Source organism: Orbicella faveolata, unplaced genomic scaffold (genome assembly GCF_042242905.1).
Source record: "Orbicella faveolata isolate gen_17 unplaced genomic scaffold, um_ofav_v1 contig_24, whole genome shotgun sequence".
NCBI lineage: Eukaryota > Metazoa > Cnidaria > Anthozoa > Scleractinia > Merulinidae > Orbicella > Orbicella faveolata.
In genome coordinates this window covers 32,281,768-32,423,081 of record NW_028301552.1, presented here as the reverse complement: position 1 = coordinate 32,423,081, position 141,314 = coordinate 32,281,768, and the positions used below count along the sequence as shown (strand labels likewise).

Sequence of the window (141,314 nt, the reverse complement as noted above, 5' to 3'; positions counted from 1 at the left end):
TCAAATTTTGTAGAAAGAAAGCAAAACAACACAAAATTTCACTGGATAAAGCATTGATTTTTTGCAGTCTATAATCTAAATCTGTTGATGTAAAATTACAGACACAATAATGCAAACACAAAGCGGTAAGTGTAATACCGCTTCGTATTTTGTGTTCCCTTGACTTCAGGAGGCCAAATGGTGTCTTAGTCGAATAAAATAAAATTTGCTAGCAGCTCCTACCTCCACCAAAGCACACGCGTAGATAACCGCACTATACTTCTCCACGTCGAAGGGTTTACCAAACAAAATGTTTTCCTTCACTGTCCCGTGTTGAATCCATGGTTCCTACGGTATTAATAACACTATCTCATCTAAACTTAAAAGACAAGGTTGAATTAGGATGAAGAAACTCTGAAAAGTTTTCTTTTGTCTGTTGAAAACGTTTAAAACTACGTAGATGACTACACGAAAATTTTCAGCCCAGACAGAAATTTTTCAGGTAATTGCCCTCTAGGCTCGCTTATCAGCCGCTATTCGGGAAAAGAGCCCCGGCTCCTTCCGCAAAAACGTCGACCAGACCCGAGAGACTGGTTGAAACCGAGCCTATAATCGCCCTATAAATCTAAAAGAATCAAAAAGCTACCAACAACGTATGCCAATGTTCTCACCTGGGCAGCTAAGCCAAATCCTCCGTCAAGCTCCCTTACAAAAACCTTCGGAGGATGACACAACAGTGAATATCAATGAAACGACAAAAAAGAAAACAACAACCAGAAGAGACAATGAAATGAAGTTTGGAGTACTGAAAGAGAAATACCTGTCCCAGACGTTTTTCCATTTCTGCTGTGATGGCAGCCAGTAAGGAGCTCTTTCCTGCGCCAACTTTTCCTATCACACCAATCAGTTGACCCTTGAATGACAAGAAATATATGATAAACTGAGCGTGAATACCGCAACCACAAAAGGAAGAAAGGAACAGCCAGTGATGCTAGCGGTAATAGTTCACAAAAGAATGTCCAAATTTAGTGCTTCAAGGATTGTTTTAAATTTTACTAATATCAAAAAAATGTAAAACATTTTAGACAAACTTCGAGGTGTTTCGAACTTTGATAAGAGTTTGATTTATCTCCTCATTTGAAACTAAAGTTAACACGAAATAAAACCAAAATTCTATAGGAAAATTCATTACCTCACAAGGAAATTCCACGTTAAATTTCACGCGAAAAAGCGATATCCCACGAATCGCGAAGCGCTGAGTGCAACATCGCTTTTTCAAATAAAATTTAACGTGGAATTCACGAGTCAGGTTACGAATTTTCCTTAAATTGTATAACCTTCTTTTTAAATGAAAGAAAACCCGTTTCATTTACCTCTGTGTGAATGTTGCAATATTTATGTTGCAATACGTGTGCTCGGGAAAAGCCACTCCAGTTGAATCAAGACTGTCAGAAGCCAGCCAATAGAAATCCAGATAGAATCAGAAAACTTGACTTGTGTTTGTTTTTGACCTCGTGGACGGCGACAATGGTTTTGAAAACATAATTAAAAGATCATTGTTTCTAATTGTTTTTGAGTTGTTGTTTTGTTGTCGCTCCAGTGCAATATCGCGCAAAGCCTCGCTTTCAAGAGTCACAATTCCATGCTGAATACCTCGCCTAGGTAACATACCAGGGTGCGAGAATTCTCTGAGCTATGTGATTCTGTGCCTAATACGATCAGATAGATATCCACTTAAACCACTGTTGCATTTATGAATTCTTTTAACAACCCATTTTAACTATTATTGTTAATAACATTTTCTGCAGCTACTTACTGTTTCTATGGAGAAGTCGATGTTTGTTAGCTCCCTAATGGATGAGAAAACCCTCTCCTCTTCACCAGGCTCCTCTTTCTGCCTCCAAGTAAAATGACCATTCTTTATCAATACTTCAGGGGGCTTGGACACTACAAGACAAAATACAAAAGTGCACAGTCTTACCTGTACTGCACGCAGACACCATTAAACATGATCTGCCTCGAAATTTGTGTTATGCAAGTAAGAATATAACTGTTTCGAGAAAGATTCCGGGGTAAAGTGTAAAAGTGCACACGACAACCCTGAAAGTTAGCATGGGTAGAAGTAGATAGCTGTTACATGTGCTGAATACTTAATCAGATAATTATGTTAACATGGCAAAATGTATCATTTTGTATATTTTCTGTTTCTTCTGGCTTATGGAACCAAGTTTCTTTTCACGACACTGAAAAATGGTCTTATGGACAGAAAAATTTTCTGTCCATAAGGATACATTAACATTTAATGTTAATGTATCCTTGCCAATACTTCACGTGCAAAAATACAAATTTGTAGATTTCCTCTACACCGATAAGCAGAATTTAGGTGAATATCCAGACTACAATTCGATCTTGTTGCATAAGCTTGACACTTCCATCTGACAACCTGTCCTAAAACAGCTGTATACAATAGACTTACCTTCTCCTATGTCAGAGCAGTCTAGTTGCTGGTAGTACCCAGTCAAGTCCAGGTTGTCTAATGAGAGGAAGGCCTGGAGTCTTTTGACTGATACCCAGGCCTCCATCAATCCATTGAGTACCCAAGGAAAAGCATTCAGAGGAGAGATGAGCATGTTGAACAATGCCACACTGGTGAAGACCTGCCATCGATCAACAAATGACAATTAATTAACAAATGTTATTACTAAAAATCACCTTGATAAATGAGGTACTGAACTTGAGCATCTGGCACCATCATCAAAATGTTCAAATGTTCAAATATTATTGTTTATAGTGGTTAATGTGCTTGGCTACACCTAGCTAGTTCACAGGCATGCCACTTAAACTGAAAGAAACAAATATATCAACTAAACATAATAGGCTTAAAAATCCCAACCAGCGAGAGACAGACCAGTTGGCTATTTACAAGCATGACCGAGGAGTTGAACTGGGGTCTACCAAGAAACAACTCCAGCTTAGTGGTCAGAGCGGGACTTGAACCCACGACCTCCGGATTTCAAGTCTGGCACCCTAACCACTCGGCCACGCTACCTCCTAAAATATTTGTGATATCTGACGTGCTCACTTGGTCAAAAGAACATTAATGTTTTTATTCACTGTAACTGCACACAACAAAAAGGTTAAAAAAGGTTTATTCCTCAAACTACGGCAAGTTTTATGTATACTACAAAAATTTACAGCTTTGATATTGTAAGGTTTTCCTAAAGCACTGACAAATGACAATACAGCTCTTACAACACTGGTTAAGGTCAGACCAAAAATCTTTTACCTTAGCCGCAGTAAGTTTATTTCCCAGCAGAGCATATGTGGTAAAGGTCAGTATAGAGATCATGACAGGAGTGGTTGCCCAAAAGTACACACACCAAGCATCGAGATACTTTCTTCCTTTCAGACTCTTCAACTCTGCAGCCCTGGAAAAATTGTATTGCATCAAAGTGAATTCAACTGACTGAGTAACATTTTAGCTGCAGCAGGGACCCCTAAATTGAGGCAACAGTAAAATCTGTGCCAACTCTGCAAGATTATCTAGTTTCTCGGATACAAACCGAATCTCCAGGTCTCCTGTACAGGTCACCTAATATCCCAGACAATAAAAAAGAAAGCCCATAAAATACATTTTTTAGACAAACTTTTGCCGACTTTTGGTGTTTTTATTGGAAACATTTTTGGATATTTCATGCATTTTTGCGGTTGAATTGGTGATGCTCTATTTTGATCAGCTTTTTTAAGGGCCAAGAAGGTAAAATTAGTGATCACCTGGATTTCAATTTTTTCAGGTTTGCATTTGTGTTAGCATCTGGGGTGTTTTCCATATTTAACATTATACAGTCATACATACATACTTAATAAAGATAGGAACCATCAAAAAATTAAATTAAATAAATCTTCATGGTTCTGATATACATGTATGTCTTCATTTAGATATGCCTCAGCCTCTAGTATGCGTGGGTCCAGAAATCTGAAACATGTTAGACCTAATGCATACAGTTTTGGCTTGAAGAAAAAATAATGGTAAAGTGAGCCTCAGGTTAAACTGAGCCACATTTATGTCTACCAAAAAGTAACCTGGCGTCCACAGTGTGGTTATCTTTCCCTCTGGATGGACTGATGGTTCAACATCAGGTTTAAATCCTCAGTGTCATGTCAGGTTCCCTTCTAACAGTTAGCTGGCACCCAGGGTGTAAACAAAAAAGATTGGGGGTGTGCCCAATGGTGATGTACAAGCCCAAAAATCATTCTTTGCAATTACGTGACTGTAATAGGAATTTCCTCACAAATTTTCCTGAGAAACTTCACTTGTCCATCAGACAAGTACTAGACAGAATCCACTAGCCTGACTAGAAAATCCATTAGTCCCAGACCATTAGACAGTACTGTCTTTGCACACTGGTACCTGGCCATGTACACTGAGGACTGGATGATGACGCATACCATGAGAGTGAACATTAAGTGACTTTTAGTTACTCAAAAGTGCTATTAATATCTTATGTGACTAAAACATGATTTTAGAAACCTCACCTCAACTTGTTTATCTTCTCCTCGAAGTTCTTCTCCCAAGCATAGAACTTTATCACCCTAATTCCCTGTAAAATTTCATTCATCACCTAAAAACAAGAATAACCACTTTTAGGTACCACAACCACTTTGAAATGTCTGTGTCTACACGAGTTTAATGTTCAACACATAATTCTGGTACCTTAACTCTATTGTCTTTCTGTTCCATCATGTCTTTACTTAACTTCTGAATCTTTTCAGCCAGCCATCTGTTTACAGGAATTAAAAGTATGGCAAAGCCTAGACCAGCCAAAAATGATATGCCCACCTGGAAAGATGCAAGACTTTAAGTCATAAAATGTACTCTATGTTCAATTGACAAACAATGGGAAAGCCACGGGATTACCAATAACAAGTGTCCATGTAATCTTTTAATTTGTCTGTTGCCTGTTTCTCCAGCAGTACTAGAATTTTCCAATGTTCCACTGTTTGTTCTTTGGCAGACTCTTTGGTGTTAACTTCCCTTAGAATTTTATTTGACACTTTCATGAGCAAGATTGTAGATACTATGTAGTCGGTAGTTTAGTGCAGCTAGTGGTTAGTTTAGGTTGGTAGGTAAGTAAAAACATTTAGTAACAGTATACATGGCTTCGTAGTAAAGTCAAAGCATCACAATGATCCACTACAATTAAGGGTGCATTCCTTTGGGATGATCTGGATCAGGATCAGTGATACAAGAGCACTTGGATCATGGTACTTCAAAGGAAGCGACGAATCCACTGCAGGTAAGGATTCACTGTTTTATCCTTTAATGCATCATGATCTGAATGATTTTGGATCTTTGATCCTGATCCAGATCATCCCAAAGGAATACAGCCTAAGACGATGGTAAGACAAGCCAAAGGCAAGCTTATTAAAGTCAAATACCAAAAAAACTGGTTAATAAGAGCTTTTAAAACCAGAACAAGAAAAATCAAACGTATGAAAGAGAGGTTGACCTGTTGATGTAGGAGGTACAAAGAAACTGCAATCTGAAATGGTAAACTCCAGAACTGGTGAAAACTCGGAGCAAAGTTGACCACCCTGTCTGTATCTGTACTCATAAAATTCACTACCTGGATGAAAGTTACAAAAACAAAACCAAATACTTCTCAGCCACAGAAACTGCAGATTATTATTTATTTTACTGATCTACCACTAAACATTTTGTCATCAAAAAAGAACACTGTTACAGTTTTACTCCTAAATTTTTAGTACTACAAATACTTCTTGAAAGTTATCAGCTCACGATAACCAATGATTAGTAATGTTAAAGCTGCAAAGTAAAGTAAGTCTTATCTTATTATCAATGTTTTCTGTATTGTAAAATAATTTCTGAAAATAAGCCCTGGGCTTGAATGTATTTAAAAGACCTTTTCTTGTGGGGTTATTACCTGGCCGGCCCACTTTCAGAAGGGGGTGGGTGTTACTTCTTGAGGAGTTTTGCATTTGAGGTTTAGGAGATTACCTCCGAGAGAGTATAATTATATTTTTGTGGACAGAGGAGTGCATGGTGTGCATGCAGTGCTTAAAGGGGCTCAGTCACGGTATTTTGAGTTTTTTGGCCACATACAAAAGTACCTTTCAATGGTAGGAAACCTGAAAATAACAGTTTAATAAGATAGAAAAACACCAAAGAGATAATGATAAACCATAAAGGAACAAGGATGGCTAAGGATCGAGAAGATTAACATGGATTACAAACCAAACCAAGTTTAAAAAATTAAGGCTAAACTTTTCAATATGTGCGAACCGTGACTGAGCCCCTTTAATATGAAAATCTTTGATCACTACTCAGCAGGTTGCTACGCACTTTGTATAGACTAACAACTGGTCATTAACGATTGCTTCTCCTACCTCCTACCTCCTACCAAACCCCAGCAAGCAAAAGAAATTCAAAATGGAGAAGGATAATTAACATGACAACAGACAGTGCTCACATACTTCTCCTGAGGAAAACTTTGACAAAGTGGTAAGGCTGACAGCAAGAGACTTGTTATACACTGTGGTGATAACAGCAACTCGGATCTTTAAGCCAATTTTATTCACCTACAAACATAATGAAAACATTTATAAGCCTGAAACAAATGCTCAAGACACTTGGTGCGAACTAGAAACAATATGCAAGTCTCAGGTGTAGACAAACTCTATTTACTGCTTAGTGGTATAACAAAACATTTCAAAAGCATTAGTCTGATAGAAAAATAACATCAAAGTAGGATTTGCACATTCACTCACCCAGTAGTTGAACTGTGAATTGACAAATGCTACACAAAATGTTGTCAAGAACAATCCTGATGCATAATAATAGCCATGAGATATTGGTTCCTAAAATAAATGTCATACATAAATTATATGAAATATCCAAAGAAACAAAATGTTTCCCTGTAGACAGACAGACAGACAGACAGGTAGACAGACAGAAAGGTTAAGACAGATAGGCTGACTGACAGACATACAGACAGACAGACATACAAACAGACAAGCAAATAGACAGGTAAATTGAACAGACAGACAGGTAAACAGACACACACATAGACAGACAGAAAGGTATAGACAGTTACACAGACAGATAGACAAACAGAAACATCAAAACAGATTAAATGAGCAAAGAAACAAAGATGAGTGAACAAATGAACTTCATGAACTTAGAAAACAACCCTATATGAATCAAATGATCGAAGAGAAAAATACACATTTAGATGCTGAGACTTTTTACACACAGCACTCTTGTATCAAATGAAAGAAATCTGTCTCTCAGGGACTACCAGTGATATTGTGTCTAACTGCAAAATTGTCTGATTTTGATTAACAAGGACATGAAAGAGACATTAAAAATTACCTGTCTGTTTTCCATAAAAGATACCAGTGCATGCAGCAAGAGGGGACCAGCAAAGCTAAGAGCATCTCCCAACAATTTAAGAAGTCCAATGCAGTAATACTGTACACCAAATGAATGGTGAAGGGCACTTAGAAGAGATGTCTGACTATTCATTTTAGCAGCTGAAATGTCAGTGGCACCCTTTTCTGAAACTTCTGCACTAGTATAACCACCATCACTGGTTAGTCTCCTAACAGGAGCACATCTTTGAAAATTTGGATCGGAGATGCTTCGCTGTACTCCTAGTTTATTTGTTGTGTCCCTCTTTGAGATCAAACAATCAAAATTAGCTGAAAAAATAATTCTCAATTTTTCTGTGGAAAGACTTTGAGGTAGTAGGAATAGATCTTCTATACATTGGAGATTGCCATTGTGTCCTTTCTTCATCATAGGTCTTACCCACCAAAATGTTAGTTTGGAAAAGAAATTTGATCTGTCTTCGGCAACACCAAGGTCATCAGTAATACACTGGGTGCCACTGTAGAATGTAGTTCTCGAGATAGATCGTAGTAATGCATATCTTTTTGTCCCACTCTGGATACCAGTAGCTACAGGTGTTGACGACAAGAAATCAACATTCAAGCCGATCTTGTTGTGATCAACACAAGCTGGTGGAATTAGTAGGATCAGAAATATAAGCTGAAGAGACATCCTGCCTATGGTGCCATAATCATGAATGATCAAGGGACCAACGTTGTTGTCATGGATTCTCAGAGCAACCGAGTAAACTTGAATAGCTGTCACCGAGAAAGCCAAAATTATGATTGCAACATGAACTGTGGCATAACACCTCCTCAAGAGGATTACATGCCTGTTTCTCCACACATTCACTGCATTTGAAATCCATGCTAATGCTATGAGTGAACAAGTTAGAAGGTATACTGGAGGATGGTACTTTTTTAGGATCCATGAACAAACAGCTTCAATCAGCGATTCTAAAGATATTAGGCAGGAAATAAAGGCCTGCAGCATCGCAAACAGGTAAGGGCGACCATCCGGAAGATCAAATCGGTGACGCTTTCCAATGGCATAGAATATACTTGAACAAGCTAAGAAGAAGTTTGCCGGGCATGCAAGACACAAGAGTTCAAAACAAGATCCAAAGTCATTGCTACCGTCCCATATGATGAATGTAGTCCCATTCAATCCGCAAAAGTCTTTTACATTTGTCATCTTCCATTGGCGATAAAACAAGATGTCTTCAATCTAAAAAGTGTATGCAGCAGAAGACAAGAATTGCATCACACACTTAGATTATTTTTCACAAAGTGATAAAACGAAAAATTCCGCACAATATTAAGGCGCAAAGGTGGAGTGGAACTTCAGTAGATCGGATCATAAGCAAGTCTCATGATTACTAGCTAGACGACTGCCGATCTGGCTGCCAATGAGCAGAATTATGTTTAAGAATATATCGTGTTACCCTACGTATACGAGTATTAAAGAGCTTAAAATACTCGAATCTGCGCTATTGAGGCTATCCAGTGTGGTAGTCAGGGTAACCGAGGCGCTATATACGCTATTTAGGCTAACCAGAGTGCTATTGTGTTGTAACCTTACACGTACACTAACCGCAGTGCTAATATGCACAAAGGCTAACCGAAGTGCAATTTCAGGTGACGGGAGAGCTATTTTAGTACTATTAATAGACCAACCAGTATTCGTTCCAGATTCTTTTAGAGATCTGTCTAATTCCTGCATCAAATAATATAATAATTGTTCTCTTTTCCGCCTGGAATAAGGAACGCTGAGCGCCATCTTGTATTTTTACTTGTTACACCGCTGGTTATTATGACGATAGGCTCATAAGTTCGTGCTTTACTCCGCTGACTAATTTATTATTTGATCACCGTCTCACAACCTCAACGGACTATATTTTCGTCGTGGCTGGTATATTGATATTCGCCGAGTTTTACATAAAAAAGGCGACGATGAGTCATCTATAGTGGTTTAGAATTGTTAAGTATTTCGACAGTGTGTTGAAGGTGGGAGAGAAACTCTCCCGTACGCAATCACCAATGTTTTTACTCGGTTTTAGCGTTATCAAAGGAAGGTAGCAAGTAGCTATGGCGGATCTTCTTGCGCCGGGCGATGTGGTGAGGCAGCGATGGAAGATCGTAAGTACTAAACATGGAACTTTTTGAAATAGAGTGTGTTTGTGGAAGAATATAACTCAATATTTCGCAGTTTGTTTCAGTAGCTACAGCTTACTGAACTGTCGTTTGACTTGCTTATCGAATTTTCTCCTGGTATGCTGCGTGCCAATTTTTTTCTTGAATTTGTTTCGCAATTTTATAAACTGTTAATGAAATCGCGCTTTTGTGATCGAAACAGACGAAAGTTGTTCTTACGTACAACTGAATAGTAATATAACCTTTCTTTATAGAATATAACTGAGTTGCCTGGGCAAAGTGTCGACATTTTATTCGCTGTTTCACGGAAGAGTGTTCAAGCCACACACAGGAAGTTCGGCGACGTAACTTGCGATCTAGCCAAATGCCGGCTTTATTTAGTCATCCGCGTCAGATGTCGAACTGCTTTACAAAGCATTATTTATTCTGGGCTGCACTATTTATTCCTCATGATTGTGCCACTTGTAATAAGACTTTAACTGGGGAAGCCATGAAATGAAAGGAAATTTCTATGAAAGATATTTCCCTATCGCGAAACATGTGAAATCGTACTTTGACCAAATCGGGTGTTCAGTGCCGCGTTGCAAATGTAAACAACGCCGTCAATGCGAAGACTTTATCGATAACTAACGGCTTGTGTATTATTGAATTAACAGTTGTGAAAGTTCGTCGTAACAATTCTCATTTATTTATTTGATATTGCCTTCAGAATGTTGTCTATTTTGAGCAATGCTTCTAATTTTGAACGGATCAAATAAGATTTTTAATGAGCTGGAAATGGCATTCTCGATTCAACGTACATAAGCCTTGTAGGTGACAGAATAAATAAATTAGGATGTCAGTGTGATAGTTTTAGCTGTGATAGATCTCAGTTATACCAAGTTCATTCTTGTCTTTTCACACACAGGACAAAAAGATTGGAGGAGGCGGATTTGGTAAGTGAATTCCCACGAATACCTCTTTGCGATTTCAATGTGGTTAAATTGTACAATTTGGAAACTGACAATTCACTTTTGTTATCTTACTTGTACGCTTCTTGTTATAATATAACTCACATGAAAGTACAACTTCTGCAGCAAATACTTGTTACTATTATTTACAGTATATTGCGTAGTCGTTCATTGATTGCACATAAAACTCATGTGACAGATTTCAATTTTTTTGTGGTCATTATGTAATATAAGAATATTGCGGCTTCTGTGACAAATTGACCCAAAGGTCAGGATGAATATCTTTGTTAATAAGATATTAAAATATAACCAGTGACAGTGAATCAGTCATTTAATCTTTCAGCTAATTGAGCTCAATCACAAAGACATGTTTGATTTTTTAATGCAATTGAAGCATTAAATTATTATTTATTGTCATTTGTAAAGATTAATTAGTTGAACTCAAGTAGTTTAATGAGCTGCTAAAAGTGTCTTTGATTGATTGCATCCAATAATGCCAAACTCAACTGAACTTGATCTAAGTTTCATTGAGTTCAATTACAGCAATATGATTGACTGTTCAAGGGGAAGTTTGTTGCAAAGACGTAAATCTTGTTACTAAAATTAGTTCAGAAAGGGGAGGAGCTATTTCTGGTCTCACTAAATAAGATGTTACTATATTAAGGTCACAACTACAGTGTAACTCAAACCGTGCCACTTGGAAAAGAGGTAACCAATCAGAATGTTTAACTTACTTGAGAGCAAAGGATAGCAATCTTTTTCTCAAATAAAACTCAATAACATTGAAGAATTCAAACTTACAACGATGTAAAAAAAACTTGAAAACCCATTTAAGTGCGAGGAGTTGCAAACCTCTTAGCAAACTTTGCCATTTGTTGATTGGTTAATTTTGATCCTAAATTTTGTACGCTTTTCAACAGTTTATTTTTAGTAGTTGTTCCAACATAGTTTTCAAGCTAAATTTTGAGAGCGAGATTTATAAAATTTTATGTTAATTTGCCATCAAGAACTGAGTCTCTAAGAGTTTATATAATGCAGAGGAGTCGATAGTGTTTATGTTTTTACATCAGACAGACCGCTACCTACCATCACAAGAAGCTGCCAGTCTATTGTTCTCAGTCTACTTTTTGATTGGTTAGTTTTCTTCTAGGTGACCCAGTTTAACTCATCACACTGTAAAACACTGCCATATATTTTTTAAATCATAAAATTATATTTCAAAATTTTTATTTCTGCGCATGCCTGAACAAAAAGGTCATAAAACTCGATGTTACTGGGAAGAAAGGCAAGCTGTCATGTTGCAAATTTATTAATGCCTCTGTGAGTGGATTGCAGCTAATTTAGCTCAAAGTTGGGCTGAAAATGTCCAAAATGTCCAAAAAATGCATTTAAATGCCAAAAAGCTCCAGGTGTCAATGGGCTTAATTGCGTCCTCGTATATACCCAAGAAACCATTGTTTTTGGTTTACAATGTTATCACATAACCCCTGTCGACTGGGCTTTATAAGTAAGATTTATAAATGCCTTTACTTGTATTCCTATACAGTTTTAAGCAAAATTACCTGTGGGCAAGTAAACTTCACTACATGCACAAGTTTATCATGAAATTTATTTTCTTTGAAGCCTTATAATATTTATATTTTGCCTGTAGACAAACGTCAAAATTGAATTACAATATTTGAAACACCAGTTTCAAAGTACCCTAAATGCACTGTTGCCATAGCAATTTGAATAACAAAACATTATACTAGAAATAGTGCTTCAAAGCACTTTGTATTAATTAAGCAGATCAAGATAAACATTCATAGGTTGAATTAATTATTAGTCACAAGATAGAAATGTTTAGGCCACAAATTTTCAATACCAATATTTATCAACAAAAGATCTATAGAGTGACGTATTTTAGCCTGATTCAACTCAATAGCTTCCAGCTAGCTCACGTTTAACACCTTCTGATGTCAGAGATTTAGGCTAGATGTCTCTAAGAATGAATTAAAAGCCACTGGGGCAAATGTTAATTGGCTAACCCATGCAAATTTATTTTTGGCATGGTGTTAGACAGTCTAATACATTGTATTTAAATCTAAGTACCCACGTTTATCACACTGATATTGGGAAATGATAGATTCTAGAATAATTTTTAACACCGCACAAATTACAACATTACTTTGTTTAATATTCTGGTTCTTGTCACCATACTGTTATAATAGTAATGATTAATATTAATTAAAAGTATCTTGCAATTTTCTATACCAAACTTAAAACTACTAAGTCTTAGACATTCCCCAGCCCTACATGTAGCAGAATACTCAGACAGCTCAGTGGATCTTTAGAGATATTGAATGCTGTAAAGACAACCATAAAGTACAGTTGACTTGTTCAAGATTGTCACCCTGCTGCCGCCAAGTGCTGCTAGTGATAATATTCAAATGAATTGGTGCCTATGATGATTCTGGAATCAAGCCAAATTCTGTCTACGGATAGTCTGCTAGCCAATCTCATGTCTGGCTGCAAGATGTTGATGTCCTAATGTTGTTAGAGATTGAGTCCTTCAACGCTAAGCCAGAACAAAAAAATGGTGAATGATGTCTCTTTCTGTACTGCTGCTCAATTCCTTCCCAACTTATGAGGCATCTGAGATTTCATGTCAGTAGAAATTCCATGCCGAAAACAAAGCTCTACAGAGTTCCATAACATGACTACCACTGGTTGTTACCTAGTACTCAAAGGCACCTAAAAAAAAAAACAAACAAACCCAAGCTGCAACCAAACAGATCTCTGAGTTGTCTAATGGAATTCACAGGTCTACCGAAGTGAGGCAAGCCAAGTAACACCTGGCAACAGGATCTTTATATAGACATTAAGACAATTGGGTATTTTTTTGGCGGTATTCCTGAACACAGCTGAAGAGGTTGGCTCAGGACAGGGAAGGTCTGAGAGACATAGTTGATGGTGTAGGGCTAGGTTATCAGTGTGGAATGTTAGGGGTTGAATCTTTGATGTCTTTTTACGGAAGGGGCAAACTGAGCCTGTAGGGAGAGAGACAAATACTTCCTCAACTTATTTACTGAATGTCATTTTCTCAAATTAAACAGCAGTTCAATAGCATTTTCTTTTACACTGTCTTGGTATTGCAGCTAACGTTCATATAAAATTCAATGTTATTCTGAATTTACTTGTGTTTGGTTGAATATTAGGTGAGATCTACTGTGCCTTTGATCTTGTTACAAAAGATTCAGTTGCTCTGAAGGTAGAGTCTGTGAACCAGTCAAAACAAGTCCTCAAAATGGAAGTAGCTGTGCTTAAGAAACTTCAAGGTAAAGATTTTTTTCATCACTCTGACAAAAATGTTATGCTCTACTGCTTAAAGTCACCCCATATTCATCATTATTTATAATAATAATTATCTTTTTTGATCTACTTCAGGTTGTAGCCATGTTTGCAAGTTTGTAAGCTGTGGTAGAAATGAGAATTTCAACTACCTTGTGATGTCTCTGCAAGGCTCCAATCTTGCTGAGTTACGGCGAAGCCAGCCCAAAGGAGTGTTCTCTCAGAGCACCATGTTACGACTTGGTTTCCAGATCCTGCGGTCCATCAAAGCCATCCATGAAGCTGGATTTCTTCACCGAGATATTAAACCTGTAAGCGTCATCATCATTTATATACTATTTTAGAGAGACCTTTTTCAGATGAGTATAAATTGATAGGTGGGAGGTACAGTGGCCTCATGGTTAGTGTGCTTGTCTCCAAATCGAGCAGTCCGGGTTCAAGCCATGGCCAGGGACACTATCTAAGTGTATAAATGGGTACCGGCAAACTTGATGCTGGGGTAATCCTGCAATGGACTAGCATCCCATCCAAGGAGGAGTAGAAATACATACTCCTAGTCACTCCTTCCTGGACCACTCGCTCTGGGAATAGGCGCACTAACCATGAGGCCACCGCACCAGGTTTGAGCCCTGGTCGAGGACACTGTATTGTGTTCTTGGGCAAGACACTCAATTCACACAGTGCCTCTCTCCACCCAGGAGTATAAATGGGTACCGGCGAATTGTTGGGGAAACCTAACAAATTGTGGGGGAGTGATCTGCTATGGACTAGAATCCCATCCAGGGGGAGTAGAAATACTCCTAGCCGCTTCATGCCACAGAAACCAGGAGAAGCTCTGGTAGCTATGAGCCATTTGGCTCCAAGGCTTCACTTTTAGTTGCTCCTTGCTACAACTTTCTTCCAAAGCTTAACCTATGAACTAATAGGGAAGGGAAATTTGCTGGGTAAAAAGTTTCAAAAATTAGTGAAAATGATTTAAAAACCAAAAAACTGTGATGTGTTGCGATTTTTTTTAACAGTGTTGTTTTATTTCTAGTCCAATTTTTCCATGGGTAGTTCTTCAGACAGTTGCCATTCTTGTTTTATGTTGGATTTTGGTTTGGCACGACAGTTTACCAAAGGGAATGGAGACGTGCGACCTGTAAGTGTCATACTTCATGAGTAGTCAAAGTGATAGTGATTAATTTATTTAGATATTTTTTAGGAGATCTTTAAACAGAGCTTTCAAATGTCTGGTTTTGTTGTTGTTCTCAGACATACACATGTATCTCTTTGGATAACAGTATAAGTGTGAACTTGTATGCTGGATAAAGTACTTAATTTATAGGCAGTTTGCAATGAGCCATTTCCGAGTTACTTTTTCCCTCTGTTTCAAAACAAGCTTTGGTGCACAACCTTTTATGTGGAAATGAGTTTGATTTGCAAGACAATGAATGTGCAAGGGAAACTCATTTCAATATGAAAGGCTGTGCTTTAAGACTTGCTTTGAAACAGAGATGAGAGCAGGACAGAAATAGCCTATTAAGTGTCGTAAAAATCAATCTAGCCAATCACAAAGGACAATGACAATCAGATAAGCCAGTCAAAACTTCAAGTAAATGTATGTAGCTGAGTCGAAGCACGAGAGAACATGTGCAAGGGAGTCGTGATTGGATGTGTTTTTTTTTTTTTCTTTTGATTGGAAGAAAACGTGGCACACGTTTTCAAGCCAAACCTGTTGTGTAGTAATGCAGGGGTTTCATTAAGGACCAGGCAGCGGGCGAATTGACCAGCTGTGAGGACGATTTTACTGGCTTCTTTGACCATCTGGGGGAAAGTTTTTTTACAAAGAAGTTAAGTTCTAATGGTTTTGCCCATCTATAAAAACCAGTTGCCCCCCTGCTGAAAACATTAATGAAACACCTGAGTAATGGAACACCAATTTCTTTTTGGCGCTCAAATGGAAACCACTTTATTGTTGTTGACTTGTTATGAGAAGAGAGAGTGTTACAGTACCTGAAGTTGAATTTATTCTTTTAGGCACGAGGCTCAGCAGGATTTAGAGGAACTGTGCGTTATGCGTCAATTAATGCTCATGAAAATAAGGTGAGTGTGTGTCAGTCATTTTCATAAGCCAAAATTGTTGTATCTTAATATTCAGAACCAACACCTAATTGTGACAGCCAAATCGGGAGGCTAGGGTAACGACTAAACAACGAGGAACTGTTTGCACAAAAAAATTGTAGCTGCTGCAGTTAGGTGGTTACCGCATTGACAGGGTTTGCTCAAGGTTTGGACACACATTCATACTGTATTGATCACGTGTCTGTGTCTGAGAATGAAACGTGTTTGTTTATGGTACATAGCAAACATGCTTGGCAGAACCCAACATAGAATTTGTACATAGAATTTATAATGCTCAAGAACCAGCTACGTGAGATTAACGTCGTGCAAAGTTTGGGCATTCGTTTGTGAAGGAGTGCAAATTTTAGTATCCTGTGTTCGGTTCATGTTAAACATACTATTTTCGATTTATTCAATTGTTATCTACCAGGAAATGGGCCGACAGGATGATCTGTGGTCGTTTTTCTACATGATGGCCGAGTTTGCCATTGGACATCTGCCATGGAGAAAAATCAAGGATAAGGTACATAAAGTTTCAGTTTGACACAAAAGTCATCAACTTCAGTTTGTTCAACTCGAGTTGAAAACTGATGTTTTTTCTTAGTCTTGTCTCTGTATCACATCAGTTTTGTGTTTTTACATCTAATGTCAGGAACAAGTTGGCAAAATGAAGAAAGCGTATGACCATCAGTTGTTTTTGAAATCATTGCCTCCGGGCTTTAAACAGTTTCTGGATCACATCAGCAAGCTGAAGTATGAAGACAAGCCTGACTACAAGGTGTGATGAACAACCATTAACTTAAAAGTACAGTCGAATCTCCCCTCAACGGCCACCATGGGGACAGAAAGAAGAGGCCGTCGAAGAGAGGTGGTCGTTATGGCGAGGAAGGGGTGTAACATGACACCTGTTTTGGGGGGGGGGGGGGGGCTGCAACACGTTTTTCAAAAAAACAGTTCATTTATATCAATAAAACAGAAACTTACCAGAAACAGAGACCAACGACGTGCGGTACGGATCAAGTTTGATTACCTTTTGTAGAGAGGTGGCCGTTAGTGGAGGTTCGACTGTGTGTAATTTCATTAGTGTATAGTTGTCCCAAGGAACTACCATTTGTCCAAGGACAAGAAGATAAAATTTATTCACATGTATTCCTAATTAGGACAAACCGGAGTTAAGAAGTAACTGTGAAGTTACAATTATTATTTTTCTTAAATTTTTCGTCCATTGCAGATGTTGATTTCCGTTGTCGAGAAAGCAATCGCCAAGAAAGGCATCAAGGAAAGCGATCCATTTGACTGGGAGAAAACACCGGGTGATGTCTCTCAGGCCACCACAACTACCAGCACCCCTCCCGTGGGGCAAATATACACGACGCCCCCGGACAACAAGCCTGACCTGCCGAACTTGCATGCATCAGACCGAGTGTCGCCTAGTGTCGACATGTTGGAAGATCACAGTGAACATGGTAATGAAGCGAATAGAAAAGATGGCGGCATTACGGTTGGGAATGCTATCAACAAGTTTGGTACCTCAGATAGAGGAGTGATTCAGAAGATAAGAGAAGTACTGGATGCTGTGGAGAAAGACGGTGGGAATTTCCTGAAACCCCAAGCTGTTTATCTTCAGAAGGCGCCTAAACAGGCACGTGAAAATTACGAAAATTTATTTTAGGGTTGGCTTTTTGTGAAAGTTTCAATTGAAGGCTTTGGGTCAGTTTAGCCTTTGGGTCACATTAGGGTTGAGTTCGAGGATATCGTAGTCAGTTCTTCCCCCCCGCCCCCAATCCTGGTCCCTTTTTATTTTGTTGCTCCGAAGTGGAAAGAGCCCGGGGGTACTCCGAGAAAAATTTGGCGGGGGTGTGCGGTCCGCTTCGCAAAACCCTTAACGTATTTAAGACCAAAATCTGCTATATTTATGACCTGGCCAAAAATTCAATTTACCCTATTTAAGACCTGATCCTTAAATCAATGTCCAGTTTTAGACCTGCCTTATAATTAGTTCCCTGGGTCAGACCGATGTTAAAGTCATTGTGAAGGGCTTTCGTTGATGGTCTTATCGATAATGATGAAAAAGTAGCTTCTTCTAGAAAACATACCCAATTCAAGACTAGGGTGCAAAAACCATGCCTATATAGCCCATATAAAGGAGTACCCCCGGGGTAGGGGGGGGGGGGTGGGGGAAGACAGAGACGCTGTTATCGGAAAGTGCCTCGCTCATTAGTAACACAACACACGCACTTCGGCCGGGGCTCGAACTCAGTGCGATCGATCCAGGACCAAACACGCCAACCATTGGCCACATCCCTTCCACACTGTTTTAGTCAATACGTCTATGATTTGCTGCCATGCTCTTAACCAGCTGCAATTATTCCGTTTTCACAGGAAAAGGCCGTGAATGGAGAAAGAAGGCTGGAGACACCAGCATTGATTTCAGCCATCGTTCAAGATGTGCAAAGGGCACAGACTGGCGGAGTGGACAAAGAAGAAATTTTGGATGAACCTGATGGCAACGAGGTTGACGCCAAACCGGTTGGCCAAGTTCAAGCGAACGATGAACAAAATGAAAATAACAGAGATCTCAATGTAGTTGGTAACGATGAATTGGGTAAGCTGGAAACTGGAAGAATCAAATTTACAATAGGGTCACAAAATTCACTGGAGCTTGGAATGGACTTAGATAATGTAGAGCATTTTAACTCAGGAAGTCCTGTAAAGATAAACATAGAGCAAGCAGCTTCCTCAGAAGCTGAAGTTAAAAAAGACCAAACTCCCCCTACGGTGCAGATATCCCAAGAATCCCCCTCCCCGGTAGCTCATGTGCCGGGTGCCCCCCTGACAGTCATTAGAGAGCTGTCCTCGCCAGATGCAAAACCGGCAAAACTGGATTTGGACGCGTTATTAGAACGAAAAGACGATGTTGAAGAAAGTAGATTTGCCTCTCCGTGGTCCCCAGGGGTGGTGGAGGACCAACCAGTTGTATACATGCCCCCTCCGGTTGTGGAAACGGAATGCGACGAGGAGCTGGAAGAACTCGCTAATGTGGGAAGGACGGAGAGACAAGTGGCGGCTATAGCGAGCAGCCATCACTTATCTACCATGTACGACCATCATCATCACCATGACGACTTGAAGAAGCACGTGCGTGATTTACCGCTGGACTCTGAGCCCGTAAGACACAGCTGTGACGACAAGAGAAGTCATGACGAGGTAAGCAGCCATAAACTGGATCACAAGTCTACTGCAGAGTCGCCTCAGGGTCCCAAGCCAGGGAATCTCTTCCGTGTGCCGTCCATACTGGAACAAATGGTCGACGAACCGCCAGCGGAAGCTGGAGAAGGCAGAGGACTGTTCCGGGTACCCTCTGTACTGGAGCAGATGATGGACGAACCTCCAGAAGAAGCAGCAGATGATGCACCGAACCCCTCAGAAGTTGACGAATACAGGCTTGATTCCGCTGAATTTGCTTCCGACAGGCAGGAGGGGTCCTCACACTCGCACCACGCCCTTCATGTGCCTGGCTCCGCTATGGCTGTCACCACTTGCCGGGATTTGCACTTCAGGGACAGTGAAGGAGGGTTTATTCTAGGGGACACCGAAATTGCGCCAGCGGCAGAAGGTTCATCGTTTTCGGAGGCTTCAGAAGGCGGAAACTCCGACGACGAAAATCAGTACGAGTTTCCTATAGATCAAGAAGAGCTGGCTGAGCAAGGACAACAGAATTCGCGTTCATCGCAAGAAGATAAAGAGATGTTCGATGAAAAAGTAATAACTTCCGAAACAAATGGGGATAATGGGAAAGAGGTGGCTTCTAATGAGGAGCGAATCAATAGAATGTCGGTGGAAAACGAGAAAAGTGACTCTGAGAAAATTAACGAGCCATCGTTGAACGAGATTCCTCGGATTTCGGACATGTTTGGTAATCCTGATAACAACGTGCAGTTTTACATCGGCGAACAACACGAGGAAATGAACGAATATAGCGAACCATTGAGTTCTAGAGAAGAAAAACTCGACAATAATTTCTACTCCGAAGGTGAGCGTGGAAAGTTAGGCGAGGACGATAACAAAATTGACGCAAATTTTGAAACGGAATTTAATGCGGCTCCAGAAAAAAGCCCTGATAAAACTGTGCTTTCTCAACTGATGGCAGCCGAACCTAGAATCCCAAGCTTCAATGATCTCTATAACAACGAAGAAGAAAATCAAAACTCTGCGAAAAATGCGGTGGATGACGCCGACGCTGACGATTACTGGGCACGAGATGAACCCGGGGCCCTCTCAAATGGGTTGGACTTAAATGGACTGGAAACGAGCAATTACGAATCTCATCATCGTGACGATTTGCTCAGGCCCAAGCCTCCCCCCGGCAGGTCAGAACGCGGATGTAGCTCAGCGAGGTAGGTTTTGAAAATGGTTGCGTTGAATTTGAAGCACTTGCCGTATTTTTTTCCTTGCTTTTCGGTTCGCCCTATAGGCGAATCTTTGCTGCCGTCATTTTTTACATTTTTCCTCATTAACATACGACTTTGCGCGTACAAGGCATAATGCTAGACACGATTTTACTAGAAAAACGTAAAGAGCTTGTGAAACTTAGTAAGTGGTGAAATTTTTGGCCCTTTGGGTGTAATATTCGAGGAGAATATGACTTTCAAAAACCTCAAAACTTCTGTGTGGCAAAAGCGCTAATGAGCTCATACATTCTTTGTAAAATTTTGAGCTTTTAAACCCACGTTGCACAAAAAGTGTTCAATACATCGCGCTCAAATTCCTTGGGACACTTAATCGTGCTGTGCCCTTTCAATAATCAGTATTAATTTCTTTGCAGCTCCATCAGAAACTGTATCGCTTATGGTAATTTGGCAAATATTATAAACAAATTAAAGATTCTCCTGTATCCTACCAGAGAAAATGTTCACCGGCTACCGTGGGTTGGGGGGAGGGGACACAAGTGCGCTCATTGAGGGACATTTTGTTGTTTTATGGTAAACATGTTCATGGCTGATAGAAAAACACGAGAACAACGACAAATTACTCGAGAGAAGACTGACTACCACAGGATCACCACAGGACTGTGCATCGCAGTCCCGTGGTAATCATTAGAGCTGAGTACATGGTTAATTTACCTATCAATCATTTGCTTGGTCATTGCAGACTGCGGCGATACAAGCCCACCAAGTCGCGCCTGGATTTCATTCGTCCCCTCGTTGCTATCAGTGACAAGCCAGAGTTTATTTAAGCGTCAACGGATAAAATGTGTTAGAAATTAAATAAAACAGATCTTAGTTCTTAAAAAAAATACGCAAAACCGTATCATGTAGTTGCCTTTGAGCCTTTCTAGCATGAAGTGCCCGAGGAATAATACAAAACTTAAGCCAGAAACAGAAGTATCTCGCTGCTCGATAGAATTTTCGATAGGTTTGTGTTTTCTTTCTGTGGCGCTTTTTTGGTCCTTTGCCAATAGTGCTCGGTGCTAATTTTCTGTAGCTGTTGCAGCTTGAAAACTTAATCTACAGAATTGATTTGTGATTTGTGGGGTTTAGGCATTTTCCAACAATTTTAACTCATTTAGATCATTTAGATGGAGATCTTATGGTAATTTATTTGAATTTTAAATTATTTTAACTATTAACTCTTTAAAGCCTAGAAGTCAAAGCTAAAATACAGTCTTTGTTTTGTTTTGTTTGTTTTTTCGTGGTAAAAAAATCTAATGACTCCAGAATTTAGAATAGATTTTACTGACGGATTTAATTTTAAAACGCATCAAAAAAATCTTTGTGCAGTTATCGTGCTGCAAGGAAGTTTGAATTCACAATTAATATTTATTTACCACGCTATTTAAAAAACTCTGAATTTCTTGACTCGTGAGCCAACTATTGATGGCCGGAAAGGATCGCAGTAAAATATTCAAGTAAAATGTAATTTTCTTTGCTCCATTACTTAAGAATTGTGGTTAGACAACTTTTAAACTTTTAAACCAGGCAAAGCCTTCGTGAGCCTTAAACACCTTATTAGAGGAAATTTTCGCGACAACTTATTTTCGCGGTTTTAATAATGTGCAATATTTCGCGACACCAAATGTTTTTCGTTTTCCTTAAGTTTTCGAAACCAAGTAATTTTTTGTGAGTTTGTGACACAACTAGAAGATTCAAAACCAGAAACGCGAGAAGAAAAACAATTTAAACAAGTTGTGTTGCGGTTGTTTTGTTTATATCGACTCGGACGCAAGGAACAACTGTTCACAACAATGGTGGACATTCCAAGAAGCCATTGAAAAGACAGTTTGCGACCTGAACTAAAATATCTCAACAAAATTTTTGTTTCCGCAAATTCTCATCAACTTGACGTCAGGGATTAAAACACGTTGTTTTTATTTGGCATGCGTTGACAACGAACTTTGGCGCATTCCTCGCGGTTTTACGCGTCTTCGAATTTCCGCGATTTCACTACAGCGTGAAAATTTCCCATAATAAGGACTTTTTGATTTCATTCTTAATATTTTTAATAGGATAGGCATAATTTAAAGATGTTATTCAAATTTAAAGAATTAATTTGAAAATTGTTGGAAACGGAAGAATCATTTAACTGTTGGATTCTCCGCGAGTGAACGATTAAGGTATCCTGATGGGGTGGGGGGGGGATGGTCTGTGCGCAGCAGTCGTAACTTGAAGTTTCATAAGAATGCATTTTAGAATTTGTTATAGACAATAATTTTATTTTATAGTGTTAACGCTTTAAGAACTGCTTTTAATGCACCATCCTGTACAAAGAATTAAGAAAAGAATTGTACCGCTCCCTCTTTTCTAATATGTGGGAGCGAATTGTATTTTGCCAAATAAATTCGCTTTAAAACTATGTTTATGACCAAAGTTTTACTGCTTTGAATGCTAGAGATTTTACAGTCAAGCCCTTCTAATAAGAACACCAAAGGGGCAGTGCCGAGGGTCCATATCATGGCAGGGTCCATATCATGGTAGGTCCATATAACCTTATTATAGAAGTCGAGACTCGGCCGGCCGGCCCGACCTCACTCAGTCAATAAGCATTTCATCCTATGGCCATTCTTGTTCATCGTTTGTGAGGAGTGCTGACTTTCGTTCTGTGCTTTTGGAGCAAGTTGGTAACTGAAGTGGTTCTGCATCTTACAGATCGCCGGGATAGACAAAATGACATTCTCTGTGAGATAGATAATCAGAAATGCGTTATCCTGCTACTGTTGGACATGTCTGCGGCGTTTGATACCGTCGACCATAAACTGCTACTAGAAAGAATGGAAAAACGCTACGGCGTGAAAGGAAATGCGCTAAAATGGTTTCGATCCTATCTTCAAGACCGAAAGCAGTTTGTGATGATTGACGGAACCAAGTCAGAGATGAAAGAACTTCGCTACGGTGTTCCCCAGGGATCCGTTTTAGGGCCAATCCTGTATTTGTTATACACATCGCCCATCGGGGACATCATCAAACGGCACGGACTTAACTACCATCTATACGCTGATGACACCCAGCTCTACCTCTCATTTAAGCCCAACTACGCTGAACAACCTGGTTCTATAGCTAAAATAGAAGCATGTGTTTCTGAGATCGACTCGTGGATGGTGTGCAATAAGCTGAAACTAAACAGAGGAAAGACGGAGCTTTTGATCTTGAGCGCACGACATCGTCCACCCCCATTAATAGACCATGTCGATGTGTCTGGTGAACAGATCGAGCCATCTACTTCTGCAAAGAACATTGGAGTCATCTTTGATGAGTACATGTCACTGGAAAAGCATGTTACCAGTACCTGCAAGGCCTGTTTCTTCCATCTTAGAAACATTAGCAGGATAAGAGTCTGTCTATCTCTAGCAGACACTGAAAAGTTAGTACATGCATTCATCACTTCCAAACTAGATAACGCCAACTCGCTTCTATATGGACTACCAAAATTTTTGATAGATCGTCTACAAAATGTCCAGAATGCTGCGGCTCGCGTTGTTACTAGAACAAGGAAATACGATCATATCAAGCCGGTTTTAAAGCAGCTACACTGGCTTCCAATAAGCCAGCGCATCAATCATAAGATTTTACTCTTAACCTATAAAGCGCTCAATGGCCAGGCCCCTAATTACATTACTGAACTGCTAGAGCCTTATGTACCAAGCAGAAATCTTCGATCCTCCTCCAAAAACCTCTTGAAAGTACCACCTGTCAAGTTAATAGGCTATGGTCATAGGTGTTTCTCTTTTGTAGCACCTAGCCTATGGAACTCTCTTCCGAACAATATAAGAGGGAGCGGCTCGCTATCAGATTTTAAGACTTGTATAAAGACATATCTTTTTAACAAATTTTATAACTAGACTTTTGGTTAGTTAGTTAATTAGTAGATTAGATAGTTTAGCTAGTTAGTTAGTCAGTCACTTAGTTAAGCTAGTCAGTTTTTATTTAAAGGTTTTAATGATTCCTAGTTTTACTTTCATTTTTACAGCTTAGCTATTTTATTTGTTAGTAATTTTTTATTACTGATGTAAATTTTTAATGTAAATTTTATTTTTAATAACATTTTTTACTGTAAAGCGCCATGAGCCATGGATATGGCGCTATACAAATCTATTATTATTATTATTATTATTATTATTATTATTATTATTATTATTATTATTATTATTATTATTATTATTATTATTATTATTATTATTATAGTAAAATCCGCTGTCAGAAGGTTCATTTCCATCACATTTTGAAGAAAACAAAATTTTGTTAAAACAAAATTAGTTTTTTTACACCGTTTTCTAGGGGCGGTACGCGTTTCTATTAGGGTCGTAGGCGTTTCTAGTAGGACCGCATGCGTTTCTAGTAGGGTCGCACGCGTTCCTGGTAGGGCCGTACGCGTTTCTGGTACTGCCGGATGCCTTTTTTCGCTCCGATCACTTGAACGCGTAAAGCCCTCATGCGGGACCCTTTTTTCTTATGGTTTTCCAAAGAAATAGCGCGCGGGGCCTTACACGTCATTTAAGAAGTTGACGTCACTTTTTCATGCGTCTGTCCTATTATTGATCCCTGTCAAAGTAGCCGTGGATCCGAGGCGATAGCCGAGTGGATCCGCAGACTACTTTGACAATGTTATCACGAAATTCATTGTCAAATACAGGACAGACGCATGACAAACTGACGTCAATTTGTTTTTTACAATAACAATATCGCAATCATCGCATAGTTATCAATTTGTGTCTGTCCGCTTACTGACAATGAAAATTAGCCAATGAGCGTGCGAGAATTTCTGCAGTTATCGGAAAAAGCGTTTTCTCGTATTTATGGTTGGTCTTAAGCTTGTGATTATCTAAAAAGTGTTAACCACGCTTAAGTTGGACTATATCAATCGGATAATGACAGCCTCTTTTAGGGAGCTCCACACAAAGAATAGACCCTTTGCACGATCCGGTCACATGGTACAAAATCACACATGCTGGTGAGCAAGTCCCGCAGTGGGACTTCCAAAACAATGCCACTCGTACCAGTCCACCTGGACCTACCTTTGTTTTGGAAGTCCCACTGCGGGACTTGCTCACCAGCATGTGTGATTTTGTACCATGTGACCGGATCGTGCAAAGGGCCTATTATAATCTTGGGTGGGACCTTGGTCGAGTTGTTGAAAGAAAGGTGGAAAAAAGACTGAGTCATACCCAGTGCTCTCTCTTCCCCAAATCCGTTCGTCTCAGATGAGACTGGTCTTTTCATGCTATGAATTGTATGGTATCTAAAGTAAAGCATGCCTATTTCTAGATTTCTTCACCTTTGATATTGGCAGTGTTCCTTGGAGTTTCAGGGCCGGGCACCGGGCATTTGACCATCTAGTGGAAAGGCTTTCTTACAAAGAAGTTCAGCTCAAAAAGCTTTGCCCGCCTGTAAAACCAGTTACCTTCCTGCTAAAAACGTTAATGAAACCCTGCCATAGTAAATAGTGGTGGCTCCAAATGATATGTTCGTAAACAAGTAACTGGTGTTTCTTCGATTCTAGTAATGCCCATTAAAAGACTGCGTTTAAAATTCACCCCTCCACATAAGAGCAGTCAGGTTAAAAAAGACTGAGTACTGCATTGTTGTCATCAAATTATACGAGCTTTAATCGAGGAGATATCGCAGTTCATCGTTATATTCATCAAGTCCTTAAAAGAGGCCGGTTTCAAAATGTGCATGCATCAAAGGTTGATGATGGTTTGTGAACATGCGCAAGAGAGAAACCGCTGTGATCAATGCCAGCTTACTTTATGTTTATGGCCAGACGTCCCAGACTCGTACCCAGTTGTTATTTACGAGTCAGATTGGATTGTTTCAAAGAGAAAGCGGTCTGGATCGAGTGGAGCGCGCGGGAAGTTCTGGGAAGAGGCAAGAAATATGGGTTATTGACCAAGTTCTTTTTTTGCGAGTTTATGGACCGAGACGGAGTCGAGGTCCAGAAAGTCGCAAAAAAAGAACAACGCCAATATCCAGCCATCTTGACCGAACAAGCTCGGTCAATAAGGGATTTATTGTAAGGCTTCCGGGGAAATTTTTCTTGCGGGACACGGCGGGTAGTCCCGAGCGGGCAAGATAGCCCCATCTTGCCCGCTCGGGTAGCCAATCACAGCGCAGGATTTGATTCATCTTGCCCGCGCACGGAGCTATCCATTTAATAAAATTACTATTTTTCCTTTGACCCTTCCCATGACACCCCGCACACCTTGATCCACCCTGGTATCCAAATTTATCTCCCCCCAAAACACGTAAAGAGCGACTGGGTACGAGTCCTGATTCTCAGCACTGACCAAAAGGAATTTGGCCTCTGGGAATGAGATTCTCGTCACGCAGTCTTCCCTTTCAATCAAAATGTCGAAAAACTGCTTGACGCGAAGGGAAGGAACGACTACGAGACGGGTGTCAGTTTGATGTCTGCTTGTGAGGCTTTGTTCATCTTAGTTCCGAATGACGGCAGCGTCATAGCTAGCCGTTGATAGCAACTGAATTGGAGTTCTTGGTTCATTCAACTTATAAATTCGCTAAAAACGAGCGCCCTCGGGTATTATCTATGTACAATATAATACAGTGAGTGAAGTCAATTGAAAGTTCACAAAGCAGCGAAATCTTCCTTGAGTTGGTTGAGCACGTCCTTGCTGTCGCTGTGATCGGGATAACCTTCCAACGATTTACTGATCGAGCTGTGGCTGCTCTGTAGGTCACCAATCTACCAAGAAACAGTACAAACTAGAAATTAACTACACAGCCAAACACAACAGAGCCTCCCATACAGGGCGACTTCCGGTTCCCTGCATCCGGGAAGTAATGAAACGAACCGGAAGCCGCCCATTTCGGAACTGAAGGGCATACATGTACGAGAGAGAAATCGTCCACAGACCAACATACTAAAACGTGCTAAAATCCGTGTTTCTATAACTTAAGTCTTTTTCTTACAGTATTACGGAGAAAAAGCAGAAAACACTTTCTCTTTGTATCTATTAAGGATCTACACTACGAGTAAACCATCACAAGCAGTGTAAATTATTAATGGCACAAGCTTTTATACGACAAGTCAAGTAAATTTCATGACGGAGAAAACTACGAACGAGCGCGCGTTAATTTGCACTGCGGCGCAAATTGAAAATAAACGACAAATTAGCCTGCTCTCGGCCAATCACAATAGTAATCAAGGAAATAATTGTATACCTTATGTGAAAGCAGTCCGTGATTGTAATGAGGTTCGTACATGTGAGGAGCTAGAGAGGCAGCGGCCTGGAGGAATGCGCGGGCCTGGAAAAGAACACCACACATTACTAATTATGGTAACCTGAGCCTGGGAATTTCTCCCAATCAGAAACGGGTTGAACCAGTAATAATATCGGTTTTACCTGTTCCGTGTGACCCTTCCTCATTTCCAGGACTCCCAGGTTATTGTACGCCTCTGCATGGTCGTTGTTCGATGCAAGCGCCAATCTGAAACACTGATAGGCAAGCTGGATGTCTCCAATACCCTGAAACCACAAAACAAACGTCAAAAACCTTTCCAGTAAAACGTCTCACGCTTGCGTTTTTAATTAATCTTTTTCATTTTTAAGGATGTTGAATACCTATTCCGTAATTCCAGCTACTAATCAAAATGCCGGCTGTTGATGACTTTCGCAGCTTTTCTCGCATTTCCATATTTATCTTATTAGTCGTATTGACACTGGAGGACGAGACATCCGACAAGTTTTCCGTCTTAGAGCGAATTCATGACGTAAAGTTTTTTTAAACTTTACCTTCATTTTGTTCCACTCCCTTCGGTAAAATTGTCACTAAACTCGACCAGAACACCGTCGAAGCGTGAATTCGTGACGGATTTCGATGGGTCTCTGGTGACGTCTGACTGGACGAATAAAAAGATGGGTAAAATGGGACAAGCTTTTCGTCAAAAACCCGTCTCGTCCCGTTTTCAAACCAGGACGGGAAACTCGACACAGAAGGGAAACCCGTCTTGGATGGGATACTCGTCTCTAGTGCTAATGCGACCATTGGCCTTATTAGTAAGTGAAATATTATTTACCACAGCCACGTGACCAATGTTGTACCAAACATCCGCCATGTTTTCGTCGGAAGCCAGAGCCAACGCTCTTTCAAAACAGTTCAGCGTCATGTCGTACTGCTGAGCAAAGAAACAGCAAAGCCCTAGATTGGTGAACAGCTCTGCATTGTACACACCCATCTGGAGAAGGCGGCTGTAAAGCAAACGACAAATTATCGACATACTGATAAAGTAACAATTGAAATGTAGCTGTATTTTTACCTGCGACTAACTAGATCTTCAAAGGTTCAAAGTTTGCTGTATGACTCCCAAAAACCTCGTGCAGTTTATTTCACCCAATCAGGAGCAAAACCTAACCAAATCAATCGGGTACACACTTTTCGCGCGCTTGGTAGCAGTCGGAAGTTTTCCCGCGCTTGGCAGGAGTCGCAAGTTTTCCCGCGCTTGGCAGAAGGCGTACGTTTTCCCGCGCTTGGCAGCAACCGTACGTTTTCCCGCGCTTGGCGGCAACCGTACGTTTTTCCACGCTTGGCACACTAGCTGTGGACAGTTTGCATGTTTTTGCTTCGTGTTGAGTTCTGATTGGGTAATTGCGAGCTACTTTGTTGTGATTGGTCAGATGCGTATCTCGAGATAACATTGCAGTGAAAATTCGTGATTGCAATAACTTTGCATTTCCTAAGCTCTGTAATAGACAAAAAGTCTAACGCAACATGTCCTGACAGAATAAAACAAACAAAAAACTGTCGATGAAACTCCTGTAAATGAAAAGTTGGAGACTTACCGGTAAAATCTGAGCGCAATTTCTGGTTGATCAGTGTAGAAATGATGAGTAGCGATACAAGCGATGGCCTCCACATGCGTATTGTCATAATGTAGCACTTCTTTATACAGTTTCACAGCATTGGTCATGTCATTCAACTCCTAGACACGATCAAGAAATCAAAACAAGGGAGTTGGAAAGTGCTCCAATGCTGCCGTAAAATTCTGTCCTAAACCGGGCTGGTGCAGTCTGTATTATGTTTCATACAATTGCACAGCTTATTATATGGCTTGCTCCATGAGCGAGCAAGATGACTCAAATCCTGCTCTGTGATTGGCTACCCGAGCAGGCAAGATGGTGCTATCTCGCCCACTCGGGACTACCCGCTGTCTCGCAAGGAAAATTTCCCCATAACCCATATAATAAATCCTTTATTGACCAAGTTTGTTTGGTCACCTGGTCAATAACCCATATATGTTGCAATACAACTAGCAAAGAATCGATCAGATTTAGACTAAGAGCTCGGATTTTCACCTCGTGGATACGTGCAATTCCGGTCAGAAGAGTCGTCTCTCCAGGAAATTTCTCTAATGCCTGCAACAATAAAATGAGAGATTTGATAAAAGTTGTTTTATTAACCAATACTTACTAAACAAAACAAGCTGTGTCATGATCTTTATAACTGAATTTTGATGGGTCTTACGCAACTATAACCGATTGACTTAGTAGATCTGCAGACCTCTAGAGGAAGTGGTTATAGCTGGGAATATCTTTTAGGTATTCTTTAAAAACCTGCATACAAAGCAACATCCTGTTCACGTTCAAGCAACTGTTTTTGTCTTCAGGGAAGAAACGTGACTTTTATCACAGGAAAAAGTCCTTTAATCAATTAAACAAATACATCTCTGTTGAAGCTGCGATCACTGACAGCATTAGTATTACATTCTGTTCAGCGGGTTAGGGAAAGTATGAAAGAAGGTCTGAGTTGATTTGAGTTGAGCTGATAACTCTTTTTATACAAGGTAAAAATTCCTTCCTAGTCTTTGTGACTAGCAAATGGTCATACATATGTAGGCACACACAATGTACACTGTAGACGTTGACAAAGTCTTTCAACCATATGATGCTCTATTGGTAGACTTTTCAACCAATTATTATATATATACCATGGAATATCCTACGAGTCTCTTGTATATTCTCAGTATAAACACTAGTCTTTTTTCGGCAAGTGGGCATACCGAGAAAATACAAGTGATGATATTCCATAATACCATGCAAGAGCATTGCATAACTATTTATATCATGCCATAGAAAATTCAGCAGCCAACACAGTCAATGCAACATATGTGTGCAGTGCATGATGGGAAGGTTGGATGTAATGCTGTCGAATAACCAACAGCTTTCCTGTATTCTGATTGGCTGTATTTTCTATGGCATGGTATAAAGGTGTGTAATCCAGGGACAAAGACAAACCTTTTTGTATACTTCAGTAGCAGTTAATGGCTGATCCAGTCTTCTATACACTTTACAGAGATACAGATATGTATCCACCACATCTTGATCACGCAGAGCTGATTTGAGCTGTCTCTCAGCATCACGATACATACCAAGTCTGGATTCAAAACGAACACTTAGTACATGTTGACCAACTTACTCAAAAATAAACATCTTTATTACCACTCCATTGTGCTGCGTCAGTGGAAAAAAAATTGAAACAAATAATGTAAATGAAAACAACATGGTTAAAAATCCCAACTGGCACAAGGCAGACCAGTTTGCTATTTACCGGTATGGCAGTGGAACTGAACTCATGACTGCTGAGAGCAACACCAGCTAGTGGTCAGAACAGTACTTGAAACCCAACCTCCGGATTTCAAGTCCAGTGCTCCAACCACTCAGCCTCCCTCATACTTAATCAGGTTTAGCTAGAAAAAAAGTTGGAATCAACCAATCAGGAAACAGGATAAGTGTGTCAACAATGGTTGCATCAGTTATTGCCATCTTCCATGGTTGACTAAATGCTCAACAATCACAATCAAATCTAAAATGATGCATCTTTGGCAAGATGACCATTTTCTGGGCAAAACAGTAAGAAGAGGAAGTGAACAAGCTTGTTTCTTCTGTTATGGGATGAGTACTTATGACTGCTTATAATTTTTGCAAATCTTAGTTACATAAGCCATTTGATATTTTTGTATTTTAGCACATTTTATGCTTTTTAAAGATCTTTGTTTTAGTTTGTCAGCTTCTTTTTATATGTAACATGCTTTTGAATATTTCATAGTATTAACCCCATATAAATGTATAATTATTACTTCCAACAGACCTGTAATAACTTTTTGCCAGTTGAACTTTCCACCACCAGTCTTTAAACTGGCATTCTTCTGTTGCTTTGGCTGCAAGTTCTAATGCCTATAAGAAACAGAATAAAGTACTGCTTAAGCCTGAAAATTAATAATTGTCATAGTTTTAACCCTCCACGCAGTCCTAGAAGGTATTACAATGTCAAGCAGATGGGTGACAAAAACAGAGAAAATTATCAAATATATTGGAGATTGTACATTGAAAGATTGTACATTGTGTAGACATAGGAAACCTTCAGAATTTGCAATAAAAGAAATGGCAATAATTAAACTATCCAATCTAGAGCAGAATTTTAATTTTTTTTCTTTCAGCCAGGCAATGAATCAAATTAAAGTAACTGGCAAAAACCTTCCACAGAATATTTTGTGCACCACCTTTAGTTAATTTTACCTGTACCATTAAAAAGGAAACACTATTTCAATGTGACATACTTCACCATTCTCACTCATACTCACAAAGCCCTCACTGTTGATAGCAATGTTTCAGCTTTCTGATTTATAAGACTGACAATTTGGGTTTTATGACCTAATGATAATTTAATTTTATCAGGTAATACAGTTAGCAATAAATAAATTTTGTATTATTTAACTGGAGCGCCATAATCATTCCTCATTAATTACTTACATTTCTAACATCATTTTCATGGTGGAAAATATATTCAAACAGAACCTGTATGAGAAACGGCAAAACAAATTAACATTTATTCCATATCTTTTTTTTGTGTCTACTGATGACTTATTGGGAACAAAAGAGAGGTTACTTTATGAAGACAAGTTAATATAAAGCCACAACCAAACTCACCCGACATACAATGACAATGAAATATTCTGTTCACATATAGCCATTTTACATGATGACAAAAAAGATTTAAAATAGGGCAAAGGAAAGTTGGGTAAGGCCTGAAATAGGGTAGAGAAAAGTGCGAATTTTGGCCCTGATACAAGGTATTGCAAGGGTTTCAAGAAACTCACTGCACACCCCCACCCAATTTTTTTAAGATTTTTGAATTTTAACATTCTATTCATAATTTCTTAAACTGTACCTTTGCAAGATTTTGCCTTTGTGCATATTTGGACAAGTTGAGCTTTGCAATATTTATAAATGGTCCATCTGGCTGCGACAACATGGATGCCTGGAAGAAATAGAAATTTTTAAGTAGTAGAGTGGCTGGATTGCAGAGATGGGGACTGTCAGAAGCAACATAAATCAACCTCAAAATTTAATGTCAAACATTTTTTAAAAGTAAACAATTAGGTATAAAATTCTCACATCTTTGTTTTACATACATACATTTTATTTTGTTTTATAATGCAAAACAAATGCACAAAGATCGTAAATTTAAGCTCAGTTGCCAAGTAATGAGACAAAAAAGCTCTAACGTCAATGAGTTTAATACCATCAAGATTAGCTGATACTTACAGTGCCGAGACGAACATCGTAAATTTAAGCTCAGTTGCCAAGTAATGAAACAAAAAAGCTCTAACGTCAATGAGTTTAATACCATCAAGATTAGCTGATACTTACAGTGCCGAGACGAACATCGTAAATTTAAGCTCAGTTGCCAAGTAATGAAACAAAAAAGCTCTAACGTCAATGAGTTTAATACCATCAAGATTAGCTGATACTTACAGTGCCGAGACGAACATCGTAAATTTAAGCTCAGTTGCCAAGTAATGAAACAAAAAAGCTCTAACGTCAATGAGTTTAATACCATCAAGATTAGCTGATACTTACAGTGCCGAGACGAACATCGTAAATTTAAGCTCAGTTGCCAAGTAATGAAACAAAAAAGCTCTAACGTCAATGAGTTTAATACCATCAAGATTAGCTGATACTTACAGTGCCGAGACGAACATCGTAAATTTAAGCTCAGTTGCCAAGTAATGAAACAAAAAAGCTCTAACATCAATGAGTTTAATACCATCAAGATTAGCTGATACTTACAGTGCCGAGACGAACATCGTAAATTTAAGCTCAGTTGCCAAGTAATGAAACAAAAAAGCTCTAACGTCAATGAGTTTAATACCATCAAGATTAGCTGATACTTACAGTGCCCAGACGAACATGTCGACCAGATGCACTTGTCACTGGTCTGAGAAAGAAAGTGGGGATAAAATGCTAAATCAGTCATGAAAATGTTATGCACGACAAAGTGTTTAGTGTGTCAACAGTCGTCATACCACATACCTTGCTGTTTGTGCAGTACGAGGGGTCCTTATGGCTTGCTCCATAGTTCCAGGTCTTCCACTTTGTGTTCCTGGCCTGACAAATCCACTGACTGGACGACCTGCTTGGGACATGGGTCTGGAAGGGAAAAAACATGTTATCCAAGATATTCAGGAAATTGCTTAAGAGTCATACAAAAGACTGCAAAGATTGATTATGAATTTTTTCAGCACTTTCCAGAGATAATAAAAAAAAAAAGTGTCAAAGATGTCGCTGAGACAAGCCAAAACATTACGTGCAGTTATCACAGAGATCCATATACAGTCCAGTCTCTCCACAACCACGACATTGGGGATGGTGGAAAGTGGCTGTTCTAGAGAGGCAGCCGTAATGGGGAGGTAGGTGTATAACATGGCACCTGTTGTTGTTGTTGTTTATTTTGGGGGGGCAGAGGGGTGGGGATGCAACATTTTCTTTTCTCAAAAAATGATTATTTTACCACATAAATTGTACGTTACACAATCAAATTATATCAATAAAACACAAACTAAACAGAAACAGAGACCAACGATGCACGGCAGGGATCAAGTTTGGTGACCTTTTTTTAATAATAATGGGGTTTTGTATACACCATTCGTCAGTCACTGCTTAACTAACCATTGTTGAAAGGTTATTTTGGCAAAGGTTACTTCTGTTTTAGTGGCCGTTACTGTTGTGGAGAGGTGGCCCTTGTGGAGAGGTTAAAATAGGAGTAAGTGTATGGACTGTCTGCTGGGAACAAAAAAAAACTGGCTGCTGTAGAAAAGTGGCCACTAGTGGAGGTTTGACTGTAGTTTCTGTTGCAGGAGACAAAAATTAGTGATATGACAAGAGAAGGCCAGCTTTTTCTCAGGCTAATGTTCATATAGCAAGAAATTTACAACGTACCTAACTCCTGGTGTAGGGGCTCCCATCCCAGTACTGGTTCCTGGTTTCTTTAATGAAGTTCCTGGGCCTGTAGATCAAATCATACAGTGTCAAAAATTTATGGGCATGTCAGTTTATCAGAGGTAGAAATTCTTTAACCTTTGCATAGTGGTTAGTGCCTGGGAAAGGGACTTACATATGACAAAAATCAGGGATGCTTGTTATCCCTCTTAGGGGTTTAATCAAGGATTCTAGTCACACTTAGGGTCTTGATGACAAAAAAACCACTATTTATAGCTGTCAAAGTATCTTTTAAGGTGCACTTGAAGAAATAATAATAAAAAAGGCTCTTATTTCCATTCTTAGGCATGATTTCTGCTGGCCTCTCAAGATTGGTCTATTAGCATGGGCTCCTTTCCTGAAGCCTATTCCGTTTTAAGAGGAATCTTTTAGGGGTCGAATAAATCTGGAGCCATGTCCAGAATGGTCTATTCAAATTTGCCAACAAGCATTGGGGACCTTTTCATGTGGGAGTACCCCACCCCAGGAGGGTTAGTGTGACTTCCAAGCAGTAAATATGCTGGAAACTGTTCAGTTTCATTCCAGACAGTAACTTTTCTCAAGTGAGAAAATTCTACCGACTACATCACATGGTAAGCAAGGATAACATTTGTGAAACCAAGGTATTTTTGTCTATAGCGGTTTTCAATTGATTGTCAAAAGTACTTTGGTTTTGGTTTTATATTTGAGATTGGCTGAGTTGTCATCTGGTAAGTAATTGCTTTGGTTTTGGTTTCATGGTACTCAAGAGAAGACCACTCTAAAGGACAACTATGTGCTCCCCTACAACACAAATTACCAGTGTACACTGTGTTAAATTTGTATCCCGCCTGACTTGAAAATATAAATAATTTCAAACTCAATGAGCTGCAGATTTGATGTTCTCAAATAAGACCAAATCTGCAATTATTGAATCTCACATAAAAAAAAATAAACAGCACGATTAATGCAGATTATCGTCTGCGCAGCAGGTGACTTTTTTCGCTGAAGAAAAACGGGAAGCATAGATATAAGCTCACTAACGTGGTAACTGGGCAACAGCGTTGTCATCCATTAACATTTCAGCAATTCCTTCCTCGTCAACATCAACTTCGTCAACATAAACTTGTTCCGTGAGCGCTCGTGTCTTTAGACACCATGATGCCTGATGATAAAGACGAGAAAACATTCATAACAGAACGCTTCTGAGAACGGGAAAAAATCAACAACATTCGATCGTGTGTAACTTTGTTTTAAATAATTTTGGAGTGGCTATTAACGGTACTTTCTTCTGATTTCTAAGAAAATGTACTACCTGGTCATAAGGATTTTTCTGCAGTAACTGCGTACAAACTTCTGCACACTCCTCAAATTTCCTTCGACGATAAAAACTCATCGCCAAAAACAGCCGGTCCATCTGCATCCCAGTGGTCGCCATCTTGGAAGAGTTCTCAAGCGTTTCATCGCTGGCTCAATATTGTTGTCGTCATGACAGCGGTACAATTTCCCGCGAAATTTTAAAAGTAGTAAGTGTTATTTGCCTTTCTGCCCGGCATTGCGCAAGCTGGTTGTGTTCTGCTCTGAAACTGCTTGGGAATAATAATTTAGCATTTGTCACTATTATTACTACCTTGATTTTCGAAATCTCCTTTTCCGCTGCTGGCATAATGCTCGCTTCCGCAAATGACCAGAAAAAAAAACCTAATTGAAAACTCATTCTGCGGGCAGAATTCATTTTCCGAGCCTAACCACTATGAAGGGAGAACAGACAATAGGCACGACCTTATTTGATTTTAGATCACAGGCGAAGCGAACATAGAGTTCTTTAATTGCCTAAGATGTCTGCCATGCTAGTGGTCTAGCAAAGAGGAAACTGATTGTTTTAAAAATTTGAATAACACAAATATTTCATGTTCTTAGGAATTATATCGGTGTTACGTGACGCCCGCAGTTTAAAACGGCATAACTTGCAAACCGAATCTAACGACTTTTGCAACGGAATTTTCTTTCTTTTAGTTCTTTTTATAACAATGATTTCTTTTGATGTTTCTTTTTAGCATGGAGCTATATTTACAACCGCCTCCGCATTCCGAGTGCGCGCGGGCGGCATTTCAATGCTACTTGCATATTGATTCAGGACGTGCAGGTCATGTCGTGCGGAAAAGAGCAAAACGGAAACATGACTGGCGGCATTTCATATGAGAGACAAACGTGCACTGTCACCATTACAGAGCTTAACATAACCGTTAAAAAGCCACAAGGTCCCGGGGTGCAGTTTTATTTGGGCCACAATTTGCAAAGTGGCGTAACATTACTTTGACAAAAATTTAAACACAACATTCCATGCGCGATCAGTAAAACTTCCATCCTGCATGCCCCTGTGAACCTCTGACCAAGCGTTTCAGCGTCTTTCAGCCTCCTTGCACAACCACTTCTCGTCCCTCCTCGAAAAAGGGTCTGATTCAATCACACTCATAAATCTGTTAAATATTTTTGTATATTGTTGTTTGAGGGAAGGGAAATGCTTGGGCAAATATTTGTAAGAAGGAAAGCATAAATTATGTATCTCGATCACTATTGTCAATTTAACAATCAATATAGGCCCCTTATCCTTAATCGAAAGTATCCATCAGTACATAAATGGTAAAAAAAAAGCCTGATTATTATAGGCTTTTCAATCCTTGTAAATTCCGGGTTCGGTATGCCCATAAGGTAGATCCGTAAATAGCTACACGCGCCATAAGGAAACGTTTTAGACGCTTGTGGCATTAGTAAACAGATGTCTCCTACTTAAATCCGGGTAAAAGTATTAGCTCATGTGAATATTACATGTAAAGCGACACTCCGTAGTTTTCTGATGCATTGACTTTTTATTCCTCGTCAGGTAAAGGCATTTTGATAGTTAGCTCATGCACCGAACTAATAAGTACATAAGATCAATTATTTCAAAAATATTATTCTATTGCCTTTTAAATTTCTCGTTGTTGGTGAAAGTTCGAGTGACGCGACGCTCACCGGCGACGCGTTTTCTTCCCAATGCGCGTTCTATGTCGCGCGCGTGACGCGAACCCAAAGGCGATTATTGTGTTGAAATGAGTTGAAATGGTTTCCTTTGTGTTTGAATGTGACGTCATCGCGGACCTCCAATCAGAGCCCGGAAGCCAGTGGGCATTGGCCCCTCATCCGGCGAAACAATGCAAAGAGCTTTCATAATGAGGTTTACAGTGTTTGGTGATTGTATGGTAGAAACGTGGAGGTCTTTTTCGCGAAGAAAATTTGCTCCTTTTTCAAGAGTACTTCAAAGGTTGAAATTTTCAGTCGGATATGGCGTGAGTTTTCAACGAGGATATATTGATTGCGATAGCGGAAAACAGTCGCTCGCTGGTTGACGCACGCAAGCTTTCCTCGCGCGTGTGAAAGCTACAACGCCAGCTGCGACATTATAATCTTCAGTAGCATAGTCTCCTTGAAAATGGAGAAACAAATACCCGACTCTGTCATTCTAGAAGTATTCAGGTACCTCTCGAAAAGGGAACTAGGTATTTTGGCCCAAGTTTGCCGGCGCTGGAGAAGAGTAGCTTACGATCGTTCGCTTTGGTGTGTTGTTGACATGAATGATTTTTGGCCTGCGGTCGATAAAGAGACTTTGTTGATGTTGATCCGGACGCGTTTATCTTCGGTAAAAGCGCTCAATTTGGGCGGCTGTACCCTTACAGCTAAAGTGGCAAAAGAGCTGGCTAAAAGATGCCAGCAACTCCGTAGTCTGGTCTTCTATGGAGCCGAGGTTGAAAGCGAAACGGGACACGAAGGCATACGCGACTTTCCAACAGGTTTAGAACTCATGGATTTGCGCTACTCGTGGGGAAATTTCAAGTTTATGAGGCGATTACCGAGGCATTTTACGCAAATGAGATACGTTGGTCTGGGAATGGACTCATCAGAGAGTCTTGTCCCCGATATATTTGCTAAAATGAGGAACTTGCGCATTCTGGATTGCACGGATTGCGAGACATTGACCGATGACGCACTTCTCAAGGTCTCAATGAATTGTCCGCATTTGGAATCGATTTGCTTGAACGAATGCAAGAATTATCGAGGCAAATACCTTCATCGGGTCCTTAGTAACTGTAAATTCGTGTCTACACTTCTTATTCGCTTTACAAAGATAACCGATGAAGCTCTGATGGCGGTAAATTGGGAAAAGACGAAGGTAAAGGAACTTGATTTGACAGGATGCTACTTCGTTACTACAACTGGTCTTTCAAACGTGATTTCTAGGTTGCCCGACATTCGCTACTTCAAAATGAATCAATGTGGATTTCGACACATTCTTCATTTGAGAATTTACCAAGAAGTAAGACCAACACTAGCCTACAAATGTTTAGAAACTTTAGATCTGCGGTGGAACTTTCTTCTTTCCGCGGAATGTTTGGAGGGCGTACTACAGCAGTCCCCCTCCCTGAGGTACTTGGGGGTCAGTCACTCCCCGAGAATACCCCCGTCGGTCATAGCTGAGATGTTCAAGTTTGTTTCCAAGTTAAGGATCTTGGAATTTGGACCTCTGCGAAAGGAAGCACTTTCAGAGAGCCCTCTAGTACCAAACTTGATTAAAATGTGTCCCCTCATTGAGGCTGTGTCTTTGATCAATTTCAAGCTCATTGATGATGCTGATGCCGACTTGGTTCAGGAGCTTAGAGACAAATGTAAACATATCAGGGAAGTGAAACTGTGTAGTCCTCGCATTGAGCATGTGGCCATTGGAAACAGTGGAGAGACCATCACTGTAGAGCGACTGCTTATCAAAATGGAGAGTCTGCTGCCAAGCCCAGAAAATACACTTGGCAAAGTTATCAACAAATTACACGTTTAGGTAGCTTTTATTCTTAATGTAGTAGATCTTCATTGTATATTATTACCAGATGTTACAGGAAAAAATTTGATGCTCACTCCATTTTCATGATTTGTCACCTAGTTAGGGCATTTATATACAGGAGCTTGTCAACTTATTGAATGAGTTGGTACACAGTCCTAAATGAAATTTTCATCTTTTTTTGGTGAACAGAATCATATTATTGGTTTGTTACATGTAATCCTTAGTTAATCTGGGTTAAATTCTATTTGTATAGACTCAGAATGAGAAACTTCATAAAGTGATTTCAATCTTATATCTTAATCAGCACGTTAAAATAATTTACCGACATTTTCAGATGAATCTTCCGTGACAAATTTTCAGGTTATTGCCAAACCTATCAGAGTACTTCTCCATACATGTTCCTATGATATTTAAGTCATCAATTTTTGTGATGCAACCATATTGATATATTGGTTCTTTTTCTGAGTGTTTGGTTTCATAGCAAACCTGCCTAGTTAATCTGACTTTGTTTACAGCTGAAATTTGGTGTTACATAATATTTCTATTTTTATGAGGATTGCGTAACAATAGTATAAGACTGAACTAGTCAAGTTGACAATTTTGGGTAAAAATGCTGGGGTCACTTTTGTTCACAGAGATTTTTTTCTGTTCCCCTCCATAATTCTCTGAAAGAGGTGAATGTAATACAGTATCCAAATTCTACTATGACTGATGTTAAAGCAAAGTGTTTAAAAGCATTAGTAGAACAAATTTGCATAAGTTGTTTAAGTACCCTAAGCATTATTTATCCAGAATTGTGTGTAGTGTAGTGTATTTGTGAATTAATTTCTTGTTTTGCTTTACAATGCCATCTTTTCAGCAGGCAGACTTGCCAGAATTTTCAGTTCTTACATGTACATGTACATATATACATGAAATATACCCAAAGTGCTAGTAACTAAAAAGTGATTTCAGCTAAGAAACCCATTTTTCTTTCCTAATTTAGAATCATGATTCACACAATTTGGTGAAATAATTTTTGAGTTTTTTAAGTAAAAGCCTGTCATAAGACCATCAAAATGAGAGCCTTTGAACTGTTCTTACATATAATACTGTTTGTTTGCTGTACAGAGTAGTTCTAACTTTTAAGTCTGTGGATAAAGCTCTGACAATTGAAAACTGTGGAGCAGTACCTTTTTTTTCCCCAGGGAAAAGATTAGAGAAGTATGCAAAGCTCTTTTTTGCTTTAGTTTTGTTTAGACTGAGGTAAACAGTTAATAACATTTTTTTTCAACTTGTCAGAGACTACAAAATGTAGTTTCAGTATTTTTTTTCTTTTCAGTATTTGAGGTTTTGGGAAGTGTTACCTTGGGATCTTGTAATCCTAACTAAAATCTTTTATTATCCCAAGGATGTAGATGTAAAGAATAAGTCATAGGAAAGCATTACTTCTCCACTATCATTGCAATCTCCGTAGGTTACCCCCATACAAAAACTATAAGAAACTTTCAGCTGTGTTTCTCTTCCTAAACAAACTGGCATTGTAAAGCAAAACAAGAATTGCTGTAAAGAGAAAAAATATATATATATACTTTAGGACTGGATCCTAAAGATTTAGTTCAAAATGTTGAAAATTTGTAATTACAAACTAAAACATTTAATGCAATGTATTTATATTGTATAATTTGTAATTACCATTTAATATTAAACAAAATCACAATATTAGTATCATACGAGTGATGTGGCTCAAACTATGGAAATGAACATTTTGAAGAGCTATTAAAAAATTATTATACATAGTGGTCTTGTCGTAATTCATAGCAGTATTATTCTTTGTATAGAACAGTATTATTTAAATCTACTTCTTAGCATCCATCAGATCTAGTTGCAAACCTGTGTTAGCTACTAGCTTAGAAAGACTGTGAGTCCCCAGTTGTCCCTTTGCATAACCCTTTGACATGACCCGTGATCAAAAGACGAATAATAAACTTAATAATATTATTTGCAGTGGAGTAAAACTGATGCAAAATCTAAACAGTGACATGAAATTTGTAAGACTGCCAGTTCTGAGATCATTGATATTAAAGTGCCAAATTTATAGGCAGTTGGAAAAATCTTACCATTCACAATTTACCATGAAGGGTTGATGATCTGTTGTATTTCGCCTTTTCTCTGTTGTTCCTATTAATAAATTCCATTGTTTACCCAAAACGTTTTGTCAAAGAACCCGTAAATAGCAGATATACCCCTTGCTCTTTCCAATTAGTGTCAGAAACATCCCTCGTTCTCTTGAAATAATTCATCACGTTCCCTGGCCTTGTGCCCCAAAACCATGGAAAACTCCGGGAACCTCTCCAGCACGTCATCTTTGCCCCGGAGTCTGGACACTAGAGTCCAGATTTCCTCTCGGTCAAAATGGCGGACGTTTTTCGTACGTTGTTGCTTTAGCTGGTGTTGGTAAAACTCGCTCAGTATCGAGCTTTAAAAGTTGTGGAAATAATTTTGAAAACCCAGTTCATCATTTTTTCACATCTTTAAATCAATTAATGATGGCTGAAATGGATCCTGAAGTCGCCAAGCGCCTGCACAACGAAGGAGCGACTTTGATAGTTTCGGACGTTCCCGAAGGCACAGAATTCGGCATTGATTACTTCTCGTGTAACGTTGGTCCTCGCTTTAAAGGAATTAAAATGATACCTCCTGGGCTTCATTTCATATACTATAGTGCAGTAAACAGAGGAGGACAAAGCGCTCCCAGAACAGGCTTGTTCTTGTTCTCCAAGCGTCAAGATGTGTTTGTGCTGAGGTGGGATCCATCAACTGAAGACGTGGTCGAGGTAGACGTTAATGAAGAAGAAAAAGATAAATACAGACAAGGTATCAACACTCACTCCTCCTCACTTGGGTTACCTTTTTTTCTTTCGTGTAAAGCCCTTACCGTACTTGTTGAAAACATTTGGATGATGAAGAATAAGGTTTGGATATCCTTTTCTATTGATCCCTTCTTTTAATAAGTGCAAATTTGAACTTAAAACTTTTCACTTATTTCTTTAAAAAATTCAATCAACCGTTTACATGAGGATTGTAAACTCTTCACAAAGGGGTAAGACGAATCATGTAGGCAAGTTGTCTTGCCTCAGCAGGTAGGGTGACCCAGGCACTTAGGCTCACCCCCAGAAGGGTGGGATTCCCATATGTAAAGAACAGAGTTGCTCATTGTACCTTTTAGGGGTTAAAAAAAGTGGTTTTGGTACCTCTTAGAGTTTTTTCAGTACCTTTTAGGGTATTGGTGCCTCTAAAGATGAAAAGAATTTTCAAGCCACACCCACAAAACAGGATCTAATGGTACCTCTTAGGGTTTCTAACAAGCACCCACGTCCTTTTTAAAATGGAGTCCACCTGGGAGACTCGCCCAGCTGGGACAACTCACGACATACCAAATGTCACCTAATACCTAGATGTTAGATTTTAAAGCAGAAGTTTATATTAAATTTAGAAAAATTAATTTAATGGAACCCACAGTGATCGAATGACCAAAGGAAACCCAAAGAAAAGGGGATCCTGCGATATCCAACCCTTCCTTACTTTCATTTTAAACTGATTGTTGAACACATGTATTAACTGCTTCTGGACTTTGTTTTAAGGTTTACAAGAAATGGACACCTTCCTTGGTCCTTATCCATATGAACACTTTAAAAAATGGGTCTCCCTGACCAACCATATAACTAAAGATTTACTAGAGAGAGTTCAGCCTGTATGCAAAAAGATATCATCTGTTACTGAACTAGCGCAAGAATCTTTGCACACAAGGAGTAAGACTTCAGAATCTGTGGACACTGTTTCTTCAATTACGTGGAATCAAGAAACTCTGATCAGATTTTCTGAGATTCCCAAGCAGAGATATCCAGATGGTGCATCACCTGTGGAAATCAGCAAGTACAGTATGGACAGTAGTTATGCACTCCATAGCTTAATAAACCACATGAAAGGTGAGCTGTTTCATGAATCTTACACCGATCAGTTAAAAAAACAGACTGCAGACCAGGGCTAAAATGCTGACTGAGGGTAAAATGCAGACTGCAGACTTTTCAACTGAAATCGTGTTACCATTTACATCATTGAAAGCTAACCGTACACAGGCTAACCACAGGGTTATTCAGGCTAACCAGAGTGATATTCAGGCTAACCAGAGTGATATTCAGGCTAACCAGAGTGCAGACTTTCATAACAAGTAGCCAGAATAACCCTGTTTATGGTTAGCACTCAATAATGGAACTAGCATGATATATATGTAAAAAGTCTGTAGTCTGCCGTCTGCATTTTACCCCTAGTCTACAGTCTTAATTTTACTCTCAGTCTACATTCTACACCCAGTCTGCAGTCTGCAGTCCACAAATCTTATACACAACAAAAAAGAGAACTTACATGTAGTGAGTCTGCTCCAGTTTTGTTAATTATAGGTCAGACTGCTGAGTTCAGTTGCAGAATTTTTAGTTCCCCAAAATTCTAGGCTCTGTTCCATTGACTAATCATGAACAGAAAACTCAGACCTGCATATTATGAAACACTAGAAAATGAGCCCAAGTTTTGTATTAGCAAATAGTTAACGAGGTCAGGGTTGCCACAGTCAGGGAAAATTAGATTTTATTCAAGGTCAGGGAAGAGTCCTGGGGAGTTTTGTATAAGGTCACGGAGTTTCTAAATCCCTGTTCAAAGTCAGTGAAAAGTCAGGGAATTTTATCTTAAGTTTTGCAAATTATCTGAGCCATCCTTATATTTGTTAATGTATGGCCAGAATAGTCATCCTGCAGGGTCAGTGAAAATTGTTTACAGCCAGTGAAAAGTCAGGGATTTTTTTGTTGTCGTTCCAGTGTGTGGCAACCCTGGAGGTGCAGCCAAGATGACTATCACTCATAGAAAACAAGGGCATGATTCCAAAGATTGTTTAGGTCACATGAATGTCTTTTCAGACTGTACAATTAATTATAATTAATTAGTTATATTGTAATTTTGTGACCAATAAAGTTGATAGACTAGACTACAAGCTTCCAGTGATTAGCAAAGGTTTAATTTCACTCAACCTCATAAGTAGCCCATGTAACAGCTTAGCTAGCCTATGTAAGGGAGGGAGATCATATCAAGGACTTGGATATTATTCAAATTGCACTATTGACCACTAGTCTCCTTTGTGCTTCTTTCATCCAAGACAGGAAGGAAATTCTTGCTGAACTGCAGTTTGCCTTTGTGTGTTTCTTAGTAGGCCAAGGTACTGGTGCATTGTATAGATGGCAATCATAGTGGAAAATACAAATGACTTTGTTTTTAACCTTTTGGGCCTTTTCTTTAATTGGTCCATAGCTTGTACAACCTCTAATAAAGCACCAATATTTTTCCAATACAGACTAAACAACCTAGTTCAATTAAGTGTTTAATTTAATATTAGTATTATTATATTTAGCTCCTATGCAACCTTGCTGATAAAAACACCCATTTTCTTCAAACTCACAAATTTTACAGGACTTTTTAGAAGAAAGTTGATTCAGCCAAAATTGTCAGCCAAGCATGATTTAAAAAGCATTTCTTGTCTTATTGAAATAGATAAAAAAATTCCTTTATATGATTTTTAAGAAAAGAAAACTGGTGTAACTAATTTGTGAGCCATCCATCTTCACTAGCGCACTTAACAAAATTATGCCCTAAAAATGCATCTCTTGGTTTTCCAAATTTTCCTGAAGATGGATGCATGCATGCATACCCCTAAATAACCTCCCTAATGTTGCCGAGTGGTTAGGGTGTCAGACTTGAAATCCGGAGATTACTCCCTAAAGGGCCTACCCCGCCCACTATTTTTGATGACCTACATCTTTCACACAAGTGATGTTTTAGAACTGCTATTATTCAATGCTTAATTTTTAATATTCTTTTATATTAAATCTATGTAGCAATATACTGCACTTATCTGCCTCACTTACTATCTGCCACTGATATATCTGCATTTTTTTTGTTTTTTTTGTTTTTTTGTTTGTTTTTTTTTTCCATTTTCTGGATAGTGTATGATGCATTTGAGCACTGGAAAAAACTCCTCAATCTGCTGTGCAGTTGTGATGAAGCTTTGTCAACATATAGTGACATATTCGATGCTCTGATAGGTAGTTTTAGGAATACTGTCTAATCATTACCATATTATATGTATTTTGTCTTCCACTAAATACCCATACCACCTTGTGGAAGTCTGGGGTCTCCAACCCCTCTGGAAGTATCCAATTTAGCCAACAGTTATGTGTAGATATTTCCTGGTTCTGTGCACAATATGATTTTCAGATAGAAAATTATTGATTGGGGAAAAAAAAATTGTGGTGGTCTGTTAAGGTGCTGTATGGCCCTATGAATCCCACATTCTGGGCTCTCAGTTCTAGGTACTAGTAACAGGGTCGTTGTGGTGTGTTCTTGGGCAAGGCATATTACCTGAACAATCTCTCTCTCCTGCCAAGCAGCCAGGATGTTCAAAGCTGGTTAATGCTCATGTACAATTTATGAACAATTTGTGGGGTTTGAGATAAGTCAAGTTGAAAAACTGCAGAACATAGAAAGCATCGCCATAAAAAAACAAAACTGAATTAAAGTAACCCATGTAGCTGGTGGGATTTCACATGCAAGTGGTTTGTTTCAGTTGGGGCGAGGTTGGGGAAAGGGTAGCAATGCTCTTAATAGGCAGCAGAAACTGTTGTCTAGTAACTGCCACACCAATTAATCGTCTGGCTTTTTTATCCAAGAACGGCAGTGGCCTCACGGTGGGTGCACTCGACTCTGAATCAAGTGGTCCAGGTTTGAGCCCTGGCCGGGGACATTGTGTTGTGTTCCTAGGCAAGACACTGTACTCTCACAGTTCCTCTCTCCACTCAGGTGTATAAATGGATACCAGTGAATTTAATGCTGGGGAGTAACCCAGTGATGGACTAGCATCCAGGGGGGAAGTAGAAATATTGAATCCTAGTCACTTCATGCTACAGAAACCACACTATCTTTTTTATCCCAAGGATTGCAACAGACCAGCTGAACACTGTTCTGACCTATTGCTGATTTGATATTAGCAACATTTTTTATTAGGCTAACACAGTGATTATTTTTCTTGACTAGGTGTCTTGCACTTTCAAGTTCTGGAAATTCCAAAAGATTTCTTTGTGGACATTGTATCAGCAAACAATTTCCTGACCACAACTTTGCAGGTGAATCTCAAGCGTGTATAAATAAACACTTAATTAAATGGCCCCAGGAGAAACAGTGAGTTTTGTTTCCCCGAGACCCTCAATGTTCCGCTTGGCTTCGCCTCGGGGAACATCGAGAGTCTTGGGGAAACAAAACTGACTGTTTTACTTGGGGCCAGTCAATAAGTGTTTTGTTATACTTCCCAACTCAAAAATAGAGCAAACTGCGAGAAAACATATTTGCTTGACGCCGGCTGGCATTCAAATTTGCCGCGGTTTCAAGGTGCACGTCCTGATCACGTGCAAGTCCAAAGTTTAATTTGTTGTTTGCCTTGGGAGTTAGTGAGTTTTGACCCGTGACACGTGACACGTTCTCCTCCAATCAGAAAACTTGTTTAAGTTGGAAGTTACAACAATATGAAATGTAAACGGTGAAGCTTGACAGTTGAGCGGCTTTCGTGAGAAAGTTCCTGAGCACCATGATGTCCCCGCGTGATGCGTGAAAAACCCCGGTACAGTACAAATTTTCAACAAACAAAGTGAGACAGGATGGGTGTGTACCACTTGACAACATTTGAAATTGGCCTTTTCACAAATCCCGATATTTTGGGGGGATTTTTAGGAGTTTCCGAGATATTAAGAAAATATTATTTAATAAGATATTTAGAAATTTAGGGCTATTTAGAAGTATTCGTAGTTTTGAGGGGCTTAGCTCTGTGTTTTCCTCGCTATTTTCTTGGTACAATACTCTATCTATGCCAGTTCAGTGATTTCCCACTCGAAAAATGTATTCCACGTCACTAAAACCGCTAAAAGCAGCAATTTTATTTTTAAAATGGCGGATGTTGGTAACATCGAAGTGCCAGTATCTTCTTCCTCGATTCCTACTACTGCAAGAAAAGTTTGAAAATCTCAGCCTAAGTGATTCAAAATCGGTTTATTTTTGAAACAGAAATAAGAGACATTCAAAGGGCTTTTCCGAGATATTTGGGAAACATTTTTGTGATATTTGGATTTTTTTAGAATTTCCGGTGAGATATTCAGGCGATTTTACATGATATTTGTGGAAAAGCCTGATTTGAAAACCTTCCAGTAGTAAAGAATGTGCCAATTCATTTCCCACCAGGGCCGAGTTGTTCAAAAGCCGGTTAACGCTAACCCAGGATTAAAAGTTAACCGAAGAGTTAATTTTTCTTGTATCAAAATGTTTTTCACTGCTTCTGTTTTGTGTAATTTGAGATTATTCAAACTCAAAACTGAAGAACAAACAATATAAACAGAAACCTCAGCGAAAAGTTACAAAATTGAAATCAAAATTATCGCTAACCTTGGGTTAGCTTAATCGGACTTTGAACAACCCGGCCCAGAACGACTGTGTATTTCATCAAGGAGCATAGGATTAGTGTAAAAAAGCGAATGGTACAATGATTTTCCTATCATTCCGGTAAAATCGAGAAAAGAGGAATACCTCTGCATGAAGATATTTTAAGTTTATCCCAAAACGTTCTAGCGGAAAGCACGTTTCATTTGGTTTCCCACCAGAAAAGCGGTTTTCCCATACAAATGGAAAGCACCCTTCATAACATCGTACTGACGCGACAACTCTATCTTATTCGCCATTTTTTCCCCGACTTTGCCCAACTGTGCTCTCTGTTTCCCTGGACTAACTCCATGCCTGTTTGCTTCTTCTAGGTTTTTTTCTCCAACGTAGAGTCTTCAACAACTGTTGACAAAAAGCTAGTGGAGAAGGCACTGCGATTCCGGCAGCATTTAACCAAACGATTCAACTGGGATTTTGAAAGTGAACCTGAAGAGTTCGCACCAGTCGTGGTTGAAACATGAAATAGTAGTCACCTAGATGAAAGTAGTTTGAAACTGATCACCGTGTCCGATGCGGCCTTAAGCCACGTCCACACTACAAAAGGAGGAATTTGAAAACGTAGCTTTCACTTTGAGAACGCATCAAATGTTTTCCGTCCACACTACGCCGGAGGAATTTTTAAAAAAGTGCAGCAATCACAGGTCACTTTGGATTTGCGTTTGAGGAAAACTCGGGCAGGAAAATCACATGACTGTTGTGACGCCATCGTTTCCGAAAGGCCCCGTTTTCAACTGGCATTTTGCGTCCACACACGAAAACGAAAAGCCGGCGTTTTCAAATTCCTCCGGTTTGAAGAGCGTTTTCGAAAATCTCCGTTTTTGCGACGGATTAGTGTGGACGGTAGGCCTAACCGTAGAAATAAAGCTGCGTTTGAAAATTTGTGCGGCGTAATGTGGATGCTGTCTTAGTAGTCAATGACGATGTCATGGATTGACTGACTGGGGACTGGACTCCCTGATCTTAAACAGGAACTTTATCTTATTTTCCAAAACTGTCCAGTTTTCAATCCATAGTCCGAAAGAGGTTTAGGGCTCCAGAGCAGTTTTGTACCAGCTCGTGACTAGCTTTGGACTCCGAGCTCCGAGCTCCGAGCTACGAGCTCCGAGCTACGAGCTCCGAGCTACGAGCTCCGAGCTACGAGCTCCGAGCTACGAGCTCCGAGCTCAAAGCTCCGAGCTCCGAGCCCCAAAGCAAAACCCTCAAATCTCTAGAGATCCACCTTTCAGGGCCCTGATCAGCCCATTGAGGAGAGTCTACAATGTGCTTTAACGGCTCCGTTTAGTTACGACCCCAATTAAGAGTCTCGATGGGATTTAACTGAGAGCTGAGAACTGGTAACATTTTAGCTGTCAGTTGAGGAATGACGCGTGTTTTAACCTATACCTGGGATTTGAGGGGTTGAGGTACGCAAAATATACTCTGTGATACAGTAGAACCCGTTAATTCGGCCACCAGCAGGCCACAAATCTGGCCGTATTAACGGGGTGGACGTATTAAAGGGGTCCTTGAAATGAGAAAATGAGACGGCTTTTTTTCGGGCGAGAATAAAGTGCCCGTGGTAACGGGGTGACCGTACTAACGGGGTGGTCGTAAGGCGAGGTTCCACTGTAGCTGAGAAATTGTCTCAAATTTAACTGATAACGAGATTCCAGACCTATATTGCCTTTATGTAGTCGTCCGTCCGTCAAGCCGGGTTAGGTGCACTTTAATAACCTGTGTTGGTATGACCCTCTGTCCTGCATGCTGCAACCAAGAAGCGGAAGTGACTATTCCAGTTTACGTCCAGCACCAGACCTAATTCCGCACCCGTCGCACCCACCCCAGAGGTTTATTCCACTACAGGGATCATGCGATACGATTCAGTTGTTGACCGAGAACAAATACTGATTGGAACAACTTACCGCTGAGATAATTACATCCAATTCATTAAGTCATTCAAGTCAGCTTTGAGCAAGACACCGTTAGCATAGTTCTCTGTGGGTTTTTGTTTTTTTTGTTTGTTTTTTTTTATCACCGCGTGCACCAATTACTTTGTTTCTACCTATTTGTATATTTATTTCCTTATGTTCTTTTTATACTACGTGCTAACCTTCCTGATAGGTTATTTTAAGTTAAGAATGTACATGTAATAATAAATAATAATAATTGTCGCGGCTAATCGCCGTCGCAAAGTACAGCAACGACGCAGCTTAACAAGGTCGAACCGAAAGCATACATTGGCGCCTCTGGCAGCCGCTATACGGTCCATGGAGCACAGCTTACAGCCAGCTGGAATCAGCTGTATGTTGGTTTTTGCTGAGGGGGGAAAACCGGAGAATCCGGAGAAAAACCCTCGAAGCAGAGAACCAACACAAACTCAACCCACTTATGGCGTTGGGTCCGGGAATCGAACCCGGGCCACATTGGTGGGAGGCGAGTGCTCTCACCACTGCGCCATCCCTGCTCCCCTAGTAGGAAAAACTTCTGTGTTTGATATTGTTTTCTTTGTATCTGAGTCTCTTTTGGGAATTATGAGACAAAAAGAACTTAAAACATTTACAGTTTTGACCCGAAAGCCTCGGATCCATGTTAAAATATTGACATATCGAAAGTGGCCCATGATTTGTGAAGCTCTCCAAAGTTTAGCTGCATCCTAAGCATTGTTTCTTTACAATAGGCTTTTGTATTCGAAAAATACGTATGAGTCATCTTTATTCAAAAGCCCATCGTTAATCTGGCACTGATTCGCAGTATTTTTTAAAATAGTATAAATTCGCAAATGCGAGTAACTCAAGGTATTTAAATCACGTGATAGTCTCATCTGAAAAAAAAGCCTACAGGCTCAGTCAGTGTATACCCTCGGTCACTGCCTCCCTAAAAATGGCTGGATAATTTTTTGGAGAGGCGCTTGCATAACCTTGGATAAATGCAATATATTGTATTTAATAGTGTTAACTAATGGTGTGTTTTTTAGCTTCGTACATTGATACCGACATATATTACCGTTTCCATGGCGTTCATTCGAGCATGATATTAAGTCAAGCATCCAAGCGAGAATGCAAACCTGACGAGTGATATTAATTTCCGCAATGGCAAAAAAGCACCGCAGAATCTGTCCACATTCACGAAAAGTTATTTTAGAACAGTTATTTTTGCGACGGAGTCAGTTGCATCAACTTGCATGCGGTATGTTCGCGGTTTTTTCTCCCCCACCCCCCCCCCCTTCCCCCACCCCCCTATTGTCATAACATGATGTTGACTGTGGTCGATTTACTGCATCGTAGAATTCGTATTGGCTATACAGGTTTTATGCCTTCTCAGCCTGCCCCATGAATAAATCACCTCACACTGGAGGCAAAAGATTATAGCTGCATTAATTGAAGATTAATCTTGATATACATAGTTTTGTTCTGGAAAGGTACTGCTCAAGGAAACGTGTGAAAAATTAACTAGCAATGCAAAAGGGAAGGAGGTGGGACTTCAAAACATTTCTTTGCACTCAAGAATATCAGGGCGAAAGGCGCACACCTGATTTGTTTGGTCACGTGACCTGTACATAACTCGAGAGGGGGTTTAATATAACTGTCATTAGATTCTCCCCAAGCACCAATACCACTCATTCAAAATCAGGAAGGAAAGAAATAAAATTCTGTTTCCGGGGCAAACATTTTATGTACTCATGCACAATAGTAATATTTGAAACTCGACTCAGTTCCCATTTTTGAAACGTTTTTATTCCATCCGGTATCACCCTTATCAGCGCGCCAAACATGCTTGCAAATATAATACGATCTTTGTATTACCAACTCACTGCTGTATCTATCTGTACACATATATATGACACTTTAAGTACAGAAAAAGTGTCATACGGCCTGTCTGGTCGGTTTTTATCATGTTTGTTTCTCAGATCGAGCTGCGGCAGTGGGTTCAAAAATATATTGACACGTAAAACCACACGGTCTCGAGAGACAGAATGCTATATTGCATCTTAATTTTAATTCACAACATGTGATATTCGACTGAACTGCACATGGAACGCACTGGTGTATTTTAATACTGTTAGCATTGCTTTGTAGTGTTAAAACTTAGAAAAAATGGTCTGTCGTAGAAATAAACTTGGAAAAGCCCTTTACCCAAAGCCGTTAATTCCTCCGTCGCGTTAATGGCTTATTTTCGTCCAATCGTTTCAAACTGCGCATTAATTGCGGAAATTGTACTCGTACAATCAACTTGTACTTAAATTTTAAGGAAAGAATCAAAATCCTGGAGGTTGGACATTTTCTAAAGAAAATTTCGCAGTGAACGCTTCATTATTTCATTTCACCATGCAGTCAAAAGATTTTTTCGGTAGAGATTAGGTAGAATAACGTAATTGCTAGAGTGACATGGCTTTAAAAGAACCCTCTGAAAGAGAATACCACAGAACAGTTGTAATATAATATTCGACAACGTTTTTTAAATGATTTGAAGACGTCCGCTTGTGCAATACCGACAGGTTTTCAAAGACCGGGTCTTAGAATTAATTCTTAATCATTTTTTACATTTGCTCATAGACATCTTTCATCCTTGTTGAAGATTAATTCCTTGTTGCTAGGATTAGTTTTTTCTTTTGGACGCTTTAAAACAAGAATAGTCAAATACATGCCATAAAAGAGAGTAAGAATAAGTTCATTTGTTTTCACTACATTTGAAAACAATTCGAGAGGTAATTTTCATATTTGAGTGTTTTTTTTTTGCGTGGAGAGCTTTAGACGTGAAGCCTTTTCGGAAGCAATAGTGTCAAAATTCGATTACAGTAATGAATGTCTCACCTAAGGAAACACTCTTTCTATGCTCGCCTTCTTCAATAGATATTGACGCATGGTTTTGCTCTATTAATGTCGCAACGAATTTTCAAAGTTTGAGGTTTAATTTCTTACATCGAGAGAGAGAGAGAGAGATAGCGTCCTGAATTGCATGTTATGAACTCCACTAGAAGGCGAACACAGAATTTCGTCGATTTTGCCTTAACGAAAAGTTCTTCTTTCGCAGCCATATTCAAATATTGCCCAAGGTAATTTTACCTACAGCTTAAATAAAAGGAAATTAAACAATAGTATAATTATTTGTTTAAGCGAAGTAAAGGATATTTCAAGGTTAACAATCTTTATCAATCGGGTATAAAATTTCTTGTGCGAACACCTGAACACACTACTTTAAGTATCGTGAAACGCGCGGGTGTAATTCCAAAGTGGAAATTTTGCCATTTTAAAGTTTGTTTCCAGCTAATTTTCCGCCAGACTCTCATGTATATTCAGTGGCTTTGTTCTTTATTTCAAACGCGACGTATTTGTCATCGACCAGGCTTTCGAAATAATAGACGAAAATTTAGCGACAGTTGGCAAGAAGCCCCGTTATTTAGCTGTCCATTTTTCACTTTATCTCCTCGTAAAGTTAAACGAAGAGTTTTCATGTGTCTTTGGGCGATTTCATTCTCGCTTGCTCGCGGCGTGGAACCATATTTAGCTTTCGTGTTCTTCTGACAGCACCTCCACTTTGCCCACAAAGAACCGAGCTTTGAATTCCATAGAGAACTGACAAATTCAAGGCGCCATTGTATCGGCAGACAATATAGTTACTCGGTATCCAGTTTCGGAGGCATTGTTTGATGTTCTGAATTATTCATTGTTTGGCAATTAGACGGGAAAACAATAAGCAAACTATGTGGTCTTATTATGCAGCCATTCTGGGTTAAGCAATAAAGCAAATGCAACAGTGTAGCCAACTAACATGCCCGGCGCGACTCGTAGATTAAGCGATTCCTATTCCGCTGCTAAAAGGATCGCGGTATAGTTAAGTTCCTTGGAAACTCGTTAGTTCGGGTTTAAGGGAGGGGTCCTCCACAATGCCTCTTTTGATCGAACATTTGAAACACTCAAATCACGTTTGATTGCTTGTATGAGAAACTGCGTTGCCATTAATTCAAAATAAATTCCTTTGAGAGTTAAAACTAATTTGGCTTATGAACGGGTGTAGTTGTTTACACGACTAAAGAAGAGCTGACAGGGCACACAGAGACGTATTTGGACGCTGGACCAATCGTGGCGCTTGTAAACAAAGGCTCTTGAATTTTCTGAATGTAAAAATATAATCTGAACAAAAGGGAGCCGTCATTCATTCTGGTCTTGTTAAGAGGTACTTCGACAATCAGGGTCGAGTGCACTGCGCGACAACAGCCCTTCAGCTTCAAGAGATTTTCAAGTGTGCGTTGAAGAGCCATGGCAGATACCTCGTTCGTGATTCAGCAGTCCTTCTCCGAGCGGAAGCACCCGCGAGTACCAAAGTGTGCTCGGTGTCGAAACCACGGTGTGGTCTCGTGGTTAAAGGGCCATAAGAGGTTTTGCAGATGGAGGGATTGCAACTGTGCTCAGTGCACGCTGATCGCCGAGAGACAGCGGGTCATGGCGGCGCAGGTCGCCCTGAGGCGTCAACAGACTCAGGAAGAGAGCATGCAGATACAGATGACGAAGAAAGCTCCGGCCTATATAGCCCCCCTTGTTAGCGCGGTGCGGCAGTTTAACGGTGTCGGAAGAAGTTGCTCAGACGAGACGCAGGCCTTGCTATCGTATCGGCGGGCAGTCGCACACGGTAAGTGAAGCGTAAACGCGGAGCGTTTGACGCCAATTTTTTTCGCCCTCAGACGCGAGACTTGTTTATGTGAATGTACACGCCGCGCTACGCATTAGGACTTCGCGATTTGCTTTGCAACTTTCCGCCTGTTTCCTGAAATCTTCAGCCGGCGGGTACAATTTATAACATGTAGCAAATTGATATATGTTTGTAGTTTCTTAACTTGTCAATTACACGCCTCCAAGACAAACATAAGAATGTTTCATCTCGGAGACTTTAGCGTGCTGTTTGCACAGGATTTATCGCGTTCTTTCATCAAATTGTGACAAGGTTATCTTTTAGTTGCGCACGGAGTGAAATGGACGTGAATGGAATCCCGTCAATTTCCGTGAACCTTGCCAACGTTTAAAATTGATGAATAAAATATGTAGACATGGTTAACATAAGAACTAATTACCCCTTGTTCTTCTCTTTTGTAAATCAGTGCATCTTCTTCGGTATTGTGTTTTCGACTAGTAGAACAAACCGAAGTACTGTTTGGAGCATTTTCTTTCCGTGCACCGAAGTTTCGTGGTAAAGTTTTTTTTTTTTTCGAAACTGTCCGTGAAACGCTTCCGACAGAAATTCCGTCGTGTCTTAAATCTTCCATTGTGTCCCAAACTGGAACAAAAAAGTTTTCTTTCAATGGTAAAAGCCCCTTACAAAAGGCCTACATTAATAAAATTTCTTGGCACTTACAGAAAACGTTTTCATGCGCAAAGAGTTTACGCCCGAATGTAATGGCTCAAATTATTTTCGTTTTCGTTAAACTCTTTCGCTCGGCTCTGTATTTTCCTTCTTTTTGGTTACGAAAATTGCTTGCTCATTTCAAAAGCGATTTCATTACACACATTAGTTAAATGTTCCTTTTAGCTCCAAGTGATAGAAATTGTATACTTTAAAAGCTTTTGCGAGATAATTTCGATCAGTTCAACAGTGTTGAGTTTGCCGTGAAATGTGTGATTCCAGAAGCTTTTCGCTCCGTGTCAAGAGAGTTTTCAACTGTGTTAAAATTTGAAACAAAGATAAGAGCTTAAGCAGAGTAAACACATCCACTCTCTTTCATGATCATTCCCCAATCTCCAAACAAAGAAAATGTATAAGTGCATTGGAGGAGGGTGGAAATTTCAGCGTTTTCCCAGCACAGTTTTACAGAATTCACTTAAATGCAGCGCCGAATTGGCGCTCGAGTGAACAACAAAAAAATATAAAGTTTTCAATAAGGGTTACATTTTCTAATTGCGAAGCTCTTATACGGGAACAAATAAACGATGCAGTCAAGGTTAAGAAGAATTTTTTTTCTTCTGTTAGCGAGATTCTGCGAAGAAATGTTTCGGTTACTAAGTTACCAAGACACTTCGAGCTTTTTGCGTTCTATTGAGTCCCACGCAATTTACATCCACTTGCGTAATTCGATTTCAGCCAAATGGAAATTGTTTTCTTCGTTGCTTTAAGTCACTAACAGGTCCCCGCCCTCACAAAAAGGCTAAAATTAATGCTGAAAAAAACCTGTCAGCAAGTAAGTCTATCAAAGAAGGCTGGTTCCAAAATTGCCAGCTCGTTTGATTGAAAAAGAAAGAAAATTGCTAACACTTCATAAAATTTTCTTTAATACCAGCTCTGGGAAGAAATGCACTCTATTGTGATGATAATATCGGTTCTGTTTTTTTTTTTTTCTTTTCTCTTCTTTTCTTTTTTTGAACTGATTGAAAATTGTCTGTTCTATTCTTTGCCTCCATTAACATGTTCTGAATAACGCAATATCCTCTGGGTTATTTTTATTTTACGACTGAGTTGAAATTTTAATTAATCAAGTTCTGAAACTAAACCCGCTAAAATCAACTCTACTTACTGCGCCTTACTCTCTCTATCGTTCTTATATTCTTTCATGTACATTCAGAAGCCGAAAAGGAAGCATTACAAGAACCACCGAGGCCAATTCAGCCCAAATGCAACGACTCGTACGAGGTCAAAATAAAAGAAGAACCAGTCAGCCCGGTCAGCTTTGAGGAGGAGCGATTTTCAGATGCTGAAGACAACCGGAAGAGATCCGCCAGCGACGAAGATAAGGGGCCTGAATACGTGCACTCAAAAGTGCCACGCCTCTCCCCCCACAGGAAAGAGACGGAGACGTTCAAATCCTCTTTAGAACTACTTCAGCGCATCTTTCCTCACCAGAGTAAAGCTATTCTAGAGCTGATTCTTGGCGCTTGTGAAGAAGACGTAGTCAAAGCTATTGAATCGCTTCTCCCCGAGAACAACCCGCGACCCTATCCTTTGCCAATTCCCCTTAGAGGGTATGGTTCGGGCCCGCTTCTATCCTGCGATGGAAGCACAAAGTCAGCGTTCTCTCCCATTGCAAAGTCTCCACCGTATGTTTATCCGGGACCTCTACCCGCGCAAGCGCAATCGCTGAAGAGTCCTTGTGACAAAAGCCCAGGTACGCCTAGCGCGTTTCAACCCATCCATTCATGCAGCCCGCCAGAACTAAGCCCCTCGATGGCAGATAGATTCCAGTTTCCAGTAGTGGCTGGGTATTTCTTCAACAGGCCTGGTTCATCAGCTCTTCTGTCGCTCAATTCCGCGCAGCAGCAGAGAAATGGACCACCGCAGCCTGGATCCAGGTTCTGTGGGTATTGTGGGCTCTCAAGCAAAGTCGGAGACAAGTTTTGTAGTCATTGTGGCAAGTCACTGGAGTAAACTTACAAACAGTTAGAAATTTAAATTATTAGAGTTACCAGGAAAGAATTTACATTGTGGTTTTGAGCGATACGAATTAAATGATACTGGCCTCTAGAGGAGTGCCTATTTTTCTTTAGTTGCGGAAGAATGACTTAGAAACACGGGCATTGATCAAAAATTAATGAATTGAAGAGATTTTAACATCAAAGTCGTTTTGTGTATTTATAGAGCAGACAAAAAAGTTGAACTTGTTTTTTTGAATATGTCTCTTGACCAAACAGAGACCTCACGGGGAACAACGCGTACTTCCTACACAGGGAATAATCTATTTACCTAAGCTATTAAAGCTCGAGTTTGAACTGTCTCAAGATAATTTATTGAGCTCAGTTTGTATCGACCAATTTCTGGGCTTAAGAGTTAAGGACTCATTGTAAACTTTGTAAGAGATTATTTGAAAGAAATTGAACTGTCTTATTGGATATCGTCACCTTTGCTTATAAGTCAACCTCTTAATCCCAAGATCTGGAGGGCGTTAATTGCCAATTGATGGCAATTGTTTAGAAAAGCAGACTCAGACTGCCTTTGTGTGGTCTTCACAGAATAAGAAGGCATGAAAAAAAGTTATGACGATTAACAATGTATTGTAAATATCTGGGATATCAAGATACTCTATGTTGCATTTTGATGGAAGAATGAGTTCGTTGCATTGTAATAAAATGTAGATTTTTAAAATCCTTCTGTAGGAGAAAAGATGGCGGCAGTAATTTTGCCACAATACCGTGCGAACCTTGCACAGCCCATAAAGTACAAGGAAAGGGCATATTTTAACGCTGACATTTGTCCCTGTGCTTACGACATTGTGTATGCTGAGTTTAAGGATGTAAGAATTTTTGTGAACTATTTATGAGCGTTGTTAAAGTTTTCGTGCGCTAAGAATTATGGGTGAATGTACCAGTCACCATCTTTTTTTCTTACGAAGGATTCGAACACTCTTATGGTTATGTTCAAGTTTCATCTCTTTCTGTTTGTGTTGTCTTCAATAAATTTGTGTGAAGGTTGTATTTATCCACTAATGTAATGCCAATCTCGTGATGTGTAACCAAGTTTTCGAAAACTTCTGACCTAGAATTCCTTTCCATTTGATTTTCCTTCCGGAATTTCTCGGAAGTTTTGGTTAAATGGTTAGCATTTCGGAAATATAACAATTCTCGGATTTTCCTGAAACTTTCCACAGAAATTTCCTTACCATTCACCTTCGTTTCGAAAGTTTCGGAATTTCTGGTTGAACTGTAGTAAGCGTTCTACTATATATTACAACCATGCCCAGTGATCTCTCTTTCGTGACTTTGATTTATGCTCGCGTTATACTTGTTTCTGGCATGGAGGAGGGTTCATTTGCAAAAAGGCGTTATGTCAACATGAGGGCATTAGGAGTATTTCTACTCCTCCCTGGGTGGGATGCTAGTCCACCGCAGGGTTACCCCTACCCCTCCCCCCGGCATTAAATTCACTGGAGCGTCCATTTATACCCCTGGATGGCGTGAGGCACTGTGAGAGAAAAGTGTCTTTCCTGAGAACACAATACAATGGCCCCGCCCAGGGTGTGAATCTGGACCAATCGATCAAGAGTCCAAGCGCGCCAACCATTAGTCACTTAGCCTCTACAAAAACTCCTTATATCATATTAATAATTGTGACAAACAGCAAAAGAATAATTCACATATCATGTTAGTTTTATAAAAAGGATTTTCTAGTATATTTTTACAACAGATTTTTAGAATTATTACTAATAAAGAATTCTCCATTGTCAATAATCCCTGTTTCTCTGGTCCTCATATTCGTCAAGTTCGTCCCTGTTTTGATTCTCGACCATTTCTGAAAAGAAAAAATGATATCGATTGGGAACACTACTCGAGTTTGGAAACGTGGCCTGTATGATTGGTTGATCCATCTAAGAAGCATTAAACCTCTTTTCTACCCTTTCTACCTTCCCTCCCTTGGGGAAAACTAGTTTAAAATGAAAATTTCCTATAATGGAAACTTCAGCGAGAAATGTTCGATTGTCTGCTTATATTCTTTGTCCAGTTGTTTTCAGTTCTTTTTGGTCCTAAATTTCACGTGCAACATAACTTACACTATAACAAAACTTTGCCCCATTGTCGAGAAATGAGAAATGAAGTTAGCTGTAGGACATCGCTACTTACGGGGAGGAGGACGTTAAAAAAAGGCATCACTTTTGGAGGGTTGCTAATCGGAGTTTTACGGTGTGGTGTAACGCAATGTGTAACGCAATACTTTCACTCACCGTCGCAGACTTTATCCCTGATTCTTGACACCCGCTTCTTTAGCGCACTGAAAGACTTCACAGTAATCACATCTTCAGCGGTTGACGCCATTAACATCAACTCCTCGATGTCAACCTCTTCGCCGATTCCCACCGACAAAACGGTCACGTGGTTTTCTTTCAACGCCATGGACGCTCGCGCCACACCGAGGGCGTTGTCTGATCTTCCAAAGGTCACTACAACTAGAATTTTGGGAACATCGGGCCTCGAGCCTCCCTTGACTGAGAAGAGGTCGGTAAGGGCTAGCTGCAAGGCTCGCTCGGTCTTCGTTTCCCCTTCTGCGTATGGGATGTTATCGATTGTCTCTTTCAAAAGGAGGACATTGTTGTCAGCGCTGAACTGAAAGTCGAAAATCACGTTGGCTCGCGTGGAATAGCGAATGACACCAACAAGCGTGTCGTTATTCGAGATTTCAAAGTCCCTGATCACAGTCCACACAAAGTTTTTGGCTTCCTGGAAGTTGCTTTCTCCGCGCGATCCAGACGAATCTACTATGAATGCTAAGTCTGTTTTCCCTTGACACACTGGAACAGAATAATAAACAATGAAAAGCGGAAACGATCTGGTTGGAAAGAAACTGTTATTATTACAATAAAAAAACACCAATGAAATACCAGGTGAGCTTTCGCGCGAAAACTTGACATCTTCAAACGTGAAAATAACATGTTATCTTCCCGGGTGAAAAGGTCACTATGCTATGGTTACATAATAAACTGCGCCTTTCACAGCGAAAGTGAAATGTTTTGGTGTTTTATTGGTGTTTATGTAATGAAGAGAACATTACATGAGCGCTTGGAGATACCAAATTTATCTTCTCGCGTTGAAAAATATTTCACCCGCTCACTGTGCTCACTCGTGAAACATTTTTTTAACACTCGAAGAGAAATTTCGTGTCTCAGCGCGGCCATATAATATCTTCTATTTATCACGTTGAAGTTAATAATTTTGAAACGCGAATTTACTTCTCTATATATTTCTCAACAGACCCTCGACCAGGAAGAGGGGGCACCTTAAAAGCCGTTTGAACAAAAAACTAAGATGATAACAAAAACTAGCTTAGTGCTTTTCATGACTATCAGAATATCCGGGTACGTACAGCATTGATCTAATATGAATTGGGCTGTTGATCACCACAAATGTTATCAGCTTCTTTTTTTCTCCTCCTAATCAAATAAACAGGTCAGCAGAATAATGGAATTATCACATGTACAGTAAACGCTTTTAATTAACAAATTCTGACTTCCAGTCACTACTCTATGGAAACCAGCGGCAAGAATTTTTATCTGCCAAGTTGATTATTTAGAACCTGACATTTCGTACTTACGTCTTGTTTTACAAGCGAAAGGTGTCTCCATCACACAGCTTTCGTCACTCCATTTCCCCCAGTCAGGATCAGCGTGAATGGCTACACAATCCTCCTTGTGATTCTTAGCGAAAAATGAAGGTTCGCCGGATGCCCACCTTTACGGAATGAAGAAACAATTAGCTAAGAAACGTCCCCTACCAATGCCCCTGACATTTGGTTTCTCAGCTTCTTTCCTTCCCCCCTTCCAGTTCCATCCTTCCGTCCTGCCCTCCTTCTTTCTTTTGTTCGTTCAATCGCTCGTTCGTTCAATTGCTCGTTCGTTCGTCCGTTCAAGGTTCATTCAATCGTTCGTTCGTTCGTTGTTCAATCGCTTGTTTGCTCGTTCGATCGTCCGATCAATTGTTCGTTATAGCGCTCGTTTGTTCGTTGTTCAATCGTTCGTTCGCTTGTTCGTTCGTTCGTTCGTTCGTTCGTTCGTTCGTTGTTCAATCGTTCGTTTGCTCGCTCGATCGCCCGATCAAGCGTTAGTTCGCTCGTTCTCCCTCTGCCATTTTCAAGTACAACAACATTTGCAAGTACTTCAGTGTCTGACCTTGTGTAGGTCACCGCGCTGTTCTTCTCTGTCCATTCGTAGACTCCCTGATGGCCAATGTCCGACGCTCCGATCCAAAACTTCGAGAAGCCGAGTACCCGACGAATTTGTCGGATTCTGCTGGTCACCCACCGGTTCTCTTTTAGTGTTCGGATACTAAGCAGATGCCCTCTTTCCATTTCCTTGCAGTATCGCTCGGCCTCAGTCCAGCTTAAGGCGCTCCACGGTAAAGGAATAAACTTGTAAATGTAATTTCCCCAATGCCAGCCTGAAATTTAGAAACAAAAACGTGAGAAAGAATCGCTTGATAGTCAAACTATCTTTACAAACTACGAGCAATTTACATGCAGCCTTGAAGTTTGCGAATTCGACCCCCGGGATTCGACCCTTTTTAAATCATTATTAAGCCTGGCGAGAAGGATCGAAGGCTCTGGGAAATGAACAGATGAAAGTAATTGGACAAGAGTACGATATTGTGCCTTACGGGATGATAAATCTTTCAGTCCTGGGGGTTCACCCATATGAAAAGGTCGCAGATGCTCGTCAGAAAATTTGAATTAAAAGATACCATTTAAAACAGAATAGCCTCGATTACCAGTAGTTGTTGGGGAAAGGAGCCTGGACTCGAGAAAGCGGTGGAAATCGAGCTTAAAAACGGAAATGAGAGTGTTTTTCAGTTATTATATTTATTGTAGTATTTTCTATGGCATGGTATAAATCCTCATATCTCACCCTTACGTACGTTATCGTAATCGAGCTGATTTAAAGATTACCTTCACCTCAATCCTTGCGCCAGAGAGGCACACAAGGTCTCAGATTTAAAGATGAAAGGAGCAAATTCCCCAAATTATTACGTGAAGCAGTGCTTCAAAATATTAAGCCAACTTACGAACATCGGACAAGACTTACTGTATCCGAACCTCTTTTTCTCTGTAAGCCTTCGAGGGAGCTCTGCAAAGACACAACTACATAGATTTTAAAACAATTACTAGATGAGCTTTTTCGCGACACATCACTCGCATAAAATTTTGGACGTTGAAATTTCCGACGTTTAATTTTCGGACACTTTATGTCATTTTCAACAAATTTCCAACAGTTTGCTGATAAATAGCTAACGTAAATTAACGTCCACAAAGCACGAATTAGACGGGAAAAACATCAAAACATAATAGTTTTACTACATCCTCAATGTTATACGAAAACACCTACGCGAAAATAACGCAGATTCTATGAAGCCGTTACGTGCGTCAAGTAGTGTCTCAACTAGAGTTGGCTCCACAAAACCCGGCATAAAGGAAACTAAGAGCTTTGGAGCTACTTCAAAGTTTTATACTGCACTGTAAATATTTAAGACGCTTAAAATTTCGGACGGTTGTATTTTCGGACACTTTTATGTCCCAAATTAAAATCGTCCGAAGGTTTTTGCACGTGATGTATCAAAATTAATAGTAATTAATAGCTAGGCAGTGGCGGATTTCGGGGTGGGGCCTGAAGGCAAACTGATACAAAAAGACCCGAGGGCAAGACATATTTGGACCTGAAGGGGGGCCCAACCCCGAAGGGTTGGAGACATTTAACGTTCCCGGCTTTATAAAGAGCTATATAGGTCTGGATCCGCCACTGATAAGTGATTGCAGACGAAGGGGAACGATTCCATCTTTCCCTGTGGTTTACAGAGTAAAAGGTATTCAACCTACCCTCTGACTTACAGATATAGCCATGGACCTCAAAGCAATCCTCCACGTACCATTTCGAGCGATCACCTTCAAATTCCAGACAGACACAAAACTCGTAAGGAGCTTGCTGTAGGGGCCTTCTCGGTTGACCGGGTGCCCAGGGAACAACATTATACCGGAGAGGTTGTGCATCGACAAAATCCCACGCATCATTGATTCTACGGTCGCTCCCTCCAATCCACAGTTTGACCTTCGAACTTGGATCTCGCACGATGCTTTTAATTATACCGTCTGCCCATTCGATTTCGTTGAGAGTAACAAGGCTCGTCAAATGACCATTTTCTCGTGTTTTACAAAGTGTCTCAGCTTCGTACCACGTGCGTGTGTCATCCTCAGGTAAAACAAACTTGTACACATTGTTGTTGTGTTCAAAAACTGTTGTCAAACAAATAAAAAATAAAATTAAGTGTACCGTTATCCTAAAATCATAATCATCCACTTTATTCGTCTAGCTCTCTTTCACAGTTCCTCTCGTTCTCACCACTCCCATTAACCTAACGTTAAATTTTTTGACGGAGATTGGGTAGGGGGGGGGGGGGGTGAGGAATGTCTACTCATAGTTACGCAAACCTTCCTCGCGTGACAAGCCCTGTTGTCATACAGATTAAATTGAATGAATCAAGTTCAACATGGACTCCAGAGTATAGTCATTGCGGTCATACACAACGTTGCAGCTTGACCAAAAAAGTTGAGGATCTTAGCCTGGCAGGATCGATAATGATACACCCATCTTTCGCCCATCGGTGATAAGTAAGATATCCCAGCTTCTCAGTGAGGTCCTTAGTACACCTCACTTTTTTCCCACATATCAGCATCTGGCAAATTATCTTTTTGCACGTGATACGTTCAAATCCTTCGCGGAAGAAAAATTCAACACCTGGATCTGTCACTAACAGACGAAAAGAGATTGTTCCATACTCCCTGACAGAAGCGAGCCGCAGACACACTGAAATTTCTGTGTTGAAAGTAATTCTTAACGTTGAAACTACCTGCTTAGGGAGCGGCGAGGGAGTAACAGACACTGAACATTTAATCTGTGAGAAGGGAGAGGGAAGAGAGTTGCGTGACGATCCCAAACAAAGGGACTAGAGTGCGAGCAAGCTCTTCGCGGGGAAAGAAAGAAGAAGACAAAGAAAAAGAAGAAAAAGAAGAACAAGAAGAACAAGAAGAACAAGAAGAACAAGAAGAACAAGAAGAACAAGAAGAACAAGAAGAACAAGAAGAACAAGAACAAGAACAAGAACAAGAACAAGAACAAGAACAAGAACAAGAACAAGAACAAGAACAAGAACAAGAAAAAGCAGAAGAAGAAGAAGAAGAAGAAGAAGGAGAAGAACAAGAACAAGAAGAACAAGAAGAACAAGAAGAACAAGAACAAGAACAAGAACAAGAACAAGAACAAGAAAAAGCAGAAGAAGAAGAAGAAGAAGAAGAAGGAGAAGAAGAAGGAGAAGAAGAAGAAGAAGAAGGAGAAGGAGAAGAAGAAGAAGGAGGAGGAGGAGGAGGAGGAGAAGAAGAAAAAGAAGGAGAAGGGCCTTTAATTAAAATATTTCGAACAGAACCACCTTATGGCTCTATCACTTGATTTATTAAGCACTACATGAAAATGACAAGAAAATTACCTTTTTTGGCGTTTTATATTCGTAATACGGGCCAGTTATGAAAGCATGTGAAAGGAATACCTTTTTTCAATATAATGTATACAAAAGCGGTACGTTTTCTGTCTAAAGGGGTCGGACCTCGAGGGGGGGGGGAACCTCCTCGTATAAAACTTTGCAGAGGCCCCCCGGGTTCAAAGGCTAGCGTGCAGGCCATCTAACAAGGCCGTTGTTTCACGCACAAAGGAACGGAAGACGGATGCACGCACATACAATGATTATAACAAATTTCACTTTGTCTTATCAAATATATTATCCATGGACATTATTTGCGCAAGTTTTTTTAACAAACTAGCCTTTAGAAATGAAAGGTTAAAACGAAAAAACAATAAGAACGAGTTGATCTTTCTGGAAAGGTCCCGGATGTTTAGCTGGTTTTCATTTAAAATAAGCGATTGATGAGTTCATTGATTGAGTAATAAGAGCTCGTGACAAATAGTTTAAACGGAACGCTCCTGCTGTCGAAAATTATTTCATTACGTCAACAACTTTGTACAGTATGTCTCATTAAGATTGCTTTGTACCCAATATTTAGTCGCCGAGATTCGGAAATTCAAACGGTGTTCTCTATAAAATGTATTGAATTTTTGATGCCGGAACCTCAAAAACCCAAACTATGTTTTTTTTAGTAGTCCGTTCTTAAGAGGGTCTGCGTATTATCAGGGTCTTCTTTGCCACCCTTATCAACACCGGACGTGATATCAGATATGACATGGTAACGCTGAAAGGCAACAAACAACTGCCAAAATAGTTTGAGTAATCTTTCTTAGCGTGCGACCCAAATACACGAAAGCAAAAAGAACGATCTGGCGGCGAGACGCGCAGGCCCATACGCTTCTCATTTCTTTTCCTAATTTTCATATTTTTAGTTTTTCCAATCGCGTGGAGGATTTTAAGAACAAAATCCGTCTGCTCCAAGTCTCCAGTCAAAACAAATTAAAATAATCTTTAGCTACGTTTGACCAACTTTTTGTAATTGTAGAGTAAAGTCGGGACAGCGATGAATGTTTTCGAATTGCATGGGTTCTGGATAGAAAGGCCGGAATAATATGCGTTTTGATTGATCAAAGTGTCTGACCAGGACTAAAGAAAGTTCTGCTCAATAGAAGCTACATGAACTTAGACTAACGAGCGAAGGCCCTTATCAACGCAGATTTCATCACACAGTAAACTGAATTAAGTTCTTAAAACATGCGACTTTACGTGACAACTATACAAGTCTTCTGTTCTCTAGATACAACCGCACTCGTAGCAGACGCTGGGATCCGGTGGATAATATACACAGAACAGAAATAACTGGCTGTTAACCACTGCATTAAACCGTGTAAGCAAAAACATTTGCGCACTTACGACCTTTGACGGTATCTCGTTACCCATTTACGTTGATCTAAGCTAAACACTGCAATTTGTCGACAATTTACTTTGTGCTCAGTAAGTGATATGCTCTAAAAAACGAACAGAAAAGTTTGGGTCGAGATTAGAAACATTTGCTACACAGAATGTATTGATGGATCGCTGGTTATCCTAGATCAGACAAAACCAGCCATGCATAGAATTCATGATTGAGTCGATGGCAGAAAAAATATAGCACATCTTTATCTTGATGAATCGACAAAAACTTGAAGGGTGAAAACTAACAAATCGAGTTGTCCGTAGTCGAAGAAACAATCAAAGCATACAAGCGCAAACATACCGTATCCTGGAGTGCTTTGTGTTAAAACGGGACAGAGGCTAACCAAACCCAGAAAAACTGCCATTGCCTTGAAAGACTGTGAACAGGACATCACTGGTCGAATTTTTCAACTCTTGCCAGACTGAGGATATATACAGAATAAATCTAAGTACCTGCAATGGAACGCTATAATAAACGGAGCACGCCAGCCAGAAACGTGACACGGTCAATCGGCACCCCACGGTTAAACTTAATCCGATACGCTGTTGGGAGCAGACAGGGGGACGAGGAAAGGGGGATCTCCCTTCCCTACTAAATATGCGAGAAGGTACGGTAGGTATTTCGTGTTGGTCCATTTCCAAATCTCAAATTATTGGCGTCGAATTCTTCATAACGGAAAACAGTAGCCTGTGACATCACCAACTTCCTCTTCATTCTGCCCGCCCAGTCTCTCTCGCTTCAGAAGGACGAGAAAAGAAGAGACTCGGGGAAAGACATTGTGACGTAAAGTCTAATCTGAATTCGCGTTATTAATCATACCTCGGGATTCCTTCGATTTCGCGGTGTTTTGAAAAATCCCAACACTAAATTAGGACCTGCAAAAGTAACTAACAACATATTTGGTGTATCAAACACTGAAGAGATAATGAAGCCATCTGGCCAAGTTCAGCTGTGAGTTAGGTTGTCATACGTCACAGCATTGTGCAATAGATGAGTGAATTGATGAATTAAATGAGGAAGTTGTTGATCGATCATTGCTTAACTAGGTTTGACTCACAATACATTGGCAAGGCTCCCATAAATTTGACATATCTATGTATTAGTGTCACCCAACTGGTGGACTAATGCAAATCCTGCATTTTAATTGGCTACGCTTGTAGAGGACTATTAGTAATAGTCCTCGAGTAGCGAAATTGGCGCAATCGAGCGTGACGCTTTCTTTCGTTTTATTCCCAAACAAATATTTCTTCAACTTGCAGTTGCTAACTTTATTATTGCCTTTTCTGTCCGACTAGTTGGGTGATACTAAAACAATTAGACCCTTTGCCCTCAAGGGCCACGGGTCAATAGCCCATTCGGCTTCGCCTCATGGGCTATTGACCCGTAGCCCGCAAGGGCTACGGGTCTAATTTTTAATTAGTAAAATTCTATCCTAAGGTAACAATGAAGAAAGGCTGAGAACTACGTAGAAAACTTAACGGAAACAACGACATGATAGAGTCCAAACTGAAAGCCAAGAATTGCAACCGAGGACAGTTGTTTCGACCTGGTTGGGTCTCGTCAGCATGGTGTAGCAGCAAAAAGCAGAACGACCGGCTTGTGGACCCATCGTCTACTACTAGAAATGCACATGGCAAATGACCTCAAATGAAACTCAATGTTTGATAGATAATGTTAGGAAATTTCATGGCTTTTGCATGTATCAATCTCTTTGTTTCCTCTCGTTTCCATCACTATACGCCATCGGAAAGCGCGGCTTCGTCTTTTTGTGTTTTATTTCCTGTTTTCATCTCTTACCAAAAACACCCGGCCTTTAGTCAGTATGCATATGAAAGCGTACGGTCCGTAAGATCATTTTTTTTACTTAAATGTCAGCCAAATTAAGACATAATTCAAGAGCTATTCCTAAGATAAAGCAGAGCTCACAGTATCTAAAGATCGTGCCAAGTTTAGTCTAGATTAACTAACAGCTTAGCAAAATACCAGCATCTCAAATCACAATTTCCCTAATTACGTGAAATTTTCCCCACGTCACACTTTCCCGTATTTCTTGTCTCTTTAAGAGTGAATCATCCCACGGCAGTCAATGACTTCTGGTCCACTTTAACCCCATGCTGTTTATTTTGCTTGTAATAGGACTGACTGAACTTTATTCTATACACAGTTTTTGGAATATCTTTTAATTCTCTGAAAGCCGAAACTGAGCCTTTAAAGTTATAATTACAAAGCTCAATAGTTCAAATCACTCTACAAGACAATTGCTCTCGCGTACACCATCTATCTAAGACTTCAGGTTCAGTGAACAGTATTAAAAAGTCTTAAAGCTTTAATCAAGGGAATCAATTAAGATCTTAAAGAACATTTTCGATGCCATCGAAATTACTGATATTGCATGGTGAAGCGAAATCTTACTGCTTTACTGTAAGTTGTTGCTACGCCGCAAAATGTCATAATCGCCGCAAAATGTAATAACAATCGCCGCAAAATGTAATACTAACGCAAAATGTAATAACATCAACGCAAAATGTAATAAAGTTGTCAACGCGAAATGTAATAACTTTCCAACGCAAAATGTCATAACTTTTTTAACGCAAAATGTAATAACGCAAAATGTAATAACTCCTAGATTGCAAGTATGTTCAAAACAAAAGATATGACAGGCCTACACAGACTCCCCTCGTGAATTGCGATAGCGATGCATTTTAGCCTTCAATTAAATTTTCGTTCTAACGAGCGTGTCTTTTAGAGATTTGTCTCTCTTATATGATATAATCGGAGGTTTAGTATAGATGCTTTTCCGTAAGCATTATTTTGTTTATCCTCCGCTATGTGTTCTTCGGTGTCCGTTGGAGGACAGTAAGAGGGTGTTTTTGGGGCTGTGTAATCGACATCCTCGTCACCAGATGTACTTAGCAGTAATTCGTTGTCTGACATCATAGTTGCGTCAGCAGGACCGCTCGGTTTCGATTCTTCACGAATCTCTTCAGCTGCTGTTTGGAGCGTGACAACTTTAAATTCAATGTTACTCAGGGAAAGGTAGAGAAGTTTCTCAATTCCGTTCCCGCTCGAATAGTTGTTTGGTGATCTTTTTATATCAGGATAGTCTGTGGTTAGGATCAAAGTTGTAGCTTACCTATTGGTCCTCCCTGAAGCGAGAGGGCCAATGAGGTGTGAGGGGTTTTCGATCTGGTAGAGGGAGAGGCTAGAGTGTGTTTCTTTGTTAAGGCTATTTTTAAGCTTGGGCTTCCCAAATGGAAGTGAGATCGCTCAAGAGTACTATAATATACTTTTCCGCTGTGTTGCGTATTATACTCAGTCGAGGACGACCCCTCGGGTGTTTTTAAGCGCTGTAATTTGCGTATTATACTCTTGTTTTGTACATTTTTGGGTTTTAATTTTTCTTATGCACTTTTCTTTTTTATCTACCCCTTGTATCACCGCTAAATGTAATAAACAATGCTAAATGTAACACCAACCGTAAATGTAATAAAAGTTAACTCTAAATGTAATACTAACCACAAATGTAATAAAAATCAACCCTAAATGTAATAACTTACTCCACCGTAAATGTAATATAATTTAACGCTAAAAGTAATAAGCTGACCAACCGTAAATGTAACACAAGTTATTCTCAAATGTAATAACATAGTGTTAAAAGCTCCATTACGGTTACCGGGCATCACTTGAAGTCTCGGTGATTTTTTTGTGAACATTGGCGAGGTTCTGCACAGTTCCGGTCAAAGCTTAACTGGGATCTTCTGACGATTTCCCAAGAAAATAGCCCTTCTGATGGTCGAGCACTTGCAAACATCATTTCGGAAATTCTTTTCAGCGGATCGCGCAATTACATAGCCCACTTTCGAAAATAGTGGAAGCCTGGGCGAGAGAAGGCGCGCGCTCAGTTGTGGGATCGTTTGAGGGCGCCCGAGGTTGAAAACAAAATGCGCGAGCGCCCCAACATAACGATCCCATGATTGATCCCTTACCCATACTCGCCCCAGGTTTACACTCTTTTTGAAAGTGGGCTATTATTAGAAGTCCTTCTGGATGTGTTCATTTGACATGACATATTACCCAGCAGCCCGGGGGGGGGGGTACTTTGGGAATTTCTGGGTGGGGGTGTGCCGCTGGGACCGTAGAACCCTTAGCCTACACCAGAGCTGATTGAGCTGAATTTTACTACCCTATACTAGGGTAAACTCCCCAAATCCCCCCATCTATTGACACTGTTGAGGCTGATTTGCGTAAATTTAAACTAGCCGATTTGATTTTTTTATATTTTTGAGTGGCAATTCCGGGTTTCCTTAGTCTAGATAAAATCTTCAACCAACGAGTCAGTTTTGTGAAAAATTTTCCCCCATTCTAGACCCAAACGCTCTGATTTATATACCCTATCCTAGAGTAAACTGCTTGAAAACCATACCCTTCACAGCAGCACATACCTATATAGCCCATATATGGCAGTGCCCCCCCCCCCCGGGCCCAGCAGTACATGGCCTAAAAGAAATTTTAATGAATAACTTGGTTGTAATACAAAACCAGCCGTTGCTGAAAAGCATCTATACTAAACCTCCGATTATGTCATACAAGAGAGGCAAATCTCTAAAAGATACGCTCGTTAGAGCGAAAATTTAATTGAAGGCTAAAGTGCATCGCTATCGCAATTCACGAGGGGAGTCCCTGTAGGCCTGTCATATCTTTTGTTTTTAACACAGGGTGTAACAGTTTAGAATCGTATTTTTAAAAGCAATCTCTCCTTGAATAATTTCAAATGGCTGCTTACAAAACTGGAACTTTCGTGCGTTCAAAATATTATGCCCCGTCTCTAAAATAGATACCCCGCTCTAACTCAGGAGTTCCAAAATCACGACCCCGTTGGGCGGCACATACCCGTATAGGTATTGTATGGGAGTGGCCCCCCGGGGGTAATCTGCGCCTAACGGTTTAGTTAGTAAAGGAGATTAACCGTGATTGGGTAATCCGATAATCTATTGAAGTGATATCATATCACTGATGATATTGATGCCATTTACGCCTTTGCCACCCTTAGTAACGTGTTATTACATTTAAGGTTAACTTGTATTACATTTACGGTTGGTCAGCTTATTACATTTAGCGTTAAATTGTATTACATTTACGGTGGGGTAAGTTATTACATTTAGGGTTGATTTTTATTACATTTGCGGTTAGTATTACATTTAGAGTTAATTTTTATTACATTTACGGTTGGTATTACATTTAGCGTTGTTGTTACATTTAGCGGTGATACACCCCTTTACCAACTATTTACAGAGAGATTCACGGCAATTACACTGACTATCAATCATGTGTTATTTAAATTAAGGTAAGCCTCTCACTGGGAAGCCAAAGTTTCTTTAACAATCTCATGGCAATCAATCAATGGCAAAATTAATCAGCCATAGCTTTGTATGAGAAAAAAGAACATGCATTTGCGGATAATTTCAAAAAGCTTCACACAAAACAAGGTCCTCCTGCTTCCTCACGCACACCCCTTCCTCGTTCAACCAACGTGGCAAAGGAACATCTTTCTTATTTTGATTCGAGGGTGTGTAGAACTCATAATAAAACTAGTAGGCCTAGTATATACAGGTTATTTATAACTCAGGTTCCGAAAAGTCAGAATCATGATACTGTTACTAATTTTTGACTAAGTTGAACATACTTGCAATTCAGGAGTTATTACAATTTGCGTTATTACATTTTGCGTTAAAAAAGTTATTACATTTTGCGTTGGAAAGTTATTACATTTCGCGTTGATAACTTTATTACATTTTGCGTTGATGTTATTACATTTTGCGTTAGTATTACATTTTGCGGCGATTATCACATTTTGCGGCGTAACAGTTGTGTTCCTGAAAGTATGTTCAATCATCTTTAGTAGTTTCGTGATTTCCTTGGTTTCGACATGCTCCGAATAAAATAGAATAACCAAACTCTCGCATGTAAACGAACAAAAGTGTGGCTGACTAACGTGCTCAGCTAGAGTCAGTAGTTTAGCTTTCATTCACCAGCCAAGCCATTCGCCGAGATGTTCCTATTTGATTTCGATCTTGGACTTTCCGACTGATCCTATTGCCACGCTTGTTGGTGTTTCGCAGAAAACTGTCACCAAGTTTTCTCTGAATCTCCCTAAACAACTTTCTAACATTGCGCCGAAATTTTGCGAACTTGTAAAAGTAGATGAAAAGGTTGATGCATGAGTTGACGCACGCGGCAGTAATACACCACAATTTTCCTCTGAGAAAATCTTCATCGCTTTTCAAGGTTGCAGAAAAGAATGGAAACAACAATACTGGAAGCCAACATGACATTGTTGTTATCAACACCAACCCAACCCCTCTGGTGGTTCTGTCTGCTTGCAGATGGCGCCGCTTTCGAAAATCTTTCGCACCTAGCATGGAATGATTAACGATGTGTTCAGCCTGCTTTCTTGCTTCCTTATAAATGACGCCATAAAGGGTAGGAACCGCCATGATTATTATGGTGGTGTAGAGCTGAGAAATAACTTTGACGCCAAATATTTCACTCAAGGCTAAATTCCCTGCTACAAATGCTACCAGCCATGAAATTGAGATCAATAGTGCAACGTTTTTCTTGTTCATCCAGGTGATGTACTTGAACGGCAGATATATGGCCACAAAGCGATCGAAAGTCACAGCTAAAAGTCCATTCATCGAGACCGTCACTAAACTATAACCAATTAAACAAGTGGTCAACACGAAAGACCGAGCTTGGTCCGGCTGATTGAAGCGAATAACCAACAACGGCTGGTAAACGGCACAAACCAGAAAATCAGCCACCGATAAACTGACCAGGAACAAGTTGGTTCCTTCGATGTCTCGAACAGATATAAACAGCAGAGAAGACACAATCACCAAGAAATTAGCGCAACAGCCAATAATCATTGGCAGGCAGTTGAGAGTAGTGAAGAAAGCAGCTTCCCAAACTGCCATGGTAGCTAGTTGGGTCTTTTTTGAAAGAAAAGGCGTGCTCTTTCAGTTGCTGTCGCTCAAAAAAAAATCATTTTGCATGATGATTTTTTTTTAAAATCATTTTCATATTTTCAATAATAGGTAAAAGAAAGTTACCCATTGGTGATTACCTAAAGGTTTGTCAAATACACTTTGACATCTTGCTTTTAAAAGCAAATCGTTTCAGTGAAGTTAATTCCACAAAGAACAAATTCTTTTGAGAAAGCAAAAACAATGCAGTTTACTAGCAAAGTTAATAGACATAATCTTCTAAATTAGTTACCGTAGCTGATGAGATTTTAATTTTAAAAAAATATACATAAATTAGATATATTAAAATAAATTAATTAAATTCACTGCTGTAGGCACAACATGAGATCCTTTCAGTTGCACCTGTCTCCAAACAATATTTATTTATAAAAATCATTTTCCAGTCTTCCAACTCATTACTTTCTGTTTTATAAACTATGAGTGTTGAAGATCTAACTGTGCATTCACTCTGTTCGTGAGTTGAGTATTCACCAAAGTACACCATCTGCAGTGATTGTTCCGTGAGGGCGGAATGAAAATTGATATATATATATATAATATTTTTGAAAATATCTATCTATCTATCTATCTATCTATCTATCTATCTATATACATATATATATATATATATATATATATATATATATATATATATATATATATATATATAAAAGTTTGATAAAGCAAGGACGGACAACTTCTGACGGTAAAAAAAGTTAAAAAGTTAAAAATTTTTAACTTTTTAACTTTTTTTACCGTCAGAAGTTGTCCGTCCTTGCTTTATCAAACGTTTTTAAATTCATTTTTGCGGTGAGGCTTGGACTGTGAATCTTCATTGATCCTCCTGACGCAGTGGCATTCTTTGTTGGCTTGAGGCATTTTATAACCGTTTTATATATATATATATATATATATATATATATATATATATATATATATATATATATATATATATATAAATTCTAAATTTTAAATACGATCACCATATTGAAGTGAAATAATTAACAGCTATTGGACGAGGTTGAGCAAAATATCGTGATTTATCAGTGACGAGCACAACAATTATTTGTTGCAGCGGAAGGTTGGCAGGAGTACCCGTCGGATTCGCTCAGCAAAATATCCGCTCTGCAGACTAAAGTTGAGCTGGCTGGGAATCTTAGCAATAGACAGGAACATTGTTCCTCCTGCATGCTGAAACAATCTCGTTTACGTTACTTCGCCGATGCAATACCTTTTCATCTTCGCCATAACTACACGCAAATCGTTCGCATGTTCTTCTTCAGTATAGCTTAAGGCTTTGAACACTTATTTATAAAGGCCATCATCGTCATCAATCGCACGCTTGAACATGCATGGCGAGTTGATACTCGGGGCTTTCCAGCTCCAAACCAAGTAATTATTACAGTATTTCTCTTTCCATAGCTTCCAGTTCTCGGGGATCTCGCTACTTAATTGACCTCAAATCTAAATGTTGCGGAGTCAATGATGTCTGGTGGAATAACATTGAAAATATTGATGCTTTCACGGCGAGGCACCCGAACTTGTTTTCGCTTGTAGGCATTCGTAGACGGTATACTTTGTCGACGAATATGAACTACCCTTTCGCTGCAGCATGTAGTGTTAGATGGCAGAGAACCTTAAACGAACCTCATTAATCCAGGCTTAATCCGGCTACTTGAACTCAAGATACACAAGCTGAACGCGTATATCATATCACTGTATGTATAGCACAAATTGCATAGCCGTTACAGAACATAAGCGTGCTTATAAAGAATGTTTGCATATTATATTATATTAAAATAGCATATTATAACCTTAATTAACTGCACACTAATGGCTGATAGTGTGCAATGGCTCAGCCAATCAGATTGCAGCATTTGCATTAGTGTTCAGGTAGAATTCTACAAATGAGTTTTAGTATAAATTTACTAGCGTTCTATCACGAATGCCGTTCGCTGATTCGCTACGCTACTCACTATCTATGCTGTGAGAGCAGTGAGTAGCCTAGCATTGTGCCCTTGTTAACAAAATGACGGCCGCTTCTAAGCGTTTTCGAAGTGTCTGTGAAGAGTATTCAGAGAGAGGTTTGAACGAGTAGTAGATTTTTACTAAAACAATTCGATTATTCGCTCTCGATTTCTACGCGTGATAGAACTCTCAAGCTCATAATCTAATTGTGCATTGGTCTGCATTTAGAATTTGCGGTAACCTTGTTCGATATTGAGAAAACAAACATCTACTACAGCTTGAAGGAAATCTATCAATGACATGTATGTCCCCGTTCTGTTGCGCGCGTAAATGACGCGGAATTCACACGCGGCATGCATGAATGCGCAATGCAATTCAATGGAATCACCTGCGGGAGTGTTCAACGCAAAATCATAAGTGCAATAATTAATGGACTCCTGATTCAAGTTCAGTATTTCGTACCACTCCCATTTGGACAAGGAGCTATTAAAAGTTACCATATACTGACTGTAAATCTGACGACGTGGTGCGCGCTTTATTATTAAAGCTGACTTTTGGAGTGGTCGACCAGTTGACAATTCTTTAAAGTGGTCGCGGTACGGTCGCGCGTTTACGAAACCTTTTTGATCACAGGCTTTGAATGACAATTCAAACGGGATTTGACAAGAACCTTAAAGAACAATATTTATAGAATTCAATTCCAAATTTTCCTTTGGAATTGAACGCTGGCGTTACATAGTTAGCTCGAGCAAGTTCTGAGACCAACGAGCTCACCGTAAAATATAAATTCACTTTTTACTGGGCGTTGTCCTTGGGGTCGCCGTCGTCCTTGCTTAAGTTCTCTAGTAACTACGACCGCGACGCGAGGACAACGTCGATTAAAAGTGAATTTATATTTTACCTACGAATCTCGCGATACTCTGAAGTCATTTAGCTGGTTTCTTTTTTTCAGAACTATCTCTAAAATGAATATGAAAGACAGTGTAAAATTCGAAATAGAAATTTTACAAATTATCCGTCTTGGTACACGTTTTCCAAACGACACAGAATTTGGTCATTTCACGCTGTTGTTTTGTAGAGGACGGCAAAGAAATGTACCAAGAATTATAACGCACATGCACAGCTATTGTATTGCTCATCAAACCTTTTGTGTTGTAAAGTTCCCGTTGCCGTTGAGGTCGTGGTTTTTTCTTAAAATTCTCTAATGTCCAAGTTAATACAAGTCGTCTTGGATACTGGAGGTAACTTACTCTTACGCGTCATTTCCCCAGGGGGATACGGGTGTTATCTCCCTGGCCGAAACATTTTATATCGATTAGAAGTACCACCTAAATGGTCCCAGAAGAGCAGCAACTGACAGTAACGATGAACTAACAAGAAAGCAGACTTTAGCTTGTCGTTTAGTTCGACTAAAAAGGAAACTTTAAAAGTGTGTCGATTCATCACGTCGAAATTTACGTTTCTTCCGTAAAAGTCCAGGAGTAAACGGTTCTCATATTGTCAGGAACCTAAGGGTGAACCAGCTCCTGGTATTGTGACTATTGTGACACAGTTTCAAGGATCACGATTCCTGGGAATAAACTTCTCCTGTGCCTTGATCCACCAGCCAGGCAGAACGCCTAGCTGCTTCCGTGTAATTTCTCGCCTGTACCATCGGGTGGACTCCCCCGTTGCGTCTTTTGGTGTTGACCAGGGAACCTCCTCCAACATACCTCATAATTTCTCGAAACAACTTTCTAACGTTACGCCGAAATTTTGCGAACTTGTAAAAGTAGATGAAGGGGTTGATACAAGAGCTGATACACGCAGGAGTTAGGCACCATAACATCGCCTTGAGAATCTCTCCATCATTCTGTAGGGTTGCAAAAACGAATGGAAACACTATCAACATGGGCAACCAACACAGCAGGGTTGTTATCAACACCAACCCAACCCCTCTGGTGGCTCTGTCTGTCTGGTACTGTCGACTTGGTACATTCTTCGTGGCTGGCATGTACTGATAAATAATCTGTCTAGCCTGCTTCCTTGCTTCCTTATAAATGACGCCATAAAGGATAGGAACCGCCATGATTATTATGGTGGTGTAGAGCTGAGAAATAACTTTGACGCCAAATACTTCACTCAAGGCTGAAATCCCTGCTGCAAGCGCTACCAGCCATGAAATTGAGATCAATAGTGCAACGTTTTTCTTGTTCATCCAGGTGATGTACTTGAACGGCAAATATATGGCCACAAAGCGATCGAAAGTTACAGCTAAAAGTCCATTCATCGAGGCCGTCACTAAGCTATAACCAATTAAAGAAGTGGTCAACACGAAAGGCCGGTCTTGGTACGGCTGATTGAAGCGAATAATCAACAACGGCTGGTAAACGGCACAAACCAGAAAATCAGCCACCGATAAACTGACCAGGAAAGAGCTGGTTCCTTCGATGTCTCGAACAGATGTAAACAGCAGAGAAGATACAATCACTAAGAAATTAGCGCAACTGCCAATAATCATTGGCAGGCAGTTAAGAGCAGTGAAGAAAGCAGCTTCCCAAACTGCCATGGTAGCCAACTGGGTCTTGTTTCAAAGCATAGGCGTGCTCTCTCAATTGCGTTTTCCTCAAAACTCGTTTACATATTGATTATTTTTTCATAATCAAAACGGAAGTCTTCCGGCATTTATGACCATTTGTCGAATAAACTTTGACAGGATATTTCTCTTCCATAAGCAAATGTTGTTGACGTCAATTACGCTCTAAATTAGGTGTAAAGGAAGGAAAGATAATAGTGGAAACAGGTAACAAATTATGAATTATTATTTTCACACACTGGGTACCGCTGTATGTCAAAACAGTCGAGTTAAATTAATGAACTTTCTTTGAAATACTTGCTTGAAAAGAGCTGTAAACAAATGGCACGGAATCATGCAACAATGGTTGTGCTAAATTAGAGTTCATTATCGCTATTTTCAAGTGTTCTTATTCATAGTTTTCCATTATACGTACGTTGTGAACTTCCACTAAAGCATATCACCTGTCAGTGCAAGAAATGGTTATTCAAAGATGGGGAAAATTATAAGGGCGGTGCTGGCAAATCTGCTGGCGTTAATAGAAAAGCAACTCTCTTTTACCAGTTATTTCATCATTTTCATGTCAATCTATGAACCTAACAGCGTTAATTGTACACTTGTAACTGTCCTTCGTTTTTACGATTTTTGACTCCGCGTTCAGTTCGTATGGATTCGTTCTTCGCTGTTACATTGCTGTTTCGTACCGTTGGCGCTGTGTTCTTGATGCGGCCGTTTGCTTGGTGCACACAAAAGCGACGAGACAAGGAAGAAACCCAAAATGGCCCATTCAACACTGTCACATCAGGTTCTGTTCGACCTGTTCTATTAAAAACTTTCAATATAAAATACAAACAAACTCGTAGAAAGATTCGTTAAAAGGCGACTAACAGAAACAAGCTGTGTTCCATTCTTAGAATCTTTAGTTTATTTCGAATTTGTAGATCAGTAAGAGTTTAAGACCGCTGGGAAATCATTTTTTCGAATCCTTTCCCAAAGAAGCGAACGGATCGCAACATGAATCACAAAAACACGGATTTAGATTCGATCTACTAAATCTACAGAGAGTGCGATTTTAGGAACTTTATAGGAAACGAACTCTTACAGTAACAATGCAAAAAAAAACGTATTATCAAATTTATACGGATATTACTCTAGCTGCGACCACACTCCTTGGATCAAACTAAACTCTGGAATTCTATTGAAAAAAATCTCAAAGTCAAGAATCGTACTATTGACTGGTATATTGATGTAGTTCAAATTTTAGTTAAACGGGGCACAGCCCTCGCTCATTATTTATTTATTTATTTATTTTGACTGCCTGTGTTTTTATATGTATAGCCCAGTCACTTAACACGACTAGCATCTGCTATTTCTGATCCGCTGTGCTCTCTTGTATCTGCAACTATCAAACCTTGATTAATATGTTTTTCTTATCCAGTTGTATGCAAATCTAAAGGATACTCAGAAAAAGATTATTGTTGTTGTCATACCTCCATCTTGCAGCGACAAATATAGGGAATAAGCTACCTTGTACCTCTGTTTCAAAACCAATCCTCGTGCAAAACCTTTCATATGAAAATGAGTTTAATTTGAATGAAAATGAACCTGTACGGCGAACACATTTTCCTATGATTGGTTTCTTACGAAGATTCGTTTTAACAGAGGCAAAAGGCAACTCGAAAATGACCAGTTGACCCCAAGCTTTATGAGATATGCCTTCCTTCATTCCTTCATTCCTTCATTTCTAACATATCTTTGTAATAAAAGACTAAAGCCACCCGAACACAGTTTTCGCGCGCACTTTTGCTGATGCAATTCAGCGCGTGCACAAGGATTGCAAAAAACAAACATGCCGTCAATAGAACGATCATTTTATTTACTCAACACCCGCACTATCTGTGCTATTTTTCTCTATAATTGAACGCAGTGTATTAATGGCTTTAGTCTTTTATTACAAAGATATGTTAGAAAAGGTAATGATGCAAAGAACCCAGCAATTCTCAGCTTTTTCCTTGTTACCGAAAGAACCCAGTTAAATTTCTCGAGAACCACTCATTAGAATTTCACGAAATTTGGCAGGAAAATACTTTAGGAAATAAGTAACTGGAGTATTGAAAATAATTGAACTTTAACAGAGGAAATTCTAGATATTCCAGTGAACCTTCAACAAGGGATAATTAAAGATCTCTCTGTTTAATTATTAGCAAAATGGTGTTAACTTGTGAGAATCGTTACAAGTTTGTTGCGTGCAAATTATCAAGAAAATCTAATGACTAGATTTTCTACAAATAAACAAAACCGAATTTAAAGGCCTTTATATTTTTACTCATGTTGCCATGACAACGGCACCCACGTATGCTTAACCATCAAAAAAACCAAAGTTTGTGTTATTAAATTGCTTGCTGCCATTTTTGGCGACCGAGAGATCAAGGGTTTTAGAGAAAAAGGTGAATGAAACACAGGTATCAAAAACTTTGTTCAGCCACCTTAAAGAATCTCACGGTACATCAATTTGTCATGCTCTTCGGTCCAGTACATTGCAGAGCTGTTGAATTATCACAATAAAACGGACATTTCAAGCTGTTTGTCTTAACCTTCTCGTTCAAAGCATTTCAATCAAGAGAGGATGAAGAGAAGTGGGAGTTTTGGAGGGAATTTTTTAGTTTCAGTTTTAAAAACGATTTCTGGTGGCTAAAAAAGTTTAAACGACGTTAAATGTAAACAATAAGGTGCATTTATTTTGCCTTGAAGTAAAAGGTAAGTAGTCCCAGTTTCGCTGTTTATAATGTTTATCGCGACACTGAAAATTATTTTACACAAAGATCATTTCACCTTCTCATCAATTTAGAAATAGTAAGGTAAATATATATAATAAGAGAGAGAGAGAGAGGATTGGAGAGAGATATATATATCAGCATAAACAAATGGCGAGCATATCAAATTGGATCAGTGATAACTAGAACACAGAAGATATAAATGCAATAGATTTTACCGAATGGATTTCTTCGAGCTTGTGTTATTCTGTGAATTTGCCGACTGGTGGCATGTGCTAGTGCATGTTTCTGCTTCAGGGATGTTCATCGTAGAATTTCTCCTCAAAAAACTTACACAGTAAACACCAGAAAGGTACTTCTTTATGTGTCGTAAGAAAAAATACGGTAAATCAAAGAAAAGGACTCAAAACTTTGCGATGAACTATCACGTTGTCCGCTCTACGTCAAAACAGTAAATGTGGCGTCGCCAACGTCAGGACGACGGCAGATTGCAATCAGCTTTTCAGGTTCTGCGCATGACTGGGACAGAGAATAAACTTCCGGTATGCCGTCGGCGTGGCTCCCGTCCTGGTGCTTAAGGTCTCTATTTACTGCTTGAACCGGGCCACTTGGAAAAGAATTAACCAATCAGAACATTACTCGAGAACAAAGGATAGCCATCTTTATCTTAAATAAACCAGTTATATCGAAGAAAACGAATAATATATCTTAATTGAAAACCCAACAAAATGCGAGGTGTTGCGAACCTCTCAGGAAACTTTGCCAGTTGACTGGTTAGTTTCCATCCCACATTTTGTACGCTTTTCAATTCAACTGTATAGCGGTTCAGTTGTCGCAAATTGAGTTTCACGCTATTTTTTTCGAGCGAGAGTTATAAACAAGATAATTCACCGTCATGTACTGAATCTCTAAGAGTGTTTATAACGCAAAGGAGTCGACTGTACTTACGTAATCATGTCAAACAGACCCCTTATTACTTGCTGTCACGAGAAGCTACCAGTCCGTTGTTCTCAATTTACGTTTTGATTGGTCAGCTTTCTTCTTCCAAACAAATACATGTAACTGACACGAAGCGCGGGAAAACGTGCGCGAACGCGTTGTGATTGGTTTTGGTTTGACCTCTGATTGAATGACAAATTGGCGGGACTTTTTTTAGCCAATCGCGCAACGTACTAATGCAAACCAAAGCAAACGTGAATCTCTTTCACCACTCAAGTGATAACCACATTAAAGGCATACAGGGATTGACACTGACTCTGCGACATACCCACCAGCCCCCTATTTCCCACCAGCACTCTATTTCTTGACCTTAAGTGTAGCTTTTATTTGGTAACCAAACAAAACAAATACTAATTAAGCAGAAGGATGCTGAACAAATGATACTCATGACCACGTTAAGATGGTAGGCCAGGCTACCACCAGCTGTAAATTAAGAAAAAAAGACATTAGAACGAACTGTCAATGAACAGTCATAAAAATAGGTTTAATCCAGTTTCTTGTGGCTTACGTTAAACCAGAATTACGATTACGAGTCATCAGTAGTGATTTCTGTTATTTTTTTAAGGTGACTTTATTTCCTTGCTAATCCCAGGTTGTGACGACTTTCGAACCAAAGAAATTAAAAAACATAACTTCGTGAGGGGTGGGGATCCCTGTGCGAAGGGGGGGAGGGGTTTGGGGGGTGTTCCCATGATCCCTTAAAAATTTCACTTTTTCTCCATTGTTCCCTATTCATAAATTCCATTGTTTCCTAAAACTTTTTGTCAAAGTTCCCATTAATTGTAGAGATATCCCTTGTCCCCTCAAATTAATCTAAAAAATATCCCTTGTTAATTTGAAATAAATGATCATCCTCTCTTGTCCCCAAAACCCCCTGGAGGCCCTTAAAAATTAAAACCATAACTTCGCGAGGGGTAGGGATCCCCGTGCGAAGAGGAGAGGGGATGCTCGCCCCTCTTTAAGTGGTGTAGACTGTAGCTCTGGTGTCACTAAGGACTTTAGATGGAGGTTCCAGTGTTTCTTCCTGCTAAGGTGTCTCCCAGTCTGCTCAAGATACTGTAGTTTCGATTGATCAGACGTGTCGTCGTAGCTAACCTTAAAACTTTTTCGTACACGAAAAAAATAGGAGAAAACGTCTTTATAGTCGTTAAATTTATAATTGTATATCTTGTTTTTTCAGTGCCTTCCTTAGAGTAGTATCTTTAATGAGCCACGTCCAAACTGACGAGTTATATTTTCATAATTAGCTCTTATTAACCGAGCAGGCAGTCTGTATGGGAGAATCTTGACCGAGGTCGGGAATACAGACCGAACGCAGTGAGGTCTGTGCAGACGACCGAGGTCAAGATTTTCACATACAGATCGACTGAGCTTGGTTAATAGGATGTTTATTATATGGCAAACAAGAAAAAATTAATTCGTTTAATGTAACTGGTTTGTACTAGCTGACATTTTGCTTGCGAACGGCCATGAGCTGAACTTAATTCTGCCAAACTCGTCCTCTTTACTTTTTTTCCTCATCAGGCTTCGCACTTTCCTAATATGGATATTTTCTGGAACTAATATTTTAGAAGAAAATAGTCAATATTTTTGTATTTAGTTTGCAAGTTTTTCACGGCAAAATGTAATCGGTCGAGATGCCGGTCGAGATGAGAAAATCTAGACCGCGGTCAATATCGATCTCAGCCAATCAAATTCGTGAATTCGGTAGTTCCCAGTCCTTGTGAGACACAGTCATATAATAACAAATGATTATTATCCTGTCTTAGAGATATACATATGGACGTCAGTGGAAGAGGAAAAGCAATCAGTTATACTCACGCTTCATCCCGTCAGAAAGTTACGGGTGTTTATTAACCTTGACCGAAGCATTTCAAAGGTTTACCTAATCAGAAAATAAGAAAAAAATATATGTATATAAAAATGAACACGGGAATAACAATGTTCTTAGAGTTTACGGTCAAACCAAGTTAAGCGTATCCCTAAAGATTGCATTAATAGATTGATGAATATTAAATGGTTTAACCGAATTCTACCGGGTTCAATATTCAAATAAATAAATAAATAAATTATTGCAATTCAATTATTTATGTGCTCTCGAGGGGTACGCTTTACTTGGTTTGATTAAAACTTTTTTCGTCAAATGCTAAGCGAGACTTTTCCTTCAAATTAATTATATACCTAACCTCGTACGAGTTCCTTCATTCCATCGTTCCTCCATTCCTCCATTCCTGCATTCCTGCATTCCTTCATTCCTTCATTTCTTCACTCTTTCACTCCTTCACTCCTTCATTCCTTCATTCCTTCATTCCTTCACTCCTTCACTCCTTCATTTCTTCATTCCTTCATTCCTTCATTCCTTCGTTCCTTCATTTCTTCATTCCTTTATTTCTTCATTCCTTCATTCCCTCATTACCTCATTCCTTCATTCCTTCATTCCTTCATTCCTTCAGTCCTTCATTCCTTCATTCCTTCATTCCTTCATTCCTTCATTCCTCCATTCCTTCATACCTTCATTCCTTCATTCCTTTATTCCTTCATTCCTTCATTTCTTCATTCCTTTATTCCTTCATTCCCTCATTCCCTCATTCCTTCATCCCTTCACTCCTTCATTCCTTCATTCCTTCATTCCTTCATCCCTTCATTCCCTCGTTCCCTCATTCCTTCATTCCTTCATTCCTTCATTCCTTCATTCCTTCATTCCTTCATTCCTTCATTCCTTCATTCCTTCATTCCTTCATTTCTTCATTCCCTCATTCCTTCATCCCTTCATTCCCTCATTCCCTCATTCCTTCATTCCTTCATTCCTTCATTCCTTCATTCCTTCATTCCTTCATTCCCTCATTCCTTCATTCCTTCATTCCTTCATTCCCTCATTCCTTCATTCCTTCATTCCTTCATTCCTCCATTCCTTCACTCCTTCATTCCTTCATTCCTTCATTCCTTCATTCCTTCATTCCTTCATTCCTTCATTCCTTCATTCCTTCATTCCTTCATTCCTTCATTCCTTCATTCCTTCATTCCTTCATTCCTTCATTCCTTCATTCCTTCATTCCTTCATTCCTTCATTCCTTCATTCCTTCATTCCTTCATTCCTTCATTCCTTCATTCCTTCATTCCTTCATTCCTTCATTCCTTCATTCCTTCATTCCTTCATTCCTTCATTCCTTCATTCCTTCACTCCTTCATTCAAGGTCGACCAGTATACTCACTTCCGCTCTTAATTCCTTTGAACTGCACTCCGCTTGGAAAACTAACGTCGTTTTTGATCTGACGAATAGTTGTTTCCACCTGTTCACCAGTGATGGAGGTCAAACGAACTCGCAGAGGAGTCGAGAATTTACCGAGGTTTGTGCCAACGAAAAAGTTGTCACTCTGACGAGTCAAGCAGTGGTACTTGTTTTTCACAATAACTTCTATTCCGGCTGTCGGCACTCTTGAAAAGGAAACAGATTGATAAATGAGAAGCGTGTAGGTTTTACTGCCTCGAGTTTGAAGTCTAAATTTTCATTACTGAATGATGACTTGTATTTCTAGTTTTAAGACAAATCTCGAACCCTTGTTGTACTATTTTTCACTCTCCTTATCTCTCTGTTGGCGAATGAGTTCTTTTTTGGGGGGCTATACCAGCAGTTATTTCATGAAGGTGTTCATATTATCATCCAGTGGAGCAGTAGGGCCCAGTAGAATCAACCCCTTGATTCGCAACATCCATTCCAAGTGGAATGCGTGATCGCCGAAGACGTCCATTCGAGGTGTGGTTTCTGAATCAATTAAAATGCGCGGGAAATTTCTCAATTTACGCGGAACGTGCTCAAGCAAGTCCTAGCAATGACGTCACAACAGGGTAAGTTTAACAAATCGACGTCAGTTTTTCATGCGTCTGTCCAGTTATTGATAATGTATTTCGTCATGACAATGTTGAAGTAGCTGTGTATCCACGAAGTGATAGCCGGGTTGATCCGCAGACTACTTTGACAATGTTATGACGAAATACATTGTCAGTAACAGGACAGACGCATGAAAATCTGACGCCAAATTGTTTTAACAATAACAAATTGTTAAATTGTCCGCTCTCGCTCGTTGACGTATAGCATAAATTCTAAATTCATGTGTTTGTTCGCTTATTGACAATAAAAATTAGCCAATGAGCGCGTGAGACTTTCTGCAGTTATCGTAAAATGGCGTGTTGATTGGTCTACCCGACAGACTTGGAGGCTGCTGTGTTTTCAAAACATAATCCCTTTTGTCAAACGCACTATTTCGTATTTGAATTTTGTCCAAAAAAGAAAGATTCGAACCCCATGTGTAAACCAAACTTTTACTAAGATGGCTTTTAGCGATGCTCTTGATCGTTAAGCCAGATTGAATGCTTGCTTTACGTTAGAGGAGTGGGATCACTTAACAAATTCTTCACTGCGTCATCAGGTCCTTTTCGCTGCAAGGGAAATATGGCCTAGAAAAAGGGCCTCTTCTCTGCAGACGAGTATAATTGTGCTCAAATCATTTTATTCATGTGTACACAACGTTTAATTAAAGCTAATTTTGCCGGGTCTTTAATATAATACTCAGTACTACGTCCTTTCTGTACAGATAGAATTAGCAGTTTATCCTAGCAATTCGCCACTCCAGTATATAATTGTCTATATTGCTGAAGTTTAGTTTCATCAATAATGAAGCAAACAAAACAAAAAATTCTAACTTGGTGTTTCTGGCCTGTAGTTTGATGTACCAAACATGGCTTCCTTGGAAACGAAACTGTATTTTTCCATTGGCTCCTGGAATGGTTGGGCAATCGATGGCTTTATAATTTATCTTCCATCGGCCGTCACCGGGTATGAAGAAATCGATTCCGGCTAAAACAAATTGTTTTAAAAAGTATTATTAATTACCCTTAACTAACATGTTCTTGGCTTTCTTTTGAGCTTTTTTCAGCTGCAAACGTGAGGTAGACAATGCCGATTAAGTCTCGGATACAAAACGCGCAAATGAGGTTTCAGAGCACAATCTTTTTAACACAAAGATATTTAAACAGAACTCGATTCTACAGCTACAAATCCTGTTCCATTTGAGAGATATGAATAGTGCTTTTGGGCCTTCTAATGATGCGCAAAAATTCTAAAGAATAAAGCAATACTTAGCAAAGATGGAACAACGTAACACATTTGAATCTCCAAACTCCAAACTCAATGCCTTGAAGAAATTAATTATTCACATAACCAGACACATAACAAAACATTCCACAAGAAAACAACGTCCAACAAATTCTATCTTACTTTGACCACAGCCTCCGGCGCATAAATCAACTATCACAGCCTTTCTTTTTCCTTCGATGGGATTTTGTCCGCTGCCTTCTCCCTTGCCGGTGATCTCCAGACACATGCCACACCCAAGTGACTGCTGAAATGTTTTCGGCCCAGCAGCAACGCGAATCCAATTGTCTTGAGTGGCCATCGGTGACAGCGGATCGAGGGTGCACATACCCCCTCCCCCGTAGTTACCGTAGTATGTGCCCTGAATTACATCATAGTGGTTGATAATACACGTTGTTCAAGACAAGCATTCAAAATAAATCGCGTAACTTGCCTCCCCTCCTCCTAATTATCTAACTCCCTGGGCCATGGGGTGAACAAAATTCTCACTAGCCCATAAGCTCAAGATGGTGCTTGTAACTTATTTCATGTTAGACAGTTATTCTAAAAAAAAACAGTTATTAAAAGATATGTTTAGCGAGGTTACTCAGCTGATGCAGATTTGATCTTTTTACTTCATTTTATGTTGCTATAGCAACCTGTTGAAGGTCACATAGTTGGCTGTGCCACTACATCGCGCTTGCTGGTATCGACAATGAATCGTAGGGTGTCAGAGCTTTTCGACGAAAAAAATATTTAATCAAAAATTTGATGCGTCGAAATGGAAAATATCGCCAAATTACTTCTGGGATCATTTGATCCGTAAATGATTAGGGCTACAGTTAGTGTTGAGAAAAAAGGTGAAGTTTACTTACATCACCGCCGGTTGTCTTCTTGTAGAGGCTGCGAATAGCGTTAACGTTGGAGAGACTGGTACCCTAAGAAAGGTTTAATTCAAAACATGATTAAAACAGTTTATAAACTGATACAAGCAACATCAAAAAAATAGAGATACAAACTTAATGTTTTTTCTGACGTAAATATTGTTGTGTTATCACAAAAATAATTTACTACTCTGATAAAACTAGCAGCTTCAAGGAAAATAAATCCTGTTCATAAAATTCGGCCACCGCACTTAACAGTTCGTTGCTTGCTTTGATGTTTTCATCCAAATATAACTTTGATTATGACCTCATCTGAACAAACTCTGAACAAAAAAGCCTAAGTGAAAAACGAACTCCCGCAGAATTTTCATCTTAGCTGTACGATAGTAACTCGATTCTCGCCTCAATCACAGTCTCAATGAAAGCCATTGTAACAAGGGCAAGGTGTATCGACTTAGACGCCACTTCAACAGATGTTCAAAGTCTTTATGTAAATCTTGCTTGGAAGGTTTACATACGCAAGTAACTGATATGACCAAGTAGACCAACTTAAATTCCTTAAGAATGGAAAATGCGCGAACATCACAACTGCTGCAAAAGGTCATACTTTACGAGAAAAGCTCCTTTGTTGCTGAACGTAAAACGTTCACACTCTTTTTTTGCGAAATACCACGTATTATTGTTATTATTTTTTTACCCTTTTAGTCGCTTTGTAGTCAGTAAAAAGACTTCGGCAAATCTAATTAAATTGCCTTTTTATGTTTTAGCCCCATTCGCTTTGAGGAGAGTTAGATGTAGCTAAATCATTCGAAAGACCTGGTGCATTTATTAGCGGGAAAATTTTTGCCGGCCAATTGCCAATTGCCTCATCACTCACCTGAAACTGGTTTCCAACTCGTCCTTAATGATCTTTGAGATCATCTGGATTCCCTTGTTCCCATGATAAAATTTTGAAAACTATACAAATTGCAAAAGTGTGATCTCACCGATAAATTGCGGTCGTTTCGCCGGAAAGTCAGTTCGCCGGAGTACAGTTCGCCAGGACTGATACTCGGTTCGCCTGGGCTGTTAGCTCCGTGCTCAGTGGATTAAAGAACGAGAAATAGGCATGCTTTGAGTTAATTTCGTTTCATTACGCCAACAATATTGTCTTTTAGGCTCGTTTAGTTTAAAGCTAAGAAAGAAAAGTTGACCCATCCTTTTTTGAACCTTCAGTTCGGGCGAAGGGACTTTCAGTCCGGGCGTACTGGCTATCGGGCGAAACGACCGGGTACCTCAAAATCCACAAAAAACCAGCCCTAAAAATAACCTCTGCAAAATGTTTATCGTTAATGACTCACCGCGGTTATAGTTTCAATGAAAGCCAATACGACGAGGGCTGTGAGGATCTCCTTAGACTCCATTCCCTAGCTGTTCAGTGTCTCTGTATAAATCGTTCCTCTTCAGTTCCTTATGAAGTGTTTGTCATGAGAAGAAAACCCTGCATGGTCTTTAATACACTCAGGTAAAAACCAATATCCTTGCTACGTAAACGGTATGTGTGTGGAAAGCGTAACAGCTGCCCTAGACCAATAAAAGATGTTAAACTATATTGACAGACTTTTGACGGGCAGTCTAAGCGACACAGTCAGATGTTTTGGTATTGCACATAAAGTTTCAAAACTGAAAAAAAACGCTATCAACACCCACAGAACGAAATGGTTTGAACAAAAATAAGCAATTCGTAAAATCCAACGAGGCTTTCTTCGCATCAAATAGGTACTGTTGTCCTTCTAAATACAAAACACAAATATGTAACTTTTGCGACATCCATAGTCTAAGTATAAATGCCTGTTAGGCAAACAAAGCTGAGAAAACAACCCTAACAGCCCTCTTAAGCCTTGCCTATACGAGCAATTTTTATGTGACAATTTTTGTGTGACAATTTTTCTATGACAATTTTTATGTGACAATTTTTATTTGCTCGTGTATATGAGGAAAACTGGCCAGTTTTTATTTGACAAATACGTTTGCTGAAAAGCTGGCGTGTTAGCTTTTATGCGACAAATAAAAGTTGTCGCATACGAAAAATTGCTCGAGTACACGACTCGTCACATAGAATGTGGCAAATATGTTCGTAAGCACCAAGTTTTTCGGAGGCCGTAAGCAGCCCCGCCTTGTTTCAGCGTATCGATGCGTCCAAAGTCGTCATTCGCACCCTTAATTTTGAACTGTTGACAAATTTTTGCTGTGTCATCTTAGACAGGCAATCTAAGCGACACAGTGAGATGTTTTGGTATCGTCTATAAAGATTCAAAACTGAAAAAAACGCTATCAACACTTACAGAATGAAATGGTTTGAACAGAAATAAGCAATTCGTAAAACCCAACATAGCTTTCTTCGCATCAGATGAGGACTGTTGTCCCTCTAAATACAGAACACAAATATGTAATTTTTGCGACATTCATAGTCTGAGTGTTAATGCCTGTTAGGTAAACAAAGCTGAGAAAACAACCCTAACACTATGTGTTCAGCCCTCTTAAGCCTCGCCTACACAAGCAACTTTTATATGACAATTTTTATGTGACAATTTTTATATGACAAATTTTGTTTGCTCGTGTAGATGAGGAAAACTGGCCAGTTTTTATTTGACAAATATATTTGCTGAAAAACTGGCGTGCTAGCTTTCATGTGACAAATAAAAGTTGTCGCATACGAAAACTTGCTCGTGTAAACGACTCGTCATATAAAATGTGGCAAATATGTTCGTAAGCGCCAAGTTTTTCGGAGGCCGTAAGCAGCCCCGCCTTGTTTCAGCGTATCTGTACGTCCAAAGTCATTATTGGCACACTTAATTTTGAACTGCTGACAAAGTTTTGCTGTGCCATCTTAGACAGGCAATCTAAGCGACACGATTCAAAGCTGAAAAAAACGCTATCAACATTTACAGAACGTAATGGTTTGAACAGAAATAAGCAATTCGTAAAACCCAACATAGCTTTCTTCGCATCAGATGAGGACTGCTGTCCCTCTAAATACAGAACACAAATATGTGATTTTTGCGACATTCATAGTCTAAGTATGAATGGCTGTTAGGTAAACAAAGCTGAGGAACCAACCCTAGCACTATGTATTCAGCCCTCTTAAGCCTCGCCTACACGAGAAATCTTTATGTCACAGTTTTTATGTGACAATTTTTATGTGACAGTTTTTATGTGACAATTTTTATTTGCTCGTGTAGATGAGGAAAATTGGCCAGTTTTTATTTGACAAATATATTTGCTGAAAAACTGGTTTTTGAAAAACTTCTGAATCAAAATCTGTAACTTAATTCCGAGCCTGCAAATTTACACTTGGGTGGGACACTTTTTTGTCTTTTTTAGCGATTCTGTTACTGTTAAAAATGTTTCGAAGTCTCATTAAATCGCTGTTTTTATTTTGACGACAGAATCGTCTTTAGGCAGAAAAGGTAGGCCTCGTTACCTTTTTTTTGAATGTCTTCATAAATTGAGTCAATGGTACAATACTGGTGAAGATTATGGTAAAGGAGGGGCCTGGCGCCACATTGAGGTGTGGTAAATAATCCTCTGCCTTCTGGGTGGCCCCCTCTTTTCTTCTCATAGATCGCTTCTTTTTCCGGATTTTCTTCATTTTATGAAAGAACAAATAATTCTGAGAAGCTGCAAAAGTTTCGCCTTTTCTGCTCTCGTGCGACCGAGGTTCTCTTTGAATGTCTTGAATGTAGACGGCTAAGACTAGTATTAATTCTTTGTGAAGGACTATTCTACCTCAAAGAATGACCAGCGCAAAAGACAAAGGTGTGTTAAATTGAATACGTTAACCTGAGCTAAATCTCACTAATATAGCTTATGTTATTGCTTATAGTTGTCGGCTAAGATCGTCTTAAAATAACGAAAGCTTCCAAAATCTCATGGTCTGCAATGCGCATTATCTCGAACGAGCACGGTATCACTCAGTCATTTTTGTCTTTTTGGCAAAAGTTGTTCTTTGCTTTACCGCATGGCAAGTTTTTTTTTTTTTATAAAAAATCTGTTCTCGGGAGCATTTAAGGCGCGAACGTCCTTAATTAACTTTAAATGATTTGTCAAAGAAAACCAGGCAAGACCAAAAGATCGAGGTCGGTCGTTGATCTTCATCTATTCACAGTATAAAAGCTGTCCGAAAAGACTAACAACCGTGTTAGACGTTCGTTTATAATTAATCTTCCATCGGCAATCATCCGGTATGCAGACATCCATTCCGTCTGAAATAAATTATTTCAATAGTTATCATAGATTACCTTAAACTGACTAACTGTTTTTGGCTACGGTTGTAGCTTTTTAAGCCGAAAAGGTGAAGTAGACAATACAGGATAAAGTCTCACATACGCTAAAAACATGTAAATACGATTTCAGAGCATAGACGATGACATAAACACAAACTTGCCGTAAACAAAAATAAGTGAATTTTATTCAAAATGACGCGAACATTGTCAATAGCTTTTCTCGCTTTTTGATTGGCTACATAAGAAAGGTCCATAGAATTTCATTGGTTAAAAAGTTGACAGTTTGACAGCTGAAATTTGAACTTGAAAGCTTGCATAAATTTCAATTTTATCCCTCTGTACTCTTATTGATGATAAAAATGAGCAAATCAGCGCGCGAGAAATTAGACAGTTATTGTATCAAGTGCTTTTGATCTTCCTAACCCTGCCCAAAAAAAGCTAATTAAAAAAACTAGTACTTAGCAGTGATGGAACAGTGTGACACATTTGAATCCAAAATCTCGAAACTCAATCTATTTAGATATGCGCGAGTTAGAACAAAGCCGCTCAATTTATTTTCCATAAAAATGGAAAATGCGTGAATTTCGTAGCAGCTGCTTAAGAACAAGTTCTTTTTGAAAAGAATCTCGATTCAAAATAAGAAGTCCCTTTATTCGTAAACCTACCACGTTCACGCTCTTCGGGTGTGAAATGCCAATTATCGTTTTTTCGCTCTTTTAGTCGCTACGTAACCGGTATAAAGATTTCAAATCCCATTGAATCGTCTTTATGTGTCATAGACAGAATCGATTTGAGGTGAGAAAGGTTAGATTTAGCCTCTTTTTCTCGGAACCTCTTGATCGATCAACACAAAAGTACACTATAATGGAGCGAAATGTGGTGTACAAAACCTGGTACATTTATTTCCTTGTAGATTTGGACCATCCCATCGTATTGTGATTCACATGAAAGTGACTTCCATTAAATTTCTCGTGATTATGCATGATCTTTTAAACCAGTCCCTGGTCGTATACAGTGCGGATCGTATGATCGCTAGGGTATTTCGAAAAAACAAGGACGAGCGGGACAATTATGTCGAAACTTCTCTTTAATTTAGTGAGTAAGATTTATTCCAGCTTTGTTCAATGGAGACGCGGTGGCCTCATGATTAGTGCGCTCGTCTCCGGATCGAGCGTCTGGGTTCAAGCCCTGGAAGGGGACATTGTGTTGTGTTCTTGGGCAAGACACTTTACTCTCACAGTGCCTCTCTCCACCCAGGTGTATACCTGGGTACCGGCGAATTTGATGCTGGGGTTAACCCTGCGAAGTACTGGCATCCTATCCAGGGGGTGTAGAAATACTCCTAGTCACTTCATGCTACATAAATCGGGATAAGCTACGGCCTGACGGGTCACGTGGCTCTTATGCAGACTTAGCCTTTACCTGCTCAAATCTAGACTTTCTTGTCCATGGTACGATGCAACATACTCCCTGGTCAATTTGAATATCTGGCTTGCATGCTGGGGTGTGAAGATGAAAATTCTTCAACCGATGAACATGGAAAATGTAATGCTCACTTTAATTTACAGGCATTGTGGCCGATTTGGGGGGAAGGAGGAGAACGTGCGTGTTTTGATATTTCACAGTCTCACCCCTCGCACGGTATGAGATATTTTATCAACTATTTAGCAACCGTCAAGGTCTCACGAGATTATTATGAAGGGATCCCACTTAAGAATAACTTTCCTAGTGCGTAAATCCTGGCAAAGACACCTTATCTTTATCTTTTCACAAGAATTGTTTTTTTTCAGCTGACTAACATAGATTACAATCAAGTTAGGTAACTGCCGATTAAAATCGTCTAAAAAAAGGTCAATATTGCTTGTCTGTGTCAAGTCAAGTCTGTGCTTTGAATAGCTTGTTACAATCCTATTGAAGGTCTCTCGTTTATAGTTTCTCACGCATTTGATTTTTGTTATCTTTTTCTAGAGGAAGTCTATAAACAAGCGATAGAAATGATTTGAAAGTTTAGCTGGTTACCTCTTTCAGTTTTGATTACGATGTCAGTAATACAAACACCCTGGAAATCACAACTGAAAATTGGTTTTCAGCGGTGAAAGAAAAAACGAAATCATCCAAATTGCAAAAATATAATCTCACTAAACAAATAAAGCTCTGTCGCAAAAAAAATAACTTCCACCAGGAGCCATAATCGGGGACGGAGACCGTAAGTCTCGGGATTCGCGCGCACCCATGATATGGGACAATTTTTCCATTTTTAGAACAAATTGCGCCATCCTGACGTCATATATCCGCGCGGATTCACGCACATGTCAGGGGCTCCCGCGTGGATGTTGTCACGTTGCGTGATCAAATGGTGAGAGTTGAGAGATTCTCTTGCGTATTTTTCATAGCGATGGCGGGGAATAAGGCAGGGAATACGAACCAGGGCGCTTATAAGTAGTTTTATGCTCTGAGCTAACGGAAAAAGTGGGTTTTTCAGGGTCGAAAACAAGACTTCAATCTCGCGCTGGGAATGAATAATAAGATCTGCTCACGCTAGTTGTAAGCTTACGCGTATGCTTAAGAATATAGCAAGAAAACTCTCTACTCTGGTATCGAGTTAATTTGTGACTTTCTCAGACAATGTTTAATCATAACTAAAACCTGTTTTGATGGTTTCTTATTGTCTCTGCTTGTTTGGTGAGTTTGCAAAAGTTTTTGAAAGGAAAGTCTGACGCGTACAATTAGCTCATTTGCATAGTGCATGCAGCTCGTGCACTTTCAAGTCCGAGTCGGTGTTTTCAATTGTCAACAAATCTCGACAAAGATTTCTTTCGTTATCTTTTGTGCTGAGATGCTGCAACAAATTTCACGAATGCAAAAAAGGCTACTAACATCATGTGTGTTTGTTCAACATAAGCATAGTGAAGTTTTACACTGTGAAAATGAAAATAGGCAAGGAGTTTTGATAACTCGATCATCAAAATCGAAATCGTTATTCCAAGTTGATTAAAGAAAGCGTCATCGTAACTTTGTTGATTGTTTCTGCTTTATTCACATATTTTCAGCTTAGCTTTTAATATGTTCTCAAACATTTATCAATCTTAAACATATTTAAAAACTATAGAGCTATTGTTTGAGTTCGATGTACGCTTTCACACGAAAGTGCGGCGCAAGTACAATTTGTCATGTTTACTGACTGTACAAAACACGCATCGGCGGGCGCTCTCATTCATCGACAACAGAGAATTTACTGGATTTTTACACGAATAAAACTGAGCAGTATCTACGGACGTAAAGTTATTAAGTCTTGATGAAACATCAAGCATTGCTTACAATTCAAGCGAAACTCAAACTAGCATTATTTTGTCTTACTTTTCGGTCGCGATAGACTGACAAATTCCTCGCAAGCGTGTGGCAAGAGGAGCTAGGAAACTATGAAGTCCTGAAGCTCTGCTGTATCTAAATATATCCAGCTAGTTTTTTGCTGTGTAATGGAAAAGCTGTTAATCTTCAACATATGTGAAATTTAAAGTGGAGTAATGTACAGCTCATGTAAAAGAAGCATCCGTCGGAACACAACTTGGTCAGCGATATATATAAGCTTGAAGCGGAACATACCCACACCTGCCAACTCTCCCGGTTTTCCCGGGAGTCTCCAAGTTTTTCATCAAATCTCCCGGTCTCCCGGTTAGAGCACCAAATCTCCTGGGAACTACCTACTGTGGCTCTTGTTAAATTTTTTTTTTATTAATTTCGTTATTTTCGAGACGTCGGGAACGTTCGGAAGGCCTTCGGGTAATTGTCGGAGAGTATTCAGACATTGTCGAAAATTATATTCTTACAATGCAAAGATTTCTAGCCGTCTCCAGGTTTTTGTACTCTGGGGGTTGGTAGGTATGCATACCTAAATTCGACACTGTCTTACTTCACTCAAACTGGAGCAGCTTACGACGAAAATAGTAAAGAAAAATTCCAACAGACGTAAACGCGTTGAGTTGTGGGCCAAAAACATGAAAAATTTCGGAATTTCGGACGCCATTTCCCCCGCGCGACATCCGCAAAAATCCTCGCAGCATGTACGCGCGTGTGCCACAGGCGATGACGCAATTTGTTCTAAAAATAGAATTATTGTCCCATATCATGGGGACAACCCCAATACTAGAAATGGCGCGCGCTTACGGTCTCCGTCCCCGATTATGGCTCCTGATATTACCCCATAGCTCCTTAGAGTACAGCTTTTCCGCGGCATTCTCAACAAGGCACATTTCAAATGCAATACGCGATTTAACAAAGGTGGTCGAAATGAAACATGAATTCGTTTATCTTTCCCATGGTACCTTTCGTGCCACTTCCTTTTAGCACACTGTGTTTCCGTTGGCGTATGTTTGTGGGGTATTTCTTAAACTCGAGTCTTTAATATTTATTGGCTGATTAAAAACTCGTAAATGAGATGAAATGCCAGTATGCCATCAGTGTTAACAAAGACGAAGTAAAAGACGTCTTAAAGAGAGACATTGTTGTGAAGGATGCGTTTGTGAAAATTTAAAAGTCTTGGTCACCTGCTCGCAGTGAAAGAAGCTGAACATGGCTTAAAACTCTTTTGACCTTTCGTCATGTTTATCGACTGGGTGAACGTCCCACCCAATTTAGTGCCATTACCTCAATAACGCTTCGAAACTCAAAGTAGAACTGTTCATAAAATGGAAGACAGCTTCAATTTAATTAATTACCCATTCCTCATTAGAATGGACCACACACGCTCGCGAACTGTTTGTGTTTTGTCGCGAACACCTTTACTACCAAACTGTTGTTGACGACGTTCGGCCTGTTTATCTTAATTAACGAATGCTCGCGCCGAAGATGCAATTTCTATTCGACAATTCAGTGAGCGAAAACTTAAGCTTTCGGCGAGATAACAGATAACGAATGTTTACCTGCAGGTAAGAAAAAAACGTATTATGGCTGAGCTGTCCTGCCGGGGGGCAACTTGTTAGCGTTTTTCCTTTGTTTCTTAAGCCGTGTGAATGGACAACTCCTTAGCTACGAATATTTGGTCGTCATAACAAATTCTCACAAGTTTTTTTTTCTGTATGTAAGATTGGCAGTGTTGAGACGGTTCAGTCGCATTTGCTGATCAGAGTTTTGAGGGTAAAATTACACGCTTCTCTAATTTCCACTTTCAAGAGGAAAACTTTCACTTTTGCCGTTCCCAGAAGTAACAGGGAGCCCGCGCATAACGAGTTTGAAACAGTGCGCGTTTTTTGGGAAGGGCTGTTAACTTGTCTGAGAACACGGTAGCTGTCGAGCTTTTAGCGCATCCAAAATGCCAGGTCAGAAGAAATCTGCAGAATTAGCCGCCCTCCTTGTGGTGTCGTTTAGCTTGGCGACTGTGATCCTTTCTGAAGGTACAGTAGATTTCATATATTGCTTGTGTAAGATATGTTAAATTGTTGATAAAGGTGTCTTCATTAAGATGAGGGGTAAAATTGATTACTGTTTGTGTCATATCAAGAGGTTCATGAACTTTGGTGTACCGTGTGACACAAAGTATCGCAAAACCTTCAATAACGTCAATGCGTTTCGCAATATAACCAAAGTGAAAGCTGTACTTAAGTCTGCTTAATGTTGCATGGTTAGAAACCAACTCGTGTTTCAGCATTATTTTGGCGAGTGTTTCTATCTACAAATTGCAGTGTGGGTTTTCGGAGAACTACTGCTTAAATTATTAATTTAAATTTTCACGAAACACTCTCAGATTTGCGCAAAACTATATCTTCTGAGTTCGTAAGCTGCGTGCAGACCGAATGACTCCGATTAGCTGTTTCTAAAGAGCATACAGACTACAAAAGACTGATTTAAACAAAAAATGTTCGCTTTTCACAACGACTGTTTTTTTTTTTTTTTATCAAGGATCAGAAAACTAAGAAACAAGACTATTCTGTTCAATAAACGCAGATGTTCGTATTAAATTTAGCTCGGTAGCTTTAATACGCAGAACCGAGACGCTTGGGTATATTTTCCTCTACATTTTATGCTATGAAGATATTCGATGGACCATATCAATTCCACGGTAAAGTCTTTCTTGGAATTGTTGACCAAGATGGCCTTCCTTAATGAATTTGTGAATAAACCGATAAGACGTCACCACAAAAAATCAACAACAGCATTTAGAATAGACTAAAAAAGTGTTGAGATTGAGGAAAAAGTAGCATTGCTGATTATTATGAAACACACAGCAGTTCAAGATTTGCATGTTAAAAACCTAGTTCATGCTGTCTCAAGTGAGCATGCTATTTGCAATGGTTGACAAAGAAAACCCGACATGAGGTCGTAGTTGCTTAGAGCCATGTGTATTCAACAGGAAAACAACTCCACAAGAGACACAATTTTTAATGTAAATAGGTATGACACAACACAACTTTCTTGCTACGTAACAAAAAATAAACCTCAAGAACAAGTCAAAAATATTACAAAATCTCACTTAGAATTACGCGAGTTCGTTGGAATTGTGAGGCGATTCGATTCGATCCGATTCGCAAGAGAGAGGTGGATTTTCAACTGCAGACATAACCCTTGGTTTCTACGTCTTTATACCCTGATGAAGATACGTACTTATTGCCACGTGATCGGGTATCGGAAAACCCAAGCTGCCGTTGCAGGGTCTCTTAGCTCCCTCGCCACCAACGGAGCGATATGACGTGCTAATCTCTTTCTCAGAATGTGAAAAAAGAAACGCATGAAAAACGCAGCTAGCGCAAAGGAGTTACCATCTTTGCATGGATTAGTAAACAACAGGCATAAAATTTGTATGCATGAAGAAGGGTTTGAGACGGAACGCGATAGAAAATCGAGCAATTTCAGTGGACAAAAACCTTGAACCAGAACAATTTTAGGGATTTTACAGTCCTTTGTCCATTTTCTGAAAGCTAAAGATATAAATAGTTGTCTGAAATAACACCAAAAACAATTTCCTAAGGGAACTCGCAAAAATAAATTTCAAAGTTCAGAGGAGTTGTGCAAAGGTACGTCACTGTTCGTTATCAGTTTCATTTCACCAGTACTTTCAAGTGTTTCATAAGAACTTCAAAATTTGTTTTCGACCTTTCGCGTTGTTAGATATGATCCTTTTTAGAATATTTTTAAAACAGTGGCACAGATGTTTGCGAAACGATCCAGATAATCTCTGTACGAAGGTTTTTTTTTCTACTTGTTACTCGAACTTCTGGGGGTTCCTACTTAAAAATTGCCACACCGTTCCAGACAGAACTTTCCAAAATTAGTAACTGACCCAAGTTGAAGTTCTTCAACGCGAGCAGAGCAACGGGAATAAATTAAGGCTTTTAGCTCACTGATGCGTTTATACGTATTGTTAGTTAAAAATAAAACAATTTTTTTCCACTTGTTATTCGAACTTCTGGTGGATTCCTTCTTAAAAATTTAAGGCTTTTAACTTGCTAATGCGTTTTTGCGTATTGTAACTTAAAAATAAAACTTCATTAATCAAATTTTGACAGATCTGCACGTACGGTTTCTTGAGGGTATGAAAAATAAACAAAATTTCAGGTGAAACTGAATTGAAAAATTTTAGCTTTGTCTCCAACTGACGTTTTGCGTTTTCGTTAGTGTTGAAAACAATCGTCAATTAAGTTAACATGAAAAAGTCGACAAAAAAAAAAAAAAAAAAATGCGATGGTCGAAAAACGTAACTAGCAAACCTTATGCAAAGTTCTTTCATTGTGTTTGAGTTAATTCCTTGCCATCGCGTGCTCTCCTCCATTTTTCCCGTCGCATACATATGCATTCAATAAATGATTAATAAACAGCTGAAGCATCTGTTGAAAATATCGACTAAAAGGGTTCACTACAGAATTACGTCGAGCAAAATGACTGTTGTTTTTACAAAAAGAGATTCATTTTTAAAACTGTGCCCGTAAATTTCATTTCTCTGGGCAACCCGCCGATAAATAATTGTTTGGAAATCATAATAAATAACGTTTCTGGAATTATCGAGTAGCAAAGAATTTGCATAGCGGATAAATCTATTTTCGCGAAGAAAAGCCCCAGGGTATCTTTCATGACGACAATAGCTGTGTTAATTAAGGTCTGACAACAAGAATGAACCGAAGCTCTTTGATCTATCGATCGCTTTAACGTGAGAAACCGTGAAAGTTTCTCTTTACTGCCGATTGGTCTCCTTAAATACTGATGCTTAATCCAGATTTTAAGTTTCTTTGAAACAATATATTGTGCATAATCCACCGAACTGAATAATGAAAGGGGTGCGAAAAAATTCAACGTTATTGCAAAATTCGCTTTTCGTAGACTTCAAAGCAACTTTACGAAAGGTGCCATCTGTAAACTTCTTATCAGAACAAACCCAAAAAGACCTAATATCAGCTATCAACATGGAAATTATAGAATACTTAATAACACTTGGAAGGGAACTGAATTCAACACGGAATTTCCATATCAGTACATGAATTCTCAATTACGTAACTTGTTCTTTGTAATTCGTGTCAATTTTCCACGCCGTTGACCGTTAGAATTCCTATTTGTGCTTTGGCCCTTTTCCTTTTTTGTCATTTCCTCTTGGGGATTGTCTACATTCGTAAATTCTTTTTAGCTTTCCTTACGTTGCAGATGATTTTCATCAGATACTAAACGAGGTCACATGCATTCCGTGACCGGGCACAACTGGTTATGGTCCGTTGGGCCGCAAGCTGTTCTTTTAATTTATTAGATTGCTTACTGGTCCTTTATACTAACATGAATGCAACGCTGTGTGATTATATACCACCTCGAACTTATTAAGTTCATCATCCGAGCTCTAATTAACAATTGGATTGTGAGGTCGGGATTTCTATCGCGTGATAGTTGACGAGGCATCACGTCAGCCATCACGCACAGAAATCGACAGCGAATAATCTTAGGCCCTGTCCACACGTATCCGGATATTTTTGAATCCGCAACTTTTTCTTTCCGGATACGGCTTCCGTCCACACGCATCCGGCGAATTCGGCAGCGAATCCGGATATTTTTTAATCCGACCTCCAGAGTGGAAAAAATAAATCTGCAACGAATGGACGGCGAATCCGGATATTTTCGAATTCGATGACGTGGCAAAATCGTGTCCAGTCTCTTACCGAACAATAAGCAATGTGGCGGCACAACGTGTAGGCCAAGTTTCTCTAGAGTGAATCCGGATACCATCGGATGCGTGTGGACAGGCGAATTCGATTTGAATACGCTACGTGTGGACGGGGAAATTTTTGAATCCGAAATGAAAAAGTTGCGGATTCAAAAATATCCGGATACGTGTGGACGGGGCATTATTGTTTAAGTGTAAATCTACAAGTCGTTCAACCTCTTCACAGACACTTTGAAACGCAACGAAGCGGCCGTCACTGCTCACTGCTGCGCTACTCCCTATCTACAGTAGAATACATAGTGAGTAGCGGGGCCAATTATAGAGCTGTATTCGTGATATATCTTTACATTGTAAAGGTGGAGCATGATTGTTGGTGGAATGGACTCCCAGAGGAGCAGTCGGGATTCCAGCCCTACGTGTCACTATGTTTTAGCCTTTGCACTTTACCCTCGCAATGCCTCTCGCCAACCAGGTGTATAAATGGGTTTCGATGAATTGCTAGGGCCACCTGACAGAGTTCACGGGTGTAATGCCGCGATTGGTTACATGTTATCTGGGGGAGGGGGGGAGATATTCCCAGCCGCTTTGCGCTTAAGACGCCGGAGTTACGAGTCGAGAGCTATGAGCCTTAAGGCTCAATAGGTTTTACTTTACCATCGTAACATTTAAGAAGATGAACCGAATCCCGCGCTGTGATTGGCTACCCGGGCGGGTAAGATGAGGCTATCTTGTCCACTTGGGATTACCCGCTGTATCCAGCAAGAAAATAGTGATTTTTTCCATGTAGTAAATCCTTTACTGACCAAGTTTGTTTGGGCAAAATGGCTCGATATTGGCCTCGTTCTTTTTTGCGTTTTTATGGAACTCGACTCCTTCTCCATCCATAAACACGCTAAGAAGGAACTTGGCCAATATTCAGCCTTTTTGACCTCACTCTTGGACAATAACTTACATATATTTACTGGTTTAAATTAAGATTTAATTTATTATGATAACAGGAATTTCTTTTTGATGAACAGGTCAGAAATTGACGTGTGTCTGCTCTACACCGTGGTCGAGTAAGTAACAATGATGAGTGACAGACTCTGCGGTGAAATTCGCGGTATCTCTGTCAATTTGACAAATAGATCTCATGTTGCTATGCGTCTGTTCAGTTATTGATCACAGATGTCGCCAAAATGTGATAAGAACACAAACGTAGCACACGAGGCGATAGCGGAATGTGTCACTGGCGTTCTTACGACATTTTATTATATAGACAAGAGTGTTTTACTGGAAAATACACCACTCGTAAAATTCATACGAAACCACATCCGGGACTCGGGTAGTGTTTTTTCCATATCCTCTAGCTCGCTAATAAAGATATCGATGATTTCACTGATATCAAGTTTGTTTCTTAAATTGTACTTAAATTCGTTGGTGTACGATCGAAAGTCTTCGGTAATCTTCGGAAGTTTTCGAAAAATGTTCGGCAACGTTCCTGTGACCTTCGGACGAGTTTTGGAAAATTTTCGGACATCTTCGAAAAGAGGTCGGAAATCTTCGGAAAATCGTTGAAAACGCCGTCAACAGTATGTCTATATAATAAAAAGAACATTACACGTTAGCTCGAAGATATCAATTTTATGTTCTCGTGGCAGCAACAATATTTCACTCGAACAAAAATTCATATCTTCTCGCCACCGTATAATATCCTCTTTTGACGTTTTCTGTGATCTGTTACTAAGGCCCTATTAGGGGGTTTTGGGTAACGGGATATTAAGGTTAAAAATCAACCGGATATAGAATATTTAGGGGGAAGATTAATAGGATATGGGTCATTAAGATCAGATAAAACAGGATCTAGAGTAGGAAACATGGAATCTATCTGTTTTGTGTAGTAAAGAGACAAAAACAAATGTTAATGGTGTCATCTCTGTGGCTGTCCTACAATTGATCATTAGTAAGAATCGATCAAAACGCGAAAATAATTGGAATAATTTGAATAATTTAGTTGAAAACGGCAGCACAAATTGTTCAGAGGTTTTAAGTTAACAAAGGAATCCAGCAAAAGATACTCAAAACCAAGCGACATTTGGAACTGACGGAAAAAACTCTCCTTTGCGGCTTTGCAACTTCTTCGTTCATATTTGCAATGCATTTTTCAAACTAGTTTTATTTTTTTTAGAAGTTTTATAAGCGACAAGCCTGTGAAAATATGTTACCTAAGTCTCTTTTTCATATCGTTTTATAGTATTCTTTATCGTTTTTTAGTAGTGTTTGCTTATATAAGAAGGCCAAATACAGTAACTAGTCAGTACAGAGTAGGAAACATTTTAACGTACTTTGTTTGGTCCAGCCCCAGGCCCATAGCTATGCTTTTTTCAATATACAACTGTGCAAAATTTTCTTAGAATATAAGAAAACGTTAAAAGCTGTCTTGTCCTTCCACCCAGGCTCATCGTCCAGTGTGTCACCATCAAGTTCCTCCTCGGCTAGTGCATCGGATTCAAGTTCGTCTTTTTCAAGTGTATCTGACTCGAGTTCGTCTTCTGCGAGTGCATCTGACTCGAGTTCGCCTTCTTCAAGTGTATCTTACTCAAGTTCGTCTTCTGCGAGTGCATCCGACTCGAGTTCGTCTTCTTCAAGTGTATCTTACTCAAGTTCGTCTTCTGCGAGTGCATCTGACTCGAGTTCGTCTTCTTCAAGTGTATCTGACTCAAGTTCGTCTTCTGCGAGTGCATCTGACTCGAGTTCGTCTTCTGCGAGTGCATCTGACTCGAGTTCGTCTTCTTCAAGTGTATCTGACTCGAGTTCGTCTTCTGCGAGTGCATCTGACTCGAGTTCGTCTTCTTCAAGTGTATCTGACTCGAGTTCGTCTTCTGCGAGTGCATCTGACTCGAGTTCGTCTTCTGCGAGTGTATCTCTCTCGAGTTCGTCTTCTGCAAGTGTGTCAGCTTCTAGTTCCTCCTCTTCGAGTGTATCTGACTCCAGTTCCTCCTCAGCTAGTGTGTCTGACTCCAGTTCCTCCTCAGCTAGCCTGTCTGACTCGAGCTCTTCCTCAGCTACTGTTTCACCGTCAAGTTCCTCCTCGGCCAGTTTATCAGGTAAGACTTCATATTTAGAAGATAGACTGCGTATTTTTACCGTTTCTTACCTAAGTCAGTGAACTTTCTCAAACCTAAATGTAAGAAATTTTACGTTACCTAATGTTAAAAAGTTTCACATTTCTAATCCTTCGAACATTTTCTTGCAGCATCGACATGTTCCTGCTACTATACCACTATATCAGGTAAATTGAAATTTTCAACTTCTCCTTTGCGGGCTCCATTACATTAAACACAAGTTGTTGCTAAAACAGCTCTTATGTCCAGCAAATGTCAATCAATTCTATCTTCTCGTAATTTGTTGGGTAAGGCATGGAGGCGTCATGGATCAGTTAGATTCCTGTACTGAAGTTTGTCCATTCTTTACTTTTGTGAAGTCGGTATTTCTTTTGAATTCATGTGATACACTGATTCTATTTAGATGAACGCAACCAAAGAGAAAGTTATTACATTCGTTGAAAGGTATCGCATACTAATAGTCGCAAGAAACGGACACTCAGTGAAGGAAAAATGGAAATAAGCTCACTAGCTAAGTTTTAGTTTTGTTCATTATCAAAGAAAAAATGCAACCCTGATTTGTTCTGTCAGGATGACTAACGTGAATTTTTTTAACAAACCAAAGCGTTTGAGAAAAGTAGGACAAAAACAAACTTTCATGACAAAATTCGGCAGTCGATGCACAAGAGCTAGGTAGCTTGAATCATATAATCGCATGAGTCATCAAGGCCCTCCAAACCTTAGATTGTAAAACAATATCGAGTCTATAGCATATTTTATTTACTCTCTATAACTGGCATGACATTAACTGTTTGGATCCATACAATAGTGTATGAAAAGCTTGTAACAGTGCTATTCCCCGCCGGAATAGGAGAACTATAACTGTTGGTTGGCATACATTCTCGGCCACCTGCTTGCCATCAAATAAATGATAGATAGATATCCACGGCAGTACGAAATCATTTTTACCTGTGATAATTATAGACTCGTTACTATTTTCTAGCAAGCAGTTCCAGTGTGTCTGACAGCTCCAGCAGCAGTGCTAGTGTTTCCGAGTCCGTAAGTTCCAGCAGCAGTTCTAGTGTTTCAGAGTCCCAAAGTTCCAGCAGCAGTGCAAGTATGTCTGATAGTTCCAGCAGCAGTGCAAGTGTGTCTGATAGTTCCAGCAGCAGTTCTAGTGTTTCAGAGTCCGTAAGTTCCAGCAGCAGTACCAGTGTGTCTGATAGTTCCAGCAGCAGTTCTAGTGTTTCAGAATCTGAAAGTTCTAGCAGCAGTGCTAGTATGTCTGACAGTTCCAGCAGCAGTGCCAGTATGTCTGATAGTTCCAGCAGTAGTGCAAGTGTTTCCAATTCCATAAGTTCCAGCAGCAGTGCCAGTGTGTCTGATAGTTCCAGCAGCAGCGCCAGTGTTTCAGAGTCTGAAAGTTCCAGCGGCAGTACCAGTGTGTCTCCATCTTCCAGCAGCAGTACCAGTGTGTCTCCATCTTCCAGCAGCAGTGCCAGTGTGTCTCCAAGCTCAAGCAGCAGTGTCAGTGTGTCCCCATCATCAAGCAGCAGTGCCGGTGTGTCTCCATCTTCCAGCAGCAGTACCGGTGTGTCTCCATCTTCCAGCAGCAGTACCAGTGTGTCTCCATCTTCCAGCAGCAGCGCCAGTGTGTCTCCATCTTCCAGCAGCAGTACCAGTGTGTCTCCATCTTCCAGCAGCAGTACCAGTGTGTCTCCATCTTCCAGCAGCAGTGCCAGTGTGTCTCCAAGCTCAAGCAGCAGTGCCAGTGTGTCCCCATCATCAAGCAGCAGTACCAGTGTGCCTCCATCTTCCAGCAGCAGTGCCAGTATGTCTCCATCTTCCAGCAGCAGTACCAGTGTGTCTCCATCTTCCAGCAGCAGTACCAGTGTGTCTCCATCTTCCAGCAGCAGTGCCAGTGTGTCTCCAAGCTCAAGCAGCAGTGCCAGTGTGTCCCCATCATCAAGCAGCAGTACCAGTGTGCCTCCATCTTCCAGCAGCAGTGCCAGTATGTCTCCATCTTCCAGCAGCAGTACCAGTGTGTCTCCATCTTCCAGCAGCAGTACCAGTGTGTCCCCATCATCAAGCAGCAGTACCAGTGTGTCTCCATCTTCCAGCAGCAGTGCCAGTGTGTCTCCATCTTCAAGGAGCAGTGGTAATGTGTCCTCATGCCTGCGTATGTTCTTTTGAAATGGTTGTAGTAATTTAGAACAGTACCTTGCCTTACTTTAATGCCTTACCTCATCGTGATTTGTAAAATTTGAATTATTGTGGAGAGTGTATTTGATTTCTTAATGCAAACTCAGTTCTCTACACAAGATATTTACTTGTATTTATATCTTCTTACCAGATTCTTCATCCTCATCGATGTCTCCCACCAAACCTTTAACAGGTAGGCAAAGTCAAATATCTTTAACTTGCCTTCGCTCTGATTCTGATGCTCTAATTCCTTTTTTTTTTCTTTACAAGGTTCCACTTCGATGACTTCCTCCTCGCACTCAGGTAAAGTGTCTCTTGTGTTCCTTTAATTACAAGCTGTTCTTTCATATATTCAAATCTTCAAGGCTTTTATCGGCTGATGACTGGCGAGGGGCTGGAACTGGCCCTCGTTAATTGGTTCCCTATAACTTCGGCTTATTTTATCGCATTCTCCCTTTTATACAGGTCAGTACGTCGTCTCAAGTAGTATTTTTTTTTACTTTCTTTTTGGTAGAATCATCAGTTTCCATTTCATCAACGCCTTCGGAATCAATGCACTTTTCATCCACGGTTGTGCCAGGTATTTGTTGACTTTCTATATGATTCAAAATTGTTTTTTTTTTTAATTTTTTTAATTGTGCGATATCGTGTACGAAATGTGCAATAAACCTATCGCACACTTTTCACTAGGTAATTCCTTTGTCTTGCGCTTTACAGATCCATGCAGTTCTCTATATTGTCTTAACAATGGCGAGTGCGAAGTGAATCTCAATGGAACAGCTGAATGTGACTGCGCCCCTGGTTTCATAGGAATGACTTGCGAGATAGGTACAGTAAAGTAGAACAAAGGAATTTTCCATCATGTCGATTAATCTTAAGGTGGCTCAAAACACTTTCCAGCACTTGGATTTTGATGGGTCGTTATAACCACTATTTTCCACTTGATGCTACAATCATGGTATCAAAAAACTGTCCAATCATTGGTGAGCACGTTGGAATCATTTTCGTGCCAAAAGTTGCGTCTTATCATGCTTATTAAAATTTGATAATATAAAAAAAATTTCACCGAGCCGTTTTTGAAATTATAAGCCCCTAAAGCTGTAATTAAGGGTGTTTTTAGGAGGTCATACTGTTGCTATAGTTACCTTTAGGTCACGAAAATGATAACAACGTGTTCACCAATGATGGGACAGTTTATTGATATAATGATTGAAGCATCAAGTGATAAAGAGTGGTTACAATGACCAATCAAAATCTAACTGCGGGAAACTGTTTTGAGCCACCTTAAACTTAAACAATCACTGAAACAGCCCTAAAGATATGGCGAGGAAGCAAAATTCCAACAAACTATACCCTGGTGACTTTGTATTTAGAACACGTTCTAAAACCAAACAGCGCCAAAATTGAGCTGATTTGCCTCGTTTTTGCCATATTAGCATAAAATTTTGGCAAAAATTGGCCTTTTAAGACTTTTGAAGAACCGATCAACTATACCTCCGACAAAAACGAGCAAATTTCAAACCAATTGTACCAACATTCATCAGTTATAAAAAGTAAGCGTTCGTGCTTACCTGGCTAGTGCTTCTTCAACATTTCATTGGCAGTTAAGATTCGCTTAACACGAGAGGGAATGCATGCATAAGGTTCCAATAAGGTTGTATAGTTACCTCTGTAGATCGTTGTGATACTGATACAGCTTGTCATAATATGACCTTAATGTTTTATCCATCTTCTTATTCTTCTCCTCCTTTAGAGAGGTACAGATGTCACATTTATTAAGCCTGTTTACCCGCCCAAAAGATTAAGAACGTAGCAATTATATACTATTTATTCTCCGTGGACAAATATTGCGGAAATTAGAAAGCGTTTTGGCAAACCGGGGTGATTATCAATTGTATTTGTCTATTGGCAAAATAGTTGAGTTGCAAGCATATGATGTATTGCAAGTATTTTCTTATAAGATGCTACCCTTCTTTGTACATTGTATACATCAGTTCCCGGGTATCAGTCATATCTTACAGGAGTCGAGGACTTTCTGAATGTGACCCCGGGAGCTATTCCCATATAGACGCTATAAAGGCACGTGCAGCGGGATAGAGTTGGGTTTTTGACGGTTCTCGATCCTTAAATAGGGTTTCATTTTTGCCTCTGTATACATTGTGTTTAAGGTGTGATCCTTAGATAGAGTACGTTAATTGTATCAGTGCGTAAATGCCCAGCTATAGGAAAAACAAATGATGTGTTAAAAAAAAAGCAATTCATTTACCCCCAAAGTTACAGAAACGATGTAAAGTTGAATCGTCCACGCTCTTCCCAGTTTTTTCCCTTGAATAGGGTGTCATTTTTTGGGTTTGGGCCTTGAATAGAGTGTGGTTTTTCATGTCCTTTATCCTTAAATAGGGTCAGGGGTTAAAACCTTTTGCGGCACACACCCGATCCGAAATTTACGGAAGTACTCCCTCCGCGGGGTCTGACTCCATCGGACACTGAAATAACTCAAATGATTGGCAAAGTTTTTGACTCGATACACCTAATTGAACGACGTGATCGAACATGACATTTCATTCGCAACATTACACTAAACCTATCTAAATAACAAAGAAGGTTACCTTTGGAATAAAACGTCAGGAAAGTCTTTATTCATAATGCGGTAAAACTGAGAGTAGTATATCGGTTGTATGTTCCTTCCGCTGCACCAAATCATCCATCAGGTAACCATAAATGATACAGTTGTCTAGGTAACTGGGAAGGTTGATGGCTGGTGAGTCAGGCGTTTTGTCTCCAATTCTACCGAAAAATAGCCTCATCCAAGCTTTTGCCACATTTGTTTTGTGTGTGACCCTGTGTGTGTGGCTGAAGCTCAAAGGTTAATGCAATATTTACGATGACTTGTCTTTACATCCTTTGTTATGTATGTCTATACTAACAGTGTTCTTTCGTACAGCTCAAATTTTCGTCACGTCTAAACTGAGGTGGGGGGGAAGGGGTCGGTCGGGGTAAGATACTTTAAAATGTCTTGACGTCCACAAAAAAGGGCTTGAGAGGCTGAGAGGGGGAAGGGGTAATTGAGCTTTTTGGGTGCGCTGGGCCCAGTTATGCGAAGGGTCGATAACGCTATCCATAAAACCACTTTCAAGTGGATTGCCCAGTTTTTTTGGCAACACCTATCAACCGGATTGTGATTTATTCGGTGGATAGCATTAAGAATAGACATAACATTTACGTTACCTTCTAACGGCAAAAGCTTGGACTGATCAATGTTGGGCCTGATTTTTTTTTATAATGTCCTTGATCAGTTTGATGTTTGGTCACTTTGTGAGACATTTGAACTCGTATCACGGCTCAGTTGTAATCTACTGGGAAGATACCGATAGTAAAATTGCCAAACTTAATGCTTTGTCCTTTCTTTTCTTATTATACACAGTCGTTTTTTTAGCACACAAAAAAATCGCTGTAAATAACTCCCGGCATTTAGCCTTGGTCGTTTAAATATCGAAGGAAAAATCCACCCGCGACGCAATAAGTGTCGGTGGAAATTTTCGGCGACATTTTTTTATCGATGACATTTTGCTATTGTCAGCAAAAGTCGGTGGAACTTTTCACTGATATTTTGAATTTATTTGCAAAATGTCGGTGGAAATTTCCATCGACATTTTTTTATCAGTTTGTAAATATCGATGACATTATGCTTTTTCCAGCAAAACGTCGGTGGAACTTTCCATTGATATTTTATTTTACATTTGTTTGCAAAATTTCGATGGAAATTTCGAATTCCATCGACATTTTTTATCTATTGAAGATATCGATGATATTTTGCTTTTGTTAGCAAAACGTTGGTGGAAAATTTCAACGATATTTTACATCTATTTGCAAATGTCGATGGAAATTAATTTCCATCGACATTTTGCTTCTGTCAGTAAATCCCATTAGAATTTGCAGGGTTTTCAGTCAAATATTTCGGGTTATGAATTCACAAAAAAGGAACAGTTTTCACTCAAACGCTTTACTTGTGGTAAAAGTATGGTCTTTTAAGGGTTTTTTGACAATACCATGGGAGAGAATGCTAGAATTTTGATTAAGTTAAAAGATTTTACCGAGATATGTCACAGTGTGGTAAAATTGAACACAAATAGGGCAAAAATCGCAATGCAAGGACACAAAAATAGGAATTTGGTCAAAAATAAACTAAAAACGGCAATATATGACAGATTTCCGCTATTTTAGAATATCACCTTTGGTTTTAGAACGTGTTTTATATAGTTGATTGTAATGCTACTTTTCAGATGTGGACGAGTGTAATGGTACTAATGGTACTAGTCCGTGCCAAAACAATGGAACTTGCATAGACGGGATAAATAGCTATTCTTGCAACTGTACCGCTGGATTCATTGGGCCAAACTGTAGCCACGGTAAGAAGTTTTCTTTATGGTGTTTATTTATTCTAGCATCCAAGGCGCGAGGGGTTTGTACGTTATCCAGAAATTTGACTGGTCGAGCCGATATTAAACGCGATCAATATTATCCCATCTAGACAGCCATCCAGAACGGTTCCGAGCGAACAAAAATTAGTACCTCTGTATGGGAGAAGTTCAGTTCAGTGTAAATTAAAGTCCTTCCTTCGTATTGTGTTTATGGCCCTGTGATGTACTATGATTATTTGATTTCAAGGTTGAATGTCTAACTGAATAATAAAAATCATTCAGCCATACATTCCGTCCATAAAATAGAATATTTTTTACACAAAACTGCAATCTTGTATCACAGCTGCGACCCCCTAAATATACCCATTACGTTCTCTCCCCACCCCCACCCCTCAGTTTCAGAACCGATATAAACAATCGGCGACTGTTTTCAGAGAATTAGAAAGAGAATCCGTCTTTAAATTTATAATTTGTTGGGTTCTTTATCCAACAGTTGACCCTTGCTATAACACCGATCCGTGTAAGAATGACGGCGCATGCTATGTAGCGGATGATTACAGTTTCTTCTGCGTCTGTCCGATTCCTAAAGCTTACACTGGACCTGATTGTGGTACTCCGAGTAAGTATTGTAGCTCATCATCAACACATCAGTTTCATTTTCATTTTCTAACCCCACTGGTAAAATTTCAAATATACAACTCTTATCTTGCTACAAAAATCCGTGTAGTTTGTTTTCAAAATTTGCAACTCGTATTATGCAGCGAAAATCCAAGTTGTGTAATTTCAAAATGCAGATTTTTACAACAAAAGTCGTTCTTGGGTAATTTTAAAATGTTCAAAGAACGCTACACTAGAAGTGTTATTCCAAATAACTGCCAACACACATTCAATTACTGTCTTCTGATCCCAGCATACCCATGTGTTACTTTACTTAACAACCAGCTTCATGACATCAGTCTACTTAGCAACCATTTTTATGACGAACGTAACTTAGCAACCAATTTCATAAATAACGACACTTTACCTGGCAACCAATTTCATGGCGATACGCTACTTAACTGTGGTAGCAGGACCAATTGTTGCCTGAAGTGTGATTACAATTCCTTCCTGAAAAAGAATCTTTTGGATTCATTAAGAATTTTTTCAGATAGTAGGATGGCTTGTTGAACAAAATTACCTATAACAACCCAAAATGTTTTATTCTCTGTACATTTTACAAAAACGAATTAAAAAACGCATATGTAACGTTAAAAAAAACACACAAATACGCTATCTAGATGTGCACAGATATTTACCTCCTACAATGCAACTTTTATCCTAATTGCGAATTTCCTTCACACATATGTTCCCCACAGCACTAGTGTAATGTTTTTGGGACAAAGATCCTTTAATTGAGTGAAAGTAAATTACCAAATTGTTCCACACAGTTGACTGTTTCTGGGACGTTATTTACCCGTACGGAGAAGAACAACAAGACCAGGAAATGGAGGTGGATTTGGTCGAGGGAGGAAAATGTAAAACAATAAGGAACGACGATGGCTTTTATTTCTATGACATAAAGCGATACAAACTGTCTGTAAGTTTGTCCTCTGTTTTAATGAATAGATATTTGTGTGGTCTAAACACGAATTACACTGACACATTTCCCCGGCAAATAGGCTCGTATTGCAGTGTGTTATTGTAGTATCGCAGTGTTTTCCAGGGCATATATGAAACATCCCACAAGTTGCATTACTTGATTTTTTAATCAATTACTTGAGCTTGTGAAATGATACGCCCCATAATGCTTCAGCTGTAGTCTCAAAAGTACCTTATTATACACACTCGCCTAAAGGCGCTTTGTTATACAAAAATCAAGCTTTTAAAAGAAAGGAATGAAACAGAGCGAACCACAGACATTACTTGCGCATTAAGTTCCCCGGCCGTTTGCAGTAGTTCATGGATGACGCATCCGACGGTATCACGAACAGAAAATGTGATCTAAGTACTTGACGTAACCAAACCAATGATTATTTTTACATTAAACATCAAGTGGCATTGACTTTGTTTCACGCCCCTTGGGTTACTCATAACCAAAGTTCTCTTTTTTCAGATTTGCGCGGATGGAACGATTCGTTTCGATCAGGCTTTAGTGCTAAACTCTGCGCCATTACCAACCTGGGATACGTTGAAATTCCGGTTCACAGTTCCCATGTTATTCCCATTCTGGTCAGTAATCGATCGTGACCACTCGTTCTGTTCCAGTGCTGAAGACTGCTTATTCGATTACTCAAATCGTTCTGCTGTCTTCCGCCAAGTTTATAAAGAAGGCTCCAATGCGCCGAATGCTTCCTACATACTAGATAGAGCAAGTCAAGATGTCAGGAACAACACACAGTCGTTTAGTTTCTTCTCAGCCACATGGGTACTCGTGGTGACGTGGCTGCGTCTTCGACCCAAGGTGCTGTCTGTGAGAGACGTCAAAGAAGATATTGTAAGTCCTCTAAAAATACAATAAACGTCAAGTTTTGGGGGGAAACAAGGTGTTCAGGGATCGTATTTTTTCATTTGATACAGTAAGACCCATATTTTCTACTAAATATCGAGCAAAAACTAAACTGCCTCACGATATACTCTATTTCTTAGAGATTAAAAAATGCGCGAAAGCATTTTTTGATATTTTTTTTTTTTGAAAAGCGCCAAGCAAAAAGCTATTAAACCTAAACATGAATAGCTCTAACGAATATTTTTGCAGTGTTTTCAGTTGTACACAAACGTTAGAGCAGTTTTCAAACGAGTGTGGCAAAACCAAAACCAAAGTAATCGCTTTAGTCAATCACAAAGAAAACATATAATACAGTGAACCAATCAAAACTCAAAGTAATTACTTGAAGCTGACGTAAAATGTATTCTCCAAATTACAGACCAACACTTTTCAAGCAGTTATAATAACAGATGGAACCTACACGTTTCTGAAATACCATTACCCCTGTGGCGGCCTTCAGTGGGCAACACCGACTTTTGAGTAAGTGAACAACAATGAAAAAGGTATAAAACTGGTCTTTGGTGCATTGGCTTTCCTTTAGATTCAAGGTTTCCAGTATGAACCGACAATATAGGATGCTCACATGTAAGTTAGATAAAACGGGGGATTTTTTGTACTATGTTATGTTTGCTCGGGGGGGGGGGGGTACTCCCTTATATGGGCTATATAGGTATGTGCGACCCCAAAGGGTATGGTTTTTCAGCCGTTCTGGTCATAAATTGGCCATTTTGGTCCTCACTAGGGTATGGTTTTAGCCGTCTAGTCTTTAATTGGGTATGTTTCTTGGAAGAAGCTATTTTTTCATCATTATCAATAAGACCGTCAGCAAAAGTTCTTCATAACGTATGTTTAGGGCAACTATGTCAGCCGCAAAGGTCACAAATAGGCTGTCAAGTTAACATTTTAGCCAGGTCACAAATAGGGTAGCAAAAACCGTAGATTTTGGTCATAAATAGGTAAGGGTTTTGGGAAGTGGGCCGCACACCCCCACTCAACTTTTCTGGGAGTACCCCCCCCCCCTCCCCCCGTGTGTTTGGTCAACAATTTTGGTCCAACTTAATTCTAGAAATTTAACAAGTTCAATGAAATTTCATCATGTTTGTAACATGAACTGCAGATTACTTTTTTTCTCTTCTACGCTAAAACGTTACGATTCATCGTGAACCAAGAGCCTCTCTCGCTAATTACTGACTGACTTATTATTAATTACTGGTTGATTTTACAGTGACCTCTTCTCAGTAGCTGGCTTCAACGCTGCAGATGGTGAGCTGAGTGACCGAGCTAGGTTTCCTACTCTTGATGGGTAAGATTTCACACGCGTTAACGCACAAACAGGAAATTCCTGCTTTACTTTCTCCCTCTCTCCTCCTTTTCCAATTACGTGCAGAAGTCTTATTTCACGATATAGAAGTTGCTAGTATTGTAATAAAAAAATATCTTAATTAATTTCCTATTGTTACAAAAAATTTCCTTCATTTAAACTCTGTTTGGATTAATTCTTCAGTTTTCTACAGGTCACGTTCTAAGTTCGTCATTTCCTACCGGGAATTTCCGTTCCATTTGTTATTCCTTATGGGATTTCTCAAATTTTTAGTTGAATACCCCGCATTTTGGAAATTTAACATTTCTCAGATTTGCCAGAAAGTTTCTATTTTTTTCATTCAATTTTTTTTCCAATTTTTTTCCTTAGGTCGGCGTCACAAAGAGCGACGGAGCTTTCCACTTTCTTACAAGATGAAAATTCAATCATTCGAGGAGAGTTCAGTTTCAGAATTGAAACAAGGACGGGTGATGATGATGAAACAAAGTGCAGGAAGTGGGTCAAATTTCAAGAGGATAATCTCAAAAGTCTGATAACACAGTCATTTTTGCCGAGATGCCCATGTTCATTATTCCAAGCCCTCTTCGACAGCAGATTCTTTTTTTCGGACCCCTTCACGGAGAACATATGTTTTAACTCTTCTGTCATAACCCCCATCACTGGAAATCTTGTTTCTGGAGTTCTTTTCCAAAGGTGTTGCTATTCGCCACAATTTGGTGCACTTGTTGTAGACGAAGTTGACGCTGGCAGCGTAGTATTTGAAAAAGGAAAAACTACTCTGCCGGACGATGTATTGGATGACTTCGCTGCAAAACAGGTCTGCTGCTATAACTCCCCAAACTGTGACAAGTTCTACTCCGTGAGACCATCCCAGGACTGTACAGGATACCTTCCACTTATTAGAAGTAAGTAACGGCTTTATTTTTCCACCTAATACATTGTTATGAAGGCCGGGATACTCGTTACTAATACAAGGCCATAATTCTGTCCATGGGGGAAAGGTGCAATGAGGTTAACCCTATGTAAAGCACCAACCCGTCAGACAAGGCCAGACCACAACACCGGGACTGAACTACGTGCCCTACTCTTTGGAATAAGTGTGTGAGTTCTATAACGTCTTCTGCTAACCATGCATGTAACACTGAAGATGCAGGAGACGGGGCCTACGGTTAATAGTCCTTATCCGAGAAGACTTGAACATCTGACCATTTGGTTAGATGTAATTACAAAGGCAAAGCATACTCCTCAGTTATTTTACGACCCTGAGTGTTGGTCCGATCTGGGGCTCGAACCCTCGACCTCCCGCACAGCAGTCTGGCGTCAGTCTACCAACTGAGCTAACAAGGCGGCGGTTAAAACAAAATAATCGAAGACTTTCAAACTTTACTCACTTCAGCCGTGCGGGAGTACATAAATGAGTGAAGGCAAACTTTTTGGGCGGCGATAATGGACAAGCATTCAATCTGGCTGCTTCATGCTACAGAACTCGGGCTCATAACTTAGTAGCTTCAGGTTATGATCCCCATAAAAGCCTTACACCCCATTTACACCAACTAAACATAGTTTAACAAAATCAAGTTTAGCTTTTTCCAATTTGTTGAAAACGCTTTGCACTCATTTGAGAAGACAAATTTCAAAGCATCTTGGTACCATATTTTAATTAAACAGGGTTTTGCCTGTCTAAGTTGTGCACTGTGTTTTTTTTTGTTGTTGTTGTTTGTTTGTTTGTTGGTTGGTTGGTTGGTTTGTTTGTTTGTTTGTTTGTTTTTCATGTTTTCAATTCTTTTTCTCTGTTACCTTTTATTAGTACCGTATATAACTTTTATTCTTTAGATCTTATATTACTTTAACTACTTTGTAAAATGGCTCCAAATTATGCCGTTAGCCATGACTGCTGTACTTAAGTTACTTATATTAACAACGACTTTAATTTCGTTCTAGTATGGTTTTGGGGAGATCCACACTTAAAAACACTGGACGATAAAGATTACACTTTCAACGGTATCGGAGAATACACAATGGTTGATGCCGACAACAGCTCGTTTGTTCTCCAAGCAAGAACTGTTTTGGCTCCAGGGAACCTTAGCATAGCAACGGTCTTTTCAGCAGGGGCGGCTAAGGAATACAATACCAGCACAGTTGAAGTCAGAGCCATGAACGAAAGTAAGGGCAACGCGAGCTTTTTGTTTTATGGGCAATGTTCTTCGTTCTTTTGTCCAACATTTTTAACTTTAGTCAGTGCCACAGAATTGAAGTTTAAATTTAACTGAGTAAAAACGCAGTTTGATAGGACAGACACAACTGAAGTAAAACTGAATTTTACAAAAAGTAAAGTAGCGAGTTCAAAACGCTTTTGAAATGCTTCAGGGCTGCAAATTTACCAGTGACTTCTATCTTGACAAAGGAAAATTAACAGATAAACTGTCTGTTTTATCTTGATACGCAGGTGGTTTGGCACTATACATCGATGGCACGTTGTTCGCTGGCTACAACGATTTAACTAACGTGAGTAAAGACATTGGAGGCAACTTGAGGGCCGCCAGAAAAACTGAAAAGTGTCTTGATATTACTTTCAAGTCTGGAACGGGGGTGCAATTCTGCGTAGACAAAGGTTTGATGACGTTTGTGGTGATGTTAACCGATGAGTATTTTAACAAGACCAGAGGACTGCTCGGAACTTTCAATGGCAATCCTGATGATGACTTTACCTTACCAAATGGAACTGTCCTTTCGCCAAACTTGACTTCAAGTGAAATTCATTATGATTTTGGTTTAGAGTGTAAGTGTCTCCATTAAGAGTATCAGAACTTGCGCAATGACGACGACGACGCCCAAGACGATGCCTAATAAGAACGAATTTATATTTTACCGACGAAAGTCGCGACTGTCTAGATCTGTTCAGTACGCCAATGGCTCTGACAACGTGTTCGGGTTAAATTTTCAATGACCGCGTTCAATTCCAAATGAAAACAAGCGAAAATTCTGCCGTCGTCGTTCATGCTCCTCAGACTACGCAGAACTTAGTCATTTCACGTTTTTGCTATTGTTTTCTTAACGCACGTGCACAGCTAATTATAAACCTTTTGTTTGGTGACGTTCTCATTGCCGTCGTCGTCGTGGTTTGCTTAGGCACCCTAATAACTTACGTAAGACATCACAAACTCTTGACTGCTAGTGGGGAGAAGGAACATTCTGAAAATGACATGAATGCACGCCGATACTGAAAAGTCTTTTTTTCGTAGCACAAAAACATTTCCAGTGATGGATAAACCCATTCCACTTCCACGTTTGTCACATTCGAACCTTGCGCTTCGGCCTAACTCACTCGATTCCTTGGAGCAGCTCGTATCACTGACTGATTACATCTTTCTCGGGCTTTTACAGGGCTTAGCACTTTACCATCATGCTATATACAGTTTCGAATTTAGGACTCTCAAAGCCACCGTTTCTCATACTTGTTGTATATTATTGTCCAACTGCTTATTTTTTGTTGTTACTATATTTAGGGCAAATAACGAACGAAGAGTCATTGTTCACCTACGCGCCTAATGAAAGCGTTGCCACCTTTGCCAATGCAAGCTTCGAGCCCATGTTTGTGGAAAATATTGAGTGGGCGGACAATGCCACAAGGGACGCTGCCTTCTCAGCGTGTGATGGAGATGTCGCCTGTTTGTTTGATGCTGCATCTACCAATGATGTTTCCATAGGAACTAACAGCAAAGATGTTAACGTCCAGTTGGTAAAAGAGAACGAAGAGCTTGGTAAGCCGATACCTGGAGGATTCTGTTAAGAATTACAAACCCCGAGGCCCTTCTCTGACCTGAACTATAGATTTTTTTCCTTTCCCATCGTATAGTTTCATCACCACCACATCCTCGAACAGAAATTTGCTTTTTTATTCCACCTGTACTAAATGACATCAAATGTCCATTTTCTCAATACAAAACACAACTGCAAAAATTGGGAAATGTAACGTCAAGTATCTAAGTCTTTTTAAATGTAAAGCAAACACGCTTAGCTTTATTATTGCAGACATTATAGTTCAGATAAACGTATAACGGAACCTTTTCTTTCCCCTATTTACAGCCAATTTCCCTCCAAAGTTTATTTACGTTCCAACAATGATCGAGGCCAAGCTTGGAGAAATCGTTTTCGTCAACGTAACTGCCACAGACAACAACTCATTTGTATTCAACGTCCTGAACAAGCCGCCAGGGGCCAGCTTCAGTAGTACGGGAGGTCTCCTAAACTTTACATGGAACGTAACCTCCTCTGAAAGGGTAAAAATATACTTTACAGTTAACCCTACAAGTAGTTTTCAGTGTCAGTTTTTGAATTGTTTTGCTGTTATTTTTGATTTATTGCGGTTTTTAAAGGGAAACACATTTAGCACACTCTACCCTCGCAGATGGCGCATCTCCAAACATTCGGCCTCAATTTTTCATCGTTGGAGTAGTACGTCCCTATTTTTCTCACTCATGGTTATATCTGTTCGTGTTTGGTTGAATAGATTCGCTTCGGTGTTTGTCTATTTTGAGAAGTTATTTTTTCAGGATTCCTACGATCTGGAGTAAATTTACTTCCGTGAAGTTCCTTAAAAACTTGCTACGTACTTCACTCCTCTCGATGGGAATTGTCTTTACCGACAATTAACAATAATTGTTATCTTCTTCTTCAGGTTAAGTTCACATTCATAGCAACAGACGAGTTCAACGCTTCCGTGAGTTCTATACCGACCATAAAGATGTGTGCCTGCGAAAATGGTGGTCAGTGCGTCGCTCCAGAGCTGGGCGACAAACTAAACAACGACAGTAAATTCATAGTCCAAGGCTGCACATGCGCAGCGGGATACACAGGCAGGTTTTGTGAAAACGACATTGACGCCTGTACTTTCAACGGAAATCCTTGTTTCACGGGTGTTAACTGCACAGATCAACCTCCTCCAGCAAATATTACAGGCTTTATTTGTGGACCTTGTCCATCCGGGTATTTTGGAGACGGTCTCGAATGCACTGGTAAGTCCCGTATGATCATGCTACGAGTTATGAATCTTAGAATGCGACTGGCGTCCACTCCAACTAAGCGCTGTCATGCGATCTTGTTCATTACTTATGTTTATAGAACTATCATGTGGGTTATAAGTATCAACATGAAAAAGCCCCGTGTGTTTATAACTTGCTTTATAAAGTACAATAAGAAATTTTACTTTAATTACCATGTACTTGCAAATTCAACCTCTGACTCTGGTTGTTCAAAGAACGGATAACGCTCCGAGATAACGCTATCCACGGGATAAATCACTATGTAGTGGATAGCGCAGCTTGTTCTGTCAAAACGTATCCACTGATGGTGAAGTGTTGGAAAATAGCTTTATCAGTCCCTTCAACAACTGGACCCTGAAGTATGTCTTCTCGAAAAGTTTCATCTACGTGGAGACTGTAAGTAGTGAATAGATGCAAAAATGACCACGTTGAACACCATGATGAAACGATTCGTTAATAAAATATTTTTTTCTTTTTCAGACATCGACGAATGTAGCAACAACACTTTGAACAACTGTGAGCAGACATGTGTCAACAGTCTTGGCTCGTTTAGCTGTGAATGTAATTCTGGCTACAGTTTGAACAGCAATGATTTTGGCTGTGATGGTAAGTAATACTTGGACTGTTAGCTGCCGTGGGGGGGGTCTGAGGCAAGCTAGATGAAAATGGCGTTAATTCGGACCAAGTGGTGGAGAATTACATAAACAGGCAAGTTAGAACAATGAAGCACAGGGAAAAAAGCAAGAGATAAAATCTGTCCCACTCATATGCCACTCTTCCATAAAGAAACGAACGGTGAGTAGCAATTAACCATAGAATTGTTCTGAAACGCCGACTCAACCAAAATTTGTTTACAAAACTCTTGCACAACAAGAATATGTGATTTTCCTAACTTTATTAGCTAGAAGGGGTGCTTTGTCACTCTGTGCCGGGTTGTTCAAAGACCGATTAAGCCAACCTAGGATTAGCAAAAAATTTGCATTTCAGTTTTGTCTTTTTTTCAGCGAGGTTTTCTGTTTGTATTGTTTGTCCTTTAGTTTTGAGTTTGAGTTATCTCAAACTACACAAAACTTAAGAAGTGAAAAGCATTTTTATTCAAGAAAAATTGATAATTCGGTTAACTTTTAAACCTGGGTTAGTTTTAACGAGCTTTCGAACAACTCGGCCCTGATCACTCATCGGAGTTTTCGAGGCTGATGTGGCTTCAGGCTCTCTAAATATTGTAATTTATTCAATGGTTGTTCTAAGAATTTTGCGATACCATGTGGTGATTTCACTTGGGAAACTCATTCCCGGTCTATTGAAACAAATGGCATGGGTTGTACTCCACAAAACTTTATTAATCCTGATGTTTTTCTCCTCAGATATTAACGAATGTGAGCCCACAAGTGATTGCATGCACCAGTGTAACAACACGGAAGGAAGTTACCACTGTTACTGTAATGAATTCTTCAAGGTTGATACAAGCGACCCAAAAAGCTGCACACGTAAGTTTTGGTCGGTTGAATCGATAGTGATAATTGTTTAATTAAGTATTTGCTAATACTCAATACCAGGGAGATAAGTTTGCCTTACGGAGTCTTTTGATAACAGGTAACTTGTAAAGTTCAAAACCCAATTTAAGACTGCGTTTATCGCTGAGGTTAACCAACGAACTTTGAAACAAAGCAGCAAACAGAATGCAAGAAAATCTACTAGTTATAACCCTTAGACAGGGTTATGAAAGGAATCCATGGTCGATATCAAGGGCGTGTACTGTTGTACGTAGAAAGTATTTCTCTTCGATCCGAGAAGCAACGGGGTAATAACAATGGAATCTCCTGGAAGTAATCAATTTGCCCTTTCTTTTTTATAAAGCCATTACGGAATGCCCAGTAAGCAATGATTGCCACCAAGTCTGTTTCATAAAGGGAGGTAACAGCCAGGCTTGTGACTGTGATGCGGGTTATAAACTTGAAAGTGATAACAAAACCTGTAATGGTAAGTTTATTTACATTATTATTTTATTTAAATACTAGAAACAAACATGTCAGAGAGGTTTTCAATTAGCTGTCGAAAGTAATCAGGCCATTACATGTACGTTGGCTTTGGTTTTGGTTTTACTACCTAACGGTTTGAGATTGGCTGAGTAGTCTAATTAGTAAGTAATTGGTTAATGGTTTTGGTTTCACGACACTCAAGTAATGAGTGATTCTAAAATGTATTTGTTACAATCATAAAAACCTTAGCTTTCGTCTAACTCTTGAGCTAGAATTCAACCTTCTTGCTTCGGTGTCCTGTCTTTTGAGTCGCAAACGTGGCGGATCTCTTACAGGACTGCAGCCTCAGAAATCGCTTTTTTTGTTGTTCCAGATATTGACGAGTGTGAAATTGATGACATAAAGTGCACGCAGTCGTGTCAGAATAAAGATGGAGGATACGACTGTCAGTGTTATACTGGATTTAATTTGGAAGCTGATGGTTTCACATGTACAGGTAAATAAGGTGGCAATTAACGGTTAATGGCTACAGGTCGACGACCAGAATGACACATTAAACAAACCAGTGAAATGGGTTCTTTGCTCTGTCGTTCTGCCCTCAGCGACATAGCAGCATTCACACCTGTGACGACACAAGTCGTTGCACCTTTTTCTCTCTCGATAACTACGTCCGTATTCCGTCATGCCAATCCCATTCCAATACATTGCTGAAAATTGCACCGCCGCGACTCGATCGTCTAAAGTATTACTAAACAGCGCAAAACGGGGGACGGCGTATCTTGTGAAGTCAGGGTCGCACAAAAATGGTGATTTTCACATCCTCCGTTGGAAAAAAATGGCAACTGGTACTTTTACCCATGATTGTTAGCCCACGAAAACTATAAAAGTTCTCATAAAAACGTACCGAAAAGTTCTGAAATCCTCAAACCTAACATACACAGCTTCTCTCGTTTGTCTCACAATGGAGTCACTTTGAGATGTAGAGCGCGATCTACATCTCAAAGTGACTCCATCGTGAGACAAATGAGAGAAAAATTCATCTATCCTATCTTACACCACGATGAATAATGTACACATCTTTAATGACATGTACAGCTTCGTTAACGCAGAGACAAATATTACAAAATCAAGGCTTTCCTTGTATTTAACGGGTTGCGCAATGTTCGCATGGTATTGTGTGTAAATGTACAGCCTCATCGTTTTCCCGCGGAGGATTTCGGCAAATTCTCGACCAGCAGTAGTTTCAGTTGAACTACCCGGAAAGTAACCGAATGCGAAAAAGAACTAAGAACTGTTAGACCTGATAAAATGTTGATGGAGTGATGCTTATTCCTTTCATTTCTTTGAAGACATTAATGAATGCTTGGATCCAAGTTTGTACAGCTGTCCTGGACAATTCCGTGTCTGTGCTAATATTCCTGGTAACTACACCTGTGAATGCCAGAATGGATTGTTCTACATCAACAACACTTGCCAGGGTGAGAAAGAATATTATTTTTTGTAATTCATTTAATTATGTTGTAATTTATTCAGACCACACACCACAAATAAGCCAATCAAAACACTCACACAAATGAGCCTATCATTGTGCCAATCAAAACACGTACGTGAGTGACGAGCCAATCAAAACGAACGAAAGTGCAATGAGCCAATGCAACTAGAAGACATACAGAATACAATGAGCCAATCAGAAGACGAGGAGGGTGCAATAGGCTAGTTACAAGACGTACAAAGAGTATTATGAGCTAATTAAATCCAGCAAATTATAACCTACGAATTTCTCCCTTTACTAAACTGTGACAGTGAAAATTACTTCAATGTCATTGGCTGAGAGAAGACAAAATGATCCGTGCAAGTCAGTTAAAGCGCCGGAATTCATACTTTTCTCATTCATAATGTGTGATCATTTTAAAGTTCGAGAGGTTTGGCACTACTAGCGATCTGAAAAAAATTTTCTCAGATTACACTTGCGTTTAGGCTCAAAACATTTTAAGCCAATTACCAAACATCCCGTCGTAGTTTAACTCCATGATTGCACTCGCCACAGTAATACGATTACCTATACTAAGATGCCGTGTGGAGATGTGACGGGGTTTCAACACTCCCAATCAGCCATTTCTTTTGCCGCACAATAATTACTCTTTCAGTTTGCAACATAATCTGGTTTAAGGAGTAGTTAACCTGAATCCTTTGTGTTTCCATGATTTAGCCCTCCTGCCAGGCGAGAAGCCACCTGACCCAACAGTTCCAGTACCAAAGGAGGCATCAGACAATGAAGTTCAGAATTCAGTGAATATTACAGTGCCGAGTATGACACTAATTGAGGTAACTGCACTAAAACGTAAAATACTTAGTTTTTCAGGCTACGGGATGGTTTGTCACGAAAATTATTTGACAGCTGTAACTGCAAGGGTTTCCTCAGGCCTAGTATCTGGGAATATTTGGGTGTGACGGCATTTCAGATTAATTACTTCATAAATACCAATTGTGGACCGGGTAAGTGCGGCACGCCTTGTAGGGGACGAAATGTTCTTTTGCGTCTCACATGTCCTTGGCCAATTGTTTAAATAAATAAAGAAATAAAACGATAGATAAATAAATGAATAAATAATCAATAGCTATTATGGAAAACAGCCGTCGAGGAATTTTTGATGTCCTTTAGGATTCGAAAAAAGTAGTGTTAACCCTAATAAGTTAATCTCACAGACAAATCAATAATGCACAAAGACTAACCATGGTTTTCATCTACCTTAGACCTCAATATCCATTTTAGTACCAAGCTTAGAATATCCATTCTCCAGGTTTTCATGCATTTCTGTTAATATCAGTTCGGACAATCTGGTGTTGCATCAAAACAGTTTCTCCTGAGTTTTTTGATTATTTACCTCACATTTTCTTCTTGACCATATGTTAACACTGAATGCGCGAAAATAGATTTTGATCATTCATGTTATTTACACAGTCACATTAACTTTTTTTACATCATAACACATGTTTGTAGAGACAATTTTAAGCACATATTCAATATCTTTGATACTTACACTTTCCAATATTTACAGTACACCGCGGCGGTTGATCTAGAGTTCAGGAAGACCACCGCCAAACAGGCCGACAACTATTGTCAAGAGAATAAAGATGAGTGTGGAATAACAAGCAAAAGAAGAAGGTAAGTCGTTTTCAAGCCTCTCGTTCATAGTTGTTACGGATCTTTTTTCAACGAATTGATTGCCTCGATCGGCGCAAAGTCACATTCACAACTCCCACGCCCGCTAGGAAACGAGACCGAGTAATCTAAGTGGACTAGTATCCCAAGGCTTGTTTCTGATAACAGTAGCTATTAAATGCAACATTAAAATTATCTAAGCGGCCTTTCAAGAGTGCTCGATTAAGAGGTTCTTGACCGCTGGAAAACTACGACGGCTGCCAAGAATTTAGCACCAAGTCGCTAAATTAATGCTGCCAATGGCGTTCACATCCAATACAAAAACGAAGATTGACTTAACTTGACTATCCAGAAAGTCCTCCCTTAACTTTCTTCTCGCCATCTTTGGGAGAAAGTCATTAACTACACTAATGACAATCAACTACACCCAAATTAACTACAGTAACGAAGAAGTTTGGTGTGGATACGCACTCTAAATTCCAGTTAAGTGGCAAGCGTTTTAATTCCTCAGCTAGTAAGGATTGTCTTCTTGTGACAGCTTAATACAGACACACGTTTATTGCTTAACTTCCTTGTTTCTCACAGGCGGAGCACACAGATTATTACTGCCGATAACGTTCACTTACTACCAGGCTACCCATTGGAAGAAAACTCGGCCTTGAGGTTGGCTTTCTACATTTTACTGCCGTCATTCCTTCAAAGCAGTGGCATTATCCCTGCGGCTGTTCTTGCGCAAGTGGTGAACGACGTCAAGTCAGATCTTGAGACAGTGTTAGGATATACTATCTCTGAAATAAAGTTGACACATGAGCCGACGACGACCACAGCTCCACCGGCACCTACTAATGCTACTAATGTAACGACCTCGGAGCAGCCTCAGACAACTGGTCCAGCCTCCACTGTTACCACCACGGAGAAAACGGATGACGACTGGAAATGGATCGTGATTGGAGTCGTTGTTGGCGTTGTAGTCATTGTTATAATCATCCTGGTCGTCTACTTAGTGTAAGTTATATTAGAATCGTTGTGGAGGCGCAGTTACCTCACGGTTAATGCGCTCGCCCCCAGATCGAGCGGTCCGGGTTCGAGCCCTGACAGGGAACATATTGCTGTGTTCTTGGGCAAGACACTTTTCTCTCACAGTGCTTCTCTCCACCCAGGTGTATAAATGGGTACCGGCGAACTTAATGCTGGGGGTGACTCTGCGATTGACTGGCATCCTATCCAGGGGGAGTAGAAATACTCCTAGTCGCTTCCTGCTACAGAAACCGGGATAAGCTCCAGCCTGATGGGCCACTTGGCTCGTATGCAGACTTTACCTTTATTTTATCATATTAGAATCATCCTTAGACGAATGAAATAAATGGCAATTGCTACACGGTAAATCCTGACTACTGACGAAGATGGTCTACATTGGGTTTAAATGACACCCGAGGGCCAGTGCTCAAAATTTTAATTGTCAACTAAGAAATGAAGTGCTTTTAACTGATGGGCGAGATATCTGAGATCTGCAAAATTTATTGATCTCTGAGAAATGGGCTGAGATGTATAACCGATAGCTGAGAAATCGCCAAAAATTTAACTACAGTAACTGAGATTCCAGCATTCCTATATATGCAGACCCTCAAAAAAGGATTAACTGACAAGCTGTTGCTTTGTAGCTCTGTAACGTAGCATCCAAATTGATTCACATAAATGTTTAGGAGGTATTCTGTCTAGGTTTACTGACCGTTTTATGCCGTGCTTTTCATTCTAGGATTAGGAGAAAGAATTCAAGCAAAGTTGGCATAATAAGGGGCGATAGAGAAAGTGGGCAACATTCAAGAGATGAAAATGGCAATCCTGGCGGTGAGGGGCATCTCATGGCGACCTTTCACATGGAGCAAGGCCAAGGATCATCTACGGCGTAAAGCACAACAGCTACAATCTTAACCATAGAAGCTAGCTCTGGACACCTCTCCTTCCAGACCTTTTAAAAGCCAAGTAGCTGAACTCTGTATATTGCAGCGATTGTGTAAAAGGTCGATGCGCAAGCAGCACACAAAAGAGCATGTGAGAATCTGAAGCCACTAGGCGAGGCTAAGCTTCCAGTTATTGACTTTCTTTATTAGTTATTGTCTCGTATTAGCAGCACAGATAGCTGTTGCGGTCTTATGTGGCTTCATCAGCATAGCATATCTGACATACAACAGGTATTATCGGTGAGATGAAAAGTCAGTCCGTAAAACAGTATTTATTCACGTTCATTGGTCCTTAAATGAGAAGTATTGTTTTAAAACGAATTTCTATTTCGAGGATGTGATCTTGAGTTAAACTTGTATTTTAGTTAGGTGGGATGTAAACCGATTGACTCGAGAAAGTTTAAGCGATTTTTAAGCAGTTGACTTGTAGAGTTTGATCATTGACCAAAAAAGCTCCTTCTCGTCACAACATCGAAAATATATGCATGCCATGATTTGCCTATTTAACAGCCTGTAAAGCAGAATTACAGGAGAATGTAACATTATGAAATTCATTATCTGCAGTGTTCTAACCATATGTTCATCGCTAAGATACTTCTACTATATTTAGTGGAAGAAGCAGTACCACATGAAACTGTTCTGTTCATTTTGCTCTCTATGGAAAGCACACGCGTAATTTACGCAGGGTTTTGAAGGGTTAGATGAATTATATTATAAACATACATTTTAGCGTCAGCTTTAGCTGGTCTAAAGTCCTATTCTATAATCAAAATAGAGATCGTCAGTCGATATAGTAAATCATAGAATCACTGCTTTTGTGCAGTAAGTCAAACTTTTGCATGGTTTTAATGATATTTACCTTTAGATCGAAATGTATAAGTACACATTTTCGGCAAACGTTCAATTTGCACAGCTATTTCTAATTGCCTGACCAGTAAAAAGGATGAAGTTAGAGCTCTGATAATGTAATTGGATTGGGATTCAAATCGTCAGCAATCGATTTGGTACTCCAAGTGCTATCTAGAGGTGCCTAGTTTTAAGAAAGCAGGAGTACCCGTCGGATCCGCTCCGCAAAATATCCGCTCTGCAGACTAAAGTTGAGCTGGCTGGGAATTTTAGTATTAAACAGAATCTTGCTGAGAATTTAGCTTATCGAGAGCTAGCTAGCTGGAAAATTTTTTTTGGTGTTCAAATAGCTTACACTGTGGTTTTACTAATCAGTTCTGGCTGGAAATTACATTCCGGATGCGATCACTGACTGAAGTGTGTCACTTGACACTCTCTGACTGCTTGACCTTTTGTTTGAAAACATGCTTACAATATAATGTTAGTTGTTTATTAAAGTTTTATTTACCAGCAAACAATAGAAGTCTGTTCTGCTGTCATTTATAGTGTGAAATTAGATCGGTTTCTTTTCCCTTGACGCTCTTTTTTCCCACGTTCAGTTGCATGTTTCACCACCGTTGATCCGGTCGCGGAAAATCATCGTCTGTTCTAGCTGCTTTCATGTTCTACCTTGAGACAACTGGTTATCTGGTGATGACGTTTGTTGGTTCGTGCAGTCTTTTCACATTTTTGCCTGAGGCCCGGTAAGACTCGGGTAACCTCGTAATATTTTGTAACTAAAACATTGTTCCCGTATAATTTTGTGTCCAACGGTCGGTTTCAAGCGCGATCAGATTTTGCCGACCAGTTGTTTGAGGGTTTGGCAGCCAGAGAACTCTGAGGACTCCACTGATTAATTCAAAGGTTCAGGTAAGAACTACTTTGGAGTTGAACTAGTTGAATCAGCCTATATATTTAATATTCAGTGATAATGTTTAAGCAATGTGTGCGGGAAAAGCCGGCGCAGGTTTTCAAACTGTGTTCGCCACTGTATTGTATTTCAAACCCAACGGAAAGTGCAGCTTCAGTGAAGACAGTGAAAGCAAGAAAAGGCCTGATATGTCTCAGAACTTGGAAGGGTTTTCGAAATTGTCAGTGCATTCATCCACAGTGATCCTACTTCCAAGTGTAATTTCAATTCTGTAATTTTAACGACCAGTAAAATCCGATCCCGGTGCTGCAGTCGATGATGACCGCTTTTTAACGCGTCGAACGTTAAAACATGAGCTATTGAAACACATTTGCCGCGTATTGGACAACTGACGAGATATTGAAATGATTATTTTTTCCCGGTGTAAGAAAGTATTGTTTCCATCGGTTTCTTTACTGAAGTCCTATCGTGTTCTTTATATAACTGAAGGCTGATTACCTATTGCTGCCTTTTGGTATCGCCGAAAATTTGCCCTGAAAGAGCTGTTGACCAACACACCTGATTGATCTAGTTCAGTGCTAATTGTACTGTACTTTGGGATTTAAAAGGGAATACAAAGGCTTTCCATGTCAAAGGTGAGAAAAGACCAGAAGGCAATCATGTCATTCCAGATTTCGTTCTTTCGGTGTCGATAGCGCCAGGACAATAATGTGTAATTTAATTTCTTATGCGTTCCCATTTGTTAACGCGCGTGTTTTTCGCACATTCAGTTTCTGTTAGAGAACAAGTTATTTTGCATGCCTGCGTTGTTACCGGAAATGTAGACATTTCGCCTTATTGTCCTTCTTTTTATGATGGCACAGACAGTGATTTTGTGGTGGAACAATCATCGCACGGTTCAGTTCATGTAGCTTAGGCAAAGCGCGAAACATGGCACACGAAAAAATAGGGGAGGGGCGTGGCACCAGTTCACACCATTCACTGAATTCACGCTTCTGGGTTATAGTTTGATGACGAAATGAGCGGTAAAAAATTATTCCACAATTATTTTTCTTAAACAGTTAAATCCTTGCTTCTTTGACTTGCCCCAGGGAATGTAATTTTCAGCAATGTAACATCAGTTAAAATCTAAGACATTTCATTGAATTCTCTCATGAATGAGCTATTTTTGTGAACATAGTTCTTGATCTAGATCTTACATTGAGGGGCCCGATAGTATCACCAGTTTTGTATATTATTATGTGTCCGTGGCTGTATGCGTATTTGGATGCATGTGTGTGTGTGTGGACAGGGGGAGGACGCCGATATAAGAGGGATTGTGCAGTATGTTAAATTTTCTAAAACATATCATTTTTCAGGTGTAAAATTAACTGCGTGAACTATAAGAAGCACAGCTAAAGATGCTGCAAACGTTACCCGATGTCATGGACTGGTACCCGAGAAAAGATGAGCAAATTTGTTGATGAAATCACGAGATTAACTTTGTGAATCTTTTATGCTGATCGTCCAGTGTATATTTATGACATTACATTGATCTGATTGATACATTTTGTTAACGAGTTAACGAGTAATGATGCTGTTAATAGCAATACTTTTACTATGAACGGCCTTTAACATTCCAACAATGCCGGGGTCTTTGCTGCGAATGTTCGCACTTAACTGTGTGAAACTTTTACGGTGAACGGCCTATAACATCCCAATAATGCCGAGGTCTTTGCTGCGAATGTTTGCACTTAACTGTGTGAAACTTTTACGGTGAACGGCCTATAACATCCCAACAATGCCGGGGTCTTTGCTGCGAAACTTTGCACTTAACTGTGTGAAACTTTTACGGTGAACGGCCTGTAACATCCCAACAATGCCGGGGTCTTTGCTGCGAATGTTCGCACTTAATTGTGTGAAACTTTTACGGTGAACGGCCTATAACATCCCAACAATGCCGGGGTCTTTGCTGCGAAACTTTGCACTTAACTGTGTGAAACTTTTACGGTGAACGGCCTGTAACATCCCAACAATGCCGGGGTCTTTGCTGCGAATGTTCGCACTTAATTGTGTGAAACTTTTACGGTGAACGGCCTGTAACATCCCAACAATGCCGGGGTCTTTGCTGCGAAACTTTGCACTTAACTGTGTGAAACTTTTACGGTGAACGGCCTGTAACATCCCAACAATGCCGGGGTCTTTGCTGCGAATGTTCGCACTTAATTGTGTGAAACTTTTACGGTGAACGGCCTGTAACATCCCAACAATGCCGGGGTCTTTGCTGCGAATGTTTGCTCTTAACTGTGTGAAACTTTTACGGTGAACGGCCTATAACATCCCAACAATGCCGGGGTCTTTGCTGCGAAACTTTGCACTTAACTGTGTGAAACTTTTACGGTGAACGGCCTATAACATCCTAACAATGCCGGGGTCTTTGCTGCGAAACTTTGCACTTAACTGTGTGAAACTTTTACGGTGAACGGCTTTGAACATCCCTTCAATGGGTATTTATGAAATGTTTACGGTAAACTACCTCTAGGAATGTGAGTGTCTTTGGTTGTTTAGCTTTCAAGTTAAATTAATTTGTGAAAGTTGTGTTGACAGTGCTTTGCAGTCTTGGGTAAGGCATGGATCAGTGACATGGACGGAGATGGATCACCAACATTCAAGGTATGTATTATCAAGATTTTTTTTACTCGTTTTATGATAAAGATTCTAATGTGGTTTATACACTTTTATCTCGCAATTCTAGAGTGGGAAGCTCAGAGAAGACAGTTGTCCAAAGAAAAAGAAAAACACGTTTTTCAATACTTTTGAGGTAAACATGGTGTTACTAATCAGCACTAAACCAGCTCCCTTTGGTTGTTTTAAGGAGCTGGCATAACCCTTTATTTTTCAAAAAAATCATTAGAAATAATTGTAAACTACTAAATCGGGGTAAACATATAAAGTGTGTTGCTGTTGTTGAAATTACAATCATTATTGGGCTAGCAATGTAGAAGTAAGGCCGATATGTAGTAATAAAGGACTTCAATATTATTTTTTGTTCATTTCCCTTACAGCGTTATATAAAAGTAATTTTGCAACAGACATTTCTTTGGTGAAAGCAAGTTTGATCTGAATGTCTAGAAGGATTAGAGGGATCTTATTTTAAACATCAGTGTGAACCGTTTTAGATGTCAGAACGTAAAGTGCCAAACTGTCACACGTATGCTGAACCTGGAAGGCATCTGAAGTATCGGAAAACAACGTGCTGGGAGACACCTTGTCCGATCCGCTTAAGACATAAATGGTAAGTTGTATTGTTTTTAAGTGATAACATAATCATAGTGTAGAGTTTGCTCATAGCGGCAAAAATAACCACATATTGCTAATTTATCTCTAATAATAGTTAACAGACAATAGGCTGTTGAATAAAGGTCCTAAACAATGCGTTTGTTTTTAATTTAGGTCAAAACGCTGGCCAGAACATTTTTTCGCCAATAATTGCCTTGCTGGCATTTTCAATGTTACCCTTTACTGCTGGCTGGCTACTTGGTTAATTGCCATTTTTCTAGCTCGGTATTCAAAATTTTCATTATGTCTGGCTGGGAGTTTTATGAAATAAAGTCGATCTTGCTAGCAGTGAAGAGCGGATATTTTTTTTCCAGGAAAGTTAATTATTAATGGTAATTGACGTGGGAGCACAGAATCAGTGCTTGGGAAGTCACATATTAAATTTCCAGTTAAAGTGTCGTTGGGTACTCCTGAGAAAGGTTTTGAACTTCTCAAATTTTTGGATTTTCCTGACTCCAAGAGTTGGGATTTGAGCCGATAAGGCATCTTGGGTAAAGGTAGCATTCTATTTATTTATTTTTTCGTATTTATCAATTAAGCGGCGACCTCAAGGTTTCTATCGACTGATAGTTAGCAAGAGGCGAATTCCCGAGCAGAAACCGAGAAAGAGAGAATTTCATCGAGCTGAATGGCCAACTTAAGTGTTCTCAAAATGTTTACTCTTGCAGTTAAAAAAAACATACGCATGTGAGAGGAAGTTAATGGCTGCAGTTTTCCGCTTTCCGCACTAGCAATCGTTAATTTCGCTCTTTTTGCCGCCAAAAGCAGCTTTTCCTCCGAAATTTACGTGATCCTGCACTTCTCATTCAGTACGTTACAGTTTATGCGAAAGAGGCTGGCCGTTCTGCAAGGTGAAATGTTCTCAATAATAAAAGGAAATTTAGTTTCATCTATCGAGATGATAGGCCGAGACGTGAGGTTCAGAATTTAGATTTCTTGGACGAATGTGATTGAGAGAGAAATGGTTTTTTACATGAACGAGTCTAAAGAATGAGGGTTTAGTAATGTTAGATGTAAATATTCAAGAATGATTTTTCCTGCCACAAATAGATGTGCTCAGGTAATAAAAAATAACACCACTAAACAAGGCACAGTAGCCCGCTTCACCTTTTAAAGCCTCTCTACATTGAGGTTTTGTTCCCATTTTAATATTAAAAGGAACATTTAGTGGAATGAGCAGCATTTATTCGTGTGGTAAATACAAAACTCAGGAGTTAGGCGATGAAATTCATTGTAAACCTGTTGATACACCAATAAAAGTCATTTCATTTTACCTTGGTAACGTATTATTTTGAATTTTTTTTTTTTTTTCTCAATTTAAATGTTGTTTTGGATATCGGGTCATTGCTCGATAAGAACAAAATTTTATAGAACCAACCAGAGCACGATTTCTTCACGCTTATCTGTACATTTCATCACGTGATTAACATGCATTTAAAGGACCGGTTCACCCGTGCCAATCAAGCGTAAGCAAAAAGGCAAACATAAGCAGAAGGCTGTTCACAGGGAATATTAGGCCCCGTGCACTCTGCGCCGAAGGAATTTAAAAACGGAGGTTTCACTATGCAAGCCCATCAAACTGAAAACTTGAAATTTGCAATGCAAAACTCACCGTCACTTTGAAGTAGTGTTTGAGTAAAACTCAGACAGAGAAATATCATCGTTTTCGAAAAGCTTCGTTTTCAAAATGTTTTCTGTCTACACCAAGACGCGAAGTCGGCGTCGTCAAATTCTTCAGGTTTGAAGAGCGTTTTCGAAAAACGTCCGTCAGTCGTGACAGATTAGTGTGGATGGAAGGCCTAAACGTAGAAATAAAAGTGCGTTTTCAAATTCCTCTGGTGTCGTGTGGACGGAGCCAAAGGGTAAGAACAAAGCGACAGACGCAGGTCATGCACTGCGCATGCCCTTAAATTTGGATTAGCTCATGCTTGAGTCGCACATGTAAAACAGCTTTACTCGGGCACGAAATATATTAAACTGGCAGAGCATCCGTTTTCTGTCTACAATATCAGCCACTATACCACATCATCACGTATTCATCATAAGGACGCTTAACTAATGCTACATTCTCGGTTGTTTGATCTGACAAACATGTTTTGAAATGTCAGATTCTACAATACACGTGTTCTTCTAGTCTTATACCATCACACCAAAGTCTACTACTTCAAATAGAATTCACAAGTCATTTTCGTCTGTCTTTACTCACTTACTCGACTTCAAACCAAAGATTGGTTTTTACCCACTGGCGACTTAATCCTGATATTAAACACAAGCATAATAAGAGGGCGAGTTTTCTAGGGCGGTAACGACATAGCAGAAGCACAACCACAAGAAGGGCAAACACTCTCATTCATTTCCAGTCTATATCATTAGCAATCATTATGGTTTAAGCAAGCAGTAAACGAAAAACGAACTGTTTAGGTTTTCCTACAATGATTGCTGATGCCAATGGATCGGTAGGTTTTATACCGCTGAGATTCCCAGTGTGAACAACAAGGGCAGAAGAAGTGTTTGTTATTCTTGCACTCATGCTTAAACTTACGGCGCTTGTGAAAACCACCTTGGCGTCTCCTCGGTATTGAAACAAGATTGCCTTAAATGCCGGTATCTCAATACAGTCTCAATACAAGAATCTCGAGTCGTTTTTCCGGAATGAAATCTATCATGTAATTGCGCTCAACTTAGTTCTACGCTTGTTTCGCGGAGTGAATAGAAGAAGGGTCACCTATTTCTCACTCATAACAGAACGTGATTGAATGCCGCAACTTTTTTAAATAAACAATCCTGACCGGTTTCTAAAGCTCCAATATTATAACTTTACTCATAACAGCATCCTTTTTTTTTTTTTAAATGGTTGATTTTTTTTCTAAGTGTGTCGCGACAAAAATGGAGCACAGTCAGCACATTTCTGTAGTCGAAGAAAGAGACGGGCCATGGATCATTTTATGAGTTTGTTTTCTAAGTTTCAAAACCGTGAAATCCAGCTTTCCTGGTTTGTAAAAAATCCCATAACTGCTAATCTATATTTTATGTTCGCTTTAGATTAGAATGTTCCAGTCTTTGAAAAGAGTCGGCGGGAACAAATTAGCTCGGGTTGACCCCTGTACTGCTAAGAACGGCCAAGGTGAGATTTGAAAGAAATTCAGTTCACAACAAATTTTGCAACGCAAAAATGATTGGTTTAATAGTTGTCATTGTAATAGTTACTATTATTAAGTTCATATTAAACAGCTTGCACAGCTTAATGAACAGTACCAAATGAAAGTGCTTTAATTAAAGGCGGGTCAACGACGAACAAAATTGTTTGTTGACTTATTTTCGTTAATTCGACTTTCATTTGACCTTGTATCTTCAGGGGATTCGAACTGAACCTTTTCGTAATGATTTGTTATGGGAATTTAGACATTAAGTATACTCAGGCAATATAGACTTCCATTAGCTATTAGTGTTATCTACGACATGCGCCAGTGCTATATTGATTGTAACTTCCAATAATTAAATTTCAATCATTACTCGCTAAAGTAGCGCCGGTGGGGTATTGCCTCCAACCTTGCATTGTCTAGCACTCAGTAAAACTCAACCGTAGCAGCGGGTTTCTAGCTTATTCAACCAACAATGTAACAGTAGAAATTGTATACGCTTGAAATAGTTGCTTGACATATTAAATGTGATAGTTTTGTTCATTCTGTGTTCAGAAAAAGAGAACAAAAGTTTCTGACTAAAATTTTAATTTTTTCTCTCGTAACTAGTTGTCTAGAACTTTCGCGCTTCTATGGCTGTCACCGAAAAGAGCAGATTTAGACCGAGAGCAGTCAACGAAGAAGAGCTTCTTCTCTGGTGTTGTTTTGTTTGTTGATAGACAATTTAATCAGCAAAAGTGCTACTTATCCATAATATCTGCACTTTAAAGAAACGCCATATGACTTTCTTGTCGACGAAACACTTAAAAGGCAAGCGAACTAACATTTAAGTACTCTATGATGGCACCTCAGTTTCAATACGAGTACCTCTTTACGATATATATCTGTTTCGTCGGCGAAAAAAAAACACAGAACGCCACAATTAAAACACCGGTAATATTGGGTAATATTCGGAATCCCTGCCAACCTGTACTGCTATCAACGGTGAAATTTGCATATGCATTTTCCTGATTACTTTTCAGTGAATGGCTTGAAGTCTGGACCAAGCGGAAAAGCAAATGAGTTAAAATTAATTTGGAAACTTGCCTCAAACTAAACCACTGCACGGAACTAGAAAGCTTGGGATCATTTCAGCATTTTTGTGGCTTGTACTGCCAACATGATATCATTTTTTCTTGGATTTCTCGCAATTTCGGTAGGTATTGTTTGTTTGAGACTTTTTGTTGTTTTATAGTCAGAATTCCAAACGGTCGAACTAAGATTTGACATCAAACATATGTCTGTGCAACGCTCGTTGTGCAGGATAATTTTACATATACGTCAAACAGTATTTTATAAGACATTTTAGATCATTAGTAAATTGTCGGGAAAGTTCTGGCGGTATACAAATCATACCTCATACAGTTATACAACAATATTAGTTTCCATGGAACGAATAAGAGAACGCTGTGTCGGTACGCCGAGTCTAACGGCTTTAAATCCTGACTATTCGTTAGGATTTTAGAACTTTCAACACCTTCAGTAGCGCAAAAAAGAAGAAGGCTTCCTTTAATGGCAACCACTATTCCAATCCATTAAATGTAGGCATGATTTTGTGGGCCCAAAATTCCGATTCTAGAATTTAACAGCGTACGTTTTTATCAGACACAATTTACCTTCATACTTGCAATCGCAATATCTTTTTAAGATGACACACTGCTCAGGTGCTTGCAATTTAATCCTCTAGAGAAAGTAACACAGATTTTGTTTTCACAGATGACACAAGACCTGGTGTTATGTTATTTAGGTGAGTACTTCTCCACACTTCAATTTGCAGTTTCTTCTGACACCATGTTATTATTGCTTCGTTTGTTGATTTTGTTTTACAGTAGGGCCTCTCCGTGAGGTCCTGTTAAAAAAAAAATGATCGCTTGCTACGCTGGTCTGAGAGAGACCAAAATTCACATAAACTAACATTACTTCTATAACAAAGGAGATCACAGTATGATTGTATCCCTCCTTTGTACTGACAGATCACTTGTACCTCATTAAGACCAAATTTTGCACTAACTCGAATTCCTTGTAAAGAACAGGTCGTTCACTTTTCTCAGGGGCTAAAATTCGTACGTATTCAAACTCTGCATTTATTTTTTTTTAGGACAATTCTTTGTTATGATCTGCACAGGAGGGTCCAAGCCAAAACTTCCCATTAACTCTACTTTCACAAAATTACGAATATTTCAGACAAAATTTACGTTTATCATGATCAGAATAAGGACATGTAAAACCAAGGTTCATCTACAAGTATATATGTAATTCATGTCATTATTACGTACAGTTCACTAAGCCCGGAGACCACATTTCGTTATTTCATTACATGTTTTATTAGAAGCGGTAAACCGTTTTGTTTCAGGAAGTTATAAACGGAGACCCACAGTGTTATTAGGCGCGTTTCATGCCCTGCCGTCTGATTTCTAAATTGGTATTGACCTTGAATAGGATTAAGAAATTTTCATTTGGCCCGTCTCGCACGATAACAGATAAACGTTTGATAAATTGTGCCGCTATCCTAAAGGTATAGCAAGAAGTCGTTTTGCGACAAAAGAAGGATGCTTTTGTCTTCGGCAAGCTTTTAACTACGTTTATTTTCAAAGCAAATTAAAGGTCCTGTTTTTAACCCAAACCTTGATATCTCCGACACAGATAGCACAGGGAATTAATGGCATGTTTTTATCTACAGCGATCAAGCGCATGCGCGGGAACACTAAGAGCACGCAACAGTGTTGTACAAGTAAGTTGCACACTCTTGCATGGCCATCTGCACCATGCAACATCTTGCAACATCTTACGGCTAGGTTAGGACTTAAAACAAACTGAAAAAACATTTAATTTTGGCACAAATACCGTTCAGCGAACAATTAATAATTAATTTATAGATAACTTAATAATTACGCGAATTTAAGAAAACCGTCGATTTTGTTGTTGTTGTGTGGCCGATTGACCGTTTCAGCGAGTACCAAAGCTACAATTAAGAAATGTCGTAAACCTCTAGCACCTCTAGAATTACTTCAAAAATGTCTGATTTCATAACTTTCAAAATAATTTTCCATGTCTTATTACCACGTGTGCCAACTTTGGGCAGGTACCAGCTACGTAGACCTTATCTCAAATTTTGGACGCGATCTTGACGGAGAGGAAACACGTGTCAGAAATTACAGTGTTTGTATAGGAATCTGATGGCAAATAATTTTCTTGAAAGTCGAATTCTGAGCAATTTTTGAATGGCAAAATTTAGATACCCTGCACTAGACAAGAGACTCCATTAACAAAATAAATAAGGGATGTAGCTATGCTAGAAAAAGTGTCTAGTCGCTTATTAATTTTCCATACATTAGTCTAAAATTTTGTCCGCAAAGTGACGCGGACTCGTAAGTTGTGTACACGTTCTCTTATAAAATTCTAGTCAAATGTATGGAGTATTTTAATACTCCATAAAAAACGCCACTTGACGCCAGATAGCTCAGAACCAAAAGATTTTTTTGCAAGCAAGTCACCCGCTAAACCGGGAAGATTTTGGGGTCGGTAATGTTTGTTACTTTCCATGCTAATTTAGTTTCAAGACTGCTGTTTGAAATTTGCAGTCATTTGAAGGATATCATCTTCCGTTTTTTTCGAACTCGCCTTGTTTATTCTGGTGGAAATGTTTGACATTTTATATTCCATGAATCCTGCATTTGCCCGATCGTCGACGTACAAGGCTGAAAAAACGATGCCAGTGTGCACAAAAATAATATATCACTTGGGGAGAAAACGACGTGTTTTATTCACAAGTAGAGACAATTAGATAATTGGAAAAGGAGAGCAAACGAAAGACTTGCAGCCACTACAACCATGGACAAACTGTGTTGGAATATGCGCAGAAACATGAAATCATTACCGTAATACCTAGAGAATAAGTGTCAGCACCCCGCATTCCCTCTTTCAATGTTGGGAAATGGTAAAATGAAAACTTGGGTTAGATGAAAGTGTTTTGTCAACATTGCACAGGGGTGGGGAGGGTCAAAATGCATATAGAATGAATCTTTCCAACCCTTGACATTTTTGAAAATTAAAGTTCCCAGAAATCTTTTTGTGGTTGCCCAACATGTCAAATTTTCTTCTTTCTGCTGTTTTAGGAACTTTTAGGAACTCTTGACAACTTGACCTCTTACCAAAATTATGAAATGCCTCTTACGGAACAGTACTAAAGTAATTTAACTTAACTTAGAGAGGTCTTCATTTGAATGTCGAAAATTAATTGAATTTGCATCAACCCACTACATGATTGGCTTAGTCGTTTTCCGTTGTTGCTTTACAGAAGACGGCAAAGAAATGTACAAAGTTTATAACGCACGTGCCATTGTTCTACTAAATAAACCATTCGTTTAGCGATGTTCTCGTGACCGTTACTGTCGCCGTTTCAAAGTTTATTTCCCGTCAAGGCAAAAATTAATCTTCATTCTCTTAGCTGTGTATCATCGAATAAGGATGAACTTTGGAAATTTGGAGAGCACTCAAGAAGCTAGGGTCGCTCTCGGCTGCGCGTCGGGTAACAGTTACGCTTCTCTCGTGCTCTCGAAACTTCCTGCGTGCATCAAACCTCATTGTTATACCTCCGCAACTGAAATACGTTTTCCGATTGGAGGAGAACGTGTCACGTGTCGTGGGTCAAAACTCACTAACTCCTAAGGGCGAAAAAACGCACTAACTCCCTAAGGAAACAACAACTTGAACTTTAGATTCGCACGTGATCAGGCCGTGCACCTTGAAACCGCGGCAAATTTGAGAGCCAGCCGACGTCAAGCAAATAATTTTTTTTCAGTTTTTCCTACATTTGAGCTGGGAGATATGACCAAACACTTTTAAGTGTTTTGTTATATCTCCCAGCTCAATTGTAGATGATTGGTCCCACGGCAAACAGAGAGTTTTGTTTCCCCTCGACCTCAATGTTACCCTCGGCTTCGCTTCGGGGAGCATTGAAGGTCCCGGGGAGACAAAACTCACTGTTTCCCTTGGGGCCAGTCATTAAGTACTTAATGATACACGCAAAACCATGAATCAATTGTGAAGTTAAATTGGTCAAAAAAATACTAAGTTAGCCATTAGTTGTTTTTGCAGAGAAGGTAAGCTTAGTTCTATGAAATATAACAGAGCTAAAAGATCTAAGTAGGCTACTTTCATAAAACTGATGTATTAATATTGAAAAGTAAAAAAAGGCATCCCTATTTGAATGAAATCCGACCTTTCATGAGTAATTAGTCTACGTACAAAGCATGTTTTGTAAACAAAGCATTATTATTTTGAACATTTTTATTGATAACTTCTTCGAGAATGTTCCATAGACATTTTAAAATAATTTTGGAAAAAAGATCAATGATGATTGTTTGTATAATCAAAAAGCAGTTATCATTAAAATCCTATTCAGGTTTCTAGAAGATTTCCTTAGATTTCTTCCTTCAACTCGTTCCCAATTTTGTATAGAAGCCGAGTGTCAGTTATCTCCGTAATTTTACAACGTTTAGCTTTGCTTGTACACAGATTTTATCGACAATATTGTTCAAATTTTAAATTAGTTTATTTTATGTTCATTTGACCAAGAGAAAACCGATATGTTGACGTTTTGCAATTATTCATTAAATTCTGTTGAAATGACTTTAATGGAAAGAAAAATGTGAATTTAAAAAAAATGGTATCCAAAAAACTAACAAAAACGAAATCGCGATCGATGTAGTCCCAAGATGTTAAAAGACACTTCTGCCTGTTGTCTGGAGCCAAGTTCGTAAATTGCACAATTAACATCTTCGAAAATTAGTCGAGCATATTTTGTTGAAAAATTGTCGCCGGCTTTGCTATTTTTAAATTACCTTGAGGTCCTTTTCGAATTCGTTCAATTGTTAAGATCTACATCTGCTAATATTTTGCTTTTATAATATACAACAGGTATTTCCGTCTCTAAGACATTGAGTGATTCCTACCCAGAAATGTTTAAAAAGCTGGTCTGTTTTCATACTTTTGCTTGGCTGTTTTTCTCGACATTTGAATAGTAAATACTTACGTTATCTACCTCCCTCGTGTGGCATAACAAAAATCGCGGACAATAACTTCAATGCCGTGAAACTGTGTGTCGCCAAAATTAATTAAACCTCTTGAATTTGAATGAAAATTGGCGTCTTTCCGGAACGCCTCAATTGACGTGAAAACCTA

At 39.5% G+C, this 141,314-nt stretch overlaps 12 protein-coding genes and 1 long non-coding RNA gene across 14 annotated transcripts in view; 7 read left to right on the top strand and 6 right to left on the bottom strand.

The window, feature by feature from the left end:
• LOC110056194 (ATP-binding cassette sub-family C member 10-like) overlaps positions 1–9,186 on the bottom strand; it is a 23,762-nt gene extending 14,576 nt beyond the window's left edge. The window contains exons 1-13 of the mRNA XM_089293011.1: positions 9,067–9,186; positions 7,373–8,617; positions 6,769–6,858; positions 6,475–6,579; positions 5,490–5,606; positions 4,694–4,819; positions 4,516–4,601; positions 3,266–3,407; positions 2,456–2,636; positions 1,796–1,926; positions 800–892; positions 651–695; positions 223–327 (exon numbers count right to left, since the gene is read on the bottom strand). Of these exons, the coding sequence (XP_089149137.1) occupies positions 223–327; positions 651–695; positions 800–892; positions 1,796–1,926; positions 2,456–2,636; positions 3,266–3,407; positions 4,516–4,601; positions 4,694–4,819; positions 5,490–5,606; positions 6,475–6,579; positions 6,769–6,858; positions 7,373–8,584 (2,433 nt within the window). The 5' untranslated portion in view covers positions 8,585–8,617; positions 9,067–9,186. The remainder of the gene's footprint in view (positions 1–222; positions 328–650; positions 696–799; positions 893–1,795; positions 1,927–2,455; positions 2,637–3,265; positions 3,408–4,515; positions 4,602–4,693; positions 4,820–5,489; positions 5,607–6,474; positions 6,580–6,768; positions 6,859–7,372; positions 8,618–9,066) is intronic.
• Positions 9,187–9,261: 75 nt separating this feature from the next.
• On the top strand, positions 9,262–22,778 carry LOC110056121 (uncharacterized). The gene is made up of 11 exons (XM_020762565.2): positions 9,262–9,528; positions 10,451–10,478; positions 13,691–13,810; positions 13,920–14,134; positions 14,860–14,964; positions 15,843–15,908; positions 16,357–16,449; positions 16,579–16,704; positions 17,158–17,568; positions 18,309–20,323; positions 21,078–22,778. Exons 1-11 carry the CDS (start codon positions 9,478–9,480, stop codon positions 21,160–21,162), a joined length of 3,315 nt encoding a protein of 1,104 aa, XP_020618224.1. The 5' UTR covers positions 9,262–9,477; the 3' UTR covers positions 21,163–22,778.
• A 3,220-nt stretch (positions 22,779–25,998) lies between these two features.
• On the bottom strand, positions 25,999–36,213 carry LOC110056101 (tetratricopeptide repeat protein 8-like). The gene is made up of 15 exons (XM_089293019.1): positions 35,990–36,213; positions 35,719–35,839; positions 34,657–34,723; positions 33,751–33,867; positions 33,613–33,655; positions 32,606–32,695; positions 32,188–32,232; positions 31,526–31,611; positions 30,673–30,811; positions 29,734–29,793; positions 29,221–29,360; positions 28,458–28,629; positions 27,784–27,906; positions 27,602–27,685; positions 25,999–27,122 (listed from the first exon to the last, which is right to left on the bottom strand). The coding sequence occupies exons 1-15, from the start codon at positions 36,110–36,112 to the stop codon at positions 27,006–27,008; spliced, it is 1,527 nt and encodes a 508-aa protein (XP_089149145.1). The 5' UTR covers positions 36,113–36,213; the 3' UTR covers positions 25,999–27,005.
• A 1,650-nt stretch (positions 36,214–37,863) lies between these two features.
• Positions 37,864–41,325, top strand: LOC110056099 (F-box/LRR-repeat protein 12-like). The gene has a single exon (XM_020762537.2). The coding sequence runs from the start codon at positions 38,147–38,149 to the stop codon at positions 39,542–39,544; it is 1,398 nt and encodes a 465-aa protein (XP_020618196.2). The 5' UTR covers positions 37,864–38,146; the 3' UTR covers positions 39,545–41,325.
• A 601-nt stretch (positions 41,326–41,926) lies between these two features.
• On the top strand, positions 41,927–48,989 carry LOC110056100 (protein AAR2 homolog). Its single transcript, XM_020762538.2, has 6 exons — positions 41,927–42,403; positions 43,171–43,515; positions 44,733–44,792; positions 45,577–45,675; positions 46,664–46,752; positions 48,424–48,989. Exons 1-6 carry the CDS (start codon positions 42,073–42,075, stop codon positions 48,571–48,573), a joined length of 1,074 nt encoding a protein of 357 aa, XP_020618197.2. The 5' UTR covers positions 41,927–42,072; the 3' UTR covers positions 48,574–48,989.
• Positions 48,990–54,220: 5,231 nt separating this feature from the next.
• On the top strand, positions 54,221–58,494 carry LOC110056227 (doublesex- and mab-3-related transcription factor A2-like). The gene is made up of 2 exons (XM_020762685.2): positions 54,221–54,718; positions 56,640–58,494. The coding sequence occupies exons 1-2, from the start codon at positions 54,349–54,351 to the stop codon at positions 57,437–57,439; spliced, it is 1,170 nt and encodes a 389-aa protein (XP_020618344.1). The 5' UTR covers positions 54,221–54,348; the 3' UTR covers positions 57,440–58,494.
• Positions 58,495–59,136: 642 nt separating this feature from the next.
• Positions 59,137–67,079, bottom strand: LOC110056226 (macrophage mannose receptor 1-like). The gene is made up of 7 exons (XM_020762684.2): positions 66,752–67,079; positions 63,362–63,775; positions 62,574–62,615; positions 61,665–61,932; positions 61,091–61,227; positions 59,727–60,290; positions 59,137–59,296 (listed from the first exon to the last, which is right to left on the bottom strand). Exons 1-7 carry the CDS (start codon positions 66,840–66,842, stop codon positions 59,229–59,231), a joined length of 1,584 nt encoding a protein of 527 aa, XP_020618343.2. The 5' UTR covers positions 66,843–67,079; the 3' UTR covers positions 59,137–59,228.
• A 5,030-nt stretch (positions 67,080–72,109) lies between these two features.
• On the bottom strand, positions 72,110–73,425 carry LOC110056195 (trace amine-associated receptor 2-like). Its single transcript, XM_020762642.2, has one exon. It carries the CDS (start codon positions 73,423–73,425, stop codon positions 72,466–72,468), a length of 960 nt encoding a protein of 319 aa, XP_020618301.2. The 3' UTR covers positions 72,110–72,465.
• Positions 73,426–76,829: 3,404 nt separating this feature from the next.
• Positions 76,830–77,998, bottom strand: LOC110056079 (adenosine receptor A1-like). Its single transcript, XM_020762517.2, has one exon. It carries the CDS (start codon positions 77,987–77,989, stop codon positions 77,003–77,005), a length of 987 nt encoding a protein of 328 aa, XP_020618176.2. The 5' UTR covers positions 77,990–77,998; the 3' UTR covers positions 76,830–77,002.
• A 4,070-nt stretch (positions 77,999–82,068) lies between these two features.
• On the bottom strand, positions 82,069–89,278 carry LOC149111329 (uncharacterized). Its single transcript, XM_089293029.1, has 7 exons — positions 89,125–89,278; positions 87,776–87,838; positions 87,045–87,282; positions 86,471–86,624; positions 84,981–85,204; positions 83,590–83,653; positions 82,069–82,191 (listed from the first exon to the last, which is right to left on the bottom strand). Exons 1-6 carry the CDS (start codon positions 89,185–89,187, stop codon positions 83,622–83,624), a joined length of 774 nt encoding a protein of 257 aa, XP_089149155.1. The 5' UTR covers positions 89,188–89,278; the 3' UTR covers positions 82,069–82,191; positions 83,590–83,621.
• Positions 89,279–97,128: 7,850 nt separating this feature from the next.
• LOC110056094 (uncharacterized) lies at positions 97,129–128,247 on the top strand. The gene is made up of 30 exons (XM_020762532.2): positions 97,129–97,439; positions 102,202–102,240; positions 103,618–104,268; positions 104,418–104,453; positions 105,269–106,423; positions 106,619–106,660; positions 106,738–106,770; positions 106,982–107,047; positions 107,185–107,295; positions 110,751–110,876; positions 111,382–111,507; positions 112,316–112,464; positions 112,981–113,361; positions 113,792–113,892; positions 114,638–114,715; positions 115,103–115,638; positions 116,675–116,896; positions 117,180–117,512; positions 118,240–118,494; positions 118,820–119,013; positions 119,412–119,748; positions 120,256–120,381; positions 121,140–121,262; positions 121,633–121,755; positions 122,128–122,250; positions 123,104–123,232; positions 123,964–124,079; positions 124,814–124,920; positions 125,503–125,922; positions 126,674–128,247. The coding sequence occupies exons 1-30, from the start codon at positions 97,358–97,360 to the stop codon at positions 126,825–126,827; spliced, it is 6,474 nt and encodes a 2,157-aa protein (XP_020618191.2). The 5' UTR covers positions 97,129–97,357; the 3' UTR covers positions 126,828–128,247.
• Positions 128,248–129,112: 865 nt separating this feature from the next.
• LOC149111328 (uncharacterized) lies at positions 129,113–132,365 on the top strand. 2 transcript variants are annotated; one of them, XR_016208219.1, is made up of 3 exons: positions 129,113–131,286; positions 131,369–131,434; positions 131,793–132,365. It is a non-coding gene; the product is annotated as an uncharacterized LOC149111328 (long non-coding RNA). The 2 variants fall into 2 exon arrangements; XR_016208220.1 differs by having other exon boundaries at positions 129,113–131,434; positions 131,679–131,906.
• A 3,746-nt stretch (positions 132,366–136,111) lies between these two features.
• Positions 136,112–141,314, top strand: part of LOC110056095 (uncharacterized) — a 23,402-nt gene continuing 18,199 nt past the window's right edge. Inside the window, exons 1-2 of the mRNA XM_089291806.1 lie at positions 136,112–136,287; positions 136,848–136,878. Coding sequence (XP_089147932.1) covers positions 136,252–136,287; positions 136,848–136,878 — 67 coding nt within the window. The 5' untranslated portion in view covers positions 136,112–136,251. The remainder of the gene's footprint in view (positions 136,288–136,847; positions 136,879–141,314) is intronic.

Coding starts and splice junctions, on each gene's coding strand:
- LOC110056121 (XM_020762565.2), top strand. CDS start 9,478: ATGGCGGATCTTCTTGCGCCGGGCGATGTGGTGAGGCAGCGATGGAAG. Junction 14,965..15,842: donor GGAATGGAGACGTGCGACCT/GTAAGTGTCATA, acceptor TTATTCTTTTAG/GCACGAGGCTCAGCAGGATT. Junction 16,450..16,578: donor GGAGAAAAATCAAGGATAAG/GTACATAAAGTT, acceptor ATCTAATGTCAG/GAACAAGTTGGCAAAATGAA.
- LOC110056101 (XM_089293019.1), bottom strand. CDS start 36,112: ATGGCGACCACTGGGATGCAGATGGACCGGCTGTTTTTGGCGATGAGT. Junction 27,907..28,457: donor ACATTGGTCACGTGGCTGTG/GTAAATAATATT, acceptor TTGTGGTTTCAG/GGTATTGGAGACATCCAGCT. Junction 27,123..27,601: donor ACGGACTGCTTTCACATAAG/GTATACAATTAT, acceptor GTTTCTTGGTAG/ATTGGTGACCTACAGAGCAG.
- LOC110056099 (XM_020762537.2), top strand. CDS start 38,147: ATGGAGAAACAAATACCCGACTCTGTCATTCTAGAAGTATTCAGGTAC.
- LOC110056100 (XM_020762538.2), top strand. CDS start 42,073: ATGATGGCTGAAATGGATCCTGAAGTCGCCAAGCGCCTGCACAACGAA. Junction 43,516..44,732: donor CTTAATAAACCACATGAAAG/GTGAGCTGTTTC, acceptor CTTTCATCCAAG/ACAGGAAGGAAATTCTTGCT. Junction 44,793..45,576: donor GTGTTTCTTAGTAGGCCAAG/GTACTGGTGCAT, acceptor TTTTCTGGATAG/TGTATGATGCATTTGAGCAC.
- LOC110056227 (XM_020762685.2), top strand. CDS start 54,349: ATGGCAGATACCTCGTTCGTGATTCAGCAGTCCTTCTCCGAGCGGAAG. Junction 54,719..56,639: donor TCGGCGGGCAGTCGCACACG/GTAAGTGAAGCG, acceptor ATGTACATTCAG/AAGCCGAAAAGGAAGCATTA.
- LOC110056226 (XM_020762684.2), bottom strand. CDS start 66,842: ATGTCCTGTTCACAGTCTTTCAAGGCAATGGCAGTTTTTCTGGGTTTG. Junction 60,291..61,090: donor TTTCGCTTGTAAAACAAGAC/GTAAGTACGAAA, acceptor ATTCTGTTCCAG/TGTGTCAAGGGAAAACAGAC. Junction 59,297..59,726: donor CAGGGATAAAGTCTGCGACG/GTGAGTGAAAGT, acceptor TTTTCTTTTCAG/AAATGGTCGAGAATCAAAAC.
- LOC110056195 (XM_020762642.2), bottom strand. CDS start 73,425: ATGGCAGTTTGGGAAGCTGCTTTCTTCACTACTCTCAACTGCCTGCCA.
- LOC110056079 (XM_020762517.2), bottom strand. CDS start 77,989: ATGGCAGTTTGGGAAGCTGCTTTCTTCACTGCTCTTAACTGCCTGCCA.
- LOC149111329 (XM_089293029.1), bottom strand. CDS start 89,187: ATGGAGTCTAAGGAGATCCTCACAGCCCTCGTCGTATTGGCTTTCATT. Junction 85,205..86,470: donor CTACAGGCCAGAAACACCAA/GTTAGAATTTTT, acceptor TTCCTTTTCAAG/AGTGCCGACAGCCGGAATAG. Junction 83,654..84,980: donor CAAAGGAATTAAGAGCGGAA/GTGAGTATACTG, acceptor TTTTCTGATTAG/GTAAACCTTTGAAATGCTTC.
- LOC110056094 (XM_020762532.2), top strand. CDS start 97,358: ATGCCAGGTCAGAAGAAATCTGCAGAATTAGCCGCCCTCCTTGTGGTG. Junction 111,508..112,315: donor ACCTGATTGTGGTACTCCGA/GTAAGTATTGTA, acceptor TGTTCCACACAG/TTGACTGTTTCTGGGACGTT. Junction 118,495..118,819: donor AAAAGAGAACGAAGAGCTTG/GTAAGCCGATAC, acceptor CCCTATTTACAG/CCAATTTCCCTCCAAAGTTT.